Source organism: Salvelinus namaycush, chromosome 23 (genome assembly GCF_016432855.1).
Source record: "Salvelinus namaycush isolate Seneca chromosome 23, SaNama_1.0, whole genome shotgun sequence".
Classification (NCBI taxonomy): domain Eukaryota; kingdom Metazoa; phylum Chordata; class Actinopteri; order Salmoniformes; family Salmonidae; genus Salvelinus; species Salvelinus namaycush.
Genome location: NC_052329.1, coordinates 31,598,345 through 31,742,523, shown reverse-complemented (window position 1 = coordinate 31,742,523; position 144,179 = coordinate 31,598,345). Strand labels below are relative to the sequence as shown.

At 43.0% G+C, this 144,179-nt stretch overlaps 7 protein-coding genes and 1 long non-coding RNA gene across 11 annotated transcripts in view; 3 read left to right on the top strand and 5 right to left on the bottom strand.

The window, feature by feature from the left end:
• The window catches only part of LOC120018314 (alpha-actinin-4-like), a 41,648-nt gene extending 33,569 nt beyond the window's left edge, over window positions 1-8,079 (bottom strand). For both annotated transcript variants that reach the window (XM_038961443.1, XM_038961442.1), the window contains exon 1: window positions 7,763-8,079. In XM_038961443.1, the coding sequence (XP_038817371.1) occupies window positions 7,763-7,897 (135 nt within the window). In that variant the 5' untranslated portion in view covers window positions 7,898-8,079. The remainder of the gene's footprint in view (window positions 1-7,762) is intronic.
• Window positions 8,080-11,804: 3,725 nt separating this feature from the next.
• LOC120018483 lies at window positions 11,805-13,088 on the bottom strand. Its single transcript, XR_005472234.1, has 3 exons — window positions 12,923-13,088; window positions 12,618-12,680; window positions 11,805-12,001 (listed from the first exon to the last, which is right to left on the bottom strand). It is a non-coding gene; the product is annotated as an uncharacterized LOC120018483 (long non-coding RNA).
• A 9,037-nt stretch (window positions 13,089-22,125) lies between these two features.
• On the bottom strand, window positions 22,126-31,477 carry LOC120018790 (eukaryotic translation initiation factor 3 subunit K). Its single transcript, XM_038962001.1, has 8 exons — window positions 31,315-31,477; window positions 30,808-30,906; window positions 28,286-28,406; window positions 23,325-23,402; window positions 22,954-23,020; window positions 22,778-22,855; window positions 22,520-22,645; window positions 22,126-22,274 (listed from the first exon to the last, which is right to left on the bottom strand). The coding sequence occupies exons 1-8, from the start codon at window positions 31,374-31,376 to the stop codon at window positions 22,243-22,245; spliced, it is 663 nt and encodes a 220-aa protein (XP_038817929.1). The 5' UTR covers window positions 31,377-31,477; the 3' UTR covers window positions 22,126-22,242.
• A 5,102-nt stretch (window positions 31,478-36,579) lies between these two features.
• LOC120018313 (mitogen-activated protein kinase kinase kinase kinase 5-like) lies at window positions 36,580-55,912 on the top strand. Its single transcript, XM_038961441.1, has 31 exons — window positions 36,580-36,826; window positions 43,632-43,689; window positions 44,952-45,042; window positions 45,296-45,360; window positions 46,133-46,188; window positions 46,306-46,353; window positions 46,651-46,693; window positions 46,809-46,881; window positions 46,988-47,119; window positions 47,612-47,674; window positions 47,828-47,909; window positions 48,898-49,014; window positions 49,219-49,300; window positions 49,405-49,457; window positions 49,613-49,674; window positions 49,826-49,870; window positions 49,985-50,005; window positions 51,330-51,375; window positions 51,524-51,683; window positions 51,881-51,981; window positions 52,130-52,171; window positions 52,482-52,637; window positions 52,924-52,984; window positions 53,239-53,341; window positions 53,601-53,659; window positions 53,881-53,984; window positions 54,240-54,417; window positions 54,554-54,622; window positions 54,765-54,857; window positions 55,065-55,188; window positions 55,283-55,912. Exons 1-31 carry the CDS (start codon window positions 36,719-36,721, stop codon window positions 55,377-55,379), a joined length of 2,592 nt encoding a protein of 863 aa, XP_038817369.1. The 5' UTR covers window positions 36,580-36,718; the 3' UTR covers window positions 55,380-55,912.
• A 900-nt stretch (window positions 55,913-56,812) lies between these two features.
• Window positions 56,813-62,878, top strand: LOC120018311 (WD repeat-containing protein 20-like). Its single transcript, XM_038961440.1, has 4 exons — window positions 56,813-57,190; window positions 57,745-57,927; window positions 59,484-60,860; window positions 61,085-62,878. The coding sequence occupies exons 1-4, from the start codon at window positions 56,813-56,815 to the stop codon at window positions 61,130-61,132; spliced, it is 1,986 nt and encodes a 661-aa protein (XP_038817368.1). The 3' UTR covers window positions 61,133-62,878.
• Window positions 62,879-74,900: 12,022 nt separating this feature from the next.
• LOC120018310 (hypoxia-inducible factor 1-alpha-like) lies at window positions 74,901-94,655 on the top strand. 2 transcript variants are annotated; one of them, XM_038961439.1, is made up of 15 exons: window positions 74,901-75,050; window positions 80,877-81,064; window positions 81,243-81,397; window positions 82,598-82,682; window positions 82,853-82,968; window positions 86,571-86,758; window positions 88,691-88,797; window positions 90,991-91,138; window positions 91,286-91,491; window positions 91,786-91,928; window positions 92,029-92,121; window positions 92,316-92,446; window positions 92,764-92,875; window positions 93,006-93,129; window positions 93,307-94,655. In XM_038961439.1, exons 1-15 carry the CDS (start codon window positions 75,019-75,021, stop codon window positions 93,366-93,368), a joined length of 1,890 nt encoding a protein of 629 aa, XP_038817367.1. In that variant the 5' UTR covers window positions 74,901-75,018; the 3' UTR covers window positions 93,369-94,655. The 2 variants fall into 2 exon arrangements, with proteins under 2 accessions (XP_038817367.1, XP_038817366.1); XM_038961438.1 differs by having other exon boundaries at window positions 81,240-81,397.
• Window positions 94,656-97,810: 3,155 nt separating this feature from the next.
• Window positions 97,811-102,768, bottom strand: LOC120018638 (sushi domain-containing protein 6-like). Its single transcript, XM_038961839.1, has 4 exons — window positions 102,705-102,768; window positions 101,015-101,221; window positions 99,197-99,338; window positions 97,811-98,712 (listed from the first exon to the last, which is right to left on the bottom strand). The coding sequence occupies exons 1-4, from the start codon at window positions 102,766-102,768 to the stop codon at window positions 98,391-98,393; spliced, it is 735 nt and encodes a 244-aa protein (XP_038817767.1). The 3' UTR covers window positions 97,811-98,390.
• A 2,674-nt stretch (window positions 102,769-105,442) lies between these two features.
• On the bottom strand, window positions 105,443-140,391 carry LOC120018309 (serine/threonine-protein kinase PAK 4-like). 2 transcript variants are annotated; one of them, XM_038961437.1, is made up of 10 exons: window positions 140,266-140,391; window positions 115,496-115,717; window positions 114,818-115,038; window positions 114,248-114,695; window positions 113,662-114,105; window positions 113,200-113,333; window positions 112,431-112,557; window positions 109,627-109,752; window positions 109,399-109,533; window positions 105,443-109,268 (listed from the first exon to the last, which is right to left on the bottom strand). In XM_038961437.1, exons 2-10 carry the CDS (start codon window positions 115,694-115,696, stop codon window positions 109,113-109,115), a joined length of 1,992 nt encoding a protein of 663 aa, XP_038817365.1. In that variant the 5' UTR covers window positions 115,697-115,717; window positions 140,266-140,391; the 3' UTR covers window positions 105,443-109,112. The 2 variants fall into 2 exon arrangements, with proteins under 2 accessions (XP_038817365.1, XP_038817364.1); XM_038961436.1 differs by lacking the exon at window positions 140,266-140,391 and adding an exon at window positions 121,323-121,610.
• Window positions 140,392-144,179: the final 3,788 nt, after the last annotated feature.

The window sequence follows — 144,179 nt, the reverse complement described above, 5'->3', positions numbered from 1 at the left end:
TAATGACTTTCATAATGCACTGGAGTCCCGCCCTTCTGGGCTGCTGCGTGGACCAGTCCTGTGTCAGCTTCAGAAACAGATATGTTCACATTCTTACACCCTGGAAATGAATTACACTGGCCTGGTCCCTAAAGACCATGGTAGTAGAGCAACACCAAAGGCTCAGAAAGACTGAACAAGATCATACCAACAACAATGTAAAGAACACTTCAAAAGAACAGTGGTACTGTGTGACACATGAGAACAGTGTGAACGCTGGTGGTGTGAACGCTGGTGGTGTGAACGCTGGTGGTGTGAACGGTGACACACAGACATTCATTCACACATGAGATTCACCCATCTGTCTGGCTGGGGCTACGCTGCTGCATGTTGTTAGATTTTCCAGTACACAGCTGTGGTGGAGGGCCCCCTGTACAGAGAACTCTTTGTTAAAGCTCTCTTGTTAAATAATGCCTTTGGGGGCTTTGATTTGTCCAAGATATTGTCTGGTGCACTTCCCTGGCCTGCACGACTGGGGGGAAACATATCTCTGACCCACACCCTGGGCCTGCTGTGATAAGGTCCTCTGTCAGCTGGCCAGTGCCCAACAGGGAAAGGCAGGTCACAGTACAGACAGAAAGAGATAAATCACCCCAAGTCCTTTCCTCATCCGGCAGGTTATCCACTAACAGGCCTGGTTAAGGGGGGGGGGGGGGGGGGCATATCAAGTGCAATCCTCCTCCTCCAGTGAACACAGATCATCACTCTGTATTAGCTCCCAATCTGCCTCACGCTCGCTTATGACCCCAAATCTCTCCTACTGTGTGGAACTGAAAGACACAGAGTGATCTGATTCTCAGGGCTACTTCCACAACTGGAGTTGAATAAGGAAGCAACAGAAAACCACAGAAACCACAACCTTTCTTCCCCTTTCCTGCTACTCCCTTGAGATGGACTCTAGTAGGAGTCACATACTGGGCTGAACTAGGGCAAACAAGCCCACGGGACTGGGCGAGTTTAAATGGGGGCATCTACGGCACGAGATGAGCCAGTAGTCTTGACACATCATACTAGAGAGATGGTGATGGCTATGCCCAACCTAACCCGAATATCCTCTCAAGTTAAAGGACAAACCTTTATGAGTCTAGTGGGTGAACTGTCTGGCATAGCTGTATGTTTCTGGTCTTTGTAAGGTTGTCTGTGTGCTAGCAACAGTCTCTGAAGAGCTGCCTTTGTGTTGCAACACACTCGAGGGAAAAGAGCCAGGCATTTCACTCCCTCCCTTATGATCTGCCGGTCTGCCTCTGTAAATGCCTGACTAGAAAGAGCGCCTCCCACACAAGGACCCAACCACACGGCTGAAATGTTAAACCGTACTAGCTTGCTGATGAAGACTAAATCCAACCGGCTGCTGGCCAAAAAATATAAATATATAGCCTAAATCCTAAAAATAAGCCTGTGTATTCCCGTGGGCAGCGCTCTAATCCTCTTACAAACAGTCTTTTGTCTGGGCCCTGTACACTTGAGTCTTTCAGTGGCACTGCAGACATTAGATGCAAACAATGGGCCAAGAACAGAGGAAGTGTTGCTGTGGTTCATTCTCTCTGTGCCCTCTGACTGGATAGAGGGTGAAACCTCGAACCGGCAGACAGCGACACAGTCAGACAGGGAGTGTGTGTGTGTGTGTGTGTGTGTGTGTGTGTGTGTGTGTGTGTGTTTAGGCACTTGTTTATTTTCTGTTGTTTTCCAAGGGCCGGGGGCGATTAACAACATCCCAAGTCCCAACAGGCCTAGTTTTGTGCCCCACTTACCAGGGTCTTTAATAATAAAACGAGAAGCCACAATAGAAATGAGACGGCCTCAGAGAAAACACTTCAAAGAGCTGCTCCTCTTTATGACCTTCCCTTATCATGGCTACAGGGTAGGAGGAGCACCATAAAAGGCGTTGTGAGAGGCAGTAGTGTCTGCCAATGAACAAACTAGTATAGATCCTTAAAAAAAAGACAAGGAGCAGTTCACTTTGGTTGTTAATACACACCTGCTAGGAGCACCCCAGCAGCAGGTTCATCAGATCGAACCACATCTATCCAGACCAACCAGTCCTGACCCAAACTCAGCTGACCGACGGTTAAACCCATCAAACCTACAGTTTATAAGCCTACACTTGCATCACTTCTATCCAAACAGATCTGTAAAGTAGGTCGTTGGGAATGTGTCCTTCAGCTCAAGGTTACCCTTTGAGCAGCGTTCTCCACAGCAATGGAAAGTCACTGACCAAAAAGCTTACCGATACTGTGGGTCTCTGACCATGCCCTCCTGATCCTCCTTAGCCCTTCCACCAGAGCCATGTTCTTAAGTCCCCTGATCCAGCTGCCTCTCCTCCAGCTGGGATAAGGGTGGGATCATGTCAGGGGCCAGCCTGCTACCAGAGCTTGATGCAGCTCAGACACCAAGTCCTACGGTTAAACAAACACTAGATACATTAAAACGCAATGACAAGTCAGTGGGAGGATGGGGTCAATGGTAGAAACTGTTTCTATTGCGAGTCAACTTTAAAAACGGTGTGGCCCAAGGCAGATCTTTACCAAATGGTATAGCGCCAGACTGTACCTGCCTGGAGTATATCACTGATGTGATTTGGATAGAGCCGTCCATTGATGGCATGCCCCTGGTGATGATGACCCAGTCAAAGGTCACCTTTAAAAGTAATTGGTCTCTGGTTCATTGAGAATTCAGGTGGACTGCGTAGCTGTAGTAGGCATTCTACCAGCCGAAATGTCTGTGTTTCACTGTGGAGGAGCCTTTCCAATAGCAGAGATGAAAGCATTCAGCTCGCTGTAACAGACTCAAACAGACACACAACATGTCTCTCTGCAGCAACATCTTGATGTAAAGTACAACGTAGTCTCTCCGCAGCAACATCTTGATGTAAAGTACAACGTAGTCTCTCTGCAGCAACATCTTGATGTAAAGTACAACGTAGTCTCTCCGCAGCAACATCTTGATGTAAAGTACAACGTAGTCTCTCTGCAGCAACATCTTGATGTAAAGTACAACGTAGTCTCTCCGCAGCAACATCTTGATGTAAAGTACAACGTAGTCTCTCTGCAGCAACATCTTGATGTAAAGTACAACGTAGTCTCTCTGCAGCAACATCTTGATGTAAAGTACAACGTAGTCTCTCTGCAGCAACATCTTGATGTAAAGTACAACGTAGTCTCTCCGCAGCAACATCTTGATGTAAAGTACAACGTAGTCTCTCTGCAGCAACATCTTGATGTAAAGTACAACGTAGTCTCTCTGCAGCAACATCTTGATGTAAAGTACAACGTAGTCTCTCCGCAGCAACATCTTGATGTAAAGTACAACGTAGTCTCTCTGCAGCAACATCTTGATGTAAAGTACAACGTAGTCTCTCCGCAGCAACATCTTGATGTAAAGTACAACGTAGTCTCTCTGCAGCAACATCTTGATGTAAAGTACAACGTAGTCTCTCTGCAGCAACATCTTGATGTAAAGTACAACGTAGTCTCTCTGCACATCTGCTCCCAGTAACAGTCTCCCTGTGGCCTGACACTGACTGGATATGAAATATTAGAACCAGCCTTTTATCCAGACAGTCTTTCCTGAGGGGGTTTCAGGGGATTTGTGGGACAGATGATGTGTAGGGTTCAGGCTAGGGTTAACTTCCAGCACAGATTGGGGACATCTACTGCTGCTGCGGTGGTGGCACTTGGCAAGACCAGTAACATGGGTCAATTGACAGAGATATAAATGACATCTAGTGAAACCTGGTAGGCTGCGCTAGAGGACAGTAATTTCAGGTCCTACACTTAAGTCCTTGACTATGAGCGTTGTGGTAGAGCTAGCTAGACAAAGACACTGGTGACTAAAAGCCAGTGTTGATGGTGGTGACTCAGATCGGAAATTGGTTAGAACTGCCACTTTTCACTAAAGCAAGATGCTTAATCTGAACTTCTAAAGAAAAGCATCTCATAGTGCAGGGGTAGGCAACCCAGGTCCTGGAGTGCCACAGGCATGTTTTTGATTTAACCGACCTGGAAAACCAGGTGTGTGGAATATAGGCAATCGCTGAACTGATCAATTAGCTCAGTTGGTTAGGTGTGGTGCCTAGTTGGAACAAAATCCTGCAGTACCTGTGGCACTCCAATAACAGGGTTGCCTACCCCGGTCATAGTTTGTATGGGTTACTTAGGCTGCTAACTTAGCCCACTTCTGCATTAGAATACATACAAATAATATATGGGTATCTATGAAATTAGAGTCTCAGACACAAGGCCATGATTAGACAGTGGATTGCAGTAGTGGTGCTTTTAATAGCAGCACAGAGGGCCACCTGCTAAAAGCCCTGCTGAGCAGCACTGTGGTCTGGCTCCCCTGCGTCACTAAGCTTGGCTCTCACAGGTAGACTAAATAATGACTAGTCCACAACTGCCAAAAATGCTACCTGCGCTGCGGCCTTGGTGAGGCTTTTATCAGAACAGACATATGCTAGACACACACACCTTTGCTGACTGAAGGGACAAAAAAGTGCTCATGCATTTATTTTTCCACACACACACCAATCTACTAGCGTTGACTGGCTAAATTGCCAGAACATGAAACAGGAGGGGGAACTTTGTTTGGTTAGATGGAACAATGTTTACCACCAACCCATGGCGAAACCCCACAGTAATTTCTCTGCTATGTGGGGAAACTAACTTCTCTCCCACTCCCCTCTTTGCCCCATAATAATGCACCCCTCCCCTTCTGCACAGACCACCACACCTAAACACACATTCCTTCCTCCCAATTGCCTACAAGTCCCCAAAATCACAGGGCCTGGTCCAATAAGCACAGAAACACACACTTACAAACAAGCAGTACTTCAAGTTGATGTAAATAAATATATATCACATCTCACACGTACAGACAGAAACACAAACAAACAGGAGGGGGAGCGAGAAACAGACCAGAAAGAATGGCTGACACGGAAAAACACAAACAGCCCCTCCCGACCACTTCAAAAACAAGTGCACCCAAAGATGGGTAGGACGACACCCCTTGCCCTCAATATGTGACCGCGCAATTTCCCTGTTAGCCAGCCTGCCTGCCCTGGAGGACTTCCCAGCGCGCCACATTGTCCACATCTGCAATCCTGCAAAACCCCCTTCTTTTCAGTCAGGCAAAAAAAAAAAAAAAAAAACAGGACACCCCCCTGAAACTAGCTATTATGGGCCACAAATGGAATGTTTCCCCCTGCATGCTCTTGCTGTGGGAGAGAGAAGAGGGAGTGAGCTAAAAAGGGAGCAAGGGAGAGGGGTTACATTCCATTCTGCTCTGTCCCTCTCGCAGCCTGATGGTTTTACATTCAGCTGATTTCAGATCAGGGTCAGCAGTATTGCTCCCAGGCAGATGACAGGTCGAACACTGACGTGAGATTAGGGAGGGACCACACCTGTAAGAAAGTGGGCAGCTAGAAGGCCCTCAGGCAGATGAAACAATTGAAACTCAGGTGTAGTTTCTCTATGGGCGGAGACAGGTATATCCACCCCCACAATCAAGTATTTCCTGCTCATCCCTACAACCCCAGTCACATAAAATCAACAAAGGAGAGAGAACTGGCTTATTTTAACATGGAAATCAAAATCAGCCACTCCCAGTAGTCCAGTGCTTTGTGCCACAATTCCCTAAAACAGCCATGGCCACTTGTGGAGAAACCAAACCAGCCAGCCAGTCCCAAACTGACTGAGTCAGCCAGTCAAATGAATAGCTTAGGGAACTGGGAGGGGAAGGAAGACATGTAGTACACTGCCCACCTTAGCAGTGTGCTAATCTGTGCAAGTCAGGGCACTGTGACATGGGTGAGTCAGGTTAGGAGAGAATAAGCGTTTCTCTCGGTGGGGCTGAGTTGTAAAAGACTGTCAGTCAACAACAAATCACAGTCATGCAAACAGGCAGGTACTTTGATAGTGCAGTGAATATAGGGAAATGAGGAGCGATACAAATTTCCACTCAAATTCCCGTTCAATTGAATAATGTGAGCGACCATATCAAAACAGTGTACGAAAACGTGTTGCCATCACATCAGACTGACAGTGGTTGAGTTTGGGTGGCTTTAACCCCTTTTGCACATATTTGGTGGCTGAATGTCCTTTGCTTTGAAGTGGGTTGGCAAACTGACATCCCGAGACATTTGCATGGACACTGATTCCAACATCGCCCCACTGGAATTGCAATAAAACAAAAAGAATGGCCTCACAGAATTGTGTGTCCTACAACATGTCTCAGCCTGCAGTTGATTTAAGGCATTAGGTTGGACTTAATGTTTCTCAAGCTGAAATGGAGCTCTCTGAAGTGTGTTAAGTTGTAACCAGTGTAGTAAACTGGACTAGACTGAGCAGGACGAAACTTGGGTGTTGGAAAAAACACTTTAGGTAGGCTATTCATAGATAATTGACGGTTTCTTTTGACATTAGCAATTTGTCCATACTCTGCTTAATGCCTCCACTTGACGTCTGATTTCCACATACATGCAGTAGGTCTAAATACATAGGCTACATTACATTAAGTATAAAATCCTTGGTGGGAGGCATTCATTAACTTTATGCAACTGGCATAGCAGCAGTGGAAACACCACAGGAATTTGCCCTTCATTCCCCCGCCGACTTTTCTGAAATAAATGAATGTCACGCCTCCCCAATTTCTCGTCCAATCAGACTCCATGTTGAATTTCAGTAGCGTGTTTTTTAAAAATTCCTTAAATTTAAGGATACACATTTTAAGTGTTACAAAAATCTATACATTCTTCAATAACCGGTGTTGATTTCAGTTAATTAGTCCCCATTGCCTGCGTTTGTAGGCCATCTGAGTCATACTGAGTCAATCATTGATTATTTTTCTTCCTGTGAGTTAACTTTGGCCTCCCTTCTATTATAGGCAGACATATTTAGAGTATATCGCCATACAGAGAGGGTAAAGCTGAACGCATGGTTAGGCTATATCAATTAGTTTAATGAATAATGCAGAGCGTCAAAACGCTGAGTAACGATGGGCTGTAATATAATGCTCGGTGTTGTGTCACTCCACTAAAAATAACGCAAATAATTTTGACAGTAAGATGTGTAGCACTACTACTCAGCACTACACACTCAATCATCCCAGACTGTCAAGCAACGTTGCTTCAAATCATCATCAACTGTTCTTACTCCACATTTCCAGGGCTTGATCATAGTTACAAGGGCTCGAACATTAAAGGATTAAGTCAAGTCTAAACACTGTACAAATATTTTCAGCTGGAAATGGTGCTGCGACAATGTGCGACAGAGTAAGTAGATAACAAAAAACAATTGAACTCAGCAGTGTTTTATCTGCTTCGACCCAGAACATCTGATAGCACTTTGAGGACACCATTCCGTATGCTATTTTTGAGTCACATCGGAATTATGCATATTACGTTGGCCATCTTGAATCTGGTTATTCTCAAGAAAAATGGCAGAAATATCGCCTGGAAAATTAACACGGCTAAATAAACGCCATAACTAGATAGGCTACAATGTTTCATTCCAATAAAAATAAAAATCACCGTTGTCCCGTCGAGTGAGAAAATACCGGTTGTTGTCGAAATGACGCATGTGGAAAGAGTTTTATAGCCCATTTCTTGTTAAACGTATACCATATCGACACAGGAAAGTTCGTTACATTGAGACGGTATAAAATCTCGTTGCTTTATAGATGCAACCAGGGCCCAAATTCAGTCCCCGAGCTCTCCCTGCCATTTTACCTTTCTCTGCTGTTTCTCCCAGGCCGGGTCCAGCAGCAGGTCCCGGTCCCAGTCATTTTCTTGTTCTCTTGGGTCCATGTAAACGGCTGGACCTCCAGACGATGCTTGACTATTAGAAGCGTGATAATCTACCATAGTCTATGGTAGTCAAGCTATTAGCTATAGAAAGAAAAATAAAAGGGGATGTGACCCAGTTGCGGTAACTCTATTTGCTTTCAACGTTCGGTCAGGAATATCCGATCTATACACTGAAAATACCCGCTACAAGAACGCTTAATCTCCACCCGAGGAGAGAATGGTGTGGTCGCAAGCAAAGAGCCGCTCCTACAAAACTAGAGTAGGTTGCCAGGCCCAAATAGGTCATGAATATTCAGGAATCTGCTTATTATTCATGAGCTGATGAAAAACTGCACCCGAAAGGCTGGAGAACACATAACTATAGCCTACTAAAAGTATTGTTCTAAAAAGTATTATGCCTGATATGTAGCCTAATGCATTTGTCAAGTAGCGCAAATCATTGCAGATGGAAGTCTGTACTTGTTGCTATATAATTGCAACATTGTATCAAAATGTAGATGCAATTTATGCCAGCCCCTTGAAACGATACAATGGTGAAATAAAATAATGCACAAATGTATTTGTAGCCAGTATAGACAGATTTACGAATTAAAACATGATTTGGAGCTCTATACTACAATAGTTCTGATAACTGCTACTTGTATAAAATCCATAGAATATTAAAGTAACTGTCCAGCTAAAATTTCACTTTTAGAAGTTCATATTCTGTTAACTCATATCCAAATAATGTTGTTGACTCATCTTATACGTGGCCAAAGCATACATTTGAGAGAAAAAAACTTTTAAAACCCCACCTCAAACTTGTATCTTAAACAGCCGTTTAAAAAATGCCTGCTATTTCCTCATAGAGGATGATGTACTGAGGAGGATAGGCTGGCCAATCAGGGGTCTACTCACAGTCATATTTTTTAACAACCAGTATACACCCACACCATTCTGTTGTAGGGGTACGCCCACACCATTCTGTTGTAGGGGTACGCCCACACCATTCTGTTGTAGGGGTACGCCCACACCATTCTGTTGTAGGGGTACGCCCACACCATTCTGTTGTAGGGGTACGCCCACACCATTCTGTTGTAGGGGTACGCCCACACCATTCTGTTGTAGGGGTACGCCCACACCATTCCAACACTGAAAAGCTGCTTTTTAACATACTTTTTTTTTATGTAAGGAAAACTATTTATCTCATATTGTAATTCATTTTAGGTCATATTTAATAGAAATCTGGACAGTTACTTTAAGCGCAAGCTACACACTACACGGGGCAGAGTCATATATTAGTCTAAGTATATGACTCTACACAGGGGCGCTTTCAGCAGTGCAACATTTTGGAACGTTCGGATAGAAATATGCTATGTAGAACAAACATGCCTCTCTAAAATGAATTGCGGCAGCTTTATTAATGGAATTTCTATCTGCAACATTCTACAATGTTTCTTCTTCTTGCAAGACAAGAATCAGATGGAGCCTATAACAAGACCCACCCATTTTATGTAATATTAATGAGGACATGCTACATCATGAATCATTTAGCCAGTGAGCCCATTGGTATTGTTACCCTACTCAGATTTGTGTTGTCCCCTCATGGAGAGCCTATGCTATGTTTGGTGCCCAAACTAATAGTCCTTCATGCAGGTGCATCGAAACAAAAACCGTATGAAATTCACTTCGGCCTATGCTTTTGTTTGAAAGCTTGTCATGTGTAAAGCGGCTTATATTTACCATTCAAATTTCATAGGCTGGGTCTGGCTGACATGCCCAGACACTACATTAAGTAGGTCACGCTCTAACTGTGTGTCCGTGCCAATTATCATCAGCGAGGCCCAACATACCATATAAATGATCGCAGGCCGCCATCGCTCCCTTTCATGTTTTGTGATGTTTTCATGACTGCCACATAGTGCCACATTCCTAATCGTTTTCTGATATACCGAAATCCCATTGGCATTGGACTCTATCCCCATTACTATAAGGAATCATTGTGGTGTGTACAATGTCACGGTTAAATGATTACACATCAAAGCGTCATACCATTTTATAATGAATTCTATCTCATTGTAATGACAGTTAGGCCTATATTTGGCACCTATTTTTTTTTATATCCCCAAAGTCAGCCTGTTGCAGGTGAAGCTAATACATGATGAAAAGGAAAATTCATTCAAGGTGTGCATCTACAGCTGTTCTCCTTTGATATCAATGTTTATTGATCCTAATTTCAGTTATTTAAGATAGTTTAATAAGTCTGGGGTGTGTGTGTTGAGAGAAGTACAAAATGAGCAGCTGTACTTCTTCAAGCTCAATTTTGTGCTTCTGAGTTATCTAACACAAGCGTAATAATGGCGCAACAGGAAATAGCTTGAAAGTTTGCCACAGTCTGGAGTGGGCTTTTTTGACTATACATACAGTAACAGTCAAAGGTTTGGACACACCTACTCATTCAATGGTTTTTCTTTATTTTTTCTATTTTCTACATTGTACAATAATAGTGAAGACATCAAAACTATGAAATAACACATATCTAATCACATAGTAACCAAAAAAGTGTTCAACAAATCAAAATATATTTTATTTTTGAGTTTCTTCAAAGTAGCCACCTTTTGCCTTGATGACAGCTTTGTACACTCTTGGCATTCTCTCAACCAGCTTCATGGAATCCATTTCAATTAACAGGTGTGCCTTGTTAAAAGTTAACTGCTGCAAAGAAACCACTACTAAAGGACACCAATAATAAGAAGAGACTTACTTGGGCAAAGAAACACAAACAATGGACATTAGACTGGTGGGAATATGTCCTTTGGTCTGATGAGTCCAAATTTGAGATTTTTGGTTCCAACCGCCGTCTTTGTGAGACGCAGAGTAGTTGAACGGATGACCTGCGCATGTGTGATTCCCACCGTGAAACATGGAGGAGGAGGTGTGATGGTGTGGGGTTGCTTTGATGGTGACTGTCAGTGATTTATTTAGAATTCAAGGCACACTTAACCAGCATGGCTACCACAGCTTTCTCCAGCGATACGCCATCCCATCTGGTTTGCACTTTATTATCATTTGTTTTTCAACAGGACAATGACCCAAAACACACCTCCAGGTTGTCTATTTAAAAATGTATTTATTTATTTAACTTGGCAAGTCAGTTATGAACAAATTCTTATTTCCAATGACGGCCTACGCCGGCCAAACCCGGACGGCACTGGGCCAATTTAACGACCAGTCAAGATACAGCCTGAAATCGAACCAGAGTGTCTGTAGTGATGCCTCTAGCACTGAAATGCATTGCCTTAGACCGCTGCACCACTCGGGAGCACAAATAGTGTAAGGGCTATTTGACCAAGAAGGAGAGTGATGGAGTGCTGCATCAGATGACCTGGCCTCCACAATCACCCGACCTCAACCCAATTGAGATGGTTTGGGATGAGTTGGACTGCAGAGTGAAGGAAAAGCAGCCAACAAGTGCTCAGCATATGTGGGAACTCCTTCAAGAATGTTGGAAAAGCATTCCTCATGAAGCTGGTTGAGAGAATGCCAAGAGTGTCATCAAGGTAAAGAGTGGCTACTTTGAAGAATCTCAAATATAAAATAAAACACTTTTTTGGTTACTATATGATTCCATATGTGTTATTTCATAGTTCTGATGTCATCACTATTATTCTACAATGTAGAAAATAGTAAAAATAAAGAAAAACCATGGAATGAGTAGGTGTGTCCAAACTTTTGACTGGTACTCTATATCAAGACCGTCCATAGAGTGTGATGCTTTGAAGCGGATATTTACACATACCAAAAGTCAAGGTCTTTCTGCAGAATAAATATTTCTCAAAACATTCCCAGTGTCAAACTCCTCTTCTCTACACATATTCAGTCTGCTGAAAAGGAGGCAACAGAAAGTTAAACGAAATGACAGCATGCACTTAGTTGCTATGATGACATAGCATTGTTATGGAATGACTCAAATCTGATGTTCGGAACAAATAACTGGAAGTCTTTATTGCAAAGTAAATCTACTGTAACTTTTCATTTTAAACAATATTGCAACAAAAACCAGTTGAACAGGCGGAGGAGGGGCTGAAATCCAGTGAGATTGGATCAGTTGCACATCGGGTCAGTTGTACTGTACATAGTCATGTGGAGCCATCGTCAGTTGTATATCGTCATGTGGAGCCACTACAACCAGAAAAAGGGTGAGACACAACAAATCAATATTTATTTAAATGGCTGTCCAGGCCAATGTGGATATGTGCAGAGGTGGAAAAATGTACTCAATTGTCATACTTGAGTAAAAGTATAGATACCTTAATAGAAAGTTACTCAAGTAAAAGTGAAAGTCAGCCAGTAATATACTACTTGAGTAAAAGTCTAAAAGTATTTGGTTTTAAATATAAAGTATAAAAAGTACATGTAATTGCTAAAATATACTTAAGTATAAGTATATATTTTCTTTGTTTTTTTAAATGTATGGACAGCCAGGGGCACAGTCCCACACTCAGACATTATTTACAAAAGATGCATGTGTTTAGTGAGTCCACCAGGTCAGGGGCAGTAGGGATGACCATGTGCTTTCTTGATATGTGCTTGAATTTGTCCATTTTCCTGTGCTGCCAAGCATTCAAAATGTAACAAGCACTTTTGGTTGTCAGGGAAAATGTATGAAGTAGAAAGTGTTGTCGAAAATATAAATAGTAAAGTAAAGCGCAGATACCTTAATTCTGCCGTATTCTGCATGTTTACTAGGCTGTGAGAAATAGAGTAGGTTTGGATCATCTGTCCTGTATGCCCTTACCTGTCTGTAGCTGACTGATATGGTCCCCATTCCCACAATGTCATACATAGTCTTGAAATGTATCTGCGAATGGACAAAACATGATGAATTAGACCAATTAGCCACCCCCCACACACACATTGCATGCTCTTGCATGATAATTATTTTTAAAAATGTAAATCCTATAAGTGCACCCCAAAAGTAACATCTCGACCTCTCCTATTTCTCTTCACTAATTTTAAATCCCACATCAATTAGTCTTCCTAAATTCCTATTTTCAGCCCTTGTTGGACCACACCCTTCTCTACACCTCTGCCCTCACTTACGGATCATGTTGTCCAGTTCCATCAGCAGATAAAGGAAACCGGGGTAACTGATTGTCATGTCCGGCTCCGTGTAGCGCGGGCCAATCAGCTGCAGGACGAAGTCATCCACCGCCATGCCTAGACCAGACCAGACGAACACAGATCAATTCCTGTTCAACCACATCCCCTGCTGTTTCAGCAGTGTAAATGCTGTTGGCATACTGTTCATATGAACCAATAGGGACTGAACATGAAGAGTGGTGTTTTGGTGCCCCCTAAAAGGCACCAATGGAAGCTTGTCATATCATAAGTGTGTCCTACCTGTAGCTTTCAAGGTAGGTGAGACTTCAGGGTACTCCAGCAACTGGGATTTGTTATTGTCAAACGTCATGAATATATCCTTTTGTTAAGTGGAAGATCAAGACCAGCATGACTGAATAATCTTTTCAGACAAATATAATTCAATCACTTCACATGCATCGCAACAGGTCGTGTGATTGAATTAGCTCAGTGACACATGACTGAATCAGAAGTCACAAGTCACTTTAATATTTCCTTTAGCCAATCCAAATTAGACTTCCAAGACACAAAACATGCTTTAGCCAATCAAACTACTGTCCAATCTTCTCATCATTTTGAAAGAACAGAGTGATTGAAATTGTAAACCTTCCACTGACAGACGGTTTAGTATGGTTTAGACCTTATCGTCCATTTACATTTCCTGATCTTGTCCCACAGTGCCTGGAACCCCTGCCAGTCTAGCTGAGCTAACCCCCGACTCTGGGTTGACACTGCAGTCAAGGAAATGGTCCATCAAAAATGCATGACAAAATTAAGGTCTTGGTAGATCAGCAGACCAAGTGAGGTCATGGTGGACAAGTTACCCTACCTTTGTATGTCTATGTACATACATGGCATGTGTGTAACGTTACACATTACATAGCCCTTTTATGGGGGGAGCTATGATCTTCAAACAATCTGCCAAGCCGAGGCATCGCCAGGGGGCACATATGCGCTTAGACCGCTACACCAGAATCTGGCATACATTTAACCTATATTAACATGGCTATTGATCTATATCAATTACTAACCATATAGCCACGCGGAGACATGATATATATATATATATATAGCCACACAGACAAAACATCAGTTAGGAAAAGTTAAAACCTCCTCCTGCAGTGACATCACTTCTTCCTGAATTTTCCCACAGTGGTTATGGCTTATGGAAGACTACTAAATCAGCAGAGGGATTCGTACAGTTCTCCAGAATTTCCAAGATGCATGTGGGCGAGGCAATGTTGTAAAGCGGAAGTGTGTACACAAAAGGTGTGTCTTGGCTCCCATTTATGAGGGAGGATAGTTGTCCATGTTTGGAGCCAAACCCTTACCTCCGTATTTTATGGCCTCTGTTAGCAGGTTGAGAAGCTCCAAAGGTCGACACTCCCCTTTCGTTAGGAGGTTAGAAAAAAGTTTGGAGAGTAATTATTGCGTATCTCAGGCTAGAATAGAAGAGTTTACATGAAACCTACTACATGGAGGTGGTGTTCTCACCTTGTTGCAGTGCTTCTTAAAAGAGCTGTCGTGTGGCTTCAGGAGAGCCGACAGGCGTGGAAAAGAGGTCTGCAACAGGGAGATCCACAGTGAAACACACAGGACCATTTAGTCACATCACAAACACTCAACAGGGGGTGATGGATTGTGGATACTTTGGACTTCAATAGCATGCCATGACTTCTACCTGTGGGGCTTCTATCAGTGCCGGGCTTTTCCTAATATTGAGTTACACACCCCCTATTGCCCTCAAAACAGCTTTATTTCGTCGGGGCATGGACTCTACAAGGTGTCGAAAGAGTTCCACAAGGATGCTGGCCCATGTTGACATCAATGCTTCTCACAGTTGTCATGTTGGCTGGATGTCCTTTGGGAGGTGGACCATTCTTGATACACACGGGAAACTGTTGAGTGTGAAAAACCCAGCAGTGAAGCAGTTCTTGACACACAAACTGGTGGCACTTCAATATTTTGTCTTGCCCATTCACCCCCTGAATGACACACAATCTCAATTGTTCCAAGGCTTAAAAATCCTTCTTTAAACTGTCTCCTCCACTTCATCTACACTGATTGAAGGGGAATTAACAAGTGACATCAATAAGGGATCATAGCTTTCACCTGGATTCACCGGGTCAGTCTATGTCATGGAAAGAGTGGGTGTTCCTCATGTTTTGTAAACTCAGTGTAATTTAGAGAGCCTTTTCTTGACTGAGTGCCCTGATACTTTAACATATATCATAGGTAACTCTTCCTCCAACCTCCAGTCATGGACTGGTCCAGTCACTTTTCTGTCAACACCCACAGAATTAACTCTCCCTGCTGATTGGTCTCCGGGGTGGAGGGGATGATGACATAATGGCTGGGCGCCAGGCGACCGCAAATCACCACCTCCGAGTGCTGATGAGTGGGCGGAGCAAGCTCAGGTCCAGAGAGGACAGGTAAGCACACTCTGAGCATGCCTGGGAAGAGAGGGTTAGATACCGTAGGGTGTACACACATTTCCACACTGAGAAATATGCTGCCACACTCAAATATTCCCTCACTTGTTCCTCTCTTCTTTTCTCTCTCACATTAACTGTGGCTCATTTAAATCTACTCTGGTTGTATTTCCTGTTGGGTGTGTTTGTGTATGTGTGCATACGTTCATGTGCGGGTGTGTGGGTGTACCTTGTAGATATCCAGGCCGATGCCCAGGTGGACTCCTCTAAGTCTCTGGGGCTTCTGCATGAGGGCCACCAGGAAGGAACAGGTCAGCTCAAGGTCACTGGGGTTATTGTCCTCCTCCAACAGGGTCAAGTGGAACTGAGGGTTCTGTCAGAACCAGCCTGGACACATACATATCCAGTACATAAAGATTATGTGCAATATGTACATTACTAACTATGTATGTACAATAAGGCAAACACATGGATATCAATCTATTCTTCTCAGATTATGTATGACCAAATTAATTTTTATGTCATAGTTGTGTGTGTGTGTGTGTGTGTGTGTGTGTGTGTGTGTGTGTGTGTGTGTGTGTGTGTGTGTGTGTGTGTGTGTGTGTGTGTGTGGGTCAGTAGGATTGTGCCTTTTCTTACCTCCTCTGGGAGAACCCCCGGTGGAGATGTGTGGTACCCAGTTCTCGCCCTCTCTCTTTCTTCCCCCTTCTCTCCCCCTCTCTCCCTCTCTCCCTCAGGATGGTGGTGTCAGACTTCCGTCAGAACTTTGTGCAGTTCCATGGTCTCTGTGTGGCGCCTGGCTCGCTCAGGGTCTCCTCACTCAGGTGAAACACCTCCACCGCGTCAAAGTTCTGACGGAAGTCTGACACCGTCGTCCTGAGGGAGAGAGAGGGAGAGAAGGGGGGAGATGGAGAAAGAGAGAGGGGGAGAGACAGACAGAGAGTAAAGGGAGAGAGAGGTTATTAATATATGAGAACAGGTGAAGTATGGCGGCACAAAGTGAGTCTATGAAGGTCCACTTACCGGAACGCCCCGTCCTCCTTCTGAACCCTGTCCAGACGCTTCTGCTCCTCCTCATGGACAACTCCACTCAGGCCTTTGGACAGAAACACTTTGAGGAACCTGCCCCAAGCATGCACACACACGCACGCACAGGACATAGTCTTCACCTGAGGGAGTGGAGGAGTGGGGGAGACAGAGAGTCACCCAACCTGAAAACATATTTGACTATTAAACATAGGAAACCCAACACCACTGTATGTGTGCAGGTTTTGGCTGGTGGCATTTGGACACTATTGGCCTTGGTGTGCAGTCATGAATCTGAGCATGAATTTGACAACAGTGCTTAGTATCCAGCAGAGGGGGTAGTCTTACTTGTTCAATCCCAGTTACAGAGTAGGCATGACTGAACAGGATTACAAACTCATTTCTCTACTCAAGGGGGCCCTGTGGGACGATCAACCCACACACACACAACACATGTCAACCATCACCTAATCCCACTAGTCGTATTGCAGAACTACAGAAAGGTACACACACAAACAGGTTTTCATTTTAATCTCAGAGATGGACATCAACAAACTCCAACGAAATAGTTATTCGCCCATATCTCCTATATACAGGAGTGCAAATTCAACAACCCTTGACAGATAATGACAGCCTAATTAGGTGTGTTTAACATCCAGAGGCTGACCTGGAAGTAAAATCTGCCATTGTAACTTTCCTGGAAGCTCTGCCCATTGGGCACCACCCTCTCCATCAGCGGACGATGCATGGAGAGGGACGCCACCGCAGACAGGAACCAGCAGTCATCTAATCAACAGAGAGCAGGGGAGGACAGAGGGACAGGTAAATGTATATTATATATCACATTCACTTCACTGGGTAAGTAGGTTGATGATGGCCACCTGGCGTTTACTGTACAGTATGTCAGACATTCATTAATGATGTCAAAGCAATTCTGTACTCTTGGGTAGAACTTTGATATCATTGGGAGAAAACTTTGGGTAATAAGGAAACAGATCAACCGCATCACAGTTTATTGTGGTACTGCAATGGCTGGAAACAAGACTAAGGGCTCTATTCAATCAGTAAAGCTGAAGCGTTACATATTCCACAGTAGAAATGAAGGTCATTTCCGATTGGGCAGACATATGCAGTGTTTACGGTGAATGCAGCCTCCAGCAAAGCGGGAACATTGCCTTTAAATTTCAATCCCGCTGTAAAGCTGAACTTCCGCATTGCGGATTGAAAAGGGCCCTAATATGTAAGGAGGCAGGTGGAAAGACACTGCGTCGGGCAACAAACATCTGGCATGTTCCACTTACTCAGAACTCCCTGACACACGTCCATACGTGGTGCTCCATCCACTATGAACTGTGCTGAAGGGCAGATATCCTGGGAGAGGGGAGAGAAAGCAAGACACAACATGCCTCTTAACAAACTTTTAGCTGAGTGTCCCCTTTACTGGGTAAGATGAAGTGGATAACAACATGACAGGGACATAAATCTACTCTGTTTACATAATCTAATGTGGTGTAGAGATTTTAACCCACCGGTCCTCACTGTTGCTTTTATGATTTATGATTGACTGATCACTACTTGGCCTACAACAAATAAACAGAAAAAAGTGCCTAGATCTATGGTGACAGGCGTTTTTGACCCAAGACTCCATCTTCAATGGAGAGTAACAAAGTGAATATAACATGTATACAGTAGGTAAGGACACCTTTGTGTCTTCATGACAAAAAAAACGACCTAACAGACTTGGCTCTGTCCAGTCCAGGGATTGGATGTTCATAATGTATGGGAACAATGTCCAGGGTGGTTTTTTCTTCACATTTAGCCATGACAGCTTGACAATTGGCTAAGCCTTCTGAAGATAAAATCCCTATGACCTAATCTTGCCCTAACACAGTAGTCTTCAATCCAGGGCCTGTATTCATAAAGTGTTGTGCTATGGCAGGGGTATTCATCTCTTACCCTATGAGGTCTGGAGCCTGCTGGTTTTCTGTTCTCTCTGATAATTCATAGCACCCACCTATGATCGTCATTGTAAAGGGTTTAAACAGTTGTTTTCCATGCTTGTTCAATGAACTACAAACAATGACTGAACATGCACCTGTGAAACGGTCGTTAAGACACTAACAGCTTACAGACGGTAGGCAATTAAGGTCACAGTTATGAAAACTTAGGACACTAAAGAGGCCTTTCTATTGACTCTGAAAACCACCAAAAGAAAGATGCCCAGGGTCCCTGCTCATCTGCGTGAACGTGCCTTAGGCATGCTGCAAGGAGGCATGAGGACTGCAGAGGTGGCCAGGGCAATAAATTGCAATGTCCGTACTGTGAGACGCCTAAGACAGCGCTACAGGGAGACAGGACAGACAGCTGATCGTCCTCGCAGTGGCAGACCACATGTAACAACACCTGCACACCTGCACACTGTGAAATGTGTATAGGTGCGGAGCCTTTGTGAAATAGCACAGTTACAAGTGGAAATCAAACTGGATGGACAACAGAAATAGAGGAAGAACTAAGAACAAACAAGAGAGAACTATTATAAAGTAGACTGTGTCTGTAAAATGTGTATAAGATGTATAAATTGAAGGTAAAAACAGAAATGTTTATCAGTTTACTCCAATTGGGGGATCGGTGGTAGGGTTTGCGGGGAATAATAATAAAGGTATACTCTTTAAAAAAGTATGTATGTCTATATAGGTATGTGTATGTATATATGTGTATATGTATGCATACGTGTATGGATATATATATTTACCCAAAAAAATATGGGGGATTGGAAATGATGCAGACAATTACATTGGAAGCAACATTCTTTCCGCAATATTAAGCTGATCCACCCCTAAAAAAAAAACTAAAAAAAAACAACAACACCTGCACAGGATCGATACATCTAAACATCACACCTGCGGGACAGGTACAGGATGGCAATAGGCTGAGAGAGGCTGGACTGAGGGCTTGTAGGCCTGTTGTAAGGCAGGTCCTCACCAGACATCACTGGCAACAACGTCGCCTACGGGCACAAACCCACTGTCGCTGGACCAGACAGGACTGGCAAAAAGTGCTCTTCACTGACGAGTCGCGGTTTTGTCACACCAGGGGTGATGGTCGGATTCGCGTTTATCGTCGAAGGAATGAGCGTTACACCGAGGCCTGTACTCTGGAGCGAGATTGATTTGGAGGTGGAGGGTCCGTCATGGTTTGGGGCGGTGTGTCACAGCATCATCGGACTGAACTTGTTGTCATTGCAGGCAATCTCAACGCTGTGCGTTACAGGGATGACATCCTCCTCCCTCATGTGGTACGCTTCCTGTAGGCTCATCCTGACATGACCCTCCAGCATGACAATGCCACCAGCCATACTGCTCGTTCTGTGCGTGATTTCCTGCAAGACAGGAATGTCAGTGTCCTGCCATGGCCAGCGAAGAGCCCGGATCTCAATCCCACTGAGCACGTCTGGAACCTGTTGGATCGGAGGGTGAGGGCTAGGGCCATTCTCCACAAAAATGTCCGGGAACTTGCAGGTGCCTTGGTGAAAGAGTGGGTTAACATCACACAGCAAGAACTGGTAAATCTGGTGCAGTCCATGAGGAGGAGATGCACTGTAGTACTTAATGCAGCTGGTGGCCACACCAGATACTGACTGTTACTTTTGATTTTGAACCAGTCTTGTTCAGGGACACATTATTCAATTTCTGTTAGTCACATGTCTGTGGAACTTGTTCCGTTTATGTCTCAGTTGTTGAATCTTATGTTCCTACAAATATTTACACATGTTAAGTTTGCTGAAAATAAATGCAGTTGACAGTGAGAGGACGTTTATTTTTTTCTGAGTTTATATGCATCTGTGGGTGTATTGTTATGGCTGTTGTCAGTACATGCATGATTCTTAGCACGTCTATAAGACCTTGAAGATTACTACAGTATATGACACACCCCTCAAAACTTGCATTGAAAATAACTGTCCAGGCGAGACATACGTCTACCCGTTGTCAATGCAAAAATATATCACTGTGTTTTGTGATTATACAGAACACGGTATGTCCGATGGTTTGATTCATACACTTTTGTAAGAGAGATAGGTTTCCATTTAAATTGAGTATTTTCAGTAATGAATTAGTATATTTTTCAGCTTTAACTGTTATAACAATGTCATACTGAGCTACCTTAGGGTGTCTCCATTCCATCGCAGGTTGAAGAGACATATCTCCCATTGGAAACTCATGGTCCACGAACCCATCATCCATTGAAATACCACCGTTAAGGTTGATGAAGAACTGGAGAAGGATTGTCAGCGAGAAGTGACGATTGTCACCGTTTGGAGGTAAATGAGCTTCCGAGATCTTCCGTTGTTGCCTCTGCTGAACCTATTTCTGAGACCGGAGTCATTACTGTCGCAATTATTTCTGTATGTCCTTACAAAACTAATAGCCTGTTTGTTGTAGAGTTAAAAGTGTGCAACGAAACCCTACAACTTTTTGAAAGCAATTGCTTTATCCACTTTTCCAGGAGTTACCTTTACCAACTTTTCTATCCATGAACCAATTTACCTTGTCAAATGGCCATTGACCACACCCTCAATACTGCACAGTAGCTCACCTGTGCAGCTTCCCGAAAGTTGAGTCGCTTATGTGCGCACTTCGCAGTCCCATGATTCTTAAGTCATTGCATGATGCCCCCAAGTCATATACACTAAACAAAATTATAAAACACATGTAAAGTGTTGGTCCCATGTTTCATGAGCTGAAATAAAAGATCCCAGAAATGTTTCATACGCACAAAAAGCTTATTTCTCTCAAAGTTTGAGCACAAATTTGTTTACATCCTGTTAGTGAGCATTTCCTATTTAACAAGATAATCGATACACCATACAGTTGTGGCATAAAGAAGCTGATTAAACAGCATGATCGTTACACAGGTGCACCTTGTGCTGGGGACAATAAAAGGCCACTAAAATGTGCAGTTGTCACAACACAATGCCACAGATGTCTCAAGTTGAGGGTGTGTGCAATTTGCATGCTGACTGCAGGAAGTCCACCAGAGGTGTTGCCAGAGAATTTAATGTTAATTTCTACCATAAACCGCCTCCCAACGTCCTTTTAGAGAACTTGGCAGTACGTTCAACCGGCCTCACAACCACTGAAGAGGAATGGGCCAACATACCACAATCAACAGCCTGATCAACTCTACGCGAAGGAGATGTTGCGCTGCATGAGGGACATGGTGGTCCCACCAGATACGGACAGGTTCTGATCCACGCCCCTACTTTTTTTTGTTTTAAGTATCTGTAACCAACACATCTGTATTCCCAGTCGTGAAATATATAGATTAGGGCCTAATGAATTGATTTCAATTAACTGATGTCCTTATTTGAACTGTAACTCAGTAAAATCTTTGAAATTGTTGCATGTTGCGTTTATATTTTTGTTCAGTGTAACTTTTCATAAATTAGACTAAGGAATGTTTGTGAAGTTGTGACAAATGATAATTAGGCCTCACATGCAAAAATGTAGATGATTTCTTGTCCCCACAATGATAGTGTTAATTTACTAACATGCCAAGTCAAAGATTAAATAGCACTCTCCTTAGGCACACCCACATGTTATCACAGGTTAAAATAAATTTAAAAATCCTTTCCTGGAATGGACTTAAAAAGGTTAACAACACAGAGTAGTTCAATGTAATCAGTGAAAAGATCAGCACACTTTGGGCCTGAGTATGAATGGATAATTAACATTTATTGTGAAACGCTGGTTTGTGGTATATGTATTTCTGTCTGGTTGAATTTTTTTGGTGCATTCGGAGTGTTTGTGCAGATGTGTCTGGATATCACTGAGAAGTGGCCATGATGCTGGATACACCTGTGGAAGAGGGACAGAAACAAAGGAAAACACAGGAGAGTAAAGGGGGAGAGGAAGACAGAGGAGAAAACAAAGAATGTCAACAAAATTGTATTTCCATGAAAAGTCTTAGGTTACATAAAGCTACACTGACAAGGGGGAGGGGGTGGAAGGAAGTTGAACTTTGAAAATGTATGCTAAAAGTGACTACAGACAGACAAAACGACATCACTGGACACCAGCAAACAAGACAAGGAAACACTCACTCTCAAAGTCAATCTTTTCAACAATGTTCTTGGGCTTGACGCTCTCCTCCTGGTTAAAGATGAAGATCTGCCCTTCCTCGTTCTCCGTCCACCCGTACTTGCTCATCCACACCTTCACCTGTGTGTCTGTATGGGGAGCAGGAAGTCAACTGAGCAGGGGGAAGTGGGATATGACTTAGATACTTAACAGTCACAAAGAAAGAAAATCAATAGGACAGCACTCTCCAAAAGATATACATTTGAAATGAATGGCCTTACCAAGGGGGTCACCCAGCATCTCAGCCAGAAGTCGATGCTCAATGTTCTGGTATGTGATTCCAACCACATGGCAGATAACTGTGGAGAGAGCAGCAGTTAAACAAGCTATCATCACGTTTTTAATTACAATATTATGCAGTCGGCAACTAAACTTGATTTCCAAATATTCTACTCACACTTGCGCACGGAGTCCTCAAAGCCTGTGATGCCGTCAATGAATTCCCTGTTCTCCTCCAGACTGGACTGTTGTGACAGACACAAAGGAATGAGTACCATACAATCATACCATCAGAACTGGAGGTCACATTTCATAAAGATGTAATGAAGTCATGATCGGGGTTGTCTATTAGCACAGCCATCCATTCCCAGCTCAAGTCACAATGTACAGTCATGCTTTAACCTCAACGTTCTGTTTGGAACCGCTCCATGTCAGGATATGATCCCAAAAAATGATCTAACAATGACTGGAAAGTTGAGTGAAATGAGCAGGGCAAAAGGCTGGTGAAACAAAAAGACAGAGACAAACAGGGATATGTAATGTGTATACCCAGAAGGACTGGAAATGGCAGGTCTCCAGGAGGTTCCCCAGGTACAGGATCTGCCTAATGGGGCGCTCCTCCTGTTGCTTCACTCTAGTCAAGGAAAGGCACCACACACAGCGCAAACAACTGGCTACATATGACTAATGTCCACACCATTACTCCAACACAAACCCCAGAAAACAACAATCAACCAAAACAAATTATAGGCTTGGGCGGTATACAAATTGCCATACCGACCTTGGGCAATACCAGGTATTCTCTAATACCAGCACTGAACACAAGGGGTGCTATTTTCAAACCCCAATGAGCCTTTGTAATCCGAAGGTTAGCAATGCTAACAAGTACATGAACGCTAACGAGTGCTTTGCAAACATTTTATACACACACACACATAACCTTTATTTAACCAGGTAGGCTAGTTGAGAACAAGTTCTCATTTACAACTGCAACCTGGCCAAGATAAAGCAAAATAGTGCGACAAAAACAACAGAGTTGCACATAAACTAACAGTCAATAACACAATAGAAAATAAAAATAGAAAAATCTATGTACAGTGTGTGCAAATGTAAAAGAGTAGGGAGGTAGGCAATAAATTGGCCATAGAGGCTAAATAATTAAAATGTTGCATTAATACTGGAGTGATAGATGTGCAGATGATGATGTGCAAGTAGAGATACTGGGGTGCAAGAGGGCAAGTAATAATATGGGGATGAGGTAGTCGGGTGTGCTATATACAGATTGGCTGTGTACAGGTACAGTGATGGGTAAGTTGCTCAGACAGCTAATGCTTAAAGTTAGAGAGGGAGATAAGACTCAAGCTTCAGAGATTTTTGCAATTCGTTTCAGTCATTGACAGCAGAGAACTGGAAGGAAAGGAAGCCAAAGGAAGTGTTGGCTTTGGGGGTGACCAGTGCAATATACCTGCAGGAGCGGGTGTATTACCTAGCAAAGACTTATAGATGACCTGGAGCCAGTGGGTTTGGCGACGGATATGTAGTGAGGGCCAGCCAACGAGAACATACAGGTCGAAGTGGTGAGTAGTATATGGTGCTTTGGTGACAAAACGGATGGCACGGTGATAGACTACATCCAATTTGCTGAGTGTTGGAGGCTATTTTGTAAATGACATAGCCGAAGTCAAGGATTGGTAGGATAGTTAATTCTACGAGGGTATGTTTGGCAGCATGAGTGAATGAGGCTTTGTTGTGAAATAGGAAGCCGATTCTAGATTTAATTTTGGATTGGAGATGTTTAATGTGAGTCTGGAAGGAGAGTTTATAGTCTAGCCAGACACCTAGGTATTGGTAGTTGTCCACATATTCTAGGTCAGAACCGTCCAGAGCAGTGATGCTAGTCGGGCGGGAGGGTGCGGGCAGCGATCGGTTTAAGAGCATGCACTTAGATTTACTAACATTTAAAAGCAGTTGGAGGCCACGGAAGGAGTATTGTATGGCATTGAAGCTCGTTTGGAGGTTTGTTAGCACAGTATCCAAAGAAGGGCCAGATGTATAGAGAATCACCAGCAGCAAGAGCGACATCATTGATGTATACAGAGAAAAGAGTCAGCCTGAGAATTGAACCCTGTGGCACACCCATAGAGACTGCCAGAGGTCTGGACAACAGGCCCTCCGATTTGACATACTGAACTCTTTCTGAGAAGTAGTTGGTGAACCAGGCGAGGCAGTCATTTGAGAAGACAAGGCTGTTGAGTCTGCCAATAAGAATACGGTGATCGACAGAGTCGAAAGCCTTGGCCAGGTCGATGAAGACGGCTGCACAGTACTGTCTCTTATCGATGGAGGTTATCGTTTAGGACCTTGAGCGTGGCTGAGGTGCACCCATGACCAGCTCGGAAACCAGATTGCATAGCGGAGAATGTATGGCGGGATTCGAAATGGTCAGTGATCTGTTTGTTAACTTGGCTTTCGAAGACCTTAGAAAGGTAGGGTAGGATAGATATAGGTCTGTAGCAGTTAGGGTCTAGAGTGTCTCCCCCTTTGAAGAGGGGGATGACCACGGCAGCTTTCCAATCTTCGGGGATCTCAGACGATACGAAAGAGGTTGAATAGGCTAGTTAGGCTAGGGTTGCAACAATTTTGGCTGATCATTTTAGAAAGAGAGGGTCCAAATTGTCTAGCCCAGCTGATTTGTAGGGATCCAGATTTTGCAGCTCTTTCAGAACATCAGCTGTCTGGATTTGGGTGAAGGAGAAGCGGCGGGGGACAAGTTACTGCAGGGGGTGCTGAGATGTTGGCCGGGGATGGGGTAGCCAGGTGGAAAGCATGGCCAGCCGTAGAAAAATGCTTATTGAAATGATTGATTATCGTAGATTTAAATCGGTGGTGACAGTGTTTCCTAGCCTCAGTGCAGTGGGCAGCTGGGAGGAGGTGTTATTATTCTCCATGGACTTTACAGTGTCCCAAAACTTTTCGGAATTAGTGCTACAGGAAGCAAATTTCTGTTTGAAAAAGCTAGCCTTAGCTTTCCTAACTGACTGAGTATATTGGTTATTCGATGCTAATTCAGAATGCCACAGGATGAGATCCTGGTTGAAGACAGCAGAGGTGTATTTAGAGGGTACATTGGTCAGGATGATATCTAAGAGGGTGCCCATGGTTACGGATTTAGGGTTTTACCTTGTAGGTTCCTTTATTATTTGTGTGAGATTGAGGGCATCAGGTTTAGATTGTAGGATGGCCGGGGTGTTAAGCATGTCCCAGTTTAGGTCACCTAACAGTACGAACTCTGAAGATAGATGGGGGGGGGGGGTCAATTCACATATGGTGTCCAGGGCACAGCTGGGGGCTGAAGGGGGTCTATAACAAGCGGCAACGGTGAGAGACTTGTTTCTGGAAAGGTCGATTTTAAAAGTAGAAGCTCGAATTGTTTGGGCAAAGACCTGGATAGTATGACAGAACTCTGCAGGCTAACTCCGCCCCCTTTGACAGTTCTATCTTGTCGGAAAATGTTATAGTTAGGGATGGAAATTTCAGGATTTTTGGTGGCCTTCCTAAGCCAGGATTCAGACACGGGCTAGGACATCCAGGTTGGCAGAGTGTGCTAAAGCAGTGAATAAAACAAACTTAGGGAGGAGGCTTCTAATGTTAACATGCTTGAAACCAATGCTTGTACGGTTACAGAAGTCAACAAATGAGAGCGCCTGGGGAATGGGAGTGATGCTGGGGGCTGCAGGGCCTGTGAACCTCTACATCACCAGAGGAACAGAGGAGGAGTAGGATAAGGGTACGGCTAAAGGCTAAAATAACTGGTCGTCTAGTGCGTTCGGAACAGAGAGTAAAAGGAGCAGATTTCTGGGCGCGGAAGAAAAGAGTCAAGGCATAATGTACCGTATGGTAGGATGAGAGTACAGTGGAGGTAAGCCTAGGCATTGAGTGACAATGAGAGAGGTTTTGTCTCTAGAGGCACCATTTAAGCCAAGTGAGGTCACTGCATGTGTGGGGGGTGGAACAAAAGGGCTAGCTAAGGCATATTGAGCAGGGCTGGAGGCTCTACAGTGAAATAAGACAAAAATCACAAACCAAAACAGCAAGACACGGCATATTGACATTAGAGAGAGGCATATGTAGCCGAGTGATCATTGGGTCCACTGAGTAGCTAGGCGAGCTGGAGACAAGGCGATTCAGACAGCTAGCAGGCCGTGGCTAGCAGATGGGCCTCAGGGGGAGGTCGCAATGGGAGAGCCTGTTGAAACCCCTCGGATGGTTACGTTGGCAGACCAGTTGTGATAGATCGGAGGGGCTCCGTGTCGGCAGCAAAGGGTCCAGGCCAATTGGCAAAAGAGGTAATTGAAGCCCAGGAATTGTCTGATGGATTTCTTCGGCTAGCCGGAAGATGGGCCTAGCTCGAGGCTAGCTCCAGGCTAACTGGTGCTTGCTTCGGGACAGAGACGTTAGCCAGGAGTAGCCATTCGGATAGCAGCTAGCTAGCTGTGATGATCCGGAGTAAAGGTTCAGAGCTTGCAGTAGGAATCCGGAGATGTGGTAGAGAAAAGCAGTCCGATATGCTCTGGGTTGATATCGCGCTATGCAGACTGGCAGGAATTGACCGGGCTGAGGCTGGCAGATGTCCAAGTTAATGGTGATGACCGCTTTTTATTTTTTTAATTTATTTACATTGAATTTAACCTAATTTAACTAGGCAAATCAGTTAAGAACAAATTCTTATTTACAATGACGGCCTACACCGGACGACACTGGGCCAATTGTGCGCCGCCCTATGGGACTCCCAATCACAGCCGGCTGTGATACAGCCTGGAATCGAACCATGGTCTGTAGTGACGCCTCTAGCACTGAGATGCAGTGCCTTAGACCGCTGCGTCACTCGGAAGCCCAAATTAGTAAACCAAATGCACAATTAGAGCATTTAGCACATTTTAGACAGTTAACTTATTAGTTATAAGATATCTAGCTGGCAAACATTTAGTTGTGAATTCCATACTGTAACTAGATCAGCTGTCGCATGCTGCACAACAGCGATTGACTCACAAGGCTCCGGTCTCTCATCGTTGTGTAATTGTAAAACAAACAACACATGACTGGGGACTACCGGTAAGTTTCATAATGAAAACTTGACAGGTGAAATGAAGAACACAATCTTCTTTATCTCCTAACGTATTGCACAAGTTGACCGCAGGTATTTACTTAAGTAGCTACAAATATTCATATAAAACATTTAAAATAAATAGTTCACGGCATTGAAAAAAACACCCCGTGGGCATTTCCAAATACCCCGGGAATACAGTATACCTTAACCCACTGTTCCTAGGTCGTCATTGTAAATAACAATTTTTTCTTAACTGACTTGCCTAGTTAAATAAAGATTTTATAAAATACCGCCCATGCCTAAATAATTGTCAATGGTTTTAATGACAGGGAGTACAGAAGTGGACAAATTGTACTTGTTGCAGGATTATACTACTAGATTATACTGAGCACCAAAAGGATACGTGTGTCTGGTCAATCATGCACTTGCACAGAGTAAAGTCTGTGTGTGGTAGGTTGGTCAGGGCCTTGAGCAGAATCTGCGACGTCACTGTGACCTGGAAGTAGGCAGGGTTGAACTGGTACCTACAGGAACAAGAACAGCATCTCTTACTGATATAGCCATGAGTGGTGTTCTGCTAGCCCAAGAATCATAGGTAGACTGGCTCTGGCAGCCAAAATGGCGAAATACACCATCTACATGTGAATCAGTTCTCATTATGATACTGTTCTATAAACAAAGCCCTTTACCTTCATATCACATAAAAATAATTTCACAAATGCTAAAATACACACACTGTTAAAAACTTATTTGGGACTGGGGGGCAGTATTGAGTAGCTTGGATGAATAAGGTGCCCAGAGTAAACTGCCTGCTACTCAGGCCCAAAAGCTAGAATATGCATATATGCATATATATTAGTAGATTTGGATAGAAAACACTCTGAAGTTTCTAAAACTGTTTGAATGATGTCTGTGAGTATAACAGAACTCATATGGCAGGCAAAAACCTGAGAAAAAACAACAACCAGGAAGTGGGAAATCTGAGGTTTAGTTTTTCAAGTGATTGCCTATCCAATATACAGTGTTTATGGGGTCATATTGCACTTCCTAAGGCATCCACTAGATGTCACCAGTCTTTAGAACTTTGTTTCAGGCTTCTACTATGAAGGGATGCCGAATAAGAGCTGTTTGAATCAGGGGTCTGGTAGAATGCCATGAGCTAAGTCACGCGCGCCGCCGTGAGAGCGAGCTCCGTTCCTTTTCATTTCTAAAGACAAAGGAATTGTCCGGTTGGAATATTATTGAAGATTTATGATAAAAACATCCTAAAGATTGATTATATACATCGTTTGACATGTTTCTACGAAGTGTAATGGAACTGTTTTGACTTTGTCTGAACTAAGTGCCCGCGCCTTGTGAATTTGGATTTGTGAACAAAAAGGAGGTATTTGGACATAAATGATGGACTTTAAAATTTATTGTGGAACTAGGATTCATTCCGATGAAGATCAAAGGTAAGTGAATATTTATAACGCTATTTCTGAGTTTTGTGACACCTCTCCTTGGTTGGAAAATGGCTGTATGTTTTTCTGTGGCTACGCGCTGACCTAACATCATTTCATGTTCTTTTACCGTAAAACTTTATTGAAATCTGACACAGCGGTTGCATTAAGGAGAAGTTTATCTTTAATTGTGTGTTTAACACTTGTATCTTTCATCAATGTTTATGATGAGTATTTCTGTAATTTGATGGCTCTCTGCACTTTCACCAGATGTTTGTTTGAGATAATGCATTTCTAAACATAAAGCACCAATTTCAAATGAGGTTTTTGGACATAAAGATGAACTTTATCGAACAAAACACACATTTATTGTCTAACATGGAGTCCTGGGAGTGCCATCCAGTGAAGATCAAAGGTTAGTGATTAATTTTAACGCTATTTCTGTCTTTTGTGACACCTCTCCTTCTTTGGAAAATGGCTGTATGTTTTTCTGTGGCTAGGCGCTGACCTAACATAATCCAAAGGTGTTCCTTCGCCGTAAAGCCTTTTTGAAATCAGACACTGTGGCTGGATTAACAAGAAGTTTATCTTTAAAAGGGTGTATAATACTTGTATGTTTGAGGAATTTTAATTATGAGATTTGTTGTTTTGAATTTGGCACCCTGCAATTTCACTGGCTGTTGGCGAGGTGGGACACTACCATCCCACATATCTCAGAGAAGTTAAAATAGGTTATCACAGTCTCAGCCAACATTATTTTTCAGACTCGGAGATGTAGTCTACGAATATTAGCACAGTGTAAACCTAGCTCATTGGCGCGAGCAGCTGCGTCTCTCGCACTGTACACAGTTATCTGACTTGTAGATCAATGTCATACATGCACAACAGTTTGATAGGTTGAAGGAGAGGACGCATCTGATCAGCCACAACAGATTAGAGTTATTTTGGGAATAAGGCAGATTTTTTTATTTGAATCGGGTTTCTTACCAATGGATGTTCCATTTGGATCGATTTGGGCTCCCGCAGACTGATGCACTTGCATCTTAAACATTTGAACCGGCGACTGATGATTATCAGTGTACCATTACATCACTACTAGATAGCTAATTAGCACAGGTGGTCAACCTCTGTCTTGTGAAAACACGCAATGTTATGGAGATATGGCCGTGTGGGAACCCTATCAAGGTGTATCAATATATTGAATATTATTTCTTGTTGATATGAAAGATAAGGTCCTTATGCTCCCAAAACAGTACCGCAAGCGACGCCTGCTCATTTTCTTATTGAGCGCAGGGGCTCTTAACAAAACCCCTGTACAGAAGATGCCTTTGTCCAATGACTCAAATGTGTAATGTAATGGAACAGAGTTATGATCAAGGGCTACCTACCACCTAGCAAGAAAATGGAACTACATAAGTTAACTATTTTTTACAGGCCTAACAAACGTGACAGTAGTCAGACAGGCAGAGGTAGGGTGACTCACAATTTGAGGATAGCCAAATTGGCCTCTAGGTCGTAGGCATTTTCTTTAACTTGTGTTTCCACGTAGCGTTCCAATGTTGCCAGGTTCTCTGGGTTGTATCTGAAAGAGATCATAAACAATGTAACATTAAGGGCATGGATTCAACAGATAGCCGACACAACTAGCTAACTACTTGAACTACAACACGTTGTGCAAAAACTTGCAGAGATCCAATCAATCTGCATTACAACCAACGAGCTGTCAAATAATGTTGTTGTGCTAACTAACGTTAGCTTAAAGTTTACCGGTACAAGCAGTTGTACCTTGCTAGCTAACGCGTACAAGTTACATTAGGTAAACCAAAGGTTTGTGACACCTGCACGTCGTTAGATATGTCTAATAAATTAAACAGATAACCAACTTTCTGCATAATTTCAAACAATCACATGTTGCTAACATTACGTAGCAGCAGGTAGCTAGCAAACAATGGGCTAGCTAAGATAGTATTTATCAAACAAGTCTCCATACCTATCAATTCCTCGTAAGAGCTTTCCCACGTTAGCTCTCATCTGCTCGAATGATGACGCCATTTGGTCCAAACTCTTATTGCGGTCTTTCTGATTCTAAAATCTAAGACATCCGCACGTGGACCGAAAAGAGAGCGAGCGGAGGGAGAAAAGGACGAAAAGGGCTGAGATGACGTGACGTAAACGGGAAGTTGGATTACTGACGGACCACAGGACATGTCTCTGAAACATGCATTAGAGACAGCCTAAATCAACAGATCAGTATGTTTCATTTGTGAGCATATAGACGAATGGCCAAATATATGCACTATATTACAATTGACAAACGTTTCGAATGACGTGAATGTACCGAGGAGCGTAAATGTGATGGTTTTACTTCCACTATTTTCAATAGACTGAAACCACATTGGTTCAAATAACTTGGTTCCTACGCAAACAAAATGACAGATGCGTGGTAATTTCACTGCCTTCTATTGTTGTGATGGAGTATGAACTAGGAAGATAAATATGTTGGTTGCTGTAAAATCAGTAGATGTATTATTGTTCTCACATTGTAATATGCTCTATAGTTGTAATGTTGTGGTAATTAGCGAACAGAATTACCACTAGAGCAGGGATCAGCAACTAGATTCATCCGCGGGCCGATTTTCTTCCTGAGCGGATGGTCGGGGGTCCGGAACATAATTACAAGTCATTTGTAGACTGCAATTTGACCGCAATAATCCCAAACATATATAATATTTGACAAAAACATAATTACGATCACATGTTGCTCTCTATTTTGCGTGAAAATACTTGGGAACAGATTTCCAAAATTAAAATTACATGGAGTTGATTTCCTGGTGTTTTTCATGTCCAACAATGAAAAAAAATTGCTCAGAAAACTTGGGGGGCCAAATAAAACCACCAGTTGGGGAATCCTGCCCTAGGGAATGTGGTATGTGACACAACGCCTATGCCGTATGCAACAGTTATATATTTTTCAGTGGTAATGTGTGGTTTCTAGGGGACTGCACAAGTGCAAGACATTACTTCCATTTATGGCCAATTCTCATTATAAAGTGAGATGTCTATTATCAGTTAGTGCACACTGTTGTATGCATACCACAACTAACGCCATATAGTCTCATTTTAAACCTGATCATCAGCCATGTCATCCCCTACACCTTAATTAACCTTCATTTGAACAACAGAAGGGCATCTGAGGTTGCTTGCTATATGCCTACACTATATATATATATATAAAAGTATGTTTACACCCCTTCAAATTAGTGGATTCGGCTATTTCAGCCACACCGTTGCTGACAGGTGTATAAAATCGAGCACACAGCCATGCAATCTCCATAGACAAACATTGGCAGTAGAATGGCCTTACTGAAGAGCTCAGTGACTTTCAACGTGGCACCGTCCTAGGATGTCACCTTTCAAATAAGTCAGTTCATCACATTTCTGCCCTGCTAGAGCTGCCCCGGTCAACTGTAAATGCTGTTATTGTGAAGTGGAAACATCTAGGAGCAACAACGGCTCAGCCGCGAAGTGGTAGGCCACACAAGCTCACAGAACGGGACTGCAAAATGCTGAAGCGCACAGCGCGTAAAAATCGTCTCCTCGGTTGCAACACTACCGAGTTCCAAACTGGAAGCAAAGTTAGCAAAATAACTGTTCGTCTGGAGCTTCATTAAATGGGTTTCCATGGTCGAGCAGTCGCACACAAGCCTAAGATCACCATGCGCAATGCCAAGCGTCGGCTAGAGTGGTGTAAAGCTCACCGCCATTGGACTCTAAAGTGATGAATCACGCTTCACCATCTGGCAGTTTGACGGACGAATCTGGGTTTGGCAGATGCTAGGAGAACGCTACCTGTCCCAATGCATAGTGCCAACTGTAAAGTTTGGTGTAGGAGGAATAATGGTCTGGGGCTGTTTTTCATGGTTCGGGCTAGGCCCCTTAGTTCCAGTAAAGGGACATTTTAATGCTACAGCATACAATTATATTCTAGACAATTCTGTGCTTCCAACTTTGTGGCAACAGTTTGGGGAAGCCCTTTCCTGTTTCAGCAGGACAATGCCCCCATTCACAAAGTGAGGTCCATACAGAAATGCTTTGTCGAGATCGGTGTGGAAGAACTTAACTGGCCTGCACAGAGCCCTGTCCTCAACCCCATCAAACACCTTTGGGATGAATTGGAACTCCGACTCCGCCAGGCCTAATCACCCAACATCAGTGCCCGTCCTCACTAATGCTCTTGTGGCTGAATGAAATCGAGTGAAAAGCCTTCCCAGAAGAGTGGAGGCTGTTATAGCAGCAAAGGGGGACCAACTCCATATTAATGCCCATGATTTTGAAATGAGATGTTCGACGAGCATACTTTAGTGTACGTCTAACACCAGTGGTTGTTTGTGCTATGGCTTTTGACAGACACACTGTGGGCGTGCTTGTATGCTCAGACAGGGGGTGGCAAAGACCGGGCAGGGGGCGGGGTGTTAAATGTCAGACTTTTCTAAATGAATGATATGGGACAACTAATGCAAAATGTGTGCACTCACTCGTCTACAACACAATAGTTAATTAAATGGTTACCTGGACTACAGTGCATTCTGAAAATATTCAGAACCCTTCTCTTTTTCCACATTTTGTTACGATACAGCCTTATTCTAAAATGGATTAAATAAAAATAAAATCTTCATCAATCTACATACAATACCCCATTGTGACAAAGCGAAAACAGGTTTAGACATTTTTGCAAATGTATATAAAAAAAAACAGAAATACCTTATTCACATAAGTATTCATACCCTTTGCTATGAGACTCGAAATTGAGCTCAGGTGCATCCTGTTTCCATTGATCATCCTTGAGATGTTACTACAACTTGATTAGAGAACACCTGTAAATTCAATTGATTGGACATGATTTGGAAAGGCAAACGCCTGTCTATATAATGTCCCACAGTTGACAGTGCACGTCAGAGCGAAAACCAAGCCATGAAGTCGAAGGAATTGTCCGTAGAGCTCTGAGACAGGATTGTGTCGAGGCACAGATCTGAGAAAGGGTTCCAAAAATATTCTGCAGAATGTCCAGGCTCTGGCTGGGCCACTCAAGGACATTGAGAGACTTGTCCCGAAGCCACTCCTGCGTTGTCTTGGCTGTGTGCTTAGGGTCGTTGTCCTGTTGGAAGGTGAACCTTCACCCCAGTCTGATGTCCTGAGCGCTCTGGAGCTGGTTTTCATCAAGGATCTCTGTACTTTGCTCCGTTCATCTTTCCCTCGATCCTAACTAGTTTCCCAGTCCCTGCCACTGAAAAACGTTCCCCACATGCTTCAACGTAGCGATGGTGGCAGGTTTCCTCCAGACGTGACGCTTGGCATTTAGGCCAAAGAGATCAATCATGGTTTCATCAGACCAGAGAATCTTGTTTCTCATGGTCTGAGAGTCCTTTAGGTGCCTTTTGGCAAACTCCAAGCGGGCTGTAATGTGCCTTTTTACGGAGGAGTGGCTTCCGTCTGGCCACTCTGCCATAAAGGCCTGATTGGTGGAGTGCTGTAGAGATGGTTGTTCTTCTGGAAGGTTCTCCCATCTCCACAGAGGAACTCTGGAGCACTGTCAGTGTGAGCTTCGGGTTCTTGGTCACCTCCTTGACCAAGCCTCTTCTCCCCCGATTTCTCAGTTTGGCTGGGGCGGCCAGCTCTAGGTTGAGTCTTTGTGGTTCCAAACTTCTTCCATTTAAGAATGATTGAGGCCACTGTTCTTGGGGCCCTTCAATGCTGCAGAAATGTTTTGGTATCCTTCCCAGATCTGTGCCTCGACACAATCCTGTCTCAGAGCGCTACGAACAATTCCTTCGTAGGAATTGACCTCATAGCCTGGTTTTCGCTCTGAAATGCACTGTCAACTGTGGGACCTTATATAGGCAGGTGTGTGCCTTTCCAAATCCTGGCCAATCAATTGAATTTACCACAGGTGGACTCCAATCAAGTTGTAGAAACATCTCGAGGATGATCAATGGAAACGATGCACCTGAGCTCAATTTTGAGTCTCATAGGATATGAATACTTAAGTAAATAAGGTATTTCAGTTTTTCATTTTTAATACATTAGCAGAATTTTCTAAAAACCTCTTTGCTTTGTTATTATGGAGTATTGTGTGTAGATTGATGAGGAAATGTTTTTATTTAATCCATTTTAGAATAAGTCTACATAACAAAATGTGGAAAATGTTAAGGGGTCTGAGTACTTTCCAAATGCACTGTATACACTCACACACTACACTGACACTGACACTCACACAAACCCACACACATTCACATGCTCTAAATACACACACAACACACACGAATAATGATACCGCACGCACACTTTCACATTCATCATAAGCTGCTGCTAGTCTGTTCTTTATTCTTACTCTTATTATTATCTATCCTGATGCCTAGTCACTTTACCCTGCCTTCATGTACATATCTAGCTCAAATACATCGTACCCCTGCACATTGATCTGGTACTCCCTGTATATACCTCCATTCTTGTGTATTTTATTCCTCTTGTGTTAATTATTAATATTATTAATTTGGCGTAGTTGGGGAAGGCTCATAAGCAAGCATTTTACGGTAAAGTCTACACCCGTTGTATTCGGCGCATGTGATATTTGATTTGACATTATCATGCCATATAACCTGCTGTCATTCTAACAACAGTAGAGGCATATTAGAGTACAACGCTTTTAGTGCTCTCAGCAGGTCCAGCAAATGTTTCCTCTCTTTTATTTTCGTTTTAATTTCTTATTTGACTTATGTCCTTTTGTAGTCAGAGTTCAATCAATATATATATAATTTTTGAATCTTCCTCATTGACAATAATATTTTAGCTAATGATCTCTACCACTCTGAAGCATGGCAATTGTTCATGTGTATCGACATGCTACTGTTGCTCTACAGGAAGTCAAGCCATTATAAATGGTTCCAAACGAGAGCAGCATTGCATATTTGTAGCTCACACTTCTGCAGGCATGCCCAAGTGACAAGAGAAAACCCACACAGAGAACAAGAGTAACGCAGCTACACACACACACACACACACACACACACACACACACTACAAAGAATGTCAAAAAGACAATGGTGAAACTAAGTCTCTCCCCCCCCACCCCTCTCTCTCTCATACACTCACACCTTCAGAGACTAACACCCAACAGGAAATAAAACCAGAGAAAATGTAAATGAGCTTCACTGAAAATCAGAGATCATTTAGTTCAGGCAACAGAGTGAAAAAAGAGACGAGAGAGGGAGGGGGGTCTAACTGGTGAGTGAAGAAGGAAGGTGAGAGAGTGGTGTTTGTGCGCCTGCAGCAGGAACAGTAGTCAGTGGAGGGAGTTTGCGTATGTGTGTGTGAGTTTGCGCCATGCCCCAGGAGTAATGGACTCCCAGAACCGGGCTGCACTGGACATCTCCACCCGGAACCCCCAGGAGGACTTTGAGATTCTGCTCCGGGTCGGTGGAGGCACCTATGGCGAGGTTTACAAGGTCAGAGATAAAAACAACTCACAACCAGGACATTGGTTTTACACAGTTTTATGTTACCTTGTTGCTGTGCTTTTCACTTTTTTGTGATGTTTCTCATGGTGGCCTGTGTTTCGAATGTCAATAGTCTGATTTACAATAAAATATTCAATTTGAAGATTTTATTTGTGGCTGCAAGCTATGGTTTGATTACATGCAGGCCTAAATCATGTCACAAGTAAATTAACCTTGTTGGATTAGTTTATTCACATTCTCAGGAAGTTTAGACTTCAGTTTTTTGTAATTCCTGTTTCAAAAAAGGAAGTGGTTTTCGAAAAAGCATATATGATCAGATATTTTAGATTTTTTTCATACACAGGTTTCATTTCTCTTCATCTTTCACTTTTGGTTAGTGAATATGGCCCTTTGTATTACATGAAAGTGTATTATCTCAATTCTGTGGAATATGTTTCCCCAAGTAGTGAAGGATTGGCTCATAGCTCACCAGGGAATAAAGGTTGATCTATGTTGTCTTTCTTACCATGAGGTCAGTTGTGTTTACCCCTCACAGCTCAACCCCAGTCAGTTACACTGTGACTTTGTATGTAGCAGTTTTGTTAATGGGCAGAATGTGTTCTAAGTCAGTAACTGTGTTGGAACAAGACAACCTGTCACCTGTCAATTCACTGTCCTAAAGACACATTTATTGTGACCACATTAGGTACACAATGTGTTTACCTCAAATCAGGATAGGGCCTAAGGATGTGACCAATAAGTGAGTTGGAACATCACATCCATTCAAACAAATACAGAAGCTCATCATTGATATGCATGGATGTTGATAGGCAATATCCAACTGTATCTTTCAGTAACACTTGTTACCTACAAGTTGCAAGGACATATTCGATCTCTGAATAAGTCATATTGTCTCCTGTCACAGAACTTTGCAGAAATGCAGTGTGTTTTGCACCTGTTTGAACACCACATGATGAGTGTGCTATTCAGCACCAGCCATGATCATTTAATTCAGTTGCTACGTATAGCATGAATTCAATGTGGAACACACCATTTTCACTTTTATTCCATAAGGAACATTTTGTGTAAATTGTGTATCTTATGTGGAATTTATGCCCTTTCCAGAATCCTGGTATAATCTACAATGTCAATAATGGTATTGTAGAAGAATTACAAAGATTTTATAATGTCATAAATGGCCTTACTGGACAAGCTTTGGCAGAGTTTGCCAGCTGCTGTGTTCAGGAGCTTGTCCACTGTACATGTGACTGATGCAAAGTAGGGGGGATATGAAGCGCACTTCCTCTCCAGAGAGAAACGGAGGCCATCGGTAGATTCTGCACGATTTTCACAGTACTTTGCATTTATTCAACAACTTATGGTAGCAATGTCTGCGAACAAACAGTTGAATGGGAATAAATACACATTCAAAGCACTGAAGCCACAGGGGCTTTCACATACATACACTCACCCACAGAGGCATACACACAAGCTGACACATACAGGCACACACATACACTCATCCACCCTCGAAGCCAGCCTCTGTGTTGATTCAACAAGCAGACTGAACACTGATGGAGACCTGCAGATGCAGCACTTTGCTTACCCACAGTGTCAGGGAAACAGGCCAGCATTGAGTGAGCATGTGTGGGAGAGGGAGAATGGGTTTGGTTAGCATGCATTTTTTAGTTTTTCTTGTTGGGCAACAACATGATGCTTCTCAGTAATTCAAAGAGCTGTGGGTTTTTATAGGTTGGTAATTTTGAACTCTATGTATCTACAATATCGCTGTGGGTACATCTCTGTTGAACTACATTGTTATCAGGCCTCCCAAATGTCCCTAGGCCTCCTGTAAACACCTCTGCTTCGGCACACTTCCATAAAAGCAAAATATTTTTTGGTACACATTGAACTAAGAATCCTTTTTTTTCAACTTAAACTCCTATCCTCTATCTAGTGTAAATCCATTTGAATTCAATCATTTTTTGATAACACCCCTTTTGATTGGAACTAAACCTTCCTTACATACAGTATTTTTCCATTGTAGAAGTGGTCAGAAAGTGACTTTTTTGGACCTGAATGTCAAAACATTCAAGAAATAAAGGTGCTCAAAGTTGACCTATTTTGCTTTTAAATTAAATCAAATTCAACCGTTGGTATTTTCCAGTGATGAAGACATGGATGTCTCATAGTATGGTGGGGTATGCAAAATGGGTCAAATTTGAGCACCTCTATCTCCTGAATGTTTTGGAATTCAGGTCCAAAAAGTCATTTTCTGACCACTTCTTTCATGGGCAAACATTTATGGATACTTTCAAAAAGTGATTGAACTCAAATGGATTTACCCTCCTATGCAAGTAGACTTGTTACATTTGTAGGCAGGGATCCTACTGATGTGACATTCAGAAGAACTACTTACACAATTCTCAAGTTTTCGTTGCAATAGAATTTATCCCACAGGCTCATAGTCATTGACTCCGCGAAGGACAGGATAAGGTTGAGTTTCAGCCAAGCTACAATACTTATAATACTGAAAACAGTGGGTTATTGTGATGTGTCTCTGCCAATAAAATGCAATGACATTTTGTGCCGGGTGCAATCTTTGACAGAAAGTGAAAATAAAGAAGTGAGAGAGTCATTGGTATTTACAGAATTTACACTTCACAAGTAATAGTGTGTGTGTGTGTGTGTGGGCGTGTTTAACTATACTTGTGGGGACCAGAAGTACTCACAAGAACAGTAGACAAGCCAAAATTTGACCAACTGGAGACATTTTGTTAGTCCCCACAGGGTCAAATGATATTTCTAAGGGGTTTAAATTTTGTGTCCCCACAAGGTTAGCTGTACAAGACTGTGTGTGTGGGGGGGGGGGGATTTATCACTTTATCTGGGGAAACTCTGAGTAAGAGGAAGGGAGAAATTCTTCCAAACAAAAGGTGAGAGGTGATCTACAGTTCTACTTTGTGAAGTACCACTGGGAGGAAGTTAAGTTGTGATGTTCCTAAAGTTCAAACACAGTGACACTCTTAAAGGTCACCTATCACCATTTACCATTGCACTGTCTTTCATCCAAAACATGTTCTGCATTCGCCTCTTTTTAGACATTTAATTTGAGTGATCATAAGTTACTCATCATTATCGACTGCTGTGCTTCTTAAGACATTTGTCACTTCGTCCTCTGAGTGTAAGAGCTTGTGAGTGTCTGCATGTGTATCTATGTGGTGTCAGTCTGTCAACAAGGTCATTGACGTCACCATGGAAACTGCCTGGCTTCGATCACAACGTTTCCAGTGGTCTGCGAGATGAGCACTGTTTGTTTTGTGGCTTTTCTTCAGTGGCCATCTCTCTCCACTCAACCCAGCCCCTACCAGCCAACCCCATCCTATTATCTGTCTACTTTCCACTGTGCACATTCAGGGGCTATGTTTAGTGTTGTTGTGTCAACCAACAAACAGGGTCTCTCATTGGTGTGCTCTAGTGTGTGTAGGCTTTGTGATTTGGCAATGCAGAAGTAACAGAGTTAACAGAGTCTGGGCAGTCCTGGTAGGTGTTTCCTCACAGCAGACCACAGACCTTTTGAGCAGTAAACAAAACAGTGAACGCCACAGTAAAGCTACACCAACTCAACTCTCATCAGATAATGAACACACTTCTTCAATGGAAAGTAATTGTAGCATAAACTCATAGACCCAACATGATCCTAAACTGGGACATGCTTAACACCCCGGCCATCCTACAATCTAAACTTGATGCCCTCAATCTCACGCAAATTATCAATGAACCTACCAGGTACAAACCCAAATCCGTAAACACGGGCACCCTCATAGATGTCACCCTAACCAACCTGCCCTCCAAATACTACTCTGCTGTCTTCAACCAGGATCTCAGCGATCACTGCCTCATTGCCTGCGTCCGTAATGGGTCTGCGGGCAAACGACCACCCCTCATCACTGTCAAACACTCCCTGAAACACTTCAGCGAGCAGGCCTTTCTAATCGACCTGGCCCAGGTATCCTGGAAGGATATTGACCTCATCCCGTCAGTAGAGGATGCCTGGTTATTCTTTAAAAGTGCTTTCCTCACCATCTTAAATAAGCATACCCCATTCAAAAAATGTAGAACCAGGAACAGATATAGCCCTTGGTTCACTCCAAACCTGACTGCCCTTGACCAGCACAAAAACATCATGTGGCGTTCTGCATTAGCATCGAATAGCCCCCGCGATATGCAACTTTTCAGGGAAGTTAGGAACCAATATACACAGGCAGTCAGGAAAGCAAAGGCCAGCTTTTTCAAACAGAAATTTGCATCCTGTAGCACAAACTCCAAAAAGTTCTGGGATGCTGTAAAGTCCATGGAGAATAAGAGCACCTCCTCCCAGCTGCCCACTGCACTGAGGCTAGGAAACACTGTCACCACCGATAAATCTACGATAATTGAGAATTTCCATAAGCATTTTTCTACGGCTGGCCATGCTTTCCACCTGGCTACCCCTACCCCGGTAAACAGCCCTGTACCCCCCCCACCCCCCCCCCCACCCACAGCAACTTGCCCAAGCCTCCCTCATTTCTCCTTCACCCAAATCCAGATAGCTGATGTTCTGAAAAGCTGCAAAATCTGGACCCCTACAAATCAGCCAGGCTAGACAATCTGGACCCTCTCTTTCTAAAATTATCACACGAAATTGTTGCAACCCCTATTACTAGCCTGTTTAACCTCTCTTTCGTATCGTCTGAGATCCCCAAAGATTGGAAAGCTGCCGTGGTCATCCCCCTCTTCAAAGGGGGAGACACTCTACACCCAAACTGCTACAGACCTATATCTATCCTACCCTGCCTTTCTAAGGTCTTTGAAAGCCAAGTTAACAAACAGATCACCGACCATTTCGAATCCCACCGTACCTTCTCCGCTATGCAATCTGGTTTCCGAGCTGGTCATGGGTGCACCTCAGCCACGCTCAAGTCCTAAACGATATCATAACTGCCGTCGATAAGAGACAATACTGTGCAGCTGTATTCATCAACCTGGCCAAGGCTTTCGACTCTGTCAATCACCACATTCTTATCGGCAGACTCAACAGCCTTGGTTTCTCAAATGACTGCCTCGCCTGGTTCACCAACTACTTCTCAGAAGAGTTCAGTGTGTCAAATCGGAGGGCCTGTTGTCCAGACCTCTGGCAGTCTCTATGGGGGTGCCACAGGGTTCAATTCTCGGGCCGACTCAATGATGTCGCTCTTGCTGCTGGTGATTCTCTGTTCCACCTCTACACAGACGACACCATTCTGTATACTTCTGGCTCTTCTTTGGACACTGTGTTAACTAACCTCCAGATGAGCTTCAATGCCATACAACTTTCCTTCCGTGGCCTCCAACTGCTCTTAAATGCAAGTAAAACGAAATACATGCTCTTCAACCAATTGCTGCCCGCACCTGCCCGCCCATCCAGCATCACTGCTCTGGATGGTTCTGACTTAGAATATGTGGACAACTACAAATACCTAGGTGTCTAGTTAGACTGTAAACTCTCCATCCAGACTCACATTTAGCATCTCCAATCCAAAATTAAATCTAGAATCGGCTTCCTATTTTGCAACAAAGCATCCTTCACTCATGCTGCCAAACATACCCTCGTAAAACTGACTATCCTGCCGATCCTCGACTTCGGCGATATAATTTACAAAATAGCCTCCAACACTCTACTCAGCAAATTGAATGCAGTCTATCACAGTGCCATCCGTTTTATCACTAAAAGCCCCATATACTACCCATCACTGTGACCTGTATGCTCTCGTTGGCTGGCCCTCGCTTCATATCCATCGCCAAACCCACTGGCTCCAGGTCATCTATAAGTCTTTGCTAGGTAAAGCCCCGCCTTATCTCAGCTCACTGGTCACCATAGAAGCACCTACCTGTAGCACGCGCTCCAGCAGGTATATTTCACTGGTCACCCCCAAAGCCAATTCCTACTTTGGCCGCCTTTCCTTCCAGTGCTCTGCTGTCATTGACTGGAACGAATTGCAAAAATCACTGAAGCTGGAAGATTTAAATCTCCCTCACTAACTTTAAGCACCAGCTGTCAGAGCAGCTCACAGATCACTGCACCTTTGCATAGCCCATCTGTAAATAGCCCATCCAACTACCTCATCCCCATACTGTTATTTATTTATTTTTATAATTTCTTTGCTCCTTTGCACCCCAGTATCTCTACTACTCTACATTCATCTTCTGCACATCTATCACTCCAGTGTTTAAATTGTAATTATTGCGCCACTATGGCCTATTTATTGCCTTACCTCTCTTATCTTACCTTATTTGTGTAACGGATGTGAAATGGCTAGTTAGTTAGCGGGTACGCGCTAACAGCGTTTCAATCAGTTACGTCACTTGCTCTGAAACCTAGAAGTAGTGTTGCCCCTTGCTCTGCAAGGGCCGCGGCCTTTGTGGAGCGATGGGTAACGATGCTTCGTGGGCGACCGTTGTTGATGTGTGCAGAGGGTCCCTGGTTCGCGCCCGGGTCGGGGCGAGGGGACGTACTAAAGTTATACTGTTACATTTGCACACACTGTTTGTAGACTTTTTCTATTGTGTTATTGACTGTATGTTTGTTTATTCCATGTGTAACTCTGTGTTGTTTGTGTCGTACTGCTTTGCTTTATCTTGGCCAGGTCACAGTTGTAAATGAGAACTTGTTCTCAACTAGCCTACCTGGTTAAATAAAGGTGAAATAAAATAATCTGTCCTGAGGTCAGTGAATCAGGTTATACTCCCCCTTCCATAACAAGCCCACTGACTGATGCAGCTGTCTTTTACTCAGGCTCGGAACAAGCAGAACGGGGAGCTGGCAGCCATCAAGGTCATCAAGATGGAGCCAGGTAAAGAAGTCCCCTCTGTTACTACAGATACTAGAGACCACACATCAATGATATATATATACACTAGATGAGTGATAGGGGGTGCTTTGTTGAAGCCACCGTGCCTCCATCTTGGCACTCCCACACCATTGTAATAATATATTTTGGAAGATATAGAAATGCATTTATTAATGTCTACATTTAAAAAAATAAAAACGAGCTGGCGCACACCCAAAGAAATTATTCTATGTAGAGGTGCTGACTAACGGCGAATAAACTATAAGCTATAAAAATAAGGAGTTGCACACACTATATATAAACTCCCAGTAATTTACTGGGTAAATCACCAACGTTACCCTTCTTCAGGGTAATGTCATGAATACTTGAACCAGGTTTTGTAGACAACCAGTGCAATTAGTGCAACCAATGACAATAGTGAGGGGTGTGTCATAATTATTAAGTTAATTAGAATGAATTGATTGAAACTGTTAAAAAACAATAGTTTATGGCATATTAAATATATTAGGCTATTGTTATCATATGGAAACAACTAAATATTGTACATACTATTAGCATCAACATATATTATTGATTAATTCAATTTCACATATATATTTTATTGTTTCCTATTTCATTTAATTTGTTGTTACATGTAATCTTTTGGTTAAACTATAATGCATAATAAGCATCATCAACAGGGGGAACATATTGGGTGTACAACAAAAAATACTTAAATGCTATTTTGTCCTTGAAACAGTTCATTGAAATACTGTAGAATTCCATCCATTCCTATGGAGGACTGCTCCTACTGGGGCGTGCCAATATGGCCGACATGGTGGCTTCAAAGCCTCTCAATGGCCAATACATAGCATCAGCAATCCAGGGTTTATATACTGTACATCATTGGTTCAAATACTATTTGATATCTTTCAAATACTTGGAGCGTTTACTTTAACCTGTCTGGAGTGCCAGGTGGGCGGGGTTTGGTCATTCTAGACATTTATATTGGTTCCATTACAACAGGCAAGCTCAATTGAGCACAAATATAGTATTTGAAATGATTTCAAGTAGTATTTCAACCCAGGTCTTAAAGAAACAAACCTTTCAATCCACATTGGTATCATATTTCTGCAGTAATGCCGGTGTCAAATGTTACCGTTCCACAAAAGTAGTTGGTAACAAACCAAGATGATGTTGTGGTGCTATATTGTGACATCATCTGGCATCCATATGCACTGCAGTGTGGTACATGGTATAAAATGATATTACCTTTTCCCACACAGAGGAGGACTTCTCAGTAATCCAGCAGGAGATCGTCATAGTGAAGAGCTGCAAGCACCGCAACATTGTGGCCTACTATGGCAGCTATATACAGTGAGTGGGCACTGAGCAGGCCCTGACACACACAGCCACACATCATACACTAGTTGGAATCGGATGATACAGACTAACTGGAAATATTATCAGTTGTGATCATGATAAAGTTACTGGGAGTATAACCCTTTAATATGACAGATGTTTGTGTGTGTGTGTGTGTGTGTGTGTGTGTGTGTGTGTGTGTGTGTGTGTGTGTGTGTGTGTGTGTGTGTGTGTGTGTGTGTGTGTGTGTGTGTGTGTGTGTTTCCAGGGCCAACAAGCTGTCGATCTGCATGGAGTTCTGTGGAGGAGGCTCTCTTCAGGACGTTTACCATGGTGTGTGTGTGTGTGTGTGTGTGTGTGTGCCAGCTTAGGTTGATTTATGATTTATCTCTTCAACTGAGAAAACTCTGAGGAGGAAGGTGAACATATCAGACAAACAAAAAGCGAGAGGTGATCTACAGTATGTGTGAATGAGAGAGAAATAATGGGTTTGATCAGGCTTTGAATACAGATCAGTTTCACAACCAACCAGGTTTACTTTGTGACGTACGTCTGGCAGGAAGTCATGTCATGTTATGATGTGCCCAAAGTTCAAACACAGGGACACTCTTAAAGGTCAACTACACAACTACACTATATAGCACAAAAAGGTGCTATCTAGAACCTAAAAAGGTTATTTGGCTGTCCCTATATGAGAACCCTTTGAAGAACCCTTTTTGGTTCCAGGTAGAACTATTTTGGGTTCCATATAAAACCCTTTCCACAGAGAATTTTACGTGGAACCCAAAATAGTTCTACCTGGAACCAAAAAGGGTTATCCTATGGGGACAGCCGAAGAACCCTTTTGGAACCCTTTTTTTCTAAGAGTGTATCACAATTATAATCCAAAACATTTTTTGCATTCGCCTATTTTTATAGATTTGAGTGAGTTACTCATCATTATCGACTGCTGTACTTCTTAAGACATTTTATCACTTCGTCCCCTAGAGAATGTGTGTTGAATACAGGTGTGAGAGTGAGAGTATGTGTGTGGGTGAACTGGAGCAGATTACGATCTACAACTGTAACAGAGTGTCCTACTTCACCCCCTCTTTTCTCCCTATAGTGACCGGGCCTCTCTCTGAGCTTCAGATTGCATTTATCTGCAGGGAGATGTTTCAGGTAAGACCACTCATATCACACGTTACAATATAGAGTGTATAATATGTCACTTGGTTGTTATAGATAATAGTTGCTTTGATATCAACATGTAACAGTGTACTAACTGTCTACCTGCAGGGTCTGGATTACTTACATGGCCAGAAGAAGATTCACAGAGACATAAAGGTGAGATGACCAGGGTTGACTCCTTAATCTGCTGGGATGAGTTATGCCTCTATAACGGTTATGAATGGCCCATAGAGGCAGGAGCCTATCTCCTGTTTCAGTAGCATGAGTCAACTTGATGTACTAGTACACCTCCTAGACAGGACGCTAGTCTGTCGCTAAGGGCCGTTCTGGCTCAGACAAGGCTTGCTTTAAGTTAGGATGCAATGTTTGTTGTGTTTTCATGCTGTCCAGACAGAATATACTGAACACATTGCTCTGTCGTGATCGCTTGTGTCTCGTCTTCCTGTTGTCCAGGGGGCCAACATCCTCCTGAATGACCAAGGAGAGGTGAAGCTAGGTGTGTGACTGTGAAGCCCTAAAACACTCAACAGGCGGTAAATCATAACACTTAAATCATAGATTTTTGTCCTCACATATTAAATAAGTGACATATTTATTGTCTGGCTGTTTAGCGGACTTTGGGATTTCGGCACAGATCACGGCTACTTTGGCACGGCGGATGTCCTTCATTGGGACTCCTTACTGGTGAGGTTGAAGGTCAAATGAGTCCCCTCCCTGTGGCTCTTCTCGAGGTTGTATCTGATGTCAGATGGTCTTGATGTTGATGGTAGCGGTTGCCCGTGTCTTCCAGGATGGCGCCAGAGGTGGCTGCCGTGGAGATAAAGGGGGGTTACAATGAGCTGTGTGACGTGTGGTCTGTGGGAATCACTGCCATTGAGCTGGCTGAGCTGCAGCCTCCCCTATTCGATGTGCACCCACTACGGTAATCACAAACACACTCAAATCATTCCTTTAACACACACACACAACATTCTTTCTTACATTCATACTCCCCGCAGAAAGAATCTAGACTTTCCTCCTTCCACACCCCCTCATGTTCCAGTTGGATGTACATTCATGCATGCGGTTAACCAATTACGCACATGCCTACCCCCACTTTTTATTTTTTATTTCACATTTATTTATACAGGTAAGTCAATTAAGAACTAATTATTATTTACAATACTGACCTGTGACGACACACACACACACACACACACACACACAGACACAGACACAGACACAGACACAGACACAGACAGACAGACAGACAGACAGACAGACAGACAGACAGACAGACAGACAGACAGACAGACAGACAGACAGACAGACAGACAGACAGACAGACAGACAGACAGGACAGCCCTCCCTCCCTCCCTCCCTCCCTCCCTCCCTCCCTCCCTCCCTCTCATATGAAAATCTTGTCTTTTCTCAGGGTGCTGTTCCTCATGTCCAAAAGTGGCTACCAGCCTCCTAAACTAAAGGAAAAGTCCAAATGGTATGCAGTAAGACCATTAATATCCACTTGAGCTGTGGAAATTATACCTGTATTCCTCAATTAATTAATTAATTAATTAAGTTAATTAATCTACGGTCTGTAATATGCAGTTGGTTAAAACAACAGTATTTTCTTCCACCACTTTCATGTTAGGTCCTCGATTTTCTATAACTTTGTCAAGACTATGCTGATCAGGAACACTAAGAAGAGACCCAGTGCCTCAAAGATGCTGACAGTGAGTAAACCTCAAGAAACACAGAGAATGTCTCTCTTTTCTGCTAGATCTCACTCACCCACCTCTCCTCTTTCTCCTTGCCTCACCTTTCCTAAAAATGCACTAGCTAAAATAGTGCAAAATCTCAAGAGTCCAGCAGAGTAGTCTGTCTGACCTGTACAACAGTGGTGAGGAAGGCAGAATTCATCCTGTCTGACTGACCCACCCCGTACACCATGAGTTCCAGGTCCTACCCTTTGGCTCCCAGTGTAGATTCCCCACTGTTAAGTCTAACAGGTACAAGCACTCCTTCACCCCTATGGTCATTTACCTTTTCAATACATGGAAGAGAAGGAGGTAGGCTAGGAACGAGGATTTTGAGGATGACGACGGTAATATGTTGTTGATGATGGTGGTGTTGACGTTGATGATGTTTTTTTTCGTTTTTGTCAGCACATTGTTGATATGTTGTTGATGAGATGATCTAAGAACGCACTGAGCACTTTACTTATTAGGCAACTTTGGCTTGCTATACTTTTGTGCTGCTGCTAACGTCGATCACTAGTAGGCCTACTGTGTACACTGAGTATACCAAACATTAAGAACACCTTCCTAATATTGAGTTGCACCCCCTTTTGCCCTCAGAACAGCCTCAATTCTCCAGGACATGAACTCTACAAGGTGTTGAAAGTGTTCCACAGGGATACTGGCCCATGTTGACTCCAATGCTTCCCACAGTTGTGTCAAGTTGGCTGGATCTCCTTTGGGTGGTGGACCATTCATGATACACACGGGAAACTGTTGAGCATGAAAAACCCAGCAGCGTTGCAGTTCTTGATACAAACCAGTGCACCTGGCACCCACTACCATATCCAGATCAAAGGCTTGAGCTCCTCTATCCATATCTTGTAGTCCCTGTAATCCTTTTTCACTTCCTAATTTCTGTCTCTGTCTCTGTCTCTGTCTCTCTCTCTCTCTCTCTCTCTCTCTCTCTCTCTCTGTCCTGCAGCACCTGTTTCTGACCCAGCCGTGTCTGAGACAGAATCTGATCTTGGATCTGCTGGAGAAGCTGCGTCACCCTGAGAAACTGAAGCCCTGCCTGCCGTCTGAGGAGGAGGACGTGGAGGTCAGAGCATCACACACTTGCCTTCCACAATCAAACACACACCACATAATACACATAATACACACACCATAAAATCATATGTTAATAAACCTTGTATATACAATAAATATGAATAATACACATCAATACACATGATCACGCATTGTAAAAGATATGTAAAATGTAAATGCAGTACTCATGGCTATATGGTGATATCTCCTATAGGTTGTGGTACCCGGCTCCTTGAGAAGGATTCACTCCATTAACAGACACAACCAGGCAGAGAGAACCAACTCTGACATCAGCTGTGAGATATATTCAGTTCGTTTATTTTCTTTGTGAACCTGTCCAGGAAATGTTATCGGTTGTATACATGTGCAACTAATCATTGGATTGGTGTGTGTGTTATAGTGGAGCAGCTCTACACCAAGAGACCAGTAAAGTCAGCCCCACCAGAAGCAATGGTAAGTGTGTGTGTGTAAGCGTGTGTGTATGAGTGTGTCCATGTGCGTACCTATGGTGGTATCCATGCCTGTGTACCACTGTGCTTCCCAGTACAAACGTAGGCCTGCGTATCTTATTGATCAGAGTCGTCTGTCATTGTCTTTCTGTGCTTCAGGTACGACCTACAGTACAGTGTTCCACACTGGGATCCACTGGCAGCGGCAAGAGCCTAATCAGGTAAGTGGATTACTGCTTAGCAAGCCAATCACACACTGACTGACGGCTCCATCATCTCCAAGTCTTACAGGATAAATGATCCAATGAGTAATGAGGAGACCACTGTTGACTACCGATCTTAACTGGCACTGTGTTGATCTCTTTCCCGTAGGGACCAATGCCTGGACTCGGATGATGACTACGATGACGTGGACATGTAATCATAACGCACACTTGATTATTCATTCATCAGTTTGACATTTCTTCAGTTGTACGTTTGTCTGATTTGTTTGACAACCCCCTCATCCTTCTTTCTACACTCTCTCCACAGTCCCACCATCTGCACCAGGAGGTAAGCAATCCTACTGAGACATATACGTACTTCACCCATTCACTCTGATCTATATTTCTGGGCCCATATTCATAAGGCGTCCCAGAGTAGGAGTGCTGATTGATCGGCACCCCCTCTCTTATCTATTATGGTAAAACTCATCCTAGATTAGCACTCCTACTCTGATACACTTTGTGAATACAGGTCCGGATGTACACTCTTAGAAAGAAGAATTCCAAAAGGGTTTTCCTATGATGAAGAAGCCTTTTATTTCTCGGATGGGATGGAGTCGATGGACTGCTCTCAACATCATTGTCTTTACCATGCTTGTAGCATAGACAGGTTGATTGTCTAGTAACAGAACTGAAGCGTGCGTAACTATGGGACATGCTGAATGCACCGAGCTGTCTGTTTAAACTACTAGCACACAGCTCAGACACCCATGCATACCCCACAAGACATGCCACCAGAGGTCTCTTCACAGTCCCCAAGTCAAGAAAGGACTATGGGAGGTGCACAGTACTACATAGAACCATGACTACATGGAACTCTATTCCACATCAGGTAACTGATGCAAGCAGTAGAATCAGATTTAATACACCTTATGGAACAGCGAGGACTGTGAAGACACACACACACACACACACACAGGTCCAGACACACATACACATTATAAGACACGCACTCTACACACACGTACAGATGGATGTTGTATTGTAAATATGTGATAGTGGAGTAGTGGCTACATTTATTGGGTAAAGTGTTATGAAATGCAATATTTTAAATTGTATATAACTGCCTTAATGTTGCTGGACCCCAGGTAGAGTAGCTGTTGCCTTGGCAGCAGCTAATGAGGATCCTTAAATACAGATGGGACAAAATAGACGGGGTTGGCTTAGACTGTTGACAACATGTAAACTATATTTTGTCTCCAAATGTTTATTGAAAACATAAATACATTTGCACAATGAGCACTTGTTGTCTCTCAAATACATCGTTACAGTTGTTGGTAGCTAGCTAGCACATTTTTGGCCATATTAGCATAGACATGTCATCAGTCAAAACACCTCAAAACAAGACATGGTATCAATAACAAGATACAACGAGCTGAAACGAGAAACCTACGATTCCCCAAATGGCAGCCTCTTGTTATTGTTACAAACTATCTGACCATTCAGAATGATAACAACACCCACCTTCCGGCCACATCGATGCACACATCATTTTTTGTGACGTTGTCAGCCAACCCGTCTATATAACAGAGCTTTATGGGAAATTCGATTCAAAGATCTGGCTAAAAACAACAATCTGAAACACTGAACTATTTCTGTTTCTCCCTGAACAGCGAAACAATCCCACTAGATGACACCCCACCCCCACTCCCTCCTAAGGTATACAAAAACTACATTTTTCTAAACTACAGTATGTCCATTTGTTACCTCTACAAATCCCATGTGTCTATAAATATGGTGTTGACATACAGCATACAGTTGATAAAGGCCACATTTCCAGTGCCTGACCTTATGTATGCCCACGCAGCCCAAAGTTTATACCAGTTCAGAGGAGTTTGTGACAGGGGCGGACGAACGTGGCCGGATACTGCGCACCCTCTACGCCCCCTCGCCGCTTCTGCGGACATCTAGTGGCACCCACACACGCCCTGTCCCTCGTCCATGGTCCCAGCGAAACGTCAACTCCGGTGAGTGTCAACTCCACTCTTATCCCTATTTGTAACCTACAGTTACAGATATAGGATCTTCATTTGATCACCCTGTTGTCCCTTCTGAATTGCGTACCATGTACAGTGAATGACCTTTGACCTGTGACATTTACCCTGAAGCACATCTTCTCCATGCTCTCTGATGTACAGTAACAACATGATTGTGTCCCCTGTAGACCCTGTTTCCTTCCCATTACACATAACAGACAGATCAGCGGGCCTCCAACCGCCTGAGCTGCCCCCCAAGAAAGACAGGGGAAGGAGACAGCCCCCCCAGGTATGGATGGGACCAGGAATTAAAACAGCATTTCATTTTTCCTTCTGAGAGGTGGACCAGGAAAACGCATCACTTGTTGGCTCGCAGAAATGTGGATGAACTGATTCCAAAATTAATGTTTAGAATATGTGTCTGTTTTCTATTTCAGGGTCCAGTTGAATGTCCCAGCCCTGTGCTGAAGAAACCACCAGTAAGTTTGTCCACCAATCTCACGAGTACGCCAATCTACAGTTTACGACAGTTACTGTAACTGTGTATCGATGCACTGAGTCTTGTGCACAGCTTTATCTGGAACACTACACACACTATGAACAATGAGAGTGACTCCTGGGCCCGTTCATAAAGCGACTCAGAGTAGGAGTACTGATCTAGGATCAGTTTAGGTTTTTTTAGATCATAATGAATCAGATTATATAGACATGAGGGAAATGATCCTAGATCAGCACTCCTACACTGAGATGGTTTATGAATATGGGTCCTGTTCTCCACCTCGTGTCTAGGTGTACTTTAAGAAAGTATTCCATGGCTGTCCATTGAAAGTGAATAGTTCAACGACGTGGGACCATCCGACAACCAAAGACCACCACCTGATCCTGGGAGCAGACGAGGGGATCTACACCCTCAACCTGAACAGCTCAGAGGCCACCATGGAGCTGGTGAGAATCTGCTCTAATGTCTTTCTATGTCTGCAGCGAGGCTAGATCTGGTCGCATTGCGTGATGACAATAGCGAGTTGAACGCGTTCCAAAGCCCTGGACCAGAGCTATAGTCAGGCTGAATTTATGGTCTTCGAGATTAAGCTCATGCTACAGTATGACAGCACAATTCAGTAAGATGGATGTTATAGGTACAGTATTGCATTTGCTTTCATATTGCTTGTAATCTCTATTTCACTCTACATGTGCCTCACTCATCCGCTGTTCTCTTCCCCCTCTCCTGCAGCTCTATCCAGGAAAGTGCAGCTGGGTTTACACCATTAGTAATGTCCTCATGTCAATATCAGGTGAGATTCAGCAAGCCATAGTCATTCTACAATACTAACATCTGTAAAATAAATTGATAAAATAAACTGAAATCATCTGTGTGTGTGTGTGTGTGTGTGTGTGTGTATGTATGTGTGTGTGTGTGTGTGTGTGTGTGTGTGTGTGTGTGTGTGTGTGTGTGTGTGTGTGTGTGTGTGTGTGTGTGTGTGTGTGTGTGTGTGTGTGTGTGTGTGTGTGTGTGTGTGTGTGTGTGTGTGTGTGTTTTCCTCCACAGGTAAGTCGTCCCAGCTCCATTCTCACTTACTGAAGGAGTTGTATGAGCAGGCCCGAAAGGAGCAGCGAATGGTGGCCTTGCCAACCCACAGACTATTGCCTAGGTAACCCTATAATCCATTGCCATACACTAGTGCTGGGTCTTATTCATTAGTGAACACCGTAGCAAAGCCTTTCCCAACAGAAGAGCAAAACAAGCATTTCTTATTGGATATGTTCTGTAGTATTCCCTCCCCGTTTAGGCCCATTTCCTTCCGCTTTGTTCCTAGTGAATACGACCCTGGTGTTTGTTGTTGATTATAACATTTTCTCCCCCTGTAGTTAGTATTATTCATCAACATACATTTTATTTCTTGTTTGCAGGAAGTTTGCTGTCTCATGTAAGATACCGGACACCAAAGGCTGCAAGACCTGCTCAGTGGGTGAGAAAAGAGAAGTTGAGAAGTTCTGTTAACTTGATTAAAAAAAAGGGTCCAGGCGGTTCAGTCACTGAACTTCAGTTGTAGTACGGTGCTTGTAACACGAGTGGGTTTGAAGTCAAAGTTGATTTAGATAAAAGTGTCTGCTAAATGACTGTTAAAGTACTAGAATGCTGAGGTCCTCTCTTTCCCCCCCCCCCCCCCCCCCCCCTTGCTCCCTGCAGCCAGTAACGTGCAGCGGGGCTGTGTGTTCCTGTGCTGTGCCCAGGAGACCAGTGTGGTGCTCCTGCAGTGGTACGAGCCCATGCATAAATTCATGCTCATCAAGGTGAGTACACACAGGATCCCACAGCATCCCTTCTCATCATCCTGCTGCCCACTGTCTTCCTGGGTCCTATTCAGCAGGGCACATCATAGCAAAACAGTTAGCAAAAGATCTTATCGGATAAGTTCAGGTAGTTCTTCCCTGTTTTGCGCCGTTTCAAATAGTTTTCTCCCTAATAGACACAACCCTGTATTCACGTCTACTGTCACAGCTGACAGTCTCTGACAACTTCCCTGACTGTGTATTTGTCCCCTGCAGCACTTTGACTTCCCCCTGCCCAGTCCCCTGCGTGTGTTTGAGATGGTGGTGGCAGCGCAGCAAGAGTACCCTCTAGTGTGTATCAGGGTACACAGGGGCCCCAGTCCTGAGCAGCCCATTCAACTGGACAACATGAACCTCAACTCCAACACCTCTTGGTTCACCAACACTGGCTTAGGTACTATGAACTGAATACTCAACTGAACACATCACAGGCTTATTTCTATGAACATACAGTTCAATGAAGTAGTGAGCTTTCTTCTTAGTTTGGACCAATCTAACAGATTTGTTGTAACTGTGTGCTTGTGTTCCAGAGAGCCGGTGTCCTGGCACAGTGCAGGTGAACCAGCTGGACTGTAACACTCTGCTGGTGCTCTTTGAGAGTAAGTCATGTTGTTATCATCACCATCCTCAGGAAGAGTAGGCTAGTTACAGACCAATGACGGTGTCTCTATCAGTCTATAAGAGCAAAATGAAATGTGTAGGAAGGGCTAATGTGTGTGTGCCTCTCTGCCCTCTGAATAGATTCAGTACACATAGTGGGCCTGGAGGGGGCGCAGAGGAGCCACAGGACGCTTCAAGCTGAGACCACTTTCACTTTTGATGTGGAAGCTGTAGGTAAGAAGGGGAGGAGTAGAGGAGCATGGCCATCATGATACAATCATTGTGAGGTTTGAGGGGTGGGGGGAATATTGGGATATGGAAGGCCTAATGCACATTATCTCCCTCTGTCTGTCTGTCTGATGGCCTAATTTACATTCTCACCCTCTGTCTGTCTGTCTGATGGCCTAATTTACATTCTCACCCTCTGTCTGTCTGGTTCAGTGTATTTTGAGAACACTCTGCTGGCCATGTGGCGTCATGGCTGGCAGAGGAGAGGAGAGGGCCCAGACGTACTGCAGGAGATCACAGACCCCAAGAAGACCTACCGTCTAGTGGGATCAGACCGGTATGTGTGCCTGTATACTTTCATGGGATACACACTCTCACACACACAAAATCAAGTAAATATAGTTTTGATTGACTCATTAATAACTCTGCAGGATAGTTGTCATGGAGACGCGGCAGTGTGAGGACCATTCGGGGCTCTGTAACCTGTACATCCTGGAGATTGCCGAGAACTATGTCCCAGTACCTTGAGAACTCTAGCACATGGAACCGAGCTCAAAGTAGCACCCCTGCGAACACTCCAAGCAGCAGCCATGGCACTGTGTCGTCCATGCCAAACAATACTGCTTTGCTGCTGGTTTAAAGGAGCACAGCCTGAATTCATCCCTCATAATCTGTGAGCAGCTTCCACTGCCAGCCCACACAGGCAGACTGTGCCCAGACACACATGTGCATTCATTCCTCCACAAATACCTATTTATCATGTAACAGTACTATAGTACCTGCCCTCTGCTGCAACCTGGTCTCAGAGCATTTCATATTATTCTGTATGTAAATCAGAGGCAATCCATTTAGTATGATATGTTACGTATGGTATGTATTAATTTGTGAATGTCCATCACTCATTTCGTATGATATGTTAAAAATTACAATTCCTATTATGTTTCGAATTTGCAAAATGTACAATATATAACAAATTTGCAAAAGTACGATATGTTACGAATTCTAGCTAGGTGGCTAACACTAGCTAGCTTTCTAACGTTAGCTAGACTAGGGGTTAGGGTTAAGTTTAAGTTTAAGAGTTAGGTTAAAGGGTTAGGGGAAGGGTTAGCTAAAAGAGTTAAGGTTATAGTTATTGGAGGGGTTAGCTAACATGCTAAAAGGTAGTAAATTATTGAAAAATTGCTAATTATCATACTAATTTCAGTGTTCCGGAATTACATGTACTATGTTACGTCTAGTCTATGTGACCAGGCTGCCTTTTTTTCATCCACAGGCTCACAGACACATAGGGGCCTACATTTCCCATCACAATCTATTCAAATAAATGGGGAACGTTACCCAATAAAGATCTTCCAAATCGGACTTATTTTTCATGACACTGGAATGTCAACAAGTGGCCAACTAATTTCACACTGCATGATAGTGTTTTTGGAGTGACAAAGTTGAATTGCCCGTAGACACTATTCTGAATGGAGCTCCCACTTCTCTGAGGTCTGCACAGACTGCACTGAAGCGTTCAATTAGTGAATTGTCCTGATAACAAGAAAGGAGGGCTGTTTTAATCATATCAGGAGGTTGCTGCAAACTGATGTGGTTTTAACACAAGTCGATATTATTTGGTAGTTCATGATGGTCAGCCAGAGGGATGAATACCAAAACTTTAAATCACCTCATTCTGAACATGTATGGCAGCACTATTCGAGGGGGTGCGCGCAACCCGTGCTTCGTTGGCTGTAATAACTAGGCTACCATGACCAATGCCTTCTGACACTTGAAGAGGGTATCTCAGCTTGCTCACTGAATAGTAGTCTTTTTAAAAAATGCGCTTGATGACCCATTAATTTCTTGGATCTACAGGCTCACTAACTATGCCAGTCGCTCCCATTTTCATTGTAGTTTCGAGTATTATTTCCAGGTCAGAATTTCAGTTTCCTGTGTGGCTTGTTTGTAGGCTTCTAAAAATGGCCGGTGATGGAGGCTCTCTGAAGGATATCAATGAGATTAAATCCCAGTTCAGGACTAGAGAGGGTTTTTACAAACTACTGACCCTCTCGGATTCACAACAACGAGGCGGACTACCTCGGGGTCTGTCCGCAGGTACCACGGTGGGCCCCGGGGGTGGACCGGGTTCGATACCCGGTGGTGGTGTAGGTGTGGTGCAGGGGCCCGGAGCTGCCTCCAGCAATGCCGCAGCCAACTCCTCTCCGGCGGGATTCCTCCCTCCTGTCAGGGTCTCCATGGTGAAGCTTCAGCCGGAGGACCCGAGCGAAGAATCCGAGAGAGTGTGTTTTAACATCGGAAGAGAGCTTTATTTCTACACCTACACAAATATAAAGAAAGTAAGTTGAATAACGGAACTTGCAATTAATTAATAGACGACTAAGATTGATTATTAGCTAACGTTAGCCACGTTCGTTTGAGGCAATCGAATCATCGTGCATTCATTATTGTTTTGCTAAGCATCAGTAGACCACAGAAAATGTTGCATGCAAGTAAAGGAGTGTAGACTGTGGCTGGAATGCAACAATGTTGCAACATTTCAGAAATACAGTTTCAAGAATGTAGCTGCATTGATGTTACAAGTAGTGTGTAATTTTTGTGACAGCAAATGTTTGCATCCGGTTTTACACCACTCAATCGGGGTTTTGAATTCCAAAAATGCCTGAATGGGGAAGAATCTCAATATAAAACACTTATTTCCTCTATTCTGCCATATTCAAATGTATTTTTAACATGCACCAAATTGAACTTCCACAAAGGGGACAATCACTGAAATAGAACATAAACAGGGAAACATTTTTGAAAAGGCTCTTTTGAATGACCTTTACTGTCACTTGTTTTTTCTATAAACTGCTTGCTCTTTACTCTCTCCCCCTCTGTGTTCTCTGTGTAGGCTGTGGACCTCAGTAAACCCATTGACAAGCGTATCTACAAGGGCACCCAGCCCACCTGCCATGACTTCAACCAGTACTCTGCCACAGCAGACAGTGTGGCCCTCATTGTGGGCTTTTCAGCAGGCCAGGTTCAATACCTGGACCCCATTAAGAAGGAGACAAGCAAGCTCTTCAATGAGGAGGTGTGTGTGTTGTGGGTTTGTCTGTTCGTCCGCCTGTATCTGTCTTCTTGTCTGTGTTGGGGGGAGGGGGTTGAGCTATAGCCTATGTCTGTGTTGGGGGTGTTGAGCTATAGCCTATGTTTGTGTTGGGGGAGGGGGTTTGAGCTATAGCCTATGTCTGTGTTGGGGGTGTTGAGCTATAGCCTATGTTTGTGTGGGGGGGGGGGGTTTGAGCTATAGCCTATGTCTGTGTTGGGGGTGTTGAGCTATAGCCTATGTTTGTGTTGGGGGAGGGGGGGTTGAGCTATAGCCTATGTCTGTGTTGGGGGGGGGGTTGAGCCTATGTCTGTGTTGGGGGGGGGGGGGGGGGGGGGTTGAGCTGTAGCCTATGTCTGTGTTGCCATTTGCTTTATTTCATAGGAATATTTGGAACACTGAAAATACTTTTTTAAGAGCTATTTTGAAGTATTGCCTGCCTTTTTGAAGAATAATGTTCTTAAAGGCCCAATGTAGCCATTTTTATATAAATATAAAAAAAATCTGGGTAACAATTAAGTACCTTACTGTAATAGATTTCCATTAAAATGGGAAAACATATATTTTTTAGTAACAACAAAAAATTCTCAAGCAAGAATTTTGCTAGGACTGTCTGGGAGGGGACTGAGTGGAGAGGGTAAATTTGAAAACTAGTAGTTATTGACAGAGAGGTTTGGAACTCTCTGTTATTGGCCTACTAACCAATTTAGTGAATGCTGATGTCACCATGGAAAACTGAAACTACCGCACATGCAAACCTGCTGATTAGAAGGTCTTGTGTAGATTCTATTTTCAACCAGCAACTATCAGGATTTTTACATTGATAAAATGTTTCATCAGCTGTTGTACAATATGATATTAAACATAGGAAAAACAGATTTTTGGCTGCACTGGGCCTTTTAATTAAATTCAGAAGATGGAGTGTGATAATGATAAAGTGTACTTTTCTTTGCCTTTGCTTGGTTTCTCCTCTAAGTCAATGAACCTCCTCCGGAGCACTGGATCTAAATCCACTCTCTCTGCTGTTCTATCTCTGTCACATAGCTCAGATATACCAACATGCCTCACTTTTATCATAGGATAACATAGAAACCATAGAAAGTGGATAACATAGAAAGTGGTTGACATAGAAACAAGTTGATGATATACAGTGTCATTATTGGGACAGTGAAGCATTTTTTTTGTTTTGGCTCTAGACTTAAAAAGTTTGACTATGGGGTTAAAGTGCAGACTGTTAGCTTTAATTTGAGGATATTTTCATCCATCGCGTTTAGAGCTTAAAGCTTCACTGTCCAAATATTGAGTGCACTGTAGGTCTGGTTTTTCAGACACATATTAAACCTAGTCCTGGACTAAAAGCACTTTAGGAGGACATAGAACCACTAACAGTTCAGATATTAGTTAGTTGTTGTGACAGTTGCCATTCTCTTTCAGATACATCTCTTACCATTGTCGCTGAAAATAGCATATAAGCGTGTCTCATTTTCCAGTGTTGCTAATATAAAATTCTTATTCTCCTCACACCCCATGTCACCTTTCAGAGGATGATAGACAAGTCCAAGGTAACCTGTCTGAAATGGCTGCCCAAATCAGAGAATCTGTTCCTGGCCTCATACGCCAGTGGTCACCTCTACCTCTACAACGTGGAGCACCCGTGTGGCACCGCCGCCCCGCAGTACTCTCTGCTCCGCCAGGGCGAAGGCTTTGCCGTCTACGCCTGCAAGACGAAGACGCCCCGAAACCCGCTGCTGCGCTGGGCCGTAGGAAACGGAGACCTTAATGAGTTTGCCTTCTCGCCGGACGGCGTGCATGTGGCGTGCGTGGGCCAGGACGGCTGCCTGCGCGTCTTCCACTTTGACTCCATGGAGCTGCAGGGCGTGATGAAGAGCTACTTCGGCGGCCTGCTGTGCGTCTCCTGGAGCCCTGATGGCAAATACCTGGCCACGGGCGGCGAGGACGACCTGGTGACGGTGTGGTCGTTTGCGGAGAGCCGCGTGGTGGCCCGGGGACACGGCCACAAGTCCTGGGTGAACGTGGTGGCCTTTGACCCCTTCACCACCAGCCTGGAGGACGAGGAGCCCATGGAGCTGAGTGGCAGCGAGGAGGACCTACAGCAGGGGCCGCTGCACTTGGGCCGTGTGCGCACCAGCAGCACACTGTCACGCCTCTCCCGCCACAGCTCCAAGGGCGGCTCGCCCTCCGTCACCTACCGCTTCGGCTCGGTGGGCCAGGACACCCAGTTCTGCCTGTGGGACCTGACGGATGACGTGCTGTACCCGCGGCTGCCCCTGTCCCGTGCCCTCACCAACACCTTCGGTCCCACCATCCCCTCCTCTGTCAGCGGCACCATCAACAACACTACAGGCGGAGGGAGTGGAGGGGTCGTAGGCGGGGTAGAGGGCCACCACCACCCCACCACTAACCCCCACCAGCCCCCCACCATGCCCCTGCCACTCCCCCGCTCCCTGTCGCGCTCCAACTCCCTCCCGCACCCCGCCGTGGCCAACGTCTCTAAGGGCCAGAGCACAACAGAGGGCGGGGGAGGGAGCGGAGGGGGCAACGCCACCCCCTTCAGTATCGGCCGCTTCGCCACGCTCTCCCTGCAGGAGCGGAAGTCGGACAAGTCTGGAGGGAGCGGGGTGGGCAGGGAGAAGGAGCACAAGCGCTACCATAGCCTGGGAAACATCAGCAAGAGCAACGACAAGATCAACGTAGCGCCACGCAGCAGTCGCCTGGACGCCGCCAAGGTCCTGGGTACCACCCTGTGTCCGCGGATGCACGAGGTGCCCCTGCTGGAGCCCCTGGTGTGTAAGAAGATCGCCCACGAGAGGCTGACCGTGCTGGTGTTCATGGACGACTGCATCATCACCGCATGCCAGGAGGGCCTCATCTGCACCTGGGCACGGCCGGGTAAAGCGGTGAGTCCTGCGCCCAGCGTCCGTAACGTTATGGCAGTGAAACATCTATCAATGAATAATGCTCTGTAGGCTGTCCTATCAGCTTTTAGTGTAATAGTTTATACTCCAAGTTATTTGAAAGGACTTCTGCTCTTGAGTATTTATGGATTACTTGCCATGAGTCTAAACTTTCTTCCTTTCTCTCTCTCTTTCCCCTCCCTGACGCTGCCTGCCCCCTCCTCCAGAACTTGACAGCACAGAACGGGAACTCTCCCAGTGGCACGGTAGTATAGCTGGAAGTGGAACTTTGCACTCCCTCCTCCCCCCATCATGGCTGAAGAGGGGCCAGCATCTGCACCCGATCGTCACAGTATTGCACCCCTGATGTACCCGCTTGCCTCTCACCGCTTCTCTTTAGAAAGACTACAAAGCAAAATGGGGACCGTCCCTCTTTTCCCAGAAGCATCGAGAAGGCAGACTCCTCTCCACCCTGCTAACACTACGAAAGTAGTATTTATTTAACCTTTTCACAAGACTGAAGTAATTTATATTGTAAATAATTATACAAATACTCTATAAATTCAGAGGATAAAGAGTATTGAAATAATGACTCAAGCGAGTGAAAAAAATAAAATAATATTACTATATGTAGATCCTATATTGTACATAGCGACACAGTTAACATTGAATGTCTGCAGTTAGGGACCTGAAGATGTAGTGTTTTTGTGTGATAGAGGTCCTTGATTTGTCGTGTCCCTTGAAGAAAACTGGTTTGGTTTGTCGATAAAGATGGACGCATTTAGGGTCTTCGGCATCAAAGACTTGACCCTCTTGCAGTACAGAGAGCAATCTTCCTATGGCTGCTACTGCACTCTTCAGCTGAGACTGTCCGCTCCCAGGTATTCTTGTTCCTAACATGACTGCACAGTGTGACACACTGTACACAAGTACGCTTTCGATCAGTGTAGCTTCCAATAGGCTCCATTCCACTCACACCTGCAATGCCTCTTGCAAGATTTTGCACATTCGACAGTCATAATTTTAGCCCACAGAAGGAAACTAGAGGCAGTTGGTCTTGTTGTGATTTTTCTTTTGTGTTATGTTAATTTATTTCAAGTCATTTCAAGCTACTGATTCTAACTGGACTGTATTATTTGTGGATTCTCTGTACGTGATATCCATGATATTCTACCAACCTGTGGGCCTTGCATCAAACCATTGTTTTACCTAGAAATTATTTTGTGTGGGTTTTGAGGTTCAGTATGCTGAAAGGCATGCGACAACAAATGAGTCAAAGCTACTAGTGTAATAACACCAGACTAGAAATGGTGGTGGACCAACAACAAAAAATGTGTGGAGAAGAAGTGACTTTGTGTGTTTTTAAGATCTGGCCAGTTAAGATAAGAACACTGTTGGTAACAGAACCGTTTACTCTGGCAAGTTCAAGGGGCCACCATCTTATTAGTGTATGTCCTAATAACAGTTGTGAAATAGCAAAAGGTGACACTAAAACCAAGACTCAAATCATTGAATGTACACTGAAGACTACCATCTGACTGAATGCCTTGTTCAATACTGCAAGACAATGGGAACTAACCATTTTATGCCAAGGGAAGAAAATCCATTCCATGTATTGTTTTTCTTTTTGACCGTTTACAGCAAACCATAGCATGTAATGTTTAATTCAGTGTGCATTATACATATGCCTGAGGTGATGAAGTTAGTGGCAAATGATATCACAGTATTAAGTTTGTATATGGAGATCTGTTAATAAAATTCTAAACCCAAATGCTACCTGTTATTCTCAGGCTATCTCCATCTTATTGATTTGCAATAGGAATATCTGAATCTAATTCATTTTTTTTATATATATATATTTTTTTAGTTAAATACTCCAGGCTCTTGCGCTTTAATTATCACAAAATAGAGGTTTATCTTGTCATCCAAGATCTATTCTCTTGTTACCAAAGTTTAAAGTTTTATTTTCCATGACTTTGATAAATGTGAAGATTTATGTTTCTTGAACATTGAAACCCTGTTGTGATTTTCATCATCTCGGGCACCCAGAACATTTCACTTGTGCTGGCCAGCTACTCAATGTATTTGTTAAATCTTGCATGAGAGACTGGTTTTGATGACAAATGTTGAGTTAAAAACATGCCAGAGAATGGTATCTGGTAGGGAAATATTACATTTAAAGAAAGAGCAATATGGTAACATTTATGTTTGAGTTTGCTTGTAAGTGTAGACGGCACAGAGTTTTATTTCACTGGGCTATAACAAACAAATTTTTCACCAACAGGTTTCTGTGCCAATGCACCAAACAATCAATATGCAAAGTATAGTCCTGCATACCGACTTTGGGCGCTTCAAAATCATGGTTTGCGTTTACAACACCACAATCAAATAGACTACTGTATGTCAATCTCGACAAAATACATCCCTCCCTACCTTGTACCAAGTATCGAAGGCTTGGGTTGACAATCTCCTAATGTTGTTAAACTTTTAGGTGTTTTGTAGCGGATATATCTTTCCATTCATCAGTTTGAAAGCTGGAGTTATATTGGAGTGGAGTAGACGAACGTGCGCAGGTAGCCTACAGGAGACGTCTGAAGTAGCCTAATCAGATGAAAACATTCGCACTGGGCACATTTCAATGTGGAGAATTGGGTAATATTTGGTAGAAACGTTGATCGATCACATTCCAACCTATTTTCACCCACTCTAAAAGACAGCCAAAAGTTTGTTGAATTCCCAATGTGTTATCACTCTGCTTTCAACCATCTAAAAGCACAACCAAATTCTAATGGAAAGTCAATGTCTAAAATGTTTAAGTACAACTGAATGTGTAATCACTGTTCTTGATCTAATAGCACAACCAAATGACCTGGATTGCAATTAGTTGATGACATTAAAGTACATGGTGCTAGTGATAAATGCCGTTTGAGATTCTGTGCAGATTATTATAGCGATTGTGAAGATTTCCACAGACCTGCGACCCTGAACATGCACGCTTTCTATGATTAAATAAAATACATTTATTGTTACAGTAACCTCAATGTGTCCATGGATGGGTTCCTTATTTTAAGTTTGAATAAAGTTTTATTTGTTTGTAAGAAAGCCTTAACATTAGGCTATTTACTGTCTTACAAAAGTAATATTGAATTGTGTTTGGTTGACAACACAAAACAAATAAACATTTAAAGGAGAGTTCCATCTGAGGCACTGGCTTAATCCTATTCTTTAACTTTTATTTTTGGTTGAGATGGAGACTTGAATCCAACATATCATTTTTTAACTTAATAGGCTATTTAATAGTTAATAGGCTATTTACCTTATCTCAAAAGTTATTAACTTGTGTTTGGTTGTCAAAGCAACCAAATATAAACATTTGAAGATGAATCTTCTGCTTGGATAGCTCCATCTGTGCCACTGAGTCTGGCTTTAATTATATGTTGGATTCACGTCTCCATTTCAACCAAAAATCTAAGTTGAGGAATAGGACTAAATCAATTCAAACTTAAAATGCATTTATACACAGTTTGATTTGATTTAATCCTATTCTTTAACTTTTATTTTTGGTTGAGATGGAGATGTGAATCCAACATAATTTGTAGATTCCATTTGCAATCAACCAAAGCTTGAAGCCCTAGGCTTATACACTGCTCAAAAAAATAAAGGGAACACTTAAACAACACAATGTAACTCCAAGTCAATCACACTTCTGTGAAATCAAACTGTCCACTTAGGAAGCAACACTGATTGACAATAAATTTCACATGCTGTTGTGCAAATGGAATAGACAAAAGGTGGAAATTATAGGCAATTAGCAAGACACCCCCAAAAAAGGAGTGATTCTGCAGGTGGTGACCACAGACCACTTCTCAGTTCCTATGCTTCCTGGCTGATGTTTTGGTCACTTTTGAATGCTGGCGGTGCTCTCACTCTAGTGGTAGCATGAGACGGAGTCTACAACCCACACAAGTGGCTCAGGTAGTGCAGTTCATCCAGGATGGCACATCAATGCGAGCTGTGGCAAAAAGGTTTGCTGTGTCTGTCAGCGTAGTGTCCAGAGCATGGAGGCGCTACCAGGAGACAGGCCAGTACATCAGGAGATGTGGAGGAGGCCGTAGGAGGGCAACAACCCAGCAGCAGGACCGCTACCTCCGCCTTTGTGCAAGGAGGTGCACTGCCAGCGCCCCGCAAAATGACCTCCAGCAGGCCACAAATGTGCATGTGTCTGCTCAAACGGTCAGAAACAGACTCCATGAGGGCCCGACGTCCACAGGTGGGGGTTGTGCTTACAGCCCAACACCGTGCAGGACGTTTGGCATTTGCCAGAGAACACCAAGATTGGCAAATTCGCCACTGGCGCCCTGTGCTCTTCACAGATGAAAGCAGGTTCACACTGAGCACATGAGCACATGTGACAGACGTGACAGAGTCTGGAGACGCCGCGGAGAACGTTCTGCTGCCTGCAACATCCTCCAGCATGACCGGTTTGGCGATGGGTCAGTCATGGTGTGGGGTGGCATTTCTTTGTGGGGCCGCACAGCCCTCCATGTGCTCGCCAGAGGTAGCCTGACTGCCAATAGCTACCAAGATGAGATCCTCAGACCCCTTGTGAGACCATATGCTGACACATGCACATTTGTGGCCTGCTGGAGGTCATTTTGCGGGGCGCTGGCAGTGCACCTCCTTGCACAAAGGCGGAGGTAGCGGTCCTGCTGCTGGGTTGTTGCCCTCCTACGGCCTCCTCCACGTCTCCTGATGTACTGGCCTGTCTCCTGGTAGCGCCTCCATGCTCTGGACACTACGCTGACAGACACAGCAAACCTTTTTGCCACAGCTCGCATTGATGTGCCATCCTGGATGAACTGCACTACCTGAGCCACTTGTGTGGGTTGTAGACTCCGTCTCATGCTACCACTAGAGTGAGAGCACCGCCAGCATTCAAAAGTGACCAAAACATCAGCCAGGAAGCATAGGAACTGAGAAGTGGTCTGTGGTCACCACCTGCAGAATCACTCCTTTTTTGGGGGTGTCTTGCTAATTGCCTATAATTTCCACCTTTTGTCTATTCCATTTGCACAACAGCATGTGAAATTTATTGTCAATCAGTGTTGCTTCCTAAGTGGACAGTTTGATTTCACAGAAGTGTGATTGACTTGGAGTTACATTGTGTTGTTTAAGTGTTCCCTTTATTTTTTTGAGCAGTGTATGTATTGTCTATTTTTAGTTGAATCCTGGGCTGAATTTAAACAATAGCTTTTGATGACTTCCCAAATGCTATATAGGCCTAAATAGCATCATTGATGATACATGATTGATAAAGGATGGTTACATTGCATTTGCTCTGTTGAACCTACCCTTTGGAATGACTTCGATAGCAACAGTGAATCTATTAAGTGGAGAGTTCTCAACAATCATTCTCACCATAGCACATTGGTAATAGTCAATGACAAATATCAAAGCTTGGTTAAAACCCTGCATGGGCCACTGAGGAAATAACTATAGTAGGTGCTGCCCAGCCTATAGTTTGTTTCCTTATTGTGGATATTACATTCAAGATCTGACATTGTTTCAAAGATACAAATTCAACATATGTTATACAAAATGTGTCCATATTGAAAATTGGTTACCATGATGACATCATCATGTGATTGAAATGTAACCCCCAAAACAACAATTGATTACTTTTTTCAAATCCAATATATTTTTCACGTAGATTCCACGGCACAATAAATTGACAAATGATCATGCAGCCATCGCCTGGCAAGTGGGAGGCACTATTTGTCAACCAATCATTAGGGTGTTTTTGTATTGTGACTCCCGAACCAGCCCCTCACCCCTGCCAACTCGCAGGGCCCTACGTGGTCACGTGTTGCTGACGAAACTCTTGAGGATGACTTCCAGAGAGTGACCAATAAACACATCGGGTGTGTTCGAGCAGTAAGGCTTTAACGCAGAGATTCTCACAGTGAAAAAGCTGAAATTCATCTGCTTGCTCTGCCCTCATATTTTCTGGAGTATTGAATAACAATTAAGTACCCCTCAAGATACACATGATTTAGCTAGTTAAAATGAAGTGTAACACCTAGTAATTACATTATACTTATGCAGATATGACATGTACTCTGTAGTGTACCAGTGCAGGGTTTCTTAAACTTTTTGTAGACTTGATGCTAAGTACAGATTGTACATTTTTTGCTTTAGTGTGTGTGTCCAAAAATCACTTGCCCAACAACTTCTTAGTTATGTTAGGAAGTTTGCCATCTTCATGACCGCCCTGGTAACTTCACCCCAACTTCTCTTATCCCCAGAACACAGTAACTTAAAAAATAAGTGTTTTTCTGACATTTTAGGGAAATTTAACTGAAGAAAAAAAAAATACAGCCCTAGCAGAGCCCCAAGTCCCATGTGGACATCCTCTAGGGCGTGGATGTTCTCCCCATCAAAGGCCAGCGTGATTTCACTCTCATGGTGAAATGGATTTCCGCCGATGTGCAGTAAAGGAGTGAGAAGTGGTTTCAAGTCCTAGTAAAGTAAAGCAATGATCTTACTACACTTGCTAATTTTATAACAAAATACACATTTTTAATGTACTATGTATAGGCTACATTACATAAAGGGAAGGAATAAGAGCAAATACCTGTGTGCCTCTTCTGTATTGTCCTTCAGGGACTGTCGAAATAGCAGGATGATGTCCTCACCCCTGCCTCGACTCTCTACCTCTGCTATCATTTTGCCACTACCCTTGCGGAGTCCTTGAATGATCTTTTTGCCTATTTCCATTCCATGTTCTTGCTTAATTTCTGAGAAGATCTGAAAACATAATTTTTACACATTGTATTTCTGGAGGTTTAACTTAATTCACATAGACTTAAAAAATAGCAAATGTGTGAGCTAACTCACAATGCTGCAGTGAAGCAGTGCAGGAAACTCATTAAGGCTCTCTTTGAAACACTTAGGTTGGAGTCATTAAAACTCGTTTTTCAACCACTCCACAAATTTCTTGTTAACACACTATAGTTTTGGCAAGTCGGTTAGGACATCTACTTTGTGCATGACACAAGTAATTTTTCCAACAATTGTTTACAGACAGATTATTTCACTTATAATTCACTGTATCACAATTCCAGTGGGTCAGAAGTTTACATACACTACGTTGACTGTGCATTTAAACAGCTTGGAAAACTCCAGAAAATGATGTCATGGCTTTAGAAGCTTCTGATAGGCTAATTGACATAATTTGAGTCAATTGGAGGTGTACCTGTGGATGTATTTCAAGGCCTACCGTCAAACTCAGTGCCTCTTTGCTTGACATCATGGGGAAATCAAAAGAAATCAGCCTAGACCTCAGAAAAAAAATTGTAGACCTTCACAAGTCTGGTTCATCCTTGGGAGCAATTTCCAAACGCCTGAAGGTACCACATTCATCTGTACAAACAATAGTACGCAAGTATTAAAACCATGGGACCACGCAGCCGTCATACCTCTCAGGAAGGAGACAAGTTCTGTCTCCTAGAAATGAGCGTACTTTGGTACGAAAAGTGTAAATCAATCCTAGAACAACAGCAAAGAACCATGTGAGGATGCTGGAGGAAACAGGTACAAAAGTATCTATAAACAGTAAAACGAGTCCTATATCGACATAACCTGAAAGGCCGCTCAGCAAGAAAGAAGCTACTGCTCCAAAACCACCATAAAAAAGCCAGACTACGGTTTGCAACTGCACATGGTGACAAAGATAGTACTTTTTGGAGAAATGTCCTCTGGTCTGATGAAACAAAAATAGAACTGTTTGGCCATAATGACCATTGTTATGTTTGGAGGAAAAAGGGGGACGATTGCAAGCCGAAGAACACCATCCCAACCGTGAAGCACAGGGGTGGCAGCATCATGTTGTGGGGGTGCTTTGCTGCAGGAGGGACTGGTGCACTTCACAAAATAGATGGCATCATGAGGCAGGAAAATTATGTGGATATGTTGAAGCAACATCTCAAGACATCAGTCAGGAAGTTAAAGCTTGGTCGCAAATGGGTCTTCCAAATGGACAATGACCCCAAGCATACTTCCAAAGTTGTGGCAAATGGCTTAAGGACAACAAAGTCAAGGTTTGGAGTGGCCATCACAAAGCCCTGACCTCAATCCCATAGAAAATTTGTGGGCAGAACTTAAAAAGAGCGTGCGAGCAAGGAGGCCTACAAACCTGACTTAGTTACACAAGCTCTGTCAGGAGGAATGGGCCAAAATTCACCCAACTTATTGGGGGAAGCTTGTGGAAGGCTACCCGAAACGTTTGACCCAAGTTAAACAATTTATAGGCAATGCTACCAAATACTAATTGAGTGTATGTAAACTTCTGACCCACTGGGAATGTGATGAAAGAAATAAAAGCCTAAATAAATCATTCTCTCTACTATTATTCTGATATTTCACATTCTTAAAATAGAGTGGTGATCGTAACTGACCTAAAACAGGGAATTTTTACCAGGATTAAATGTCAGGAATTGTGATAAACTGAGTTTAAATGTATTTGGCTAAGGTGTATGTAAACTTCCGACTTCAACTGTACACAGCTGAAATATTGTTTTCCTTTTATTGATCCAAGTGGATTGACAACCTCAAATTCATCTCTATAAAAATTAAGCCACATCGTTTGTTTTTGCGTGAGCAAGGGATTGCTCTTAAAATCCCTCATCTGTGAAATCACTCAAGATTTTATCATTGGCATGTTCTTCTTCTCTATTTAAGCTCGCCCAAACATCTTCATTTTGTGCCACCTTCTTCAAATGATCAGGTAGTGGGATGTACTGAAAACTGCCTCTGTCCTGTTCTTCACCACTCAGATGTATCTCACTCAGTCTAACCATTCCCATTTCTTTACAGCAGTATTGCTCCAGTATTCACTCTGTGTTGATGCTTCTCATGCACTTTTCAAAAACCTTTATCTGGTTTAAAAGCTCACACAAGTTATTGTCCTCATCTATATTGATGTGAATGTTTCGAAGATGGAATTTCAAAGTAATCGCTGTAGTGGGACATTCATTAATCAAATATAGAATGAAGATCCTCCACTATACTGCTCTGCACAGTCCCAGGAACACAATGTTTCTCTCTGATCTTCAACATAAAAAGGCAGAGGTTTCTCTTAAGGCATCTAACCAAGTCTTCAGTTTTGAAGTTCATGGACACAATAACATTAGTTGCAGGCGCCCACTCGAGATCAGAGTCATAGTCGTTCACATTTTCCTTAATGTAGTCAGGCACAGGGATTACAGAACCATTAGGCCTATCTGTCAGCAAATTATTGTGTTTTCTGTATATATGTGTCCTATATGACGCAAAGCATTTACATGTTTTCATGCAACCTCCAAGTTCACATGTTAACAGGAACCCTGGCTCACTCTGGTGATACAGACCAATGTGGCAAATCTGTTTTATGAGCAACAAAAAAAATGCTTGTTTCATATTAGGCAGTTATACAAAGCAGGCATTTTGACTGGTGTTGACCGGCGGGTAGCCTACGATTTAAAGCATTTGAGTCGTCCAGCCTACAAGGTGAAAAATCTGTTGTTCTGTCCTTGAGCAAGGCAGTTAAAACACCCCCACAACAAGAGCTACACGGTAGTTGGGTTAAAAGCGGAAGTCAAGTTTTGGTTGGACCTTGCATGCAATTGATGTATTTAAATTTAAAACTTTGGAAAGGAGAGGTGTAGTCCGCCAACTGATTTTGCTGAAGCCACTGGCAGACATCCTCCACTGACCATCCAGATACTTCGGAATTTCTGAAAACAAACAACAGATTCAGGTTTCATGCCGGAGTCCAGTTAGGCTAAGCAAAGGTACCACATGTCCCTACCAGGAATAACCATGAAATGACAGAAACCAACTCACCAAAGACACTTTGGTGTACCATTTACATTTTACATTTAAGTCATTTAGCAGACGCTCTTATCCAGAGCGACTTACAAATTGGAAAGTTCATACATATTCATCCTGGTCCCCCCGTGGGGAATGAACCCACAACCCTGGCGTTGCAAGCGCCATGCTCTACCAACTGAGCCACACGGGACCATTTGAATTGATTTCAGTTTGTATTGACTGTTATGTAGGTTAAATTCACACTTCAAAATGCAGCTGTCCTATCAAATCCTTACCTTCTCCTTGATCACAATTGCATTGTGTCCATGTTCTGTCCTATAAGAATTTCAAAGGAAGGGAAAATGTGTCAAAGAATAGTCTTACAAGCATTTATATTAAATAAATATTGAGAGATAAATGGCATTGACATACAATTCAATGCAAAATAGAATAACATATTGGAGAAAGCACTAGCCATACAGTAAAAGTACTGCCATACAAGCCTAATATCACATTTCAAGCTATCTTTTATTCAATATTTTATCAGGCAGACTTGAAAGATTATAGGCAACATTTTGCTGCATGGCAATACTGTGTTTGGATTCTGAAGGGCATGCATATATACACAAGAGGTAGTTTAGTCACTGTATTAATAACATTATGCTTTTGAATCCCATGTATAACTACCATCTAAGCTATTAATTTCCCTCCACAAGGGGGCATACATGTAACGTTTCCAAAATGGGATAGTATTGTACATGTAATGCTATGCCCCCTTGTGAGTTCATGGTATTTCATGCTCCATCCAGCAGGCTATATAGGAAGCCCTCCATTGCCAGATTCAGTTCGTTTTTTAAAAATATATATATTTTTAATTATGAACACACAAATACAAAAAAACAGAAATATACAAACAAGAGTACATAAACCTAACAGACAAGGGTATTACATATCAATATTAATTTTCAATTTGTTAAATACTTTTATGGTGCCTATTTCTTTTTTGTTTTTACATTTACTAATCATTTCAAAATAATATTTAAATTCTATCTTAAATAATGTGAAAATGGGTTTGTTCTCTGGCCACTTAATTTTATGGATAAAGAATCTTCCATGAAAGATGAACAAATTAACAATGAAGCCAGATTCAGTTCGTCGTGACAGCTCATTGTCCTTAATTACAGTAGTTAGTTAGCTAACTAACGTCAACGAAGCTAACTAGTTCATTCTCACAAAAGTGAAAACTTCTCTAGATTGGAAACTTAAGTTAATAACTGTAAAGCCATGTTGGCTTTATGGAAACGATATATACAATATATGGGGCAGAATGTCGTTCAGTAAATAATACAAACCTAGTTCTGCCTAGTTAGGACATAACGTTACTACTAGCTACTATAGGTCATACAACGGTCAAACCCGGCTTTCTAACGTTTACATGAATTCTTCTGAACTATAGTAGCTAGCTAACGTTATGGAAGTGTAACAGTATAACTTTAAACCGTCCCCTCGCCCCGACACGGGCGCGAACCAGGGACCCTCTGCACACATCAACAACAGTCACCCACGAAGCGTCGTTACCCATCGCTCCACAAAAGCCACGGCCCTTCCAGAGCAAGGTGCAACACTACTTTTAGGTTTCAGAGCAAGTGACGTAACTGATTGAAACGCTAGTAGCGCGTACCCGCTAACTAGCTAGCCATTTCACATCCGTTACAGAAGCTATTCACAAAGGATCTTAGAACTCCAGATGAACCCCTGATTGTTTGAGTGTCTGAACACACCCACACCCGTGAACACCTACTTATCACCTTGCACCTTATTCCCATCATTCTCCTGATCCTCAAACCAGAGCTCATGAGGCTGATGTTTCTGTCGATTTTTTTATTTATTCAACTAGATATAGTAAATATAGTTTAACCAAAACATTAGATTGTGATTCTAAAGACAGAGCAGGTTGGAGTCCTCTTATCCACCGAGAGAAGTCTGTTCTGTGAAATACTGTTTCCTCAATCGGATCCCTCATTTCTTTAGTTGCTGTAATTATGTTCGTATTTATCATTTGAGAAGCCTTCGGGAGGTCGCATTAATTGAACTGACTTCAACAAACGTAGAGTGACTGCACGGGTGCCCTCTGATGATCATTTAAGTCAGGATAAACTAATTACACTTTGGGCAATTGATGTTGTTCATAACCACTTTGCAGGTGTTATAACTCCCTGAGTTTACCGCCATGCTGTGGATGTTTGGTCAGGACGTGTCGTTTTAATTTGTTCGTTTTGAGAGACTCATTACTAAGCACTTCCCCGCACAAAACACATTGTGGGCGCCCCTCGATATTTCTCAAAGTTTGTATGAAACCAAGAGAGAGAAACTCATCGTTGTATGAGGCTAGCTTGAGTCCATTTGATGATGGCAAGTGAGAATGACAAGTCAGTGTCTGAGAGCGCTGCAGTGTGTGGGTCGCGGAGTGATCTTCAATAAAACTGCAGAAAAAAGATACGATAAACCGCGAAGCACACGGGCATCTCCCTCCCACTCGCGCAGCTGCCGAACTGAGCAGAGACACGGCTGCTACGCAGAGAGTGCATTGAAAAGAGAACGCAGTTGAACTTGGCCAAATCATTTCCAGTAATGAATTAAATAATTATACTGACACGTCGCGACCCATACTTTAAGAAAGGCTGTACTAGTGTGTTTACACTTGGATCGTGCTTCCAAAAGCTTTCAAATTAGGGCCAGGTTGGGACTTAGACCCTAACCTAATTTTTACAAATTCTGCAATTAAATATCGGTTTGCAGGTCAGTAGTGTCCTATAGCCTTTTCCCTACAGCAAGGCTCCTAGCAGCATGACAGTGTTGCCATTGTCTATAAAAGTTATTTGTAATGTCGAAATAAACATATATCCAACGCCCATATCACACACTCACAAATGGTACATATATATGTGTACATTGTACTATCAATTAGTGAGACTGAGAGCCTCGAAATATCACATTAAATTGTACATATCCACTGTATAGCCTACATATGAGTCGTGGTAAAGGTGGTCCCTGTTTCAGTCAGGTTTTTGGTCCCATTTGCGTGGGTCAAACAAAAACACCATAATGAGCAGTGCCTCCCACTTGGTAGGCTAACTGCATGGTGCAGTCGGTGACAAGCAACTGCATTGACTTGAAGTTGACTGCATAAAAAAATGCATGACCTTTGATCACATGTTTTTGCAAAGTTCACGTAGTGTACATGTAGATGCAAGTCAGATTTGTTTTCTTCCTATAACGCAACAGACTTTGAAATGTATTTAGCTAAACGCATCCATAGGAAGGATAATGGGCGTGCTCAAACTGATCACTTTTGTCAGTCACCGGCTTTCAATGTGTGTTGCACATTGCCTTTACATAAATCATGATCCGATTTCATGACGTTTTTACTACAGTCAACTGTTAGTTTCTGCAGTTGCTCTTTACCAAGTTCAACCAATCATTAGAATGTTTTTGTCTGGCCTACACGAACGATGATCAAAGACGTTACTGAAACAGGAACCAACTTAGCTGCCGTTCATGTACACAGTAGATATATACAAATTCATGTGATATTTGAGACTGTCACTAATTGACTGTACAATGTGCACACATTTGATTTCAGTTTGTGAGTGTGTGATATGGGGGTTGGAGGCATATTAATTCCGACATTATAAAGACAAACTTTCATTAACAATGACCCTGCCATGCCGATCTGAGCCTTGCTGTTAGAAAACCATATTAGTGTCCGACTTCGGCTGTCGCAAATGCACCTCACCCGACTTCACTCCTCGAATGTATTCTACAGTCGGTTGCTTCAGCCGTATCACTCAAACGAGCCCAATAGATCAAAGTTGTGCTTGGGGTGTGTTCAGTTTGATTGAACGTTTGCTACGTTGCGTGACGGTTTGTACCGAACGGTATGTTAGCTCAAAACATTATTAAACAGACTTTGAGGTACGTTTGCTCCGTTGCTTGAAGCAATGAGTTACGTATTTAAAGGAAAGCGGAGCGTTCTCCAACCCCAAACCCTCTCCGTTTTTCAAATGGTCGTTTAGAACAGCACCATTTCCCTTTAATTGAACGTTGCCGTACATTTTTTCGTACTGAACGCAGCCCTGTTGTTCACATGGGAATCTGCCCTCTCATTGGCTAGAATGTCTGCAAAGGCGGAAGGCAGGCGGTACGAGGCGTTGTGGTTAGATCTTTCTCGAGTTGAACAGAACAGCAGTATAGAATAAAACAATAATAAAACAAAACCTGAAGTCTTAGACTTAAAGTTTACGATTTGAATATGGATACGAAAGAAGAGCCTGTTGTAAAACGGTAAGACATTTATAAATGAGTTATACATGTACGTTTTCAGTTAGACATCGTCGATGTATTCCAAGTGTTCTCGTAGCCTATTGTCTGCCGACTCCAAAATAACTTGGACATGCGCACACATGTACACATCCGAAATATCAAAATGTTTAACAAAGTTTTTTTTTTTTTTTAAGTACAATTCACTTGTATTCACAATTCACAATTCACTACAAGTCATGTACCCCAAAAATCTGAGGGGGCACAAAGTCCAGGAGGAACTGCTTTTTCCTGCTATTTAGGGCCAAACATCTGGGTAAGGAATGTAAGTCTTATTCAGTACATTTAGTTATTGCTTGCATTTCTGAAGTCTACCAACCTTGCCACACAGGCATGTGTAGCTGGATGGGGATGTGTGAAACTTACTCCTCAGCCTGAAGGGTCCCCACTTCAGGCTTCAGCTATCTTTTCATGTTGCGTTAACTGGTAACACTCTTCAGGAGAGTGGTTACTTGTGCTAGCAAGGCAGAGGATCTGAGCTCACTCCAGGTATGGTCCGAATCGGGAGGAAGTGGTACTCGCTAAGCAAGCAGCGTGATGTCCTTTACACTTGCCAGCTAAGATAGTTAGCTAAGCTAGCTACTCTAACTTGATTGATAGCCTGAAATGGCTTCTTGGTAGCTAGTTATGAAGTTGGGAGATTGGGAACCTATCAGGGCTAGCTAAAGCAAACTTGATGGCAAAACTATGGCTAGTAGTATTACAGACAAATGTTATTATCCTTTATATTTTATTTTACACTGGACAACTCTGAGGGGGCTTGTGCCCCCAATGGGCATGACACCTATGTGTCACTGCATTTAGATATTGGCTTTGTAAATTGTCCAACAACTATTAGACAACCTTATTTTATGTAGTAGAAAGAGGAGGAAGGGAAGCGCTACTAAGGTACACAATAGTACATTTTGGTAGACAGAAGGTGCTCTTTGGTAAAAGGGGTAAATTGGTCATCAAAAAGAAAAGAGGACCAAGGCACTCTTCATATAATTAATTAAAATGCCTTTATTAGTATGGCATGTTCAATAGAAACAATTTTTTTTTTTTTAACGCCGCGTTTCGGCTGCATGGCCCTCGTCAGGGAGTACAAAAAAAGGAATACAATGTCCTCTTTTGAACAGCTTTTCCAATTAGCCCTAATTGGAAGAGGGAGTGGTTACAAAATTGGTAAGACACACCTAGTAAGCAATACTATACACATTAAAAGGTGAAATACTGTAGAACACACGTGGATAAAGCGGCATTTTGAAAATTTGTCATTGGCTTTGATACTCTAGTTAGAGATGATCCAATCGCTGATGACTTTGTTTTGTACAATACCCCTCCTTTTGACATCACCACAAATTACTTCAACGATGGTAGTCTCAGATTGAAGTATGTAGCGAACATAGAGCAGTGGAAAAATTCAGTTTGAGTCAAAAGGCAAGCTCAGTGGGTCAATATTCCACTTCAGTGATTCCCCAACATCTTGTCAACATGTGCACAAAAAATGGAGCAGATATCTCATAACAATCTGTCTGTATAAATGTTAAATGTTATAAATGTTATAAACTGTAACAAGGCCCAAGTGTTCTTTAGGTGTCAAAAATCTCTCAAATATCAAATTGTATAAAATCTTTCCATTCATTCCTGTAACTTAAGACAGTATTTCTATGGCCAAAATGACATTACTTGATCTAGACCTTTTTTTTCTTCATGTTTTTTCAACCCCTACAAATACAATTATGTCTTTAGACAGAATCACAAAATATCTTGCACTCTCTTTAATCGTGTCAAAAGCTGACGAACAGGCTTGCTGAGAGGCTCCATCTCACTCAAATACCCCTCCCCCACTCCAGCATACCAGCCACTGAGCGATAAAGATCCCAGGAGTTAAAAGGATCTGGCTCCAATGAACTGACCAATCAGCAGTCGGGGCCTGGCAGGCAATGCCCTGTGACCCCTTCAACACAACAACTGTTACTTCAACAGCAACAAGTACATTATGGGACAGTATGGGTTGGCTGCAGTATTGCTGTGAGATAGGAGTGTGATGTCATAGCCTATACCAAGGCAGAAGATAGAAACACAATCATCTATTGACAAACAAAATGTTATTTTGCATAGTGTGGGCTGTAGCATTTACATTTAAATTGTTTGAATAATTGAATAACAATCAATCATGCAAAATGCGTGGCCAGTGTGTTTGGAAAAGGTGACTAAAATATTAAAACATTCTGGCCACACCTCTACAGAAATGTGATCAAATTTGCTATTGTGCTTTCTTTTAGAAACTAACATGGCCTAGTTCCAACATTTCCAAATCATACAGCAAATGAGGGCATTTTCGTTACCATAAAAGGTGAATGGGGGGGCATTTTCCAGGGGGGTTGTAATGCTCGTTCACAAGAGCACAAATATAATATGGTTCTGATTTATCAATGAAAACATGAGTGTATGTTGCATATGACAGTTTGATATTTCCCAATAATTTGTGGCACACGAAAATCCTAGAATCTTCACGTACGCCAGAACCTAGTAAGACATTTACGCACGGTTGATAAATGAAGGACCTGGACTGGTTTTAATTTGCCCCAAATCTAGAAGTCTGTGATTGGTTAAAATTTGGACCTGACAAATCTGAACCAATCATAGATGTCTATGTTTCACAAGTTTGGACAGTACAGTATATTACAGTACAGTAGTGCACAGTGTGGTACAGTATAGTACATTAAATTAAAGAAAAGTATAGTTTAGTACTGTACAGTAAGGAAGAATAGTGGAGTAGAGTTCAGTACAGCACACAGAGTTGAGTACACTAATGTACTGAACTTTAATATACTTTACTGAACTATACTCTACTTGACCTTACTGTACTGAACTCTACTGTTCTGTTCCCTACTGTACTGTAGAGCGTTGAATCCCGCGGGACCTGCAGGTCTTTACAGAGAGCATTGCCATTCGGTTGCATTCCTTTCATGCTGGGAACAGGCGGTCAGACGGACAACTTTGGCATGATCATATTTTTTTGTCCTGCAGATTATTTTGAACGGTTGTCTTTCTGTTTTATTTTTTATGTGTTATATATTGTATTAAAGCACCTCTGTCGCACTATTCACAAACTCTCATAGGATAATTATTCTTCAAGTTCAGTTGCATTTCTTTTGTGTTGGGCGTGCAAGATCAAATGTGCCCATGCGTGTTCTCAGTTAAATAACTGTAGGCCAGGGCTCTCCAACCCTGTTCCTGGAGAGCTACCCTCTTGTAGGATTTAAATCCAACCCCAGTTGGAACTAACCTGATTCAGTTTATCAACCAGCAATTTATTAGAATCAGGTGTGCTAGATTAGGGTTGGAGCTAAAACCTACCGTCCATTAGGTCTCCAGGAACGGGTTGGAAAGCCCTGCTGTAGGCTATATGCATGGGCGGAGAATCACATGCAGTTGTTTTTCCATGGAAATTAACTTCCTAAATATGATGGGCCAGTGGTTCCTAACCGGTTTTCCGCTGCCCACTGGTGTGCCTTGAGTAACTCTTAAGTGTGCCATGAAACTTTTCCTAATCTTGATTTTTTTTAAATAAACTCATTTATAAACGTGAAATGCACATGGAATTTTGACTTGGGAACACTAGTGTCGGTCAGATACATTAAATGGCACATGGTTGCATCTGTACCCTTGTTTCAGGTCCAGTGCGCTCCGGCTGTTACAAATGTATCATTTGAGAGGCACGCATCACGAGTCATTTGTATTATTTTACTTTGTCTTTGAAAACCATTAGCACAGGAAAGTCTGATTAGGCTTAGCCAAAGTCATTTATTTCTTTATGTATGGCTTTGGGCATAGCTATACCACAGCCTCTGCCATAGAAACAAACGGAGCATGGCTTTGTGTCCCTGGTTGCACCTTAACAATGCAGAAAACCGCTCATCTGTAGCCCAAACTGTTCAAAACGAAAGACCAGGGCTGCAAATCAAGATGCCTCAAATACTCCTAAAATAACTTTGTGGGACTGTGGTCGGGTTCAGGACCAGTTCTTGCGGGAGGAGGTGGAAGTCGGACAAGACATCAGTGGGAGCGGGCGGGCGTGGTATGAAAAGCAGCGGGAGTGGAATGAAGAAATCAGTCCCGCACTGTACTGTATTCTACTGAGCTGTATTTTGATGTCCAAACTTGTGAAACAAACTTCTATGATTGGTTCAGATTTTGTCCGGTCTGGATTAACCAAATTTGGTCTTGTTTGGTAGTGGATGGCATTAAAATAATAGCCAGTGTGTAGAGTAATACCCAAATATGCAAAGGAGGATATTGCATATTTCTACCGTTGTGTACATATTTAGGATGCATCACCATGAAGAGAATGACATCCATAATTATGCATTTCTGTGTGGGACAGATCAGGGACCCATGATGGAATTCCGTTACCGCATTTCTGTTACCGGGTGTAAATCCACTTTATTTACTGTAGTTCTGCACCTTTGAATCTTAATTCGGAGGGAAAAAAATTTAAACCGTAAAAAGGGAGATTTTACCGAAATTCTGTTACCAAACTTTGCATCTGCACAGTTCTTCCAGTAATGTTTTTTTTGTAAAATGTTCAGTGTAAATTGTTAAAAGTAGTTCTTGTGGATAGTTGTATGGTTTGTTAAACTTTGAAATCAATGTTTTTAGTTTAGCATACATTTTTAAGTGAAAAATCTGAATCTCAGTGCAGTTCCATTACCGTGGAAGTGTCCTTATGTTGCCTGTTACTTAGGCTAATTCTTTGAGAACACTTATATATCTGACCATGTTCAAATCAAACCGAGCACATTCTGTCACACCCTGGCCAATGACGAAACTCATTACTCTCACTTCATATTACCTCAGCTGGTAAGGATCTGTTACAGTTATTATATAATCAATGACATTTTCTTTGGATAAACACAGATTGGGGAGAATTCCTGAACCATTTCACCCAGCCTGCAGTTACACATCACATCTGTTTTAAACTTCCTGTGAAAAGCCAGGGGGAAAGAAGTGGGCACAATCTCAGTAGCTCTTTGAGACTATTGGGGGGGGGGGGCAATGACAATGGAGGACATGAGGGAGAAGCGGAAGTGGGGGTCCGACTGTTGATTGGGGTCAGATGCCATAAACAGGTTAACAGAGCCTGCCTGTGTCCCCGTGGAGCGAGGGAGGAAGATCAGGGGAGGGAGGTAAGAGGAGATTGAGGGCTGTGGTTTAGGTAGGATCGTTTCCCTTCTCCCTCCCAGACACAGTGTGACTTGGTGAACACGTAAACTACAAATGGTGGCCCCTACATGCTGAATCAAAGAGGAAACAATTTAGGAAATACACATTTTGTTCCATCTGTTTGTATGTGTGAGTTTGAATATTTCCATATTTGCTTGTTCGGTTATGGAGGTGTGATAGCAAGAGTAAAAAAAAGGTCAGAGAAGTTTGATAATGAAGAGTATTAAACAATGTTTGAAATTAGAATTTTGTTTGGTGTCTGAGAAGGAAGTGGATATTACACTGTAGATAGTAAGTGGATGTTAAATATCTAGTTTGGCATTGTGGACCCCAATGACTGACTTCACAGAAAAAATATATTGAAATCTGTGTTTAAAGGGTTTTAGGCATTTGATTGATTAGAATTTCACACATCGGAAAATTAGATTACATTTGTGAGCGCAGGGATGTCAAGAAATCTCAAAGGATTTATCTTCCTGAATGAACACCTCCTCAGTATGCCTTGGTCTGTTCTTCTGCTTCTCTTCGTACCTTATCACTTCCTCGTCATTTCTTCTTCTCCCTCTTCCCTGTGTCCAGGTCGAGTACGGCTCAGCGGAAGGTGCGATCCCGGGATGCGGCGCGCTGCAGGCGGAGTCTGGAGACGGAGCTGTTCTACAAGTTGGCTCACACCCTGCCCCTCCCCCGCAGAGTCTCCGCCGACCTGGACAAGGCCGCCATCATGAGGGTGACGCTCAGCTTCCTTCGCATGCACCACCTCCGCTCAGGTGGGCTCCCATTGGCCAGTTATGTCCTGTACTGTGACTGGTTGAGAGAGCCAGGCCTACTTTCTTTATTACTTTCCAAGTAGTAACCAACTCTCAAAATGGTGGTAGTCCAGACCAAAAAGGTTCTGATATGACATTGGGTGTGTTTTATAGTGACGTGTGTTTTATGTCATTGCAGGGGATACGAGTGAGGAGCGCGTCACAGATGGAGACGAGGACACGGTGGATGGGTTTTACCCCCGGGCGTTGGCAGGCTTCATCCTGGTGATGACCGAGGAGGGGGATATGATTTACCTGGGTGACAGCGTCAGCAAACACCTGGGCATCCCACAGGTACATACAGCCCCATGTTCCTGGCAACGTCCGGGTCATGGGTTCGATTCCTACTGGGGTGATCCATATGAAAATGAATGCACTCACTGTTGTAAGTCTCTTTGAATAAAAAGCATCTGCACAATGGCATATAGTAGTACTATAGCAGTATACAATTCCACTGCTGTTGTGCGTTGTTCCCATGTGTTTACAATCAGGCTGTATCCACAAAGTTCTATTGAGTATAGTCAGGTAGAATGAATCAGTTAAATACTTAGTAGAATGCAGACTCAATACAAAAAGTGGATACTCCCACGTCACGAATGGCAAAGAGTAATGTTAATATTATTCCGTTTTTACTGCATGTTTTACAGAGTTTCTATTCATGGCCTTTGATGAACAGTTTGGTTGTCCAATTGCGTAGTTCTATGTTGCGTTATTGATTTTAACGTTTTGAAATCATGAGGCTTTTTGGATATTTCAGTGTCTTGACACGTGAGTTAAACCACACACGATACACTTCCTGCTCGTCGAACATCTCATTCTAAAATCAAGGGCATTAATTTGGAGTTGGTACCCCCTTTGCTGATATAACAGCCTCTACTCTTCTGGAAAGACTTTCCACTAAATGTTGGAACATTGCTGCGAGGACTTGCTTCCATTCAGCCACGAGCATTAGTGAGGTCGGGCACTGCCAGATGAAGCGTGATTCATCACTCCAGAGTTGAGTTGAATTGATTTTATTTTTACAGGGACAGTGCACATTAATCAACGTTTCAGTAAAAGTGCCGGTTTTAGCCAGCTGGCTCATTTTCAACCGCAGTCCCTGGGCAGGTTAGAGTACGCTTTACACCACTCCAGCCAACGCTTGGCATTGTGCATGGTGATCTTAGGCTTGTGTGCGGCTGCTTTGGCCATGGAAACCCATTTCATAAATCTCCCGATGAACAGTTTTTGTACTTACGTTGCTTCCACAGGCAGTTTGGAACTCGGTAGTGAGTGTTGCAAACGAGGACAGACGATTTCTTTTTACCAAGAAAATGCAGACATCATCCTGTTTGTAGAAGTTAGCAAACACAAGCTACAAAGCACCTGGTGTGATATTCTCTGACTTAGTATTTTGAGAGAACCTGCACTGCAGCTTTTCAGAATCTGTAATTCATGGGAAGGGGCCTGTGTGGTATTGTATTGACATGGTTTTATTATTGTTATGTTGTCTAGCTGGAGTTGCTGGGTCAGAGTGTGTATGACTTTGTCCACCCATGTGACCAAGAGGAGCTACGGGATCTCCTGGCACCTAGGCCAGGTGAGACAAACCACCCTTTGTATGTTTGTGTGTGTGCATTCATACGCGCGCGCGTGTGTGTGTGTGTGAGCGACTGCGTGCATGCATATATGTATGTGTGTGTGTTCATCATGCATGCTCACATAGGTTCCAGGCTTTAGGTATGTAACTCTACCATCTCTCCAACCCAGGTGTGTCCAAGAAGAAACCAGTGCAGCAACACACGGAGATGAACTTCTTCCTTAGGATGAAGAGCACTCTGACTAGTAGAGGGCGCACTGTCAACATAAAGTCTGCCACCTGGAAGGTCCGTTTACCCCCCCCCCCCCCCCACACACACACACACAGCACTAATGAGCTCGCCCCAAGCCCCATACACCTGCTAATGCCACACCTGCATAGGGCGTTAGGCTTGGGCTGTATACCGTTCATACTGTATACAGGGGGGGCTTTTTAAATATTCAAAACCATCGAGACCGTTAACTATTTGTAGCTTGTTTTTTCGTGAATGTCAATATGTTATTTTTAAATAATTTGATTTTTGTTTACACATTTTGTTAAGTTACAGCCTCATGCTAAATGTATATATATTTTTTTGCCCTCATCAATCTACACATAATATCCCATAATGACAAAGCAAAAACTGTTTATTTTAGAAATGTTTGCAAAAAAAAAAATGAAAGTCCCATTTACATAAGTATTCAGACCTTTTACTCAGTACCTTGTTGAAGCACATTTGGCAGCGAGTACAGCCTTAAGTCTTCTTGGGTATGATGGTACAAGCTTGGCACACCTGTATTTGGGGAGTTTCTCCCATTCTTCTCTGCAGATCCTCTCAAGCTCTGTCCGGTTGGATGGGGAGCGTCGCTGCACAGCTATTTTCAGGTATCTCCAGAGATGCTCTGGCTGGGCCACTCAAGGACATTCAGAAACTTGTCCCGAAGCCACTCCTGCGTTGTCTTGGCTATGTTCTTAGGGTTGTTGTCCTGTTGGAAAGTGAACCTTCGCCCCAGTCTGAGGTCCTCAGCGCTCTGGAGCAGGTTTTCATCAAGGATCTCTCTGTACTTTGCTCTGTTCATCTTTCCCTCAATCCTGACTAGTCTCTCAGTCCCTGCCGCTGAGAAACATCCCCACAGCATGATGCTGCCACCACCATGCTTCACCGTATGGATGGGGTTTCCTCCAGATGTGATGCTTGGCATTCAGGCCAAAGAGTTCAATCTTGGTTTCATCAGACCAGAGAATCTTGTTTCTCATGGTCTGAGAGTCCTTTAGGTTACTTTTGACAAACTCCAAGTAGGCTGTCATGTGCCTTTTACTGAGGAGTGGCTTACGTCTGGCCTCTCTACCATAAAGGCCTGATTGGTGGAGTGCTGCAGAGATGGTTGTCCTTATGGAAGGTTCTCCCATCTCCACACAGGTACTCTGGAGCTTTGTCAGAGTGACCATTGTTTCTTGGTCACCTCCCTGACCAAGGTCCTTCGCCCCCGATTTCTCCGTTTGGCCGGGCGGCCAGCTCTAGGTATTCTTGGTGGTTCCAAACTTCTTACATTTAAGAATGATGGAGGCCACCGTTTTCTTGGGGACCTTCAATGCTGCATAAATGTTTTGGTATCCTTCCCCAGATATGTGCCTCGACACAAACCTGTCTCGGAGAACTACGGACAATTCCTTCGACTTCATGGCTTGAGTTTTTCTCTGACATGCACTGTCAACTGTGGGACCTTATCTAGACAGGTCTGTGCCTTTCCAAATTATGTCCAGTCAAATGTATTTACCACCGGTGGACTCTAAGTTGTAGAAACATCTCAAGGATGATCAATGGAAACAGGATGAACTTGAGCTCAATTTTGAGTCTCATAGCAAAGGGTCTGAATATTTATGTAAACATTTCAAAAAATCTGTTTTCGCTTTGTCATTATGGGGTATTGTGTGTAGATTGATGACGATTTTTATTTAATCCATTTTAGAATAAGGCTGTAACGTAACAAAAAGTCAAGGGGTCTTAATACTTTCCGAATGCACTGTACCTGCTGTCAACTTGTGCACTAGGTTAATATGAAGCAGAACGCGTTCTTCATTTCGCCTGTTTCATTATGAAGTCGTTCCCCAAGCAGCTGATTGTAAACCAATATACCATGTGACTGGCTCAAAGAGCACACAGAGCAAATGGAAGCGTTGTGACGTGCCGCTCGATCCACAGAGAGGTGATCAAGTTACACTTGAAATTCACAACTGTTTGCTTGCTAATTATCTTATAACTATACATTTGACTATCTAGGATGTGCCAAATAAATTCTCTCCAGCTATATATTTGGTTTGCTAAATTGCTAGCTTGCAAGATTAATATTTGTTTTGTGTATGCAGAAAACTGTGAGAGTAGCCTTTTGAGTACAACTTTATGAGCTGGGTTGTCTGATCTAGGCGATTAGTTTATGTCCGCTTGTTAACATTTAGCTTGTGTCCGCTATGGAGAGAAATAGTGCACACAAGGGGGCGCTAACGGTGATACTGTATACCCCGGTATGGTACAGGATGGTATGAACATCTGGATACCGCCCAACCCTATTAGGGCCGCCTTTCACCATTCAGTGAGATTCATATGTAGCCCAAGTTGCTGTTTCCAGTGACGTTGCTAGGACATTAGAGAAACATCGGAGCAATTAACATGAGATGAAGGCCAGGACACTTGATCCAGCTGAAAGGTTAGGTGTCTCTGGTAGGACAGGCTGGCTGGCCTAGATATCAGGGGGTTGTCTGTACCCTCTCCAATCCATATTCTAATGATGAGACGTGGGGGAGTAACCATATCTCTCTGGTTTATGAGTCTGGTTCTCTACTTATCCAGCCTGCCACCCTGCCTTACATTCTTTCCTATTGGAGTGACTATGGCTTGCCTACATCATTGGTAGCATAGATGGTGTCCCCTATTGCTTGGCTCATTTCTGCTTGTCTCAGTGTCCAGCATCGAGAGGTTGATCCAGGGGATAACACACACGGCTATATTTTCTTAACATTTCTGGACTTTTTGTGGAGTAAACATTTTTGACCATTAAAAATCATATTTTTCCTAACCCCTAACATTAACCCCTAAACCTAACCTTAGCCCCCAAACTCTAAACCTAACCCTTATGCTTAAAATAGCATGTGAACAAATTCAGGACATTAAAGAAGTCCTGACTTTTCAAAAAAGTTGTTTTCCTACGATGTCAGGACATATGGGTGAGTTGTTAGGAAGTTGGGGTCCTGATCAGGTAGGAAAACAAGTGTACACACACACACGTGCACAGACACACAGGGCAAGGGTCCATCAGAGACCATGACAGTCAGAAAGCCTTGACCCAGTTACGCTCTGGACTCCAGTAGAGGTGTGTGTAAACAGCATTTGTGTTATTGGGGTGGGTCTGTGTTCTCACTCTTGTCCATGTTACAAGGGTGCCACATCCCAATTTAATACTGCCATTCCAGTACCTTTCCATCTTTCAGTTAGTTGGTCTGCGCCAGAGCTCTGGTCTAAAGTAGTGCACTATATAGGGAACAGGTTGCCATTTGGGATGGGAGCCTTACTCTTGTATAGAAGAATCCTTTAAATGTTTTCACTTTCTTCTAACAAGCCATGTCTAGCTTCAAGTCCCACTGTGAATGTTGCTTAACACAGTCCGTCTGCCCTGAGTTGCCGCTACAACAGAGATGGGCTTCACCCCCCCCTTTAGTTTAAAGACCCTCGTATCAATTCCCACACAAAATGAAGCGAGCAACTGTAGCCCCTTATGATGAGTTCAGATTTGTTTGTGTCCCCCATCAAAGTTGCCCATCCCTGCTTTACAACATTCACATGGGTCCTGATGCCCATTCATGTGCCCTGTAAGTATATATGGATAGCCATTGTTATCTTACTGTGGTCCCCAGGTGCTGCACTGTACAGGCCACATGCGCGTGTGCTGCAGTGGCGAGGATTCGTCACCTCCTGCAGGCAGCTTCATGACAGTGCTGTGTGAGCCCATCCCCCATCCGTCTAGTGTGGAGTTCCCCCTGGACCGGAGCACGTTCCTCACTCGACACAGCATGGACCTGCGCTTCACACACTGCGATGGCAGGTGAGGCTGAGTGAACACACACACACACACACGGGGTATATTATTTTACGCCGGTTCTGTTGCAAAACGTTTCTTCAACGTGATGTAAAAGCTGTTGGGTTCTTAAACGGAAGTTGTAGTTTATTTAAATGTTATGATTTCCACGCGTTGCCATTCCAATCCGAAAAGTATTTGGCTCAAGCTGCACATCTATAAATGATGGGGGGGGGGGCCAGGACCGAGTTTGGGAGACCCTGCTTGAAAGTGGAGTGAAGTCCTGGGGTCACTTCCAACTTCTTCCAGACGCATTTTTTTTTTTTAAGAGCGACACGACTGACAGCGCTTGGAGTGAAGTTTTGTTTGCAAAATGTTTTGCAACAGAATCGGCGTAAGGAATACACCCATGATTAAACCAGACCGAACGCTCACTTTTAGGCTAGTACACACACACACACACATGGCAACAGAAACCTCACACACATACACCCCAGGGTTTCCGTTAGCCGGTAATAGCAGGCTTTTGTTCGAACAAGTTAATTTTATTTTTTTGCAGATGGAAATACATTTGACTGGGCATGCATATCGGTCTATAGGTTAATTTGCATAATCTAGTGAAATTTAATTGGTGCATGTGTACAGTATATTCGTTCTATCTTATTTATCACCCGCATACAGATACAGAGCCTTTGAGTGGAAAAACTGTCAGACCTCGCAAGGGGTGCTGCTGCATCTTGTGGTGCTTTCACAACAACTGGGAACTCTGAAAATACGAGGTCAAATCATGACGTCAGTGAAGTTCTGATGCTAGTAATAGCCTAAACACATTCCAAGTCATGCCATGATGTTCAGAACTTCAAGCCCCCTACAAGTTCACCCCTTTTTCTCGCTCTCTCACCACTCATGACATTTCAGTCACACCTGCACTTGTATGCCCAATCAAACAACATGTAAACTACTTGCTCACCCGTTCCGTAGCAAGCTTCTCTATCCACGCTAATTGGTGGAGTAAATGAATGAGCTGAATGTAAAATAATGTTGATTTCACAAGTAAAAAAATGTACGAAAAGGAACTAAATAAACCATTACTTTTTGGGGGATTTGACCCGGTTCAGAACTTTATTATACTGGTCGGAACACTGTAACGGAACAAAACAAATAGGAGTTCTGTTCAGAACGCAATGATTGGAAAATTATTTTGGTTCCCAACACCTGAATAAATGAGAAGAGCAGTCGCGGATATAGTCAATCATAAATCAATTAGATTTCAGACAAGTTGCAACAGGGAGACAACCTCCAGCATAGAAAAAGTCTGCCTGGACTCCTCGGATAAGGCCCTTCTATCCACTATCAGCAGACAACTGTTCTGTCAACAAGGTCATTAAATCTTCTCAGACTGCAGCTAAATCAGTGGCCTTAGCCACCGTCGGCACAGATTACCAGAAATTATACCATCAGCACTTAAACAGGTGAAAGGTCTGTTTTTAAGAAGTAAAAGGATATCAGTAGTCAGTTAAAACAGATAATTATAGACTAACAGAAGAAAACTACTTAACCAAACATGGCATTAACATGGGGGTACATGGCTAATTCCGGTTTCACCTCCTAGGGGAATGCCTCCCTCGGGGTCTCTCCACATATGCAATTATATTTATAACATATCATTAACAAATCAAATACAGGAAATCATTAATAAAATATTTTCCCACTACACACAAACACAGACAGCTGGAGATGGTCATCCCCATACTGTGGGAAAGTTTATAACCATTGTTGCCCACTCTCAGCGGGGCTCATAGAATTACAATAACTCATAACTAATTTACCCCAGCAGATTAAGATACCATGTTATACCATTCCCTCTTGCAATACTACCATACTGCATCATCTCTGGTTGTTGACTCCAAGCTGACCTCTCACCCCTGACCCCTCCTTCTGTTTCCACTGTCTTGCCAGGGTGTCAGAGCTAGTGGGATACGAGCCAGAAGATCTGATTGGCAAATCTGCCTACAAATTCCATCATGCCCTGGACTCAGATCATGTGACCAAGAGCCTGCACATCCGTGAGTCTCTGAGAGCAGTGTGGATTGTAGGTGGAAGGGCCCATGCTAAAACATTGGTTTCACTGAACTAGACCGTAGTCCAAATTCAAAGTAGACAGCCCTCGGCCCTAAACCCTCAGCTACAGCTGGCTAGCTAGTTTTATAGTTTGGTCATTTATTCCAATACATTTCAGAATTCCCAAACATGTTTATGAAGCTAGCTACGTTTTATAGGGTCCTCATTACGAGTCTAAGCAATTTGACAATGGTAAAATCAATGTAATCTATATATATATTTTTTTAATGCAAACTAGCTTCATAATTTTGTCTGACATGCCGAAAATGCAGCAGTTTTGATTAAATGTGACACTTTGCGGCCACCGAAGTTTGACATCTGACTACTGTTTGCATTGAATTGTGGGTCATATCAACCCCACAAGTGATCAAAGTTCTTCACTCGCTCCCTCGAGCAAAATCAAGTGCTGAGGGGGCAACGTTACGCCCTGACCACACCGATAGTGTTATTGCACGAAATAGTAAGCAGCATCATCTGGATATGTATGCAACAAAAGTTCAACATTCGCCTTCTGCTACCATTTCTGTCAAGCCGTCTACGCAGACAGTTTGACGCATACGTTCTATAAATCCAACATCTGCACCACACAGAACGCAATGCAACTGCCTCTGCAACGCAGTGCTGCAAGGCAAACGTAGCATTCCATTGGAAATTAATTGAACTTCTGGTGTACCAAAATGCAATAACGCTGTCGTTACTCTGGGCTCGCAATCTACGCACAATACTGTGGGTATTGTAGGCAGGGTAACATCCCAAAATTAACACAGCATGTATTTATTAATGTATCAAAATAAAATATTGTATTCTGACAACATATGAGATGTGAATGGGCAACATTTCATTCTGAAGTCTGAGTTTATTTTTCTCTCGCTTCAGCTCAAAGAATGGCCGCCATTGATTTCAAGAAATGTGCGTATTTCTTTTACGTTGTTGCGTCATATTTCTGTGCATACTTTCCGTTGAAGCTTGTATCGATGCATGCTTCAAAATCCGTACAAACTGAGTACGCATTCGAGAAGTGCCCTCTGTGCTCCGTTTCGCATACTTTGATTTAGACTGGCACGGTAGTATGCATTTTGAGAAACACCCATAGTCTATCATCAGACCACTGAGGCTTTGAGTAGCAACAATCATCATAGAGTTTGATAAATGTAACAGCTGTATAATGGAGCGAGATACTCAACGCTTTTTGATTGAAAAAAAAAATCCATCAAATATTGACTGAATTCTATCAGAAACAGTTGTATAATAACAGGCACAAATCTATGTAATCCATCAGTTTTGGTGGGAATTCAGGTTTCAACTTTGTCATATAATGTTATTTTGTGACAACCTAAAGCTTTCACCATAGATTCCATTCATATTCATGGTTGTTTGTCAAATCCTCTTGCATATTCAACATGAAGTGGTGACAATCTTTTTAAGAAAATTATAACCCCCTGATTTATAATTTAAATGCTATGCTCTATAATTTACCAACGCACAAATAGTTTACATTTGTGTGGAAGATTGAAACCCGTATTTAGGAGATTTGGCTGTTCCTTTTCAGGAGTGCCTTCCATTGCAGGTGAGTTACTTTGAACATTTCAAATGATTTAATCATAACTTTTTTTTTTAAACTGGGCCAAAAAGGAACACACACCTGTACAAAGATCGCTTTCTCCTCTGTCTTGTGGTATAAATATTGTCTTTGTGTGTTTTAATCCCCATCCAAGTGTCGGCGTTGTAAAAGATGCCGATCAAAATCCACGTGTCGCTGTTGACATTTTGAAGAGGACCAGCATGTGTTTGAGCGATCATGACAGACATTAGCGCAAACATAAAATCTACAGGAAAATTTGCTTTGTACAAGCAAGGAATGGGCATTGATTTTTTTTCTTTTTAAACAAATCGACCCAGCAACAATTATGTGACAAATTCATTTTCCACCACACAAAAACAGGGAAGTAATGTCTGGAAAGGGGAATCCTGAGGTGGGCGGGGCATGCGCTTTGCTAGCTTTTAGGAGTGATACAGTGAAGTGGTCAACTTGAAGTGTGCGTGCGTGCCGGTGGGTGTATACACACGTTTTATAGGTGTACATTTCTAATTGTCATCCACTGACCTGTCCTTCCCACTGTCCCCCCCCCCCATCCCAGTTCTGTCCAAAGGCCAGGTGTGCACCAGTCTATACCGTTTCCTGGCTAAGAGTGGGGGCTTCGTGTGGGCAGAGACCCAGGCTACAGTCATCTACAACAACAAGACCTCTCAACCAGAGGCTGTGGTCTGTCTTAACTTTATCCTCAGGTAATGCCCCACCTCCTCTTTACTCTCATCTCCTTTTTCATGACACATACATTCATCCCTTTCCATTCTCCCTACCCTACATCTTCTCCATACTTATTTATCATCTGTCGCTATCTGTATGTCTGTCTGTGTGTCTCTCTCTCTCAGTGTGGTGGAGCAGGCAGATGTGGTGTTCTCAGTAGAGCAGACTGGCTGTGGGCTGAAGAGTGATCCTGTCTCTGACGCCTCCGAGGAGACCTTGTGTGACAGTGACAGCAGCAGCAGTGCCGAGCTTTCCCTCCAGCTGAAGGAGAACCCAGAGGACCTCCTCCAATTGGCCCCTGTCTCAGGAGATCCCATCGTACCCCTCACAGGTCATCCTCACACTTTAATTCACACCTTAGTACTATACCAACGTGTGGTTAGTGTCTCCCCTGAGATTGGAAGGTTGGGAGTTTGATCCCCGGTCGAATACCAAAAGATTCTGGGGCCTGAGGCCCTGCGACAGACTAGTGTACTAGTAGATCAAGCTGCCTCGCGCTACAGAAGCAGCCTCCTGCCCTATGGGCCATTCTGGCTCAGACAAGGCTTACTTACTACAAATTAATTCACTGTCATGAGTGCTCACAGGGCTTTTTATGTTTGTGCCTTGACATGTGTTTCTGCAGACTTTGCGGAGCTGTCGTTCGGTCTTCCATCAAGCCCTGACTCCGCCCCAGATTTCCCTCAGGAACTGTGCACCCCTGAGCTGTGGACGCTCCTCTCACCCATATTGGGCAAGCTCACCTCATCACCACCAGCACCAGCGCTGGTAAGAACTTTAGTTGATTCTTAAATGTCAGTAAAGATACAGTATCTAGAGTCTAGTGTTCTCACTGATGAGGAGTCCACTATATATCTGTCCTCGTCAGATCCCCATTGAGGAGCTGCCAATAGAGGACCAGGTGGAGAAGTTGTTTGCCGTCTGTCCAGATGAGAGCGTGCAGAATAAAAACCAGCCTGAGGTACATGCAGTATACAGCTGAACACATAATGATGTGCATGGTCACCACACAATTACCTAGCTAGACCACACACAACAGAGCTGGATTTCTAGTGCTATCCTATTTCTTCAATACCTCAAACTATTTTGAGAGAGGGAAATTAGTAAGAGGGAGCCTATACCTGTGATTGAGCAGTCTGTCTCCTGTGCTGGTAGGACGTGGAAGTTGTTGATCTGGACATGCTGGCTCCGTATATCTCCATGGATGATGATTTCCTGCTCAGCGTCCAGCTCCCTGAGACCTCTGACAGCCCCTCCCCAGAGCCCCCCGCTGCTACCAGGAAACGGTAACCATCTACTCTACTGACCCACTGCTGTCACACCAGTGAGAGAGACAAGGCGACCGGTTGGATTTAGTGAAAGTGGTGTTTGGATGTTTTGGAGTGACAGACAGTGGTGTTTGGATGTTTGAGTGACAGACAGTGGTGTTTGGATGTTTGAGTGACAGACAGTGGTGTTTGGATGTTTTGGAGTGACAGTGGTGTTTAGGTGTTTGAGTGACAGACAGTGGTGTTTGGATGTTTGAGTGACAGACAGTGGTGTTTGGATGTTTTGGAGTGACAGTGTTGCTGAATGTTAACTTTCCAAACTGTAACTTCCACAGGAGTCATGAGCAGGATGAAGACATGCCCTCCCAGCTGATGAGTCAGGACAAGAGACCGAGACACTTGGTGTCCCCCATCCAGCACAAACTGCTTCTCAGCTACGCCCTGCTGGTGAGGAGGGGGTTTAAGGTTGGGGGAGGAGGGGGTTGGGAACAGTGGATAACATTTGTTCAAGGTATCATTAAAATGACTTCATGCACAATGATGTGTTATTAAAGTTGAAACGGTGTGATTGTTTCAGGACTGCCTGGAGGATGCAGACAACCCAGAGTTAGAGCTGGGGCCAATCCCCCACAGGCGGAGCCAACTGCTGACGGACAGAGACCCCATCCTCGGTGAAGCCCAGGGACTATGTGACACTGCAGGTACAAACACACGTCATGGTACTACTGTATCTTGGGCAAATATTTAGGCTTCATGTCTGGCATTTGTGTACTATGTCATACTGTACCTACCAAATTCACCTTTGCTAATATCTACTGAAATAGGTGATGATGACCAATCCACCACCTCTTCCCCTTCTCTCTCATGTTCTCCCCCAGCCTTGATGAGGGACCTCTTCTTGTCCCGCCCACCTGACCCCCTGACCTCCTCTCTGACTTGAGGAAGCAGCTGCCAATCTTCCCCTGCCAGCTGGGGAGTGCTGAGATCACGGAGCCTCAACAGGATTCACACACTCCCCAACCAAACGCCAGCACCTCCAACTCAGATACTTCCTCACGCTTGCCAGCCCATGTTCACAACAACAGCCTGCTATGGTTTTCCTTCTTTTCTCTCTGAACTACTCTTTCATGTCTCATAGAGTAGGTGGCAGTACTAGGTTCAGCCCCCCCCTTCTCATTCAGGGTTGATAAGTGTTCTCCTCTATTCTTGTGAACACTTGTAGACTTTAGTCTAAACACTACACTTGACCCCATGGTGCTTCCGAGGTCAGAACAGACAAAAAAAAACGCCTAAGACACATACGTCCAGTAAGTCTGACAAAGTGATGTTTTAAGACACAGTGATGACCCTTCAGTTGGTCTACTGTTGTTTAGTACAGTATGTGGACCTGGCAGTCTGTACAGGACATTTAGGTTTATTATTATTATTATTTTGTAACAAACGCACAACGGTTATAATATATTCCAATAATACCTCAGAACGATCGTCAGTGGTATATATGGGTCATTTTTTATAAGAAAAGATCAAATGAATTACTATCAACACAAGCCATTGCTATTGACCAGTTGGATGCAGTACTCAGGCAGTTGTTACCTCAACAAATAATCTGTCACAAACTCGACTGTCATACAAGGGCTCTGACTGCCATCTCTTTCCAACCAAACGGACAAATTATTTCAGAGGCATATTATTTTTTTATATACTTTACATGCTAGACTTTAGAACAATTTGATGTATTAAATGAATGTTTTGTATGCTCGCTTATAGACTACTATTGTATAAACCGCAATGTTTTCGTTGTTTTTATCATGTGTTTCTAGGTGGCGCCAGAGGATCACCTTGTCATATTTAATCAGTAATTATTTCTTTTCGGGATATGGTTGCTATTTTGCAAATCCAGTGGATGAATATCTGATATACGCCTTTTGCGCATTCATTTCACACCAAGTAGAAATTATTACTTAACACCTTATCAATTACTCCCCCGTTGTCTTTATTATGAATCCTTAGGAACGAGATAAAAGATTACTGGTTTGAAGCACACACAGGATTTATTTTAGTTGCATGATTATAAGATTGCATTTGCAATAAATATATTATCCTATGGTGGCTTCATCTCAATGTATTAGTTCCATTTAGACATTTGCCTTTTATCATATAACTTTCATTTTCAAAGACTAGTGTTTGTATGTATTATTGACTGAATAAACTGATATAGACAAATTCACGTATTAGGATTTAATGTACAGAAATACTGCCATCTTGTGGTGTTAATGGTAGATTCATATTTAGGTTGCTGTCTGACTTCGCATTGCATCTTGTTGCTTTACTTGATATTCAATAATGCTCCTTTATCAGGGCAAACTGATATCGGAAACCCAGAACTAAAATCTCAGTTATGTTACATTTGTCTGTCCACGAGAGATTAGGGCACTTCTGACCTTGTTTTATTCAGTTAACGTAAAGTTTAGTCAGGGGAAGTTGAACCTTTTCCAAATGTGTGTCATGACCATAACACCCACATCTATAATGGCCACAATACTTCACCATAGCTACAAAGTAACTGGCACTTTAGAGCAGGATTGTCCGGCCCGAGAGAGGTCCAATCCAGCCGTGTGTGTGTGTGTGTGTCTGTGTGTGTGTGTGTGTGTGTGTGTGAGAACTCAATATACTTTAGGATTACTAAAACCAAATCAAAAATGTTTAGAAAAGATAATGGACCTACATTCATAGTTTATTGACTGTGTCCAGCTCTCTAATAATGGAACGCTAGACAGTCAGGGAGCATCGAAAATTACAAGGGCAATCTTTTTTTTTGTTGCACATTTTAACGGCAAGGCAAATACAATAAAAAATTCAGCGCGATCTTCAGGACCTCGTTGAAGACCGAATGCGGCCCCCAGGGCAAAAATAGTTTGACACCCCTGCGTTAAAGGGAAGGTAAAGAATGCTGTGAAGCATGATCTGTTGTGGAGACCCAAGCTGATACGGACTAAACCCTTGTTCTATTGCATATCACTTCCTGCTTAAAACTGTTTGATGTGGAAACAACCATAATGCACCGACTCTGTTTTGTCAATGGCTCTTCCCATTCACTCTAACTACAACCTCAATCAGGGCTAAACACACAGTGACTATTCAACTGATTTCAATAAATAGGTCAGTATAGTCTTTCTGCATCGGAACCCAAAATATAAGGGTCTCTATTCAATCTGTAAACTGAAGTGTTAACATTTCTATTGTGGAATCTGTAAGGTCATTTCCGATTGAGCCGACATATGCATATTTTACCGCGAATGCAGTCTCTTCTATTGCGGAATCTATAATGCTTCAGCTTTACAGATTGAACAGAGAGCCCTACGCTTGTTTGGCTAAAACTACTCCTCATGAGCAAAAGCATGTGGACACATGCTCATTGAACATCACATTCCAAATTCATGGGCATTAATATGGAGTTGGTCCCCCCTTTGCTGCGAAAACAGCCTCTACTCTTCTGGGAAGGCTTTCCACTAGATGTTGGAACACCAAAGACTTGCTTCCATTCAGCCACAAGAGCATTAGTGAGGTCAGGCACTGATGTTGGGCAATTAGGCCTGGCTTGCAGTTGGCATTCCAATTCATCCCAAAGGTGTTCGATGGGGTTGAGGTCAGGGCTCTATGCAGGCCAGTCAATTTCTTCCACACCAATCTCGACAAACCATTTCTGTATGGACCTTGCTTTGTGCACAAGGGCATTGTCATGCTGAAACAGGAAATGGCCTTCCCCAAACTGTTGCCACAAAGTTGGAAGCACAGAATTGTCTAGAATGTCATTGTATACTGTAGCCTTAAGATTTCCCTTCACTGGATCTACGGGGCCTAGCCCGAACCATGAAAACATTCCCAGATCATTATTCCTCCTCCACCAAACTTTACAGTTCTTTACAGTCCTGTTATGTAAGCTTGTGTGGCCTACCACTTCACGGCTGAACCGTTGTTGCTCCTAGACGTTTCCACTTTACACTTCACTTTTTACAATAACAGCATTTACAGTTGACCGGGGCAGCTCTATCAAGGTAGACATTTTACGAACTGACTTGTTGGAACGTTGGCATCCGATGACGGTGCCACGTTTAAAGTTACTGAGCTCTTCAGTATGGCCATTTAACTGCCAATGTTTTTGTCTATGGAGATTGCATGGCTCTGTGCTTAATTTTATAAACCTGTCAGCAACTCATTTGAAGGGTTATCCACATACTTTTGTAAATATAGTGTATAAGTTTAATAGCTATTTCAGCTATTTACCGAAACGGGGGTGGACTTTGTTTAAACTGCTTATTGCTGCTTTTCCCCCCCATATAAATGAAACTTAATTATTCAACATGGTTATTGGAATAGCTCTCTGTACTGTGTCCCAAATGGCACCCTATAGGGCTCTGGTCAAAAGTAGTACACTTTATAGGTAATAGAGTGCCATTGATCGAAGACAGTCTGCACCCCACGATGTGATCTACTTTCCTTTGACTAATTCGTCCCAGAGAGCACCATAACCGAGTAAAGCCAAGAGGTTTAACAATTAGAAATAATGTTGACTTTTAATCTTCTGTAAAATGTTACATTACATACTTCCATTTCATTTTTTCTATTGAAAAGAAAAAGAGAAACTACATTCAATAACTATAACAAATAAGTACATCCTGGGGGTTTCTGCCCCCGACCCTCCCCATACTCTGGTCAATCATTCAAAGCAGATTGAGGTGAAAGCTGTGAACAGGGCGGTATAAGGGAGAGGTGGTTGGTGCATACTTAGCGTGGGGTACACTTGGCATGGTTGGAGGGTTTCATGTGCGTGCCTGGTGGGTGTAGAAAGTGCAGTGGTGTAAAGTATTTAAGTAAAAATACTTTGAAGTACTACTTAAGTCATTTTTTTGAGTATCTGTACTTTACTATTTATATTTTTGACAACTTTTACTCACTACATTCCTAAAGAAAATTATGTACTTTTTACATTTTCTCTGACACCCAAAAGTACTCTTTACATTTTCAATGCCTAGCAGCACAGGGAAATGGTCCAATTCACAACATTATCAAGAAAACATCCCTGGTCATCCCTATTGCCTCTAAACTTGTGGACTCACTAAACACAAATGCTCAATTTGTAAATTATGTCTGAGTGTTGGAGTGTGCCCCTGGCTATCCATAAATAGATCAAAACAAGAGAATTGTGCCGTCTGGTTATATAAGAAACAATCTATACTTTTACTTGTACTTTTGATACTTAAGTATATTTAAAACCAAATACTTTTAGACTTTGACTCAAGTAGTATTTTACTGGGTGACTTTCACTTTTACTTGAGTCATCTTTACTTTTACTCAAGTATGACAATTGGGTACTTTTCCCACCACTGTGGTGGAAAAAAAGTGAAAACTCTTCCATGTGGTCAGTCAGTCACCACTCCCAAAATTGGACTGGGTTGTAGCTAGAGCTCAACATATGTTTCAGGGGAGGGAGAACACAGATCTTACTCCTAAACTGACATCATGTGATCTCTGTGTACACTGTCCAGTCACCTGCTGGTTTCCATAATCGACGCTACAACTCTGCCATCATCGCAAATCATAATTCAACAAGAAGGAAAGGAGAGCGAGTAACCTCCATTTCTACTCTCACCAGCTGGGTTTACCCACAGTGCACAATCAATCTGTCACAATAGAGACACACAGGTCCCTGTGATGGAACAGTAATGGCATTACCAAAGTCACCTCAACAAACAAGGCTCAGGTCCCATCACTGATGGGATATAAACCATGACTCCATGGCAGGATACACCTCATAACATTACAAACAGCCAATCAGAACTGGTGTGCTATGTATAAGGTTGAAACCCGATAAAGCTGGTAGGCTTGAATCTATATAAGTGCCTGAGCACATTATTTAAAAAATCCGTACATCATTGGTGGGTAATACAAATACACCAGTCACTCAAATGTTCTTGTCATCGGAAAGTGCAACTTGTATGGCCTGCACGTCCCCCTCACTCTGACCCTCTCTGGGATGGGATTCCATCTCCTCGTAAGGGGGCGGAAGGATATCGGGGCTTTGATTGGATGGATGGATACAGTAACTGGAATCTGATTGGTTGTGAGCTAATGATGGACCTGGAGCCACCTGGGCTAGTAAGAGTTGGGTGGGCCCTCTGCAGGGTGGCAGGCGTTGCCCCCAGCTCCCATATACAGCCTCTTCATAGCTGGGCAGAGACACAGGCAGGCCATCCACCATCAGATCCATCTGGTCAGAGGAGCGCCTGCTGAACAACAGTAGAGAGATGATCAGATCACTTCAGAGGAAGGACACAGCACTCACACAGTGGGTGGAGTTATCTACAATCTAACAGACACTACAGCTTTGAAACACCCACCATTGATGATAACAAGATGACTATCAAACAACTGAATTAAATTCTTCCGTCTCCTCTTAGAAGGTCTTTCAGCTTTCACTCATCAGATTATAAATGGGTTTTCATTACAGGATGTGATGCCTTTCCAAGCCTCTACTTTTCAAAGCCACTACAGCGCTGTAACCACCCCTACAGAGCAACACACCTGATTCAACCTAGCATCAAGACATTGATTAGCTGAATCAGGTGTGTTACTGGGCTGGAACAAAATCTACATACACTGTAACGCTCCAGGACCAGGGTTAGTAGTGACCACACTGCTATAGAGGCTCCAGTCATATGAATATAGTTGTGTGAGTGACAGGGATAAGAGCCAATCATATCTGCCTACCTGTGTGAGTGACAGGGGAAAAGGCGGGACTTAATCACCAAGCAGGCCGTGGTGGTGAGGAGGAATATGGACACGCCCACCGCCGTCGTGGCAACGCTGGGGAGTGAGTGGGCCACCTGGTCCTCATAGTTAACATGTCTGTCTGAGAGACAACACAACCCAAACAATCAACACACACACCTACAACACACTTAGCTCTGGTCCAGGGCGTTACTAACTGGACCAGAGCTACAACACATTCAACAAACACATCATTTTGATGAAACACACTACTGACACTCATATGGACAGTATGATACAGGGTCTTTCAAAGGGAGTCATGCATCTGTAGGTGTGGTTTCTTATATCCATGATGCAGTACATTTCCGTGAGGTTTAATAGGGCAGAGGAAAGAGACTGGTTAGTTGTGACTTTGCTCACTTCCCGTTTCTTGATGCTGGTTTCCTGCCTCAATGTAGCACAGGCCTGAAAGAGGAAGCACGAGGCTCGGCTCTATGACTCGAAAGTAAGATGTTTAGAATCTGCTCTGTCGGCTTTTGCATCTAACATACACCAAGTAGGTCACTGACCTATGTTGTGTGGAACTAAGGGGTTGGTACCACAAAGTCACGACAGTCAAATGTCAGCACTTAGCAGGACACACAATACTGTTAAGCACCCTAATACACTGCGTGGCACTAGAGAGGAGCTGAGCAAAGCCTACGTCGGCTATACTCACGGCCAGTCAAAATAGTCATGCTTACATAAGGATTATAGCTTTTAAATCTACTGGTACAGAGTGGATAGAGTGCATGCTTCCACCTGCCTCTTCCACATCCAATAAGAGGACGAATGAAGGAGGGTGGTCATAGCGTTGCTATTACTCAGCTTATGAGATGACTATGTAACAATTACATAATCAACCCATAACCTCTATGCATGCATATAGACAACCCGGAACGAGGCAAAGTAATTGTTAGGTGTCTGAGTTCATGCATTTACCAAGTCAGTGAGTCTGAGTACAGGGCCTACCTTAAATCACACTGCAACCTTTGACCTGACTGTAGTTTACCTAACACTTATCTCATATCAGTCACTCATGGACATACTCCACACACACATGCTCTAGTCCAGGGAAGGGCAACTGGCGGCCCGCACCCCCTTTTGTAGGCCCGTGGATCCATTTCCAAAAATAACAATAAACACAAGGTCCAATTTCGAAATTTGTTTGTGTGCATCAGCAGTTTTTCTCTTGTTATTTCAGTCACTGATAGTCACTCAATTACCCCATGTCACCTAAAATGTTTTAGATTGGTAAATTAGTCTAGCAGCCAGCTATCTAAACTTATAATCATGGTAGAATTTCTGACCGGGGGGCCCCCATTGATTTTGTTAGTCACTCTCACTCAGATATCAAAATATTCTCTCCGCCCCATGGCAAAACATGTAGAATTGCAGCAAACTTGCTTTAAAACTGCAACCTTTTATCTACGCCCCATGGTAAAACGTGTAGAATTGCAGGAAATTAACTCTAAACTTCAATTTTTTCTCTCTGCTGTCAAGAGGGTGGCCACTAAAATATTTATCTCACAAGATGGGGGCTAGGTCTGGCTCTGACTGCATTTGTGGGTATGGATGTGGGTATGGATGTGGGTAAGGATGTGGGTAAGGATGTGGGTATGCAGACCCGCGAGCCACTGCAGCCCCTAATGATGAGTTCCGATTCTGTGGCCCCCACCCCCATCAAAGTTGCCCATCCCTGCTCTAGTCCATTACACTATGGGCAAAGGTTTCCCCCTCCTCCCCCTTGGCCGTGGTGACGCAGTACACTACACTCACCTCGCATGGCGAGACAGGTGGGCACGCTGGGGATCCATTTGCCGTGGCGGCAGCGCAAGCTGCGCACCATCTCTTTTGGGATGGCATAGCCGGGCTCACAGAAGAAGTAGATCAAGCTCTTCTGGGGGAAGCCTCGGCAGGGGGAGGGCTCGCAGCGGAAGCCCCCATGTTCTGGCACCAACGGGTAGGTGCAGTTCCCTTGCCTGCCTGCAGATGAGGCATACAGCTCAGTTGTTAGACCTTACTGTTGAATCTAACCTGCAGTTATTGCATCTCAAAGCTCTGTGATTCAGGTTTGGTATTTGCTATTTTATTAGAATCCCCATTAGCTGTTGCGAAAGCAGCAGCTACTCTTCTTGGGGTCCACACAAAACATGATATAATACAGAACATTAATAGACAAGAACAGCTCATGGACAGAACTACATCAATTTAAAAATGGCACACGTAGCCTACATAGCAATACATACAAACTATCTAGGTTAAATAGGGGAGAGGCGTTGTGCCGTGAGGTGCTTTGAAGAGGGGAAAAAGCTTTCGTTAGAGAGTTTATTATTAGATACAGTAGTATGGATGGAGTAAGACAGGTGGATGTCTGGGAGGAGGACACTTGCAGGTCAGGGGAGAGGGCTGAGTGTCAATGCACTGTGATGTAGGTTGTATGTACAGATAGTTCACTAATTCCATGGATTACAGCTTTCGGGAGCAGTGGTGACTATTTCAACTAGTGCATGGTGGTGCAACGTGGATGCCTAGCAGAGGTGATCACTGTGGGTGGGCAGTTAGAGTGGGTGGTTGGGGAGGGAGATGGGTACCTGTGGTGAGGTCTGGAAGGGCGACCAGGAGAAAGAGCCCGTAGCCCAAAATGACATGTCCACACAGCCATGGAGACCCCCACCGCGTAGACATCAAAACAGTCTACCTGCAGACAAAATAAACAGAGGACTCAGTGCCCCGCAGATAGTCATGCACACACTTATCCACACACACAAGCATGCATGTACACACACACACACACACACACACAGTTGTTAAATACCAACAAATATCTAATCATGCACATGGAAATCATACCCTTTTGCTGTGATAAAGGCAGGGGACAGCAGTTCACAACTGCAGCTACCATAAACACAGACAGCCTGACCCTGAATGAGTGAACCAATGTCCTTTCATTTCCCAAAACTGAAACTAAAAACTTGGGTTATTGTTTAACACCTGACATTTACCAACATTACTTATATGACTGGTAGTGGTTTTTTTCAGTGTCCATATTTCCTGTGTTAGCAATCTACTTGGCACATAGGTATGGCACGAACACAAATGCCATGGTGTGGTGGGTTTTGGAGTGCTTTCATATTGGGGGTGGTGCCAGTCATCTCTGGAGCAGCGGGGGAGGTCCCTGCCAACAACATGTGTGCTGTTCTCACACAACCTACAGGTGTAGGATCTTCATTTGAGGCAGTTTGCTACAACAGGAAAATAATCCTGCAGCAATAGGAAATGTGAATTATTATGTGGATTATAATTAATGGATATTTTTGTAGGGGAAAATCAAGTCTGACATTTTTAAATGGAAATTACAAACTTCACGAAGCCTGTCTATTAAACCTCAAATACACTACGAATGTTACATTTCCTGCATTGCTGGAAGGTTCTCCTGCAACAGGGTGATCAAATGAAGATCCTACACCTGTATCTATCAGGCAGTGAGCTGTGACCACGATGTAGGAGGGTGGCATATTACTCACCGTCATATTAAAAGAGAACTTCTGTTCTGCGCAAGATGTGAAGTATGCCATTATACATTTCTCCAGCTCCATTATAAAGCATTATTTTAAAATGCGACACTATAAAATGAAATGTAATAAGTATGTATCAATAAATGCACTCATTTGGACACAATAAGTTGTCATCAACATATCCAGTAAAACATTGATGTATTTCTCCTCTGTATGGATTTGGTAACTGTTTATCTTCTGTGTGCCTGCAATGATTCCCATGTTTGATAGGTTAGTTAGTCAGTAATAACCCATTGGTTGAATGACTTCTGCTATGCGGTACTTTCAACTTTCTGCTCTGATTTTCAAACTACTCAGCTGCATCCCTTTGAGATGTTACTGTAAGTGTAATACATGGAGGACTGACACACAGTGACACTTTTCATGCCATCCCACTGATCCAAGAGGAATAGGTGTGCCTTTTGTGACTATACCCACATCCCATATAAGTGAACCATTATAATATGACTCACACTACTTATGTCTTTGTGTTGTCATGGAAATTAGGACATGCAATCAATGGGGATTTTATGTGTCCTATCAAAACACATCCAGTCACACATGATAAGGACCTTGTAGAATACGGCAGAATATGGTAAGCTAAAGCTAGTGTTCGTCAAAACCAGGCTAGTGTTTGTGGAACGTTCATGAGAAACCAACTAAATAGCCTATCAGCGCTCGCTGAACATAAATGCGCAACGGAGCTGAATGCACAGGTGCATACCCAGAAATCACCAGATATAACCAAATAAATACACATCCCAAAGCTGACGCATTTATACCATATCCAGAATGCTATTATATCAAACCACTAATTGAAAATCACAATTTCTCTAGCCGACTAAACTCAACTCTCAATAATTCAAAAATGATTCCTACAGCCTACAACCTACAAATCACATGTTATATTATTGGGCTTAAACTGATTAAATGTTGAAAATAAATGACTTGCCTAAAGACAACATCTCACCGATAAAGCTACTCACCTGTAGAATCTAGATATTCTGTCCACGGATTAGTCCAAAATGGAATAAAGCAATATTTCTCCGTCTGTTTGATGTATGGTCCGCTCGAGATTAATATTTCGGTTTTTTTATTCGACAAATCTCCTCTAGATGAATGTGGCATATAGCAACAAGTGGATCTATTTCACAGACGCTGACAATTGAATCATCGCTCAGCTGAGTTTTTGACAGGAACTGAGAGACTTATCATAGGCTACCGTCCCGACTACGCGCGCTGGTGACATTTGTCGATTCGTTTTGCATGGCCTGGTGCCACGGATGGGCGGAGCTGCCTCATTTTAGAAAATTCCATGGGTCCTTAAAATAAATCGTCAACCCCGGGGCACCGGGCCATGCAAAACGAACTCCACCACTGTAACCATTGAGTCTTCACACAAAAACCCCGCCCTGGAGCAAACGTCCGCTGGACCTTCACATTCTGGAAATTCAAGCTCAATTTCGCAGAGCTGTGAAAATGTAACTTTCAGTTCACCGCAGTATAATGAGCGGTCAGTGTTTTGGACCACACTTTTTACAAATCCTCTGTTTAAAACAAGACTGTCCCCACCATGGTCGCCTGCTAAAATTAGTGAAGTGAACAAACACAAAAGTATACAGTGCCAGGCCAGATGATATAGAATCACATCTGATAGAATGACTAGACGGAAGTGCTAAAAAATAATGCCGAGCGTGCCAATGCAACAGAATTGAGTTCCTCCCGGAGATACATTAATATTGTGTGATGTCATATTTGATCTTATCATATTTCCCCAATGTATCAGGTTGATAAATATGAAGACAAACAAACGTCTGGTTCTACCTAAGACACAATATAACTGACTTATTAGCAGTCAACCACCTATAGAACATGGGCTCCAGCCCATACTTTCGAATAGATGACGATTTAAAACCAGAATCACAGCCAAATGTGATCATTCAACAACACCATCAAAATCATCCTCACATAGCCAAAGGTCAAGTCTAACAGCATTCCTCATATGTGCTACACTGAAAATAACTGGGATGCAACTATTAATGTCACTAAGACCATTAATAACCAACTGTAACATCATCAAGTTAACCTGTCATTTCTTATGACAGCACAACTTCAAAACAAGTTAATTCCTGGTACCTCTCTGGGAGTGGCATGTACAAGCCATAGTCCAAACTCTACCCAGTATGAGATATCAGTGACTATGTCCCTCATTATATCCTTTCTCACCGCCTGTTAGGGCTATGCCTGTATTATGTTGTAACCCGATCTGTAGGATGAAGCCCTGTAGGGCAAAATATCCCTCATTAAAGATGGAATATGTTCTTTTTCAGACCTCATAGGGGGTTGGGTTAAATGCAATAGACACATTTGGGTTGAATGCATTCAGTTGTGCAACTAACTAGGTATCCCTTTTCCCTTCCTTATTTTCCTTTTTGCAGTCACTGATGAAGCCACACCCCTCTATTTACAGTATTGCAGGATGATTTTGGATATAGCAGACTCTGGCTCTTTAGTGTTTTAGCAATGAGCAAATTAGTACCATCTGAGGAGACAAAGGCTATTGCTGTAACAACTTTTGAAATGGTTGACATCAACGGTCACACAATACACAATGACAAGGCATGACAAAAAAAAAACTTACATTTTAGAAAAACTGTATTTGCAAAAAATATCGAAAATCTGCAATGTTTATTTTTTTAATAACCAGTGGAAATTCAAAAATCCAGGGGGGTTTGGACTCTTCAGAAAAATGGTCAACTATGACAAACTTGACAATACTGATGCATAAATGATTTAGCGTACAAGTGTGAAAAATGATCATACAGACAAGTTGGAGAAATTCACACATAAATATATTACCAAGTAGGCCAGTCAGTAGTCGTCACAGCTCCTAATTGGAATTTGAGCATCCTCAACAAACACAAACCAGCGAGAACAACGATAAGTTTACGCTGAGGCACTAGACTCCTGGAGATGAGTAATATCATAATGTATATTTGCAATTAACAGTAATTGTAAAGAAAGGGAATCATATTAAATCATGTTACTCTTCTGAACGTTAAGGCATTAACACACACAAAAAACGATAAAACCATGTTAAGCCATTCTAACCTTGACAGCCATTCATTTAAGTAGAAGCTACAGGAATGTCAAATACCAACTGAGAAATATACGTGATTGGTTTCATACCAGCCACTGAAAACTGTGGTAGAAGTGAGTGAAACCAATGGCGATTGAAGTCCTATGTAACATGTGGGGGTTAATGGGATGCTTCAATCCTGTAGTTTGAGGAATGATAAGTCTATAGATTTTTTTGCATTCATCGTTATACAGTATTTAATCAAAAACACAAAATGCCAAGTGTGTGCCATCACTTCATGGTACTTATTAGTTAAGTTAGAAATATACATACATAAATATGGATTTAATGAGTATCAAAATAGGATTTCTTTAGAAAATGAGTTTGTTGTCAAAATGCTACACAATTATAGTTACAAAACTTTGTGAGCAATGAAAAGCGATCAGTTTAGAATATTGTTGCAAAAGCAGACAGTTATTTACTCCTACTAACTTTGATTGTCATTCTTTCAGCCCATCTTTTCACTCAGTTTTGCTAAACTAAACTGGAAGAACATTCTTTTTTACACAGGGAACAGACAGATCACATATTATTCAGGCATGCCAACCATCGTGTCACTTTTAACAGACTTCCACTTGTCTTTTGGAAATATGGAATATTGTCTCACATTTAAATTCAACCAGACTACCTTTTGAGCAGCAGTAAAAAGTACTGAAATGGATTAAGTGAGAGATTAATAAAATCATGTAAAACAATTAGTTAAATCTATATTAAATACTCCAATTTGCTACAAGCAAGTACATTTGAGACAGAATGTTAAAACAGTACACTAACCTCTGCTATGACACTTCAATTCTGTATCTAAATACAATACTTCACAATGTAGTGTTAGTGTCTACTTATGGACAGTTGTTCTGATTTCCCCACTGAAACTCAGAACAGACACATTGGCTACTCTTTGCTGTGCACTAAGGCCTCGTGGTCTTTGGATGCTCTCTATGGTACATGTGCGACTTGGTCTTGCTACTCTAGAATTGGAGGGGGAAGCTCAGAGAGAAAAAAAAAAATGGGGAGTAACAATGAATAGGGCCCTATAATATCTGTTTTGTTTTTCCAGGATCACACTTTTTAAATAGAAAAACAACATTTAATGTTCTAAGTTCACAACAATGCTTAAAACACACCAGGTGAGCACTTTTGAGGTCTGGGGAAAATCTAAGACATTTCTATTTTTGGGTGTAGATACCCTTTAATTCAAGCGTGCACCAGCCAAGAGACTTGTTTGGTTATCTGTGTTTCTGTGGGAAACATGTGAATGCAGTTTGTCCCAAAAAATTTTTTTAAGTATCTCCACCTACCAGAAGACGGTTATCATTAGCATCATTGCTAACGGCTACACAAAGTGGCAGACAACCTTGCACACAGACAGGGGAATTCCCATGCCTTTGCTTCAGGGAGTTTAAGGAAAATACAAATCACTAATGCAATTTTATGTCTTATGATAATCTTGGCAAAATACATTTTCTAATACATTTAGTTGATTTCCTATTTTTGAATATTGTTGAATTCCGTTTTAAGGTCTGAATTCGTGATTCCACTCGCATCACAGACTTTTGTTGGGCCCTGCATGAAGTGTGTGTGTGTGTGTGTGTGTGTGTGTGTGTGTGTGTGTGTGTGTGTGTGTGTGTGTGTGTGTGTGTGGGTAATTGCGGTGAGTGTTTACTACTTGTGTTTGCATCTGTGTTTTCTGCCGTTGCTACATTGCGGACACAATAGTTCAGTTCTAGCATCTGTTGCACACTTCATTAAGCTAAACATGGATTTTCACCTTGTGTGTCCGTTTCTTGATGTAATAAGCCCTTAAATCTGGAATCCTTAATGGTGAAACAGCCACGTCCGTTTGCGATATTACCTTCAACAAAGTAACTGCAAACTGTTTTTTTCCCACTCGGACATCTTTTCACGCACGATAGAAGAGCACAATATGTACTGCTATTTTTTTGTATATATCTTTTTTAATGCTGCGCGACGCTCCTTAGCTCGGCAACAAAAACAAATGACAACAGTGGTGGGGGCGGTCAGTGGCGCCGTTTCACCCTACTGCAGATTCCATCTTTAAATGCAGAGCTTGTTTGTGGCTCAGCACTACATTCATATAGTCCAGACCCATTGTCCAGGTCAGCCAGGTCAAGCAATAAAGAAATGCATCTTTAGGAAAAAAATAAAAATATATTTAACCGATCTGGAGAATTCCTGTATATACACACACACACGTGTATGGTGGAAGGGGTGCTTCATAAGGGTTGTCCTTACATTGACCTAGTAGTCACTACTATAGACTAACAGTTAAGGTCTACAGCAGCGGATCGAAGGGTTACAGAGAGCACAATCTACACAGCTAAATCCCTAAAGTAAAAATAACAGCTAAACCTGCCTTGATGTTCACTTCACCATGATATTCTAGTAAACACAGGTAAATTAAAAAAACGAAACGATTCATCTTGTAATAAAAAAATGATTTAAAGAACTAGACGATATTGGAATCAACCAGGAGTGCAGCTTCTATCGGAGTAGTGCTTTAAATCATCTCACTGTAACCTAAACAAAAATCACAAAACAGAGAAAACAAAGCAGATATGTTCATCATACTTACACAAGAAATATAAAGAAAACATATCTAAAAAACACAACTCCAGTGTTTACCTTTTCTTAGTGTTTGTAACAGGGACCAAGTGTTTTTCAGACTTGTACTCATCGTGTGGTAAGAGAAAAGCATGGTCCTCCTTCAGTAGTAGTTTATGATGTCCTGGCTATTGCAATAGAGTTGAGACTGGGCCATGTAGTGAGGAAGTCCTGTAGTGTGGAAGAATGCTTTTCAGACCATTCAGCTAGGATGCTAACAGTTCTTTTTGTGAGTCTCCCCAGCAGGTAGCTTAGGGTCTAATGATCCCACAACACTTTCCAAGCCTCATTCTGCACCAAACCACTCAAGCTATAAATCCTTGTAGTGTCCAAATGTTTTTCCTCCACAGGAAAAAAGGGACAGACAGAGTTCCTTTTCATTTCAAAAGGTGCGTTAAAACAATGCTTGACCAACAAAAATGCTAATACGAACTGGGCAGTGCTTCTCCGCTGCCCCACCCCCCCCCCTGCTCCAGATCAGTGCGAGTCCGAGGTGTGAGCTTGGGGTTCAGGGTCAATGTGATTACTACCACTTAGTGGGGAAGAGGCCTCTGCTCACTCATCTCATGCGGTTCTGCCTCATGAGAGGCACGATGCAGGAGGGCGGGCCAGCCTTGCTCAGGAAGGGGTGCTTGAGCAGCTCATTGGCTGAGGCCCTCTGGGTAGGGTCTCGCACCAGCAATTTGTCCAGGAAGCCCTTGAGGAGAGGAGAAACCTGGGAACAGAGAGAAGGAAAAACAACATCAAAGGATGAGTATCGACTTCAAAATGTTGAATAACAGGGACATTGTTAACCATGTTGGGGCCTTTTGTGAGAGATGGGCTCTTTCTGGTGTGCCTAGTACCTTGTGTAAGTTCTTGAGTTTGGGTGGTAGGTTGTCACGGATCATCTTCATAGCTTTGAGGGGGGGCTCATTGAAATAGGGGGGTTCTCCGTCCACCATCTCAATCACCATCACCCCCAAGGACCAGATGTCCACCTGCGGGGTAGAATATTATATATACACACAGTGATCAACGATAGTTTAGAATTATAATGCGCACACACACAGACACAACTGACGGGACCTTACCTCAGGCCCATAGGGTAGTCGTGAGATGAGCTCTGGGGCCATCCAGTAGGGTGTGCCTACCAGGGACTTGCGCCGCTGGACCTCTTTAGACACCTGGGCGCAGAAGCCAAAGTCTGACAGCTTCACCTGGGGGGTGGGGACAGAGGAGAGGGTCAGAGCCACACTACAATTCACACACAGGACATTTTCTAAATAATGTCACCGCTGAGATTAAGACAACCTGAGTAACTGTTGATCAAATGCTTTAAAAATCTATCTAAAAACATAGCAGTATTTTTAGAATGTATCTTTGCAAATGACAGACTTTTTCGGCTGACATGGACATTGTGTGTTATTGATTGACAGGCTCAACCCTTTGTGTACAAAGAACAATCCTCTATCTAGCAATGTGTGGCTTTACAGTACTACACATCACAGCAGAACAACTCCCACAGTTTTCTGAGAAAACCTTTGCAATGCCTGGGTGGATAAATATCCTGTCTGCCAATTGTGACCTCTGAAGAACAGGGCTCACTGACTAAAGCATGCTTTGAATTGGTAAGGGGAAATGAAACACGCCAGTGAACACACGCACGCACCCACACTCGTCTGCCGAGAAACAGCTGAGGGTGACTGACTACACTTCCCCTTGGGTCAACCACAATAAGAGCTAAGCGCAGCCCTTAGCATGCTAACCATGACAGCTACAAGTGACAAGTGGGGCTTGAGGTTGACACCTGGGCTCAATCAAACTGTTGTATCATCTGCAAACTGTTGTCAGGTAAATTAAGAACTAAATTAACAGCTTGAGCTTCAAGCCCTCCATTACCTCTCATATACAGTACCAGTCAAAAGTTTAGACACCTACTTTTTCTTAATTTTTACTATTTTTCTACATTGTAGAATAGAAGACATCAAAACTATGAAATAACACATATGGAACCATGTAGTAACCAAAAAAGTGTTAATCAAATCAAATTATATATTTGAGATTCTTCAAAGTAGCCACACTTTGCCTTGATGACAGATTAGTAAAAATAAAGAAAAATCCTTGAATGAGTAGGTGTGTCCAAACTTTTGACTGGTACTACATTACAATACTTTGGGAACAAACATGACTGAAACAAGTTCCTCTTTCCCATATCTTCATTTAGACAGATGGTTTTAAAGCAGACTTTCGTTTCAATATGAAAATGAAAGCCTGTTATGACTGGGTGGTATGGGGAGGGTTGCCACAATACTCTGAAGTATATCATGTCAAATAAACAAAACATGAAATCAGACTTCATTTCACACACAGCCTTATTATTCACTCAGATTCAGTTATTTCCCAAAGCTAGACCTATATCACACAATATTTTATATCATACAGGTTTTTCAAGGTCCATAGAGTTCAGTCTGTTTCGTGTTTTCTTTTTTTGCCATGGAAAATTATAATATTTGTGTCTATGAAGGAAGTAGTGATGTAGAGTTGGGGTCAGAGTTTGGTGTACATACTCTAGTCTTATAATTGTCTGATGGAGGTAGTGATGCAGAGCTGGGGTCAGAGTTAGGCAGGGGTTAAAGCAACAAAATAATCCCAATGACTGACACTTGAAGTCGATCTCAGATCAATTGTCTGGGGTCAAGTTCACCTCCCTTTCAAGTAAGAAAGTCATGACAATCATGTTTGACCAATTCCATCAAGGACTGAGAAGGTCAGCTCCGGTAAATTTTTGGAAGGACATTCTATTCCAAAATGAATGGAAATAACATGATGCCATCTAAAATTGCATTTCTACCTCCAGAAATGGGCCCAATAACATATTGGTATAAATTATTTTAACATATTGGAGCATGTGCATATAACCAATGCATGGTCTATATTATCAGATGTGCCATTACTAATAAGCATTATCACCTGTAGCCCAACTGATGAGCATAGAGGCTATAAAATGTACATAGGCTGAAGCATGGGGGTTGTCCACATCCATTTACCCCACTGGACACAACATCCTGACGGTCATTATTAATAATTTTATTATAAATATGAATATATAAATTATTCACTCGAAAAAATGTCATTTTTTTGTTTTTATTACAAAGTATGTCATTGCCCTTTTAAGACGACAACGCTCCTTTAAAGTGTTCTGTTGTGCAGCTGCCCCTAAACCATGCTTGAAACTCCAATTGTACAACTGCATTTGTAAAACGATGCCACGTGCAATTGAAAGAGTAGAGAAATAAATGTGGTAACAACGTAAAACTGCGATCCCCCAGCTTTCAAGTGTTTTCCCGTGATTGCATGAAGAATAGTTGTGCATTGACTGCTTGTCAGAATACGTTTCCCCTCCTATGGCTCTAGCAACTTGAATGTGCCTCGAGAGGAATATTTATCTCACATAGAACACGCAACAAGCCAACTAGGTAAACTATTCTAATAATCAGGTTGTCTGATTTTGTTTTAATAACATTACATGGCAAAAATAGTGTCACTGGAAAGCTCCATCCTGAATGATAAAGTAGAGGCTTTGAATGACTGCCAACAGCTACAGAAGGCTTGACAGCGCTGTCTGAGCTGAGCGCTGCTGTGGTTCACATTAAAGACTATTACATTCATCTGAACATCGGAGTGTCATCAACAATCATACAGTACATGTCAGTTCAGTGCACATAGCGTAACAGAGGAAAATAAAATATTTGGGAATACATTTATTTGGGAATATATTTTGTAGGAGAGACATGCTTCTGTCTGTATTAGGCTGTGTCATTTCCAAACTCCCCAATGTGACAGAAATCTGTCGCAGTGATGGAGAACTTCAACCCCTGGAGTTCGGAGTACTTACTCTGCCATCGTGGGTGAGAAGGATGGAGTCACTCTTGATGTCCCTGTGGATGACGCCCTGGGTGTGCAGAACTGACAGAGCCTTCAGCACAGACAGGCACACTGTGGCTATCTGCTCCTCATTCATCCTGGACACACACACAGGTCATTAGCACTCCGAGTTGACAGAGAAATAACATCACACACACAGTACAGGTCGCATTGCAGTGATGTGATGGTGTAACTATGCGACACTACCACCTTGTGGTGAAACAAATAACTAAACAAAAAACATTTTGAGTGGTTACCATTGCTTGTATTGTAAAAACAGCTACGATTTGAGCAGTTGAATATTATATGACTAGTATGAAACACAGACAATCTTAAATCTAAATCACCATAGCCCAGGGCTGCCCATGCCTCTTCCTGGAGATCTACCGTCCAGTAGGCTCACTCCAAATCTATTGAACACACTTGATTCTACTTATTAACCACTCACCAAGACCTTTACTAGATGAATCAGGTGTTAGGTAGGGTTGGCCTGAAAACCTACAGGATGGTATATCTCCAGAAAGAGGGTTGGACAGCCCTACCATAGTCTTTTGTCCTGCTGGTCAGTTGTCAGAGAAGCAGATCAACGGTCATTGCTATCCGGTATCCTTGGTACCACCAACTCTGACATCACCCCATTGAAGTCGAAATTTAAAAAGGTTAGAGTTTAGGGTAGGGACATCCCAAGGATTCCGGATAGCACTAACCACCGATCAATAGACCGATCAACAGACATGCACCTGGTGTGTGTGACGATGTCAGTCAAAGCCCCTCCCTCCAGGAATTCCATGACGACCCAGAGTTCATCTCCCACCAGGTAGCTGTTGTACATCTCCACCACGTTGTCATGGTGATAGTCCCGCATTATCACCACCTGGAGATCACAGCAACCAGAGTTACTAAGGAGACCGTGGGAAATTACACAGCATATGACATCACTCATTACACCCCTGCAAAGATATGCATCAACCTCACCCTCCATGAAGGACACATTTTTACAAATGTCAGCAAATCAGCTCTGTAATAGCCAACTCCACTATAAAAGGTTATGGATCACACAACTAATAGCTTATAAATTCATGGCCTGTATTCCCTAAATATCCACAATCTTAAAACCTGTATCATCTCAATCTGTTTAAGTCAATGACAGGGTCAAAAACAAGACCCCCATCCAAGTCCATTACAGTGACCACTGTCCCCACCTCATTGAATAGCAGCTCCCGGCGCTGCTGCTTGCGCAGGTCCATCTTCTTAACAGCCACCAGTTTGCCGGTGCTCTTGACGGTGGCAATGCACACAATGCCGGTGGAGCCCTCTCCGATCTTGATGTAGTGGTCCAGGTAGGTGCGCGGGTCACCCGGGTCCACCACCATCTGCAGCGCGGCGCGGAACTGCTCATGGGACACCCGCTGGGGCTCCCTCTGGGTTGAGAGGGCCTGCTGTGGTGGTAGGGCAGGGGCCGGGGGGCGGGGAACGGGAGCCTTCAGCTGCTGGTAGCCGTGGGGGGGCTCAGGGCCCAGGACAGGGTGGGAGGTGTGGTGGGGGTCCCCTCGTAGCTGGCCCTGCTGTGGGGCTTTGCCCCCGCTGCGGCCACTAGAGGGACCGTTGTGGCACGGTGTTTCGTGTGGTCGGGCTGGCTTCAGCTCCTAGAACGGAGAGAAAATGATGACACTGTATGAACAACACCTTTATGTCTGAGAGGTCTGTCGATAAAACATTAGCTACAATGGTTTCCATTCTCTCCATATCACCCAACGTTCTGGTGTTCTCCTAGCAGCCTGTCAGTACCTGGCTGGTGGGGCTTCTTCCTCCTTCACTGTCAGCACGAGGGTAGGTGTTGAACGGCCTGCTGCTCTGCTGTGCTGTCTTTATCACCCCCTCTGTTACAGGGAGGTTAGGCATACGGATGTTGGGCCCCGAGAGAGGCCTCTTATCCCGGGGCGATTGGGGGCTGCTGTCCCTGCCTGTGTAGCTGGACTTGGGCCTCTTGTCGCTGGGCCCCTTGTCGCTGGGCCCATCCCTGCGGACTACCTGGTCGTGGTGGTCCCGTGGGTCCATGTCTCTGGGCTTTGGCGGGGGAGGGGGTGGGCAGGGCCGCTCCCTCTCTCGGTGCCTGCTGCCTGGCTCCTGGCCCCGGGGCTGCTGCTGTGGCCGGCCGTCCTCTCTCTGAGAGCGGGGTACCCGTTGGGTCTGCCGGGGGTCTCCACCAGCTAACTGGTCCGTCCTGGGCCGCTCCCTAGTGCATCAGAGACACGGTAAATAGGTTACATCTCTCTGGAGTGGTGGAAACATTTCCGACAAGAGCCATTTTACAACAGATCTGAAAACCTCCTGGCCCCCCTTCTACCGACACTGTACCTATCTCTGTCTCCATAGTGATCTGGGTGGTGGTGTGTCCGGTGGGCCAGGTCCCCGTTCTCATGGCCTCCTCCCCCCGAGGATCCAGAGTCTCTGCGGGGCTGGATAGGGGGGCTGCCCCGCCTCAGGGAGTTGGAGCGGGTCACCGACATGGTGTCAAACTCATCCAGCAGCCATGTCAGCGAGCCGTCCACAGCGATCTTACTACCCCGCACTATGGTCTACAGGAGGGAGAGACACCAAGTAAGGAGGGGTTGAGATCATACCAGTCAGGACAAGAGAGACTTCCTGGACAGTCACAGCTTCATTCTAAAAAGAGATATGATGACAGGCAGATTCTATTTTCAGTGATGTCTTTTGCATTTGCTGTGTTGATTGTTTCGGAAAGAAGACAATCATGTTTACTGTTTAGGTTCTGTGCATTCAAACTGTGATCCGAATCTGACGTACAGTAATCCGAGACAGTAATAGTTCGGTGCCCTTTCCCCATGACCTACACACTGAAGAAGGCTGTAAAGGCGAAACGTCTGTGTACTCTATCCCTAATGAGGTGAAGAGAATAATACAAATAAAAACGTATCAAAATTTGTCAACAGAGAATGACCCTACAGTGAAAACATCACTTCCTGTTTATGACACACGCATTTCCTCCCACGTCCCTTTGTGACGAACCCTGACCTTGCGGGGCTCCACCGTGGTGATGACGGTGACGTCGATGAAGGGCTTGGGCCTCTTGGCCGTGTCCTCGATCAGTGACTGCCATTGCCGTGGCAGCCCCACAAACTTCTGTTCCTGCTCGTCAAAGTCTGTGTGCACGCGGTGCTCGAAGTTGGAAGGTGCCGAAATCTGGACGCGGGGCTTCTTCTTCTTGGTGAACATGGCGGCAGCCGGGCATCAGACCTGGAACACAGAGAGGAGAACAGGGGTGTATTCATTAGTGCACACCGTAGTAAACCGTAGCAAAACATTTTGCAAGGAAAAACAGTTTGCAACAAAAAAAACAAGTTTTTTATTTGACAATTTCAAGTTGCTCCCTCCCCGTTTCAGTCTGTTTGCTTCCGTTTTTGAATACACCCCAGGAATGACTTTGGGGGCTGCAGTGGAACAGTGGTAAACACATCAGCAGTCCATGATGATAAGTGATAATATCAAGGATGTCCTGCTTCTTTTCAATAGCGCTGAGAGGCTAACGCATGAAAACTTGATTTGCCAATCGGCCATTGACACACTTCAGACTAGAGGTCGACCGATTAATCGGAATGGAAGATTAATTAGGGCCGATTACATGTTTTCATAACAATCGGTAATTGCCATTTTTGGACACCGATTATGGCCGATTACATTGCACTCCACGAGGAGACTGCATGACAGGCTGACTACCTGCTATGCGAGTGCAGCAAGGAGCCAAGGTAAGGTGCTAGCTAGCATTAAACTTATCTCATAAAAAACAATCAATCTTAACATAATCACTAGTTAACTACACATGGTTGATGATATTAATAGTTTATCTAGCTTGTCCTGCGTTGCATATAAATCGATGCGGTGCCTGTTAATTTATCATTGAATCACAGCCTACTTCGCCAAACGGGTGATTTAATGTGTACCTAACCATAAACAACACCTTTCTTAAAATCAATACACAAGTATATATTTTTAAACCTGCATATTTAGTTAATATTGCCTGCTAACATGAATTTCTTTTAATTAGGGAAATTGTGTCACTTCTTTTGCGCTCTGTGCAACAGAGTCAGGGTATATGCAGCAGTTTGGGCCGCCTGGCTCGTTGCGAACTGTGTGAAGACAATTTCTTCCTAACAAAGACAGCCAACTTCTCCAAACGGGGGATGACTTAACAAAAGCGCATTTGCAAAATAAGCACAATCGTTGCACGAATGTACCTAACCATAAACATCAATGCCTTTCTTAAAATCAATACACAGAAGTATATTTCTAAACCTATATTTTAAACCTGCATATTTAGTTAAAAGAAATTCATGTTAGCAGGCAATATTAACTAGGGAAATTGTGTCACTTCTCTTGCGTTCATTGCACGCAGAGTCAGGGTATATGCAACAGTTTGGGCCGCCTGAATTTGACAGAAAATGGCATAACATTGAAGGTTGTGCAATGTAACAGAAATATTTAGACTGCCACCCGTTAGATAAAATACGGAACGGTTCCGTATTTCACTGAAATAATAAACGTTTTGTTTTCGAAATGATAGTTTCCCTATTTGACCATATTAATGACCTACGGCTCGTATTTCTGTGTGTTATTATGTTATAATTAAGTCTATGATTTGATAGAGCAGTCTGAGCGATGGTAGGCACCAGCAGGCTCGTAAGCATTCATTCAAACAGCACATTCCTGCGTTTGCCAGCAGCTCTTCGCAATGCTTCAAGCATTGCGCTGTTTATGACTTCAAGTCTATCAACTCCAGTGATTAGGCTGGCAATACTAAAGTACCTATTAGAACATCCAATAGTCAAAGGTATATGAAATACAAATGGTATAGAGAGAAATAGTCCTATAATTCCTATAATAACTACAAACTAAAACTTCTTACCTGGGAATATTGAAGACTCATGTTAAAAGGAACCACGAGCTTTCATATGTTCTGAGCAAGGAACTTAAACGTTATCTTTTTTACATGGCACAATTTCTTCTCCAACACTTTGTTTTTGCATTATTTAAACCAAATTTAACATGTTTCATTATTTATTTGAGACTAAATAAATTTTATTGATGTATCATGTTAAGTTAAAATAAAAATGTTCATTGTTCATTCAGTATTGTTGTAATTGTCCTTATTACACATATATATATAAAAAAAGTGTTTTTTAATAAATAAATAAAGTGTTTAAAAAAACAAAAACATTTTACAATTTTTTAAATAAATTAAAATTAAAATCGTCCGATTAATCGGTATCGGCTTTTTTTGTCATCCAATAATTGGTATCTGTGTTGAAAAATCATAAAATCGGTCGACCTCTACTAGAGAGCATCTCTGAAAACCATTTAATGTAGACTGACACAATCACACTGAGTGAATGTCCTTTGGCAAATGCACAGAGAGATAAACAATCAGAGTACACAACCGTGTACGTAACCTACACAAGTTGACATTAGAAAATGACAATATAATTTGTAGGGAGACCTCCCATAAAGACAAATAGCTTTTACAAGTTGCAGCAATTTTCTTCAGAGACAAGAAATGTATTAGTCAGGTAAGTATTACTCTGAGGTGAGCCCAAGGACCCCAGCTGTAGAGAAAAATGACTTCCCCTTTCCTAGCACATTTTCCCTCTAGCGTATTTCTCTATACTCAAACACACACACACACACCTTTTACATTCCGGATTCCTTCTCTTGCTTTAGATATCAGAGAGGAGGCTCTCCCTGAATCCAAATGCTGGGCTGCCTGCCTGCGATATACTGCCTGTTCCTGACCACGGTCCTAGATCCACCCAAGCTGCAGGGAAGGGGTGCTTGGCGAGGGGCTGAGGAATACCGCCTGACTGGCCCATAAAGCAGAACTGACTCAGCGAATGTTTGAAGTGCAATGGGATCATCCACCCATCTGCACTAACCTGTACAAAAAGGGCCACAGATGAGGTCAACATGGGCCTTCCATTAACTATTTAAAAGCCACTACTGCTGGTCAGAGTTGAACGCACAAGTCAGCATGATGACTATATCAAATAAGGCAGTGGCTACTGACAGTACTGCTAGATCATTTAGTTGTTTACAAAAACTGCTAGATGAGTTATCGGTTTACAAAAACAGATTGAATGGCAAACATACTGAGCAGCAACCACAGAGCCCCACACGACTGAATCTTGCTGACAGGCTTGTAAAGTGGTTTGCTGAAGTATTCGGTTGCTCCTCTGAAACTCTGTCTTAGTGGAGCCAAGCAACGATGGGGGAAATATTTTAACACAGCCAAGGAAAAAGGATTATTCAATGCCAGAAGGCCAAATACCATCAGAAACTACATTAGAGATGACGAAAACAGCAATAAAACGGTGCCTTCCCCCAGGATAAGTGACTGAATGAAAGTGGAGAGCAGCACAGACCACATGGTGGAGCTCAGGCAGCAGTCTGCAGGCAGTGCACCGGTGAGACAGGTTTGAACAGGTGAGGCCCAGCTGAGAGTCACAGCAGCAGGTGTAGTAGCACCTCCCCCAGAAGGCCCTAGGACAGACAAAATCACTCTTCCGTGTTCTACACTTCCCCCTACGGAGAAGGTAGCAGGGGGAGCAAGAGACAGGTGTCCATGCACTCAGACTGGACAGATACAGGACAGGAAATAAGAGGCCCAGAGAAAAACAAAAGATGGGCACATTTTCAAATGTATTATCTCCATTTTCTTCTCCCTGTCTGTCAGTAAAGCAGCAGTCATAAAGCCTAGCTTATATATCACTACCATTCATGAATAATTTCCCTCTGTGTATGTAGAGTAGAGCTGCAACCGCCCACAAAGTGAACAAAAAACGTAAAGTTCAAAACACACTCTCCCGGTTATGGAGTCCCTCACAATACATTAGCATACTATTATGCACCGGTGAGCAGCAAGAAAGACACTTCTGTGGCAGTGTAGACCCAGATGGGTCATGGCCAGAGAGCTACCGTCTGTCCAAGCACAAGGGGTGTTCCACCAGAATCTAGGCACAGCCATGTGTGTCAAGTCTGTAATGTAGCAAAGCAAAAACACCCAATTTGAACTCTTTGAAGCGGGGCTCTCGGTCAAACCAGTTAACATCAAAACAACTGTCCTCAGGGCAGGCCCACTCTGGAGGATAAACAGTCAGGCATGACTGACGGAGCGGCCATTAACAGGAAAACGCCTCATCATTCAGACTCCACTGTCACCACACAGACCCGGACAACGGCACGTCTACTCGTCAACTGCCTTATTCTGCCAACTCAAAATGGTTTTCCTCTTTCCCATGTAGGCATACCTCACATACAATTTTTGGACTACAACACTTGGGAGGTTAAAGGACATGTAAACACATTTCAAAACCAAAGATAGATTCAGGTGATGACTCATTTCCAGGGGAGACTTAAGAGATTGTATGAAACTGTTTGAGAAAGACATAGCTAATCACAAAAGCACATGTTTATGTCAGAGTCTAAGAGTACACACCTGGCTTAATGGTCTCACCATTGTTCAACATTGCAAAACCTTGTGTTCATACAGGAATATGCCTATATTGTATAGTACAACACACACATGCCTTTGACATGAATCATGTCATGCCAACTATATTCATTGCATTTCTCTCTGCAATGTTCAGTGTGTTGCGCTCTCTCCTGAATGCAAAACAGTAGGCTGTGTCATCTCGGACACTATGCAGCCGAGTTGCACCTGGGTTCAGAGGTGATGAGGTCACACATCTTCAGGGAATTGTCTCACCTTGCCCCCGCATCACTCTGCCTGTAGCATCAATAATTCTGTCAGCTTATCAGGATGTAGCCTAGTCTAGATGTTTGTGGGCGTGCTCTACTGTTGCCATCTTTCATTTGAGGTTACTGCCCAGTGTTGAGTCAGAAGTGCAAACTAACTGAATTCTACCTCTGAGATTCGCAGATTTACAAAGTGCAGTGCAAACACAGTGTGACCTTGGAACCGACCCCCAATTACAGCCAGATTGTTTCTCAGTCTTGCCTATCTGTTGTTTACCAAGCCTGGTGTTGGGCTGCAATTTGCTGTAAAACAAACGAGGAGTAGGTCTGTGAGCAATTACAGTAAATGTAGGAATTAAGATAAGAATACCAGCTTCCCATACGGCATGTAACCCACGTGCTTGTGTGACTATACTGACAGTGTCAGATCCAACTAAATTACTACTACACCATTGTTTTCATTACTTTCGGAAAAAAAGCACTCATCAAACATGTACGTTAGGCTATAACTTGCAAACACACTACCAAAGAGATGAAAGCTAGTCTGAAAAATATTGTTACTTCAGGGTGTAGCCTACCTCCCGCAATTTCCTGAGTGCAATCCCGTTGTTTCGGATGACTTTGACAGTTGTTTACATGTGAAGAAACACTGGAGAAGTAGTGTTTCATGATTGTTTAGCAAAATACAACTATATTAATTTAAAAATAACAGACGTCAGCAGGTTTACGAAGCACACGTCTAGTGGGAGGAGTGAATAGATACCAGATGTTACGCATGGAATACCACATGCTGGTGGTAAAGATTGTGTAGCGAAATGTGTAGTGAGAAATCATTGCGTTTATTACTAAAATAATGGCTGTAAATAGCGAATTTGTTGGATTTGACCGCTATAATAAGTTGTTTCAATAACGTGCTGGCTAATCTTATGAATGTGTTTAGACCTCAGAAGTAAAGATACATTTTTCAGCGGAGATTAAACTTCTCACGGTCGAGAAGCATTTTAGGTTAGCTTCTATTCGCTTTTTTGACGTAGGAATAAGTATGAAAATAATGAATAACCACAGTAAAGCAACACGTTGGTTACGATCTACTCACCAGAACGTCTATCCAACGCGATACAATCCAATTGATATCATTTCACAGTCACGCATGAGAACAAACGAGGAACAAATTATCCAGGCAGCCTCGCTCTGTGAGAAGACTCCCCAAAGTGAGATCAAGAAGTTATTTCCGCAGCGTTTCAAATCGATAAAGAGCTGCGGTTAGTGCACACGCCGTATTTACCCAAAGGCACATTTATGACAGAACGAGTTATAAATAACTTAATCCGAAACAGAACTGTAAATCTCTTAGAAGATCAATTGTCGCATTCCGATGGTTTCACAAATGCGGGCCAGTATCATGACGTCACCTGGAAAAGGGGGTAAAAAGACTCACGTCGACTCTTTCAAATCCAGGAACGCCCACTGCCTTTAGCTGTGGTGTGTCTGTTCAATGATCATAACTTCGAACTATTCATTGTGGTTGAAAAGCAAGACAAATCATTCTCGATATTATTATGTAATCTATTATATGACACGACCAAACTGAAAGCTTGACTCACTTTGCCACAGTAGTGGGAAACTGGAATGTTCAACTACTGGTAAATACTAATGTACTCGCTTATTTATTATAGCACTGTTTTATGAAGGCTTTAAATGGCATCTTGTGAAATACCCAGTGACTGCTAATTTGAACAGGATTGTAAACGGATTAACACAAGCAAACAGCGAAGAGAAATGCCTCTCATGGAACAAAAACATGCATAGTAGCTTCCTCCATCAAAACTGTTCACGTAATCAAATAATGCTGATGAAGCAAATGTCACCAATGAGATTTGTAATGATCCCCTTTGACTTCCATCATAATGAGTTGCTGCTAATGTGCAAAGGAATACAGTATGCTATAAATAGGGGTTGGAACAGAAATTATTTTCCAATCGTTTCGTTCTGAACAGAACCCCTATTTATTTCGTTCCGTCCCACTGTACTTTAATAAAATATTTGTTTTACTTGATTACTATTATTTCATTCCAAGTCATATTATCAATATAGAGCTGCTGCCTATGCTCTCTGACAAAATCCCTGTCAGTAATTCTTAAAAGAATGCCTTATTTACTTTTATGACTGCTGAATACCGACCATCAATCACTTAGATCATGTATTTTCAGGCTCGCGAAGCAACTGCTTCGAATCCTCTCCATCTTGTGCGTTATCGCTTCTCTCTGTCTCGGTGTCTGCTCCACACAGACCCGACAAGTTTAAGCGGGTGCGCAATGGATTATGGTCATTGTAAGTAATTACCAAGTATTCTGCACTAAACTATGTAGAATATTGGCCTGTTGGAAACTACAACTCCCTACTACATCGCACAGTTCAGGCTTCATCTAATTTATCTCTACATAAACTACACATCAAGCTCACAGGGAAAAAAAAGTAATGTAACCCCAAATAAATTAACCAATGTTAATCAATTAGTTGTTTAAATAATGAAAAAATGAAATGTTGGTTAATAGCTCAGCACTATTGTTTACATGCGCGATGGTTAGAAAAGTATAGGGCGAAGATGTAACACATTTTGCAGGTTGAGAGAGGGTGGAGGAGGCTAGGCTTGACGCGCTGGCATTTTATGGCATGCATTAGCTATCTGAATTAGGCCCACAGAATTATACCTATGGAGGAGCGGCTTCTATGGAGCAACATTGATTATCTCTGAACTTCCGAGAGTTGACTTAACGTTGGACCAATGCTAGCTAGCTAACTGTGTGGGCAGAAGCCACCAGAATTAAAAACAAGATATACCTTTTTGTAGTTAACAAATCTAATGTGAAACATAACTATAGTATCCGTAACTAGCATTGAAAAATGTAATCCATTCTTCATTCAAAATCTGTCCTAATTTCTGAATCACGCTGAAACGTCAGTAGGTTACAGTATGCTTCGGAGGGGGAGGAGCAGGTAGTTTACACACAAAGATTTTTAGCTGGCAGTCAGACACTGGAATATGTTTCTAGTGACAGAGTGCGGGCTTTGCATATGCGCCTTATTGCGTTTGTGGGACTGATTTTTCTCTCTCCGTAATGTAAAAAAACTTTATTAACTGGCTTCTATCCGTTTAAAATAAAGGTTATGTTCTGGAACATTATAGATCACTTTTCGTTCTTGGTTCTGATTCTGTTCCTCTAAAAATGTCGTTATTTTACAGTTTTCTGTTCTGTGCCCGTACTGGGTCCAACCCCTGACTATAACATAGTAACACCAGGAGTGTAAGGATGTTCTCACTTGGTACCTTAAAGACAATTTTTTTTGTAGGGTGAACACTCAAAGAAATTCAGACCCCTCAAAAATGACCAACCGAACTGAAAATAGCAAACCGAACTGAGACCATTGAGAGATTTGATTTGAGTTAGGTTTGCTTGAATTGTGTGATCCGGTTCTCTTTTTTAGGCCAACGTGCACCACCCACTAGACTACTGCAACACTGTTTCCCCTGCCATAAACCCTCACATTGGTACCACAAAAGAGAGAAGATGGTTTGCAGAAAAAACATGTGTCGCTCTGGATAAGAGACTAAAATGACTTAAATGTAAATGTTTTGGGAATATTGAATAGCGATTTCCAAGGACGCACAGAAATTCCAAAATTGAGTTTTTAGTTCAAAATGTGCTAAGAAAACTTCATAATCTGTTTATTCAACTGTGGGGTTTGAAGTGTAAGAAGACAACATATTTGGTGAGAATCACAACATAAGAGCTAGAATAGATTTTCTATCCTAAAGGTAGGGTGTTAGGTGACGCAACAAACAATGGACGCTCTGCGATAATTCTACAAAAAGTATCAGGAAACAAATCCATTTTCACTAAATGTCAATTTGGTCGTCAAAATATGCAGTGGTGTAAAGTACTTAAGTAAAAATACTTTGAAGTACTAGTTTGATTATCTGTACATTACTATTTATATTTGACACATTTTACTTCACTACATTCCTAAAGAAAATGATGTACTTTTAACATTTTCCCTGACACCCAAAAGTACTCATTACATTTTCAATGCCTAGCAGCACAGGGAAATGGTCCAATTCACACCCTTATCAAGAGAACATCCCTGGTCATCCCTATTGCCTCTAATCTTGTGGACTCACTAAACACAAATGCTCAATTTGTAAATTATGTCTGAGTGTTGGAGTGTGCCCCTGGCTATCCATAAATAGATCAAAACAAGAGAATTGTGCCGTCTGGTTATATAAGGAATAAGAAACAATCTATACTTTTACTTTTGATACTTAAGTATATTTTACCAATTACATTTACCTTTGACTTAAGTATATTTAAAACCAAATACTTTTAGACTTTGGCTCAAGTAGTATTTTACTGGGTGACTTTCACTTGAGTCATTTTCTATTAAGGTATCTTTTATTCAAGTATGACAATTGAGTACTTTTCCCACCACTGAAAATATATAATAAATCATTTGAAAACAGGAATATGGCAGTTGTAACCCATGTCTAAAAATCCCAATACTGTAAGTTATTAAAATGTACGCGACATGAGCCCAAATGTAACGCAACTGCCATGCTAAGAACTTTCAACACTGGGACAGCCAAATGGTGGTGGCTGCATGGTGGTGGCTGCATCATGTTATGGGTATGCTTGTTATGGGCAAGGACAAGGGAGTTTTTGATAAAGAAACTGAATAGGTCTAAGCACAAGCAAAATCCTACAGGAAAACCTGGTTTAGTCTGCTTTCCAACAGACACTGGCCAAATATACACAAGTTGCTTACCAAGACAACATTCAATGTTCCTGAGTGGCCAAGTTGGTTTTGTCTTAAAATCGTCTTTAAAATCTATTGCAACACTTGCAAATGGGTGTCTAGCAATGATCAATCAGCTTGAAGAATTTTTTAAATAATAATGTGCAAATATTGTTCAATCCAGGTGTGCAAAGCTCTTAGACTTACCCATAAAGGCTCAAAGCTGTAATCGCTGCCGAAGGTGATTCTGACATGCATTGACTCAGGGGTGTGAATACTTACGTAAATTAGTTATTTCATTTAATACATTTGCAAACATTTCTAAAAAAACATGTTTTCACTTTGTCATTTTGGGGTATTGTGTGTAGACAGATGAGGGGAAAAAATGTAATCCATTTTGAATTCAGGCTGCAACAAAATGTGGAATAAGGGGTGTGAATATTTTCTGAAGGCTCTGTAAGCTATGTTATTAGACTAGTGCAGTACAGACTTGGTGAGAAGTGTCTGTTGGTGCTGGGCTGTGTGTCTGTCGGTGCAGGGCTGTGTGTCTGTCGGTGCAGGGCTGTGTGTCTGTCGGTGCAGGGCTGTGTGTCTGTCGGTGCAGGGCTGTGTGTCTGTCGGTGCTGGGCTGTGTGTCTGTCGGTGCAGGGCTGTGTGTCTGTCGGTGCAGGGCTGTGTGTCTGTCGGTGCAGGGCTGTGTGTCTGTCGGTGCAGGGCTGTGTGTCTGTCGGTGCAGGGCTGTGTGTCTGTCGGTGCAGGGCTGTGTGTCTGTCGGTGCAGGGCTGTGTGTCTGTCGGTGCAGGGCTGTGTGTCTGTCGGTGCAGGGCTGTGTGTCTGTCGGTACAGGGCTGTGTGTCTGTCGGTGCAGGGCTGTGTGTCTGTCGGTGCAGGGCTGTGTGTCTGTCGGTGCTGGGCTGTGTGTCTGTCGGTGCTGGTGGGGATCCTGGGCGCGCGCACACACACACACACACACACACACACACACACACACACACACACACACACACACACACACACACACACACACACAGGGTTGGCTGGGAGTATTATTTTGGCACTCTAGGCCTAATCAGTTGGGCTACTGAAGACAATATAACTATGATACAGCCTAACTGTTACTAAATGGTAAATAGTAACCCTGCTTTTTGTTCATGATCATGTAATCCCAGTTACTCTGTTACCACACCTGGTGTGCGCACTTTACCCCTCAGTGTAGACTTCCAGTTCTGCATAAAACAGCAATATATGTTAACATAACCACCTGAATTTAAATGAATGGGTTTAACATGCTGTATTTTATAATTCCAATGAAGCAATTATCATATTACACATCTCATTTGCATAAAGTAGTATAAAACGTTTTCTAATTTCATAACTTGTTTCAAATTGTTACAAACTCTGTTGTTTTGCATAAAGCATGACAATGTGTTAATATGACCACCCTACCTTAAATTATTGGGCTTAAGTTAATGCATATTAAGTGCCTAATTTACATAATATTGCATATTAATTTCATAAATATTTTATATGAATCATCCATCCCTATGTTCTACATCAACCTTGAAAATGTCATAATATTTTGACCACTATATAAGATATTGGACTAAACGTGTTAAAATTAAGAATTCAGACAGATGATTTGCTGCCTTTTTCCAGGGATTATCATTGACCTGTCCACGCCCTTTTTGACCTTTTCTGTTCATGTGAAAATAAGATCTCAGCAATGGTAAATCTTAACCTCAAACTAAAGTGTTCTGTGTCCTGATACGCTGATCTATACCATGGAATACAAAATATAATACAAGAAACAACGTTTGATTTTGACCCCTAACACTCTATTAAAGGGGCAGTAGCCTACATTTTCAATTACAGCATTATTTCATCTGCAGTTATTCTTCTGACATTTATTCTGTTACCAATAACATTTATATATTAATAGTATCTTCTGATTACAAATACGTCTCATCATTTAACTAAACGCAATCTATTAGATTCCAAAATGTAAGTAGATATCTAGCTGTCCGATAACACATTCTGATGGAATGGCTTGTCCTGCACTTTCTAAAACCCAGAGTGCATTGAGTGAATGTTGGAAAAAGTACTTGGTTCCTTTCTAAACCTAGCAATGTGAAAGCAAAGATGACTCAGACCATAAAATATGTTAAGTGAACTGTCAAAAGAGTTGAGTCCTCATTCAAAGGCAAGGGTATTGTAGATACAAAGAACAGTTTTCTATATGTGAAAACACCCTAACAATACAGTGTGAATGTGAATGGGGCTTGACATGTCAGATACTAACCAATCCAGAAGCTGGGTTCAAACAAAGCCCTTGCTGCCTTGGCCAATCCATGCAGACTTCCAGGTCTGGCTGAGGAATGTGGAAAGGTCAATGATAAAGGATGGAATGTGAGCTTTAACTGGGATACAGGAGTCAGTCAGTTCAAAGTACTTTGATAGCCAACACTACATCTGAAATAATCTGTCTGGACTTCATGACAGTCAACGAGAAGGTCCTCCCTAAAATTGTCGTCATAAATACAAGCCGTCACATAGGCCAAGAAAAAGAGAGAACTATATATATATATATACACACACACTTTAAAAATTTATTTTATTTTATTTAACTAGGCAAGTCAGTTAAGAACAAATTCTTATTTTCAATGATGGCCTAGGAACAGTGGGTTAACTGCCTTGTTCAGGGGCAGAACGACAGATTTTGACCTTGTCAGCTTGGGGATTCGATCTTGCAACCTTCCAGTCACTAGTCCAACGCTCTAACCACTAGGCTACCTGAGATTAACTTCCTAAACTTCCAGCTTGCAACTCAATAGTCGTAATAATGGTTCTCCTTAGTTGAGCCTGCAGGGGTTTACAAGCCAGGACTTACATTGCATAACGACTCTGGGGCTGTTCCAACATCTTGTCAAACTAAGCTAACAAGCATGTTTGAGATATCAAGCTATGCTGATTCAGTTGAGGAACAAAACAATTACATTTCAAATTAGGAGAGTTCATGTTAACTTGATTGACCGATTCAGTTAAAAGGTAGAGTCAGCAATTCCCGAAGTAAACAGCCGTATCGGGCTGACCTCTGCAACAACTAAGAGCAACAAGATTTGTATATAAAAAATAAAAAAAATGTAACTAGGCAGTGAAGCTAAACTTCTCTGCTGTTTTTGTCTGGCTGCCATCACGTTGTAGCTTAGTGAAGCATACCCATGCACATGCGCAGGTAATCCATAGCTGTGTTCGAATACTCATACTAACTGCACTATTTGTGACTTGAATTGAGTACATAGTATGCTTATTGGTCATAGTATGGATATAGTTGTATGCCAAAAGTTCCCAGATGACGTACTAAATTCACCAAAATACTAAGTATACATGCAGTGGACACTATTTCCATGCCTTTAGGGCCCATAATGCAATTCTTCCGAAAATGGGCGTGGCTTTTTAACCTTTCAGATTTAAAGAAAAATGTCGGAAAACATGTAGCTGAAGTCCGACGAGAGTGGATACAAATTCATTGCTTTAATTTAACTAATTATGACAAATGTTTAAAAAAGTAATAAAGTAATGCCTTTTCAAATAAGTTGTAACACATTGGCTGACAATTTGTTAGCTACGCTATCCTTACAAACCGCATAGCATTACAGCAGTATGTTAGCTAGTTAATTCTTTTTTCTTTTTTATATTTCACCTTTATTTAACCAGGTAGGCTAGTTGAGAACAAGTTCTCATTTACAACTGCGACCTGGCCAAGATAAAGCAAAGCAGTGCGACACAAACAACAACACAGAGTTACACATGGATTAAACAAGCGTACAGTCAATAACACAATAGAAAAAATAAAGTCTATATACAGTGTGTGCAAATGGCATGAGGAGGTATGGCAATAAATAGGCCATAGTAGCAAAGTATCCACAATTTAGCAGATTAAGACTGGAGTGATAGATGAGCAGATGGTGTGTAAGTAGTGATATTGGTGTGCAAAAGAGCAGCAAAGTAAATAAAACAATATGGGGATGAGGTAGGTAGATTGGGTGGGCTATTTACAGATGGACTATGTACAGCTGCAGCGATCGGTTAGCTGCTCAGATAGCTGATGTTTAAAGTTAGTGAGGGAAATATAAGTCTCCAGCTTCAGCAATTTTTGCAATTCGTTCCAGTCATTGGCAGCAGAGAACTGGAAGGAAAGGCGACCAAAGAGGTGTTGGCTTTGGGGATGACCAGTGAGATATACCTGCTGGAGCGCGTGCTACGGGTGGGTGTTGTTATCGTGACCAGTAAGCTGAGATAAGGCGGAGCTTTACCAAGCATAGACTTGTAGATTACCTGGAGCCAGTGGGTCTGGCGACGAATATGTAACAAGGGCCAGCAGACTACAGCATACAGGTCGCAGTGGTGGGTGGTATAAGGCGCTTTGGTAACAAAACGGATGGCACTATGATAGACTGCATCCAATTTGCTGAGTAGAGTATTGGAAGCTATTTTGTAGATGACATCGCCGAAGTCAAGGATCGGTAGGATAGTCAGTTTTACTAGGGTAAGTTTGGCGGCGTGAGTGAAGGAGGCTTTGTTGCAAAATAGAAAGCCGATTCTAGATTTGATTTTGGATTGGAGATGTTTGATATGAGTCTGGAAGGAGAGTTTACAGTCTAGCCAGACACCTAGGTATTTGTAGTTGTCCACATATTCTAGGTCAGAACCGTCCAGAGTAGTGATGCTGGTCGGGCGGGCGGGTGGGGCGGGTGCGGGCAGCGAACGGTTGAAAAGCATGCATTTGGTTTTAGTAGCGATTAAGAGCAGTTGGAGGCCACGGAAGGAGTGTTGTATGGCATTGAAGCTCGTTTGGAGGTTAGTTAACATTTCTCGCCCCGGGGTTCCGCTAGCGGAACACCCACAACATTCCGCTGCCTTCGCAGAGTGCGAAATTCAAAAAAATGTTTTTTGAAATATTTAACTTCCACACATTAACAAGTCCAATACAGCAAATGAAAGATACACATCTTGTGAATCCAGTCAACATGTCCGATTTTTTAAATGTTTTACAGCGAAAACAGCACGTATATTTATGTTAGCTCACCACCAAATACAAAGAAGGACAGACATTTTTCACAGCACAGGTAGCATGCACAAAGCCAACCTAACTAACCAAGAACCAACCAAACTAACCAAGAAACAACTTCATCAGATGACAGTCTTATAACATGTTACACAATAAATCTATGTTTTGTTCGAAAAATGTGCATATTTGAGGTATAAATCAGTTTTACATTGCAGCTACCATCACAGCTACCGTCAAAAATAGCACCGAAGCAGCCAGAGTAAATATAGAGACCAACGTGGAATACCTAAATACTCATCATAAAACATTTCTGAAAAATGCATCGTGTACAGAAATGAAAGACAAGCATCTTGTGAATCCAGCCAATATTTCAGATTTTTTAAGTGTTTTACAGCGAAAACACAATATAGCATTATATTAGCTTACTACAATAGCCTACACACAACCGCATTCATTCATCAAGGCACGTTAGCGATAGCAATAGGCACGTTAGCGTTAGCGAATAAACCAGCAAAAGATATTAATTTTCACTAACCTTCATAAACCTTCCTCAGATGACAGTCCTGTAACATCAGGTTATACATACACTTATGTTTTGTTCGAAAATGTGCATATTTAGAGCTGAAATCAGTGGTTATCCATTATGCTAACGTAGCTTCTATTTCCCAGAATGTGCGGATATTTCTATTAGACTCTCACCTATTCTGACCAAATAGCAATTCATAAACATTACAAAAAAATACATGTTGTATAGGAAATGATAGATCCACTAGTTCTTAATGCAATCGCAGTGTTAGAATTCTAAAAATATCTTCATTACGACATAAGGCTTATGTTATAGCGAGGAGAGTGGCCAAAACCTGGGCGCAAAACTACTAGTAAACAGTTCGACACATATATGAAATAGCATCACAAAATGGGTCCTACTTTTGGTGATCTTCCATCAGAATGTTGGACAAGGGGTCCTTTGTCCAGAACAGTCGTTGTTTGGATTTAGAACATCGTTTTTCCCTCTTGATTTAGCAAGCACACTGGCAGAGTGGCGCGAAGCTCCCCATCGTCAAAAAACACAGACAACGCAACACGCCTAACGTCCCGAATAAATTTCAAAAATCTAATAAAACTATATTGAAAAAACATACTTTACGATGATATGGTCACATGTATCAAATAAAATCAAAGCCGGAGATAGTAATCGCCTATAACGACAGCTATTCCGATGGCAAATCCAGGACCAACTTCGCGCCTTCCTGAAAACATAAAATGGGTGACACGTCATTCCAAGAGGACGTATTCCATCTCAGACCAAGATAATCACTCCATTTCTTCTCTCACTGCATCTTGACATCCTGGGGAAGGTGTATGACGTGCATGTATACTCATACATGTCATGCCCATTTATAGGCAGGCCCTTGAACAGAGCATAATTTTCAGACTTTCCACTTCCTGGTCAGAAAGTGTGCTGCCAAATGAGTTCTGTTTTACTCACAGACAAAATTCAAACGGTTTTAGAAACTAGAGAGTGTTTTCTATCCAATAGTAATAATAATATGCATATTGTACGAGCAAGAATAGAGTACGAGGCCGTTTAAATTGGGCACGTTTTTCCCCCAAAGTGTAAATAGCGCCCTCTATCCTCATCAGGTTAACACAGTGTCCAAAGAAGGGCTAGGTGTATACAGTCTGCGTAGAGGTGGATCAGGGAATCACCCACAGCAAGAGCGACATCGTTGATATATACAGAGAAAAGAGTCGGCCCGAGAATTGAACCCTGTGGTACCCCCATAGAGACTGCCAGAGGTCCGGACAACAGGCCCTCCGATTTGACACACTGAACTCTTCTGAGAAGTAGTTGGTGAACCAGCCGAGGGAGTCATTTGAGAAACCAAGGCTATTGAGTCTGCCAAATCTGTTTATTAACTTGGCTTTCGAAGACTTTAGAAAGGCAGGGCAGGATGGATATAGGTCTGTAACAGTTTGGGTCTAGAGTGTCCCACCCTTTGAAGAGGGGGATGACCGCGGCAGCTTTCCAATCTTTAGGGATCTCGGACGAAATGAAAGAGGTTGAACAGACTGGTAATAGGGGTTGCAACAATGGCGGTGGATAATTTTAGAAAGAGAGGGTCCAGATTGTCTAGCCCAGCTGATTTGTACGGGTCCAGGTTTTGCAGCTCTTTCAGAACATCTGCGATCTGGATTTGGGTAAAGGAGAAGCTGGAGAGGCTCAGACAAGTAGCTGCGAGGGGTGTGGAGCTGTTGGCCGGGGTTGGGGTAGCCAGGAGGAAAGCATGGCCAGCCGTAGAGAAATGCTTATTGAAATGTTCGATTATCATGGATTTATCGGTGGTGACCGTGTCACCTAGCCACAGTGCAGTGGGCAGCTGGGAGGAGGTGCTCTTGTTCTCCATGGACTTTACAGTGTCCCAAAACTTTTTGGAGTTAGAGCTACAGGATGCAAATTTCTGTTTGAAAAAGCTAGTTACCTAACGTTAGTTGGCTACTAATACATCGAACTTGCCAGACAGCAGATAGTATATTAACTAACTACCCAACATTTACTGACATGATTATTTACATAATTCTGAGCTAAGTAGTATAGTCGTGTGATTCAATGGATATCTACTCCGATTTCAGAGCAGTCTCGCGTAGAATAACTCATGAATTTACGAACGCTCAACACCTGTTGAATATGGCCGGCGTCAGTAAATGTTGGCAAAAAAAAGCGTAATTAAATTGTTGGCAGCAGCACAGTTAGTCACCAACTCTCTGGATAACATGAAAACAGCCTAAACAGCTCTGCTAGGGTGAGTAAAATGGTCAGAGTGGGTTGTTCTCTCATTTGAATCTGGAAGTAGCTAGCCAACGTTAGCCAGTTAGCTTGGGTGCTTGACTGCCGTTGAACGCTTGGAAAATCCCTACTCCTTGGCCAGAGCGTCCAGTGTGCTCTCTGACCACTCCGAGAGCGAAAACGCTCTGAATTTACGAACAGTCAATCTGACAACACTCTGGATTGACGAACGCCCAGAGAGCACTCTGGCACTCCAGATTGAATTTACAAACACACCCGAAATCGTAAAATATTTAGCTAGTCATTTGTTATGCTAACAGGCTAGCAAGAGGTTGCATAGCAACAGCATCAACTTCCGGTAGACAGGCGAAGCGCTAGTACCCTCAACTGAAACCATACCGTTCGTTTACAGTATACTAAAATGACCTAATAGTATATTCTCATTAAGTATGTAGTATACAGTATGGGTATTCAAACACAGCTTATGTTACAGTATGCTATTGTGCTGCTGGGCCCAATAACTAGTGGTCTTGCTCAGCCTCTAGAGCAGGGATGGGAAAATTCAGTCCTCGGGGGCCTGATTTGTCACTTTTGCACCAGCCCCAGCTAACACACCTGACTACAATAATCAACTAATCAGGACCTTAAGTTTAGAATGCAATTAGCGTAATCAGCTGTGTTTGCTAGGGATGGGGGAAAAGTGTGACACCACTCCGGCCCCTGAGGACTGGAGTTACCCATCCCTGCTCTAGAGCTCTCTCCATCTCTCCAACTCTCCAGTGCAAACAGCAAGCCACACAAAGCCTAGCAGCCCATGGAGGGCTGCACCTCAACATAGTAGGTCCACACATCACAAGGGACCTGGGAGAAATCACAGCAAACAGTAAAGATGAAAAAATAAACCGTACTCGTCAACCCACAGTCTCCAATTTGAAAGAAGCTCCGTATGGGGGAGAACATGGATGTACGAATCACATAGCTACAGTTTACACACTGTAATTGGCAAGGTAATGTTGCGGTGCTTAGCCCTGTAATTAGCCTATGCTTTGTTACCATCATCAAAATAAAAATGAAGTCATACTGTCAAGCACAGTAAAAGTTGGCCCACTGGGCTAATATCTAGCTTGTGCAGAGCAGCTTGGAAAGGTTGGTGTGAAATACAAAAATAAATGTATGATATTAATATCAAAATGGCAGTCAAAGCTAAGTCTTTGCTCAGTCTGCACATTCAGTGCTCTTCTTTTCATGCACACAGTGGCAGGGCCTATTCACCGGCAGGAACAAAAACACTGCCTCATTCACTTAGAATATTCCAGGGTTATGTCTGCATAATGCAACAACAGCACCTTTTCTTCTGGTTTTGCACCCACAATTCATTATTCTATTCTCTCATTGTGCAACAGTTAAAGCAGAGGTGAAATGCGGCCAGCCCATTACCCACAATCCCCTGCCAAGCTGTGTACACAAGACCTTTCTATTGCCAGGGAAGCAGGTCCTGGCTTGATTGTGGACCTCTCCGATTGAAACGATTACACATTGCAAACAATTCACTGCACTGTGTGTAGCCTATAGTCTACTACACTGAGCCTATATTACAGTCAGGCTGACCTACACAGAGAGGGCTTTGTTTAAGAGACATAGATGACAAGAGATTCACGATGCTATCACGGTTACCCACAGAGTGACATCAGCCTTGTCTGAAAACAACGCTAGCCAGCTGCAATCACTGGTTAAAGGCAATGTGAAACAAATGCAGGAGAATGCGAATGTGAAGCCAGGGCTGAAGAGATGACCAGTCTACTCCACATATTCAGGACTACAGCATAATATCCTCTGGTCACTCTCCACTCAGTGAGACTAAGTTGCTCCGAAGAGAGTGAGGTCGAAGAGAGTGAGGTAGGACTCAGTGAAGAGAAAGCGAGACAGGAATGTGCAAGCGAGGGAGAGAGAGAAGCGCTACTGATGAGAAAGTCCATTAGATTCTGTGTTTAATAAAATTATAAATCAGAGAGAGAAAGTGAGTTAAAGACTGAACGAGGCATAGACTCCATCTAGTTGAAAGTTGGAAAGTGAGGCGCCTCCCTGGGTCATGGGCAGATGAAAGCATTTTAATAGCCAAATAGTGAGGCATGCTGTGAAAATAGCAGTAGCTGTGCTAAAGCCCTTCAAATGAAAAGCTGACTCCACCTTTCGCCAGGGGCAGAGAGAGAGAGGGCCCCTAAAAAACATGAAATAGTGCATTCAGAAGGTATTCAGACTTCTTGACTATTTACACATTTTGTTACATTAAAGCCTTATTCTAAAATTGATTAAATAAATTCCCACTCAATCTACACACAACACCCCATAATGACAAAGCGAAAACCGTTTTTTTCCCAAAAATCTGAAAAATCTTATTTACATAAATATTCAGACCCTTTGCTATGAGACTTGATATTGAGCTCAGGTGTATCCTGTTTCCGTTGATCCTCCTACAACTTGATTGGAGTCCACCTGTGGTAAATTCAATTGATTGACATGATTTTGGAAGGCACACACCTGTCTATGTAAGGTCCCACAGTTGACAGTGCATGTCAGAGCAAAAACCAAGCTATGGGGTCGAAGGAATTGTCCGTAGAGTTCCGAGACAGGAATGGGTCGAGGCACAAATCTGGAGAAGGATAACAAAACTTTTCTGCAGTATTGAAGGAATCAAGAACAAAGTGGTATTAATTATTTTTAAATGGAAGAAGTTTGGAACTACCAAGACTTTGAATGACAAGTCTCTGAATGTCCTTGAGTTGCCCAGCCAGAGCCTGGACTTGAACCTGATCGAACATCTCTGGAGAGAGCTGAAAACAGCTGTGTAGCGACACTACCCAGCCAGCCTTACAGAGCTTGAGAGGATCTAGAGAGGATCTGCAGAGAAGAATGGGAGTAACTCCCCAAGTACAGGTGTGCCAAGCTTGTAGAGTCATACCCAAGAAGAGTAGAGGCTGTAATCACTGCCAAAGGTGCTTCAAAGTACTGAGTAAAGGGTCTGAATACTTATGTAAATGTGATATTTCAGTTACATTTTTTGCAAAATTGTCTAAAATCTGTTTTTGCTTTGGCATTATGGGGTACTGTGTATAGATTGATGAGGAAAAAATACTTTTAGAATAAGACTAACGTAAGAAAATGTGAAAAAAGTCAAGGGGTCTGAATACTTTTCGAATGCACCGTAAATAGGCCTACAGGTCTGGATTAGCGAGACACCAAACAAAACACCACATAGGCTAGCCTACATTACTTTGGTAGCTAAAATGATGAGAAGATGTCACACATAATGGCCATTAACATCTGTACATACACTGGAAGTATGGTTTTGGGCCTAGTCTATGCCCTACATGTTCAGGTTTAACTCATCCACACGCTCGTAAGTGGTCTACAAGCGCGACCAATGAAAGCATGTAGGTCGTCCTCTATAAATCAGCACTAGAGGCAACTGATGCCTCCTATTTCTCTGTCTGATTTATTCAGCTGTGTTTTTCTCCCCTATGGAGGCAACCGTAGGGCTCAGATCAAAAGAACGACAACATGCCGCCCGTGATCATGTGAACCCAGTGTGGCTGCAGCCTCTGATCTAGGGTGTCTCCACTACAACCCCACGCTGCTGCACCACTCCGCTCTCTACTAAAAGGGGATTTATGCAGGCAGAAAAAAGGGAAATGAGAAACGGGGCTAATTGAAGCCTCCTGTCAGAAAGAGAGTTACAATTGTAAGCCTAACTATCGGTGACCTGAATGGTCTGGACATGGAGTTCTCTAAATAACCACCACCAAAAAATACATCCGAGAGCACAGAGCAGTAATAAAACGGCTTTTCTACTGACCACCAGCGAAAGCATAGGCCAGGCGTCCTAGAATTTGCTTCCTATTTTATTCGCTTCCTTGCCAAACTCTCAGAATTCATGGGGGAAAATGTGCCTATGCCACACAAAAATGTTTATCAGAAACGTGTTGGTTCCGATAAATAGCCACCTATCACAGCGGTTGTCGGGGGAACAAACTAAAACAGCCAGTCTGTTTCTGGGCAGTGTGTAGATACCCTGTCAATGTCCTAACAGCACAAAACTGAAGAGCTTAATAACTTGACACATAGCCAAGGTGGTGGAGCACACTAGTCATGACTATTCCAAAACCCCTTACAGCTTATCACTGTGTCTGTTGATCTCGAACACCCATCCCTAACAAACAGAGATGGCGTGGTGCTACAGATTGAGTTCTTGGGGGTGACTGGGTGTAGTGTAGGTCTTTGAGTGGGTAGAATGCAGGGGTTCCGTCTGTGAGACCCTCAGCAGCACTCAGACATGCCAGGAATGTGTGGAGTGTCCGGCACTGATCGCACAACCCTGCTTACTTGCACCCTGTCACACCAGCACTATACACTTATCAGCTGCTAAGTCTCTAAAAGTAAGGATGGAAAAAAAGAGAGAGGGGGGGTTGTGTCTACACTTGACACTTACATGCAACTTCTGCTATCAGAATACGAAAAAGGCATTGAAAAGACTGGTATAGATTCAAAAAGCGCTAAGTGGTCTGATTGTGTTCAGATCCTGCTGACCATTTCAGGAGGTGGTCAGGGATGGATTGTGTGCGGATTTCTCCTCAGTCTAGATGCAAATCAGGCTTCCCGAAAGCGCATACAGTGGGCGACATCAGCACTCCTCCCACAAGTCTCCAGAAAACCCGTGTTTTGGGACCGAAAGGCACCTTTTCATTATAATGTGTGAGTAATGTGTATGCTGGCATCATAAATGCTACCCAGGTAGCTATTATTTAGAAGAAAAAAAAGGTGTTTGGCAAGAGGTATACTAACCGGTTTGCAATCCCTTTAGCGTTGCTTGCTAGCTAGCTAGAGGTTAGCTAATGCCATCAGTTGTTATGTTATCATATTTAGCCTATTCCACCGTTTGTAGAATGCATACTGGCATTTGAATATAAACTCAGCAACAAAAAAAAACACTTTTTCAGGACCCTGTCTTTCAAAGATAATTCGGAAAAATCCAAATAACTTCACAGATCTTCATTGTAAAGGGTTTAAACACTGTTTCCCATGCTTGTTCAATGAACCATAAACAATTCATGAACATGCACCTGTGGAACGGTCGTTAATACACTAACAGCTTACAGACGGTAGGCAATTAAGGTCAGTTATGAAAATGTAGGACACTAAAGAGGCCATTCTACAGACTCTGAAAAACAGCAAAAGAAAGATGCCCAGGGTCCCTGGTCATCTGTGTGAACGTGCCTTAGGCATGCTGCACGGAGGCATGAGGACTGCAGATGTGGCCAGGGCAATAAATTGCAATGTCCGTACTGTGGGACGCCTAAGACAGCGCTACAGGGAGACAGGACGGACAGCTGATCGTCCTCGCAGTGGCAGACCACATGTAACAACCCCTGCACAGGATCGGTACAGGGCTAGAGTTCAGGATTTCATAGATCAGATAAATAATAATAATTAGGTGAGTGCTTACATTTGTCCTATGTCACATGTACAAATGTGTATTGTGTGTGAATTAGACATTTGTTTTGCATATCCCACTGAGACACCGTCCGGGTGTGGGGTCACGACCAGGGAACAGCCATTATTGATGGTGACCCTGGAGCAATTAAGGTTAAGTGCCTTGCTCAAGGGCACAGACAGATTTTTCACCTAGTCGGCTCGGGAATTCGAACCAGCGACCTACGCTCTGAACCCCTAGGCTACCTGCAGACCTGTTCTTCTTACAAGACATTAAATAAGGCCATAATACAAGGCCTGAATTCTTCAGTAGAGCAAATAGCTAGATTAGACTGCAGCTAACAAAGGTTAGAACCTCAAATCTTGACTTTCCAAACAAAGTAATTGCTCCTCCTACACTAACGTTACAGCAGAGACAACGCACATCACTTAGCTCCCCTAGACTTTAAGGCGTGTTTGAATCGTTAGAGGTAGCTAACAAAATCATTGTTTCTCAGCATAACAGCTAACGTAAACTCACCCCATTCCGTACAAATGTGCCCAACCGCAACATTCATACGAGGCTACAAAGAAAACGAATGGGACTGTAGCGACTGTGTTGACTTCAAAATAGGGGGTGTGAACTACGTTTCTATTCAAGCGTTGATCGACATGGTAATGGCTCTATAGTATTGGAGAAAAGTTGAAAGAACGGACCCTCCGTTACGTGTCATGTCGTAACGTACAGCACGCATAAAGCAACTATTTGTCTTACAATCTCTCTCCACCAGGTGTAGCACTTCTCTCATCGTTTAAAAACAAGAAATGGACAGTGACGGGGGTAAGGGGGGATACCTAGTCATTTCTTGCGTCATCATTGCATGCGATCATCATTCTCAAAGCCGCTGTTTACTTCTAAGATCACTTTAGCACCGCCCTAAAAACCCGATTCAAATTCGACAGAAACCTTAAAATAGGTGTGTAATGACACATTATATAAACTCTTTATAGTGTTTTATTTACATTTTAGAGGCGATAAGGTGATAAGTTGGACAGATTGAGTGAAAAAATTATATTTTCCCACACAACATCTCTCCTTCTCACTATCACGCATTAGTTTCGCTTCCCCACCCGCCATTTTTTTAAAGACCCGACGGAGCTGATTGCCTTGTTGAATTATGCAGAAACGGGCAGCGTGGGGGTCATGTAATTGATTCTGTTGTAAAGGGGAGAAATGGTGCTTTACAATGGTATTGACATTACAGTTGATCTGGAAGTATTACGTTTTTGGGGCGCTAAAATAAGGTCAATTGTACAGACGATGTACAAAAGTGAGTGAGTTTACGTTATAGTACTTTGAGGTGCAAGGTTTCTAGCTATAGCAGTGGATTACTAACAAACCTGAACCAAGGTAATGTTAGTTTACCAGTTGGATTTGTCAGCTCACTAAACTAGCTTAGAGGTTGTCATTGGCTGCTAGCTAGTTATAGTAGCTGCTATATTTTTACAATAAAAGAGTAGCATAACGTTAGTTATAGTAGCTGCTATATTTTTACAATAAAAGAGTAGCCTAACATTAGTTATAGTAGCTGTACATTTTTACAATAAGAGTAGCCTAACGTTAGTTATAGTAGCTGTATATTTTTACAATAAGAGTAGCCTAACGTTAGCTCTTGTGACTCATTTTACTGGGTTAGCTGGGTTTCCCGATCCATCATCAATTACTTTATTGCATAAAGGTACTCTTATTCTAGAAAAGTCAGTTTTTTGTTCACTAGCCAAACTATCCAAACAAATTCACTTTAGCTAGCCACTTGTTAGCTAGTATTAATGGTAGCAACCAGCTAGCTAGCTTAACTTAGTTTGGGCTGGCTAGCTAAGATAGATAGCCAACAGTAGGCGCAGCTGAATGAATGAAATAATTACCTTAAATTTCCTTTGTACACCGCTTAAATGGCACCAAATCGACAAATAGTTTATTGATTCGCTTAATAAAAGAAGCTGCCCAAAATTCAGTAACATTAGACGAAGTCTCACTTTCTTGTCGCCATGTTGAGGCTGCTGGTGGTAATACTACATCCGGGGAACTGCTACGACTACAAGCTCGAGCTCCGTAGCAACCAATACAATCATACTGATTGATTAAATTATTATATATTTGATTTGACTGATATGACATCAGGAACCGTTCACTATTAACTTTGCCAAAATCACAGTTGGTTTAACACTAAAAGGAGGGTAATGACTAGGGAGTTCAGCATGGTTGCCCCAGAGCCATTTATGTATCTAAATATACAGCTCTGGGTAACCCCATAAATGCAACTCTATGGGCAAACCATGTTCAATCGAGAATTACCACTGAACATGCTTTTTAGTCCAGGGTATGCTACAAACCTCAATATAATGCCCTGGGTATGTTACATCTCAACATAATGGAAGGTGAGCCCTTTAACTCCCCCTCATGGTCCCCTTACCAAAATACAAAGAGCCTACCTGTCATGTGCTTTTAGTGTCACCATAGCAACATACCACCTCCAATAAACTGAAAGAGCATCAGCACCACAAAAGGATGATGGTATTAGAATATATCTACATGGGTTAAAAAAAGGTTAAAGGCTCATTGGCATCAAATATTTGAGAGAACAAAGAGAGAGACGGAGAGAGAGAGGGAGGGAGGGACAGTAATGGAGAGTGTTGACAGCTGGGGGGTCTTTCCATCTAATCAATGTGTTATTGGGCACATTGCAATATAGACTGACCATGCACACTCAATCCACATTCTGGGATGTTATAGTGAGTGTTGATGGAAAGAGAGTGAATGTGTTGAGCTCTTCTTCACACCTTGGCACACCTGCTGGCATGATGCCCATGGATGCACCAGGTGGTCTGATCAAACAGCGATCTGGCGTGGGAATCTTCTTCCAGGCCATGGAAGCAGGGAAGGTCCAGATGGCCCACTTCATCCTAGCTGCACTGGGTGTGGCTGCGGTAAATGCCACCATAGAGGAACAGCAGGGGCTGGCGACAGGCCACACCCCAATGATGTGTGCCGCAAAACTCCCACGGACCGCAGATAACACCCATTTCCTGAGGCTGCTCCTTGCTAGGGGGGCGGAGGTGAAACATAGAGACAACAAAGGTCGCACCGCCCTCAGTCTGGCCAGCGAATGCGGTCATTTGGATGCCGTCCGCCTCCTGGTCCTGCATGGGGCACACCCAGGCAGCTCAGAAAGCCAGGGGAGGACGCCTCTCGCCTATGCTGCCCAGTGCCGTGGTCAAGTTCCTAGTGAAAGATCTGAAGAGCAGGGGGAAGAGGAGATGGGGGAGAAGGCTGTGGGGGAAGAGACATGGCTGCTGGGAGAGGAAGAGGAATATGATGGTCACTCACTGGAGGATCTCCATGGAGGGGTAGAGGGGGTCAAGAAGAGCCAAGAGAACCCTCAGAGGATGGACCCTCAGCAGTTGGAGCACAGGGAAAGTTTATGGAGACTGCAGATGTTGAATGGTCAGGTAATGGCTCTTTCTAGTCCAGACTGAGCGCTCCACCAAAAGACATGGGTGACTTTCTCTGTGAGAACACTGTGGGTGACCTGCTCCTGGTTGACAATGTGATTTGCAACCCCTATTCCCTGGACGAGGAGCCTGGGGATGGGTGTGTTAGTGGAATGAGCCGTGGCCACTGCTCCACTTGTTCAGCTATGTCCCCACTCCTCCTCCAGCCACTGACTGATCAGGTCATCCAGAACTCTCTGCTCTGCCAGTCACGATAATCGAGAGTATGTCTGCCACTCCCAACCCTACCAATCACCACAGGGCTCAGGGGAAATGCCCAGGAGTAGGTGAATCTCTAGCTGGCTGAAGAGAGGACACTCTTATAGTATTGACCAGCCTCCCACAGAGGTCAACTCAACCAAACCCCGTGGTAGCTGCTGGAAATGGATGACACCCAGACGAGTGCTGCTGAGCACTGCTGGGCCTGGACTTCACGTCCCTCTGACTGACACCTCTCCAGAGCCACACTCAGAAAACTACAATCCTCTACAAGATGTGTCTTCCTCCACCACCTCAGTCTTGGAGTCCCACTACACATTTGACCTGTTGTTGTTGTCTTAGCTGATTAGCTGTTGTTGTCTTACCCGTTGTTGTCTTAGCTAGCTCTCCCAATCAACACCTGTGATTGCTTTATGCCTCGCTTAATGTCTCTCTCAAATGTCAATATGCCTTGTATACTGTTGTTTAGGATAGTTATCATTGTTTTAGTTTACTGCGGAGCCCCTAGTCCCACTCAACATGCCTCAGACACCTCCTTTGTTCCAACTCCCACACATGCGGTGACCTCACCCAGCATAACTAGCGCATCCATGCAACCTCTTTCATCATCACTCAGTGCCTGGTTTTTACCTCCACTGTACCCGCACCCCACCATACCTCTGTCTGTACATTATGCCCTGAATCTATTCTACCACGCCCAGAAATCTGCTCCTTTTACTCTCTGTCCCCAACGCACCAGACGACCAGTTTTGATAGCCTTTAGCCGTACCCTCATCCTACTCCTCTGTTCCTCAGGTGATGTGGAGATTAACACAGGCCCTGCGTGTCCCCAGGCACTCTCATTTGTTGACTTCTGTAACCGAAAAAGCCTTGGTTTCATGCATGTTAACATCAGAAGCCTCCTCCCTAAGTTTGTTAGCACACTCCGCCAACCCTGATGTCCTTGCCGTGTCTGAATCCTGGCTTAGGAAGGCCACCAAAAATTCTGAGATTTCCATACCCAACTACAACATTTTCTGTCAAGATAGAACTGCCAAAGCGGGAAGAGTTGCAATCTACTCCGGAGATAGCCTGCAAAGTTCTGCCATACTTTCCAGGTCTATGCCCAAACAGTTTGAGATTTTAATTTTAAAAATGAATCTCTCCAGAAATAAGTCTCTCTCTGTTGCGGCCTGTTATATACCCCCCTCAACTCCCAGCTGTGCCCTGGACACCATATGTGAATTGATTGCCCCCCATCTATCTTCAGAGTTCATTCTGTTAGGTGACCTAAACTGGGATATGCTTAACACCCTGGCAGTCCTACAATCTAAGATAGATGCCCTCAATCTCACACAAATTATCAAGGGACCCACTTTTGTACAACCCTAAATCCGTAAACATGGGCACCCTCACAGAAATTATCCTGACCAACTTGCCGTCCAAATACACCTCTGTTGTTTTCAATCAGGATCTCAGCGATCACTGCCTCATTGCCTGCATCCGCTATGGGTCCGCGGTCAAACGACCACCCCTCATCACTGTCAAACGCTCCCTGAAACACTTCTGCGAGCATTCCTTTCTAATCGACCTGGCCCGGGTATCCTGGAAGGATATTGACCTCATCCCATCAGTCGAGGATGCCTGGTCGTTCTTTCAAAGTAATTTCCTCACTATCTTAAATAAGCATGCCCCTTTCAAAAAATGTAGAACTAAGAACAGATATAGCCCTTGGTTCACTCCAGAACTGACTGCCCTCGACCAGCACAAAAACATCCTGTGGCGGACTGCACTAGCATTGAATAGTCCCCACGATATGCAACTTTTCAGGGAACTCAGGAACCAATACACGCAGTCAGTCAGGAAAGCAAAGGCTAGCTTTTTCAAACAGAAATTTGCATCCTGTAGCTCTAACTCCAAAAAGTTTTGGGACACTGTAAAGTCCATGGAGAATAATAGCACCTACTCCCAGATGCCCACTGCACTGACGCTAGGTAACACTGTCACTACCAATAAATCCACGATAATCGAGAATTTTAATAAGCATTTCTCTACGGCTGGCCATGCTTTCCTCCTGGCTACCCCAACCC

Bases quoted from the DNA above. Each gene is read 5' to 3' on its own strand.
- LOC120018790 (XM_038962001.1), bottom strand. From the start codon at position 31,376: ATGGCGTCATCATTCGAGCAGATGAGAGCTAACGTGGGAAAGCTCTTA. The intron at 30,907-31,314 runs GTATGGAGACTT...GATCTCTTTCAG, and splicing joins CTCTTACGAGGAATTGATAG to ATACAACCCAGAGAACCTGG. The intron at 22,275-22,519 runs GTGAGTGTTTCC...CCTCTTCCACAG, and splicing joins TGAAAAGATTGACTTTGAGA to GTGTATCCAGCATCATGGCC.
- LOC120018313 (XM_038961441.1), top strand. From the start codon at position 36,719: ATGGACTCCCAGAACCGGGCTGCACTGGACATCTCCACCCGGAACCCC. The intron at 46,354-46,650 runs GTGAGATGACCA...CCTGTTGTCCAG, and splicing joins AGATTCACAGAGACATAAAG to GGGGCCAACATCCTCCTGAA. The intron at 53,985-54,239 runs GTGAGTACACAC...TGTCCCCTGCAG, and splicing joins ATAAATTCATGCTCATCAAG to CACTTTGACTTCCCCCTGCC.
- LOC120018311 (XM_038961440.1), top strand. From the start codon at position 56,813: ATGGCCGGTGATGGAGGCTCTCTGAAGGATATCAATGAGATTAAATCC. The intron at 57,191-57,744 runs GTAAGTTGAATA...TTCTCTGTGTAG, and splicing joins CCTACACAAATATAAAGAAA to GCTGTGGACCTCAGTAAACC. The intron at 60,861-61,084 runs GTGAGTCCTGCG...CCCCTCCTCCAG, and splicing joins GGGCACGGCCGGGTAAAGCG to AACTTGACAGCACAGAACGG.
- LOC120018310 (XM_038961438.1), top strand. From the start codon at position 75,019: ATGGATACGAAAGAAGAGCCTGTTGTAAAACG. The intron at 82,683-82,852 runs GTGAGACAAACC...TCTCCAACCCAG, and splicing joins TCTCCTGGCACCTAGGCCAG to GTGTGTCCAAGAAGAAACCA. The intron at 91,139-91,285 runs GTAATGCCCCAC...TCTCTCTCTCAG, and splicing joins TGTCTTAACTTTATCCTCAG to TGTGGTGGAGCAGGCAGATG.
- LOC120018638 (XM_038961839.1), bottom strand. From the start codon at position 102,768: ATGACGGTGAGTAATATGCCACCCTCCTACATCGTGGTCACAGCTCAC. The intron at 99,339-101,014 runs GTGAGTGTAGTG...GTTGTCTCTCAG, and splicing joins CACCTGTCTCGCCATGCGAG to ACAGACATGTTAACTATGAG. The intron at 98,713-99,196 runs GTAGGCAGATAT...GTTGTTCAGCAG, and splicing joins TTCCCCTGTCACTCACACAG to GCGCTCCTCTGACCAGATGG.
- LOC120018309 (XM_038961437.1), bottom strand. From the start codon at position 115,696: ATGTTCACCAAGAAGAAGAAGCCCCGCGTCCAGATTTCGGCACCTTCC. The intron at 113,334-113,661 runs GTGGGGACAGTG...TGTGATCTCCAG, and splicing joins GGGAGCTGCTATTCAATGAG to GTGGTGATAATGCGGGACTA. The intron at 112,558-113,199 runs GTGCATGTCTGT...GTGTGTGTCCAG, and splicing joins GACATCGTCACACACACCAG to GATGAATGAGGAGCAGATAG.